The 134,580-nt window shown below is 51.0% G+C and overlaps 2 protein-coding genes and 1 non-coding gene across 3 annotated transcripts; 1 reads left to right on the top strand and 2 right to left on the bottom strand.

The window, feature by feature from the left end:
* Positions 1-2,839: 2,839 nt before the first annotated feature.
* On the bottom strand, positions 2,840-2,946 carry LOC122232119. The gene has a single exon (XR_006209479.1). It is a non-coding gene; the product is annotated as a U6 spliceosomal RNA (small nuclear RNA).
* A 42,172-nt stretch (positions 2,947-45,118) lies between these two features.
* Positions 45,119-85,147, top strand: UBE2QL1 (ubiquitin conjugating enzyme E2 Q family like 1). The gene is made up of 2 exons (XM_042960778.1): positions 45,119-45,947; positions 83,797-85,147. The coding sequence occupies exons 1-2, from the start codon at positions 45,138-45,140 to the stop codon at positions 83,926-83,928; spliced, it is 942 nt and encodes a 313-aa protein (XP_042816712.1). The 5' UTR covers positions 45,119-45,137; the 3' UTR covers positions 83,929-85,147.
* A 20,840-nt stretch (positions 85,148-105,987) lies between these two features.
* LOC122230739 lies at positions 105,988-114,829 on the bottom strand. The gene is made up of 6 exons (XM_042957138.1): positions 114,641-114,829; positions 113,752-113,856; positions 113,213-113,330; positions 109,526-109,629; positions 107,786-108,001; positions 105,988-106,883 (listed from the first exon to the last, which is right to left on the bottom strand). Exons 1-5 carry the CDS (start codon positions 114,827-114,829, stop codon positions 107,840-107,842), a joined length of 678 nt encoding a protein of 225 aa, XP_042813072.1. The 3' UTR covers positions 105,988-106,883; positions 107,786-107,839.
* Between the last annotated feature and the right edge of the window lie 19,751 nt (positions 114,830-134,580).

The raw sequence follows: 134,580 nt of genomic DNA, 5'->3' as shown, positions 1-134,580 counted from the left end.
ATGGAAAAGAAGCTACAATAAGGTGAAAGAATGAAGGACAAATGTGTTGGTGATCAGGATAAGTGTAAGCAGATTTAACTATTTAGTTTTAAAACAGACTCTCAAATTGGAAGTGCCGTACGTTGCTGATGTTATGCTTGCTGTTTTAATCTAGGTGCACGGTTTTTCAAGGGCACACCTAAAACAAACGCACAGAAAGGTTGAAGGAAAGAGACAGGATACAGTAAGATATGCCAGCAACCAAATGAAAGTTGTGAAAGCATATAAAATCAAAAATTCATAAAAGGTGGAAAGATCGTTTTCCTGACAAAGGGAAGAAACCACGAAGATGATGTAATATGAATCTATAAGCAACTAACAAAACAGCTTTATGACATCTAGCACAAAAATCGATAAATAATGCGGTATCATTGAAAATCCATAATCATAACAGGAGATTTGGAAAACCTCTATCAGAACATGATATATGAAGTAGATATATAGATAGAGAGAGAGAGGATTTGAATAAGAGGGCTAATTAATGGGATCTGTGAGAACAGGGAACCCTGAAAACAAATTGTTTCCAAGCACATGTGGTATATTTATAAAAATGGGACCATTCACTAGACCACAAAGGAAGTTTCAGCAAATTCCAAATTTTATTACATAGACCCGACTTTCTGACTTCAGTGTAATTATAACAGAAATCAGTGAAGTTATTTGCTCTTTACACACACACACACACACACATTTGAAAACCAAAACACACTCTGAAATAATCTATGGGTGTCCATACATCTGAATTTGCATGGGCAAGACCCGCTTGTTGACTGTCATCCTGGTGATTGCTAATGGCACCTCTTCCATTCACCACCAAAGATGTCTCCATCTGGTTGATACATGCCGTGGTAATTCTAGTTACAGGGGAAAGTGTAAAATATTTGGAACCGAATGACAAGCCTTTCTTATCAAACGTCTGCTTTGGTTCTAAAGCTATACTTTGAGGGGAAATTGCCCAGAAATAATAAGCTATGGGTTCAACTCAAAAAGTAAAAAAACAAAACAAAAAAAAAAAAAAAAGGAAGAGAGAAATCATGAGCCCAGAAATTATATGGAAAGGAGTGATAAAGACAGGTAATGATGAAAATGGAAACGATTTCATTTGTTTTCTTTCTACTTTCACTAGAAGCCAAAAGATAAGCAGTAAAAAAAAAAAAAAAAAAAGCTTATAGCTGAAAAGATGAATAAAAATCAAATAGACATACTTCCGGCCAGTCCCATCAGGGAGGCCAAGAGACAGAAAATCAACAATATTATACATGAATGAGGGGACATAACTGAGTTACAATGAAACTTATATGTCCCTGTTTTGAAACCTTGGAGGATGTCACAATTTTCTAGGATACTTATGAAAATTGACCTAATTTGACCTAATAGGAAATCAGAATAGATCCTAATCTTTCAATAAGCTGGCCAGTAGACAAAAAAAAATCTCTTTCAAAGAAATGAAAAGTATCAAGCCCAGACAGCTTTTTACACTAGTTCATCTCTTTTTAATCAAACATGAAGGAAAAATAATTTCCAAGTTACCTGAATGCTCTCCAAGACTAGAAAAACAAGGAATACATCCCAGCTCATTTTTAAAGGGTTATATAACTTTGATATTAAAAAGCAGACAACAAGGGCAGTGGAAAGAAATAAAGGAGAGAAGGAAGGGAGGAAGGAAGGAAAGGGAGGGAGGGAGGAAGGGAGGAAGGAAGGAAGGAAGGAAGGAAGGAAGGAAGGGAGAAAGGAAGAAATATCAGTCAATTCTCCTTCTGAAAATAAATGCAAAAATCCTAAATAAAATAGCAGAAAATCAGTTATTATGTATCACTTATCATTTATTTCTGCATAACAAACCTCCCTAAAACTCAGTGGCTTAAAATACAACCATCCTGTATCTTGCTCTCCAATCTGCGGTGTGGGCTGTGTATGGCATTCACAGCTTGCCTCTGTTCCTTGTCACATCGGCTGGGCTGGCTTACCTGGGACTGAGGGATCTCACGCACATGGCCACCACGTTGGTAGTGGCTGTGAGCTGAGAGCTTAGCTGACGGTAAGCCAGAGACCACAGCTCACCTCCGTGCTTCTCTGTGGGCTTTGGAGCTTCCTCACATCATGCCAGTGGGTTCCGGGAGCACACAGCTCAGGAGAAGCGGGCGGAACCTTTTATGACCTAGCCTCAGAAGTCCCACTATGCCACCTCCACCACAGCTGTGGCATAGCTAGATTCCCAGGGAAGGACCATGAAGGCGATCCATCAGTGGAAGAGGCAAGAAATCATACTGTTGGAAGAGCAGGTAAAGTAGGAGATATTACTGAAGCCCATTCTTGGAAAATACAACCTGTCCCACCTCACAGTGAAAAAAAAGAATGATCTATTGGGCCTTTCCTAGGACTGCAGGAAAGGTTCACCACCATAACATCTATTATATAACTAAGTCCATTGAAGACTGAAGGAGAAACACATGTCAGGTAGATTTTTAAAAAAATAGACATTTGAAAAAATCCAACCAGATTTATGATCTAAAAAAACAACAACAACAACAACAACAAAAACAAGCACAAAAACACTTCTGGGAAACCGGAGAATGAAAGAAACTTTCTAAACCTAAGAAAGAACAGTCTTGAAAAACTTCCCGAAGCCATCGGACATAGCCAGGAAATTTCAGGAACATTTCCATCAGAGTTATGGACACAGCCAGGGTGTCCAAGGTCGCCCCAACTATTAAGCATCGCCCTGGAGTTGGGCCACTGCACGGCAACCATGGACCTAGCCTTGCTGTCATTTGTGGCCTCCCTATCATCAGCCTCTGTTTTTAATGTGGAAGGCTTCTGGAATCTGCATGCCATCCGCGAGCAGGGGCCATGCTGATCTTCTCCGAATCGTTCCAGTTTTAGCGTATGTGCTGCCGAAGCGATCGCTGTCTGCCTCTTCTGACACTGAACTTGCGTGTGGCCCCTGAATTGTCCTTAAAACTCCTGGGTGTTTCATGCCTCAGCGTCCCAGCTGTATTTAAGCATTCTACACTTACACATCCCCCAGTGTCCCAAACATAGGCGAACTAACTCTGTAAATGATTTTTGATCATCCGAAGGCCGAGGGAAAAGGAGACCAAGAAATCGGCATAAGGAAACCAAACGCCTGTTTTCCTGTTATGGCTGTGACCCCTCAGGAAGCTGCCCTCTCCTGTTGGGTAGACCCGAACCTCAACTTGCTTTCCAAATAATTAAGAGAAATCTGTGCTTCTGTGGTTTTAACTTCTGGCCCCTCCGCCACGCCCCTGTCCTGTATTTGCGCTGTTCTTTTATCCAGCGCTTCCTAGTGCTTTCTGCTGTCTGCTGAATTTTGCATCGATAGCCCCCCATGGGGCCAGCTTCTAAGAGCAGCTTTGTCCTGAGGCGGGGTTCCTATTCTGCTCTGCTATTCTGGTCCTTCCTAATTAAGGTGCCCCGAGTTTGTGATCATGCTACCCTTTGTATTAGTTCCCTAGCACTGCTGTAACAAAATATCATAGACAGGGGGCTTAGACAAGAAAAACGTATTGCCTCACAGTTCTGGAGTCTATAGGTGCAAGATCAAGGTGATGCAAGGGTTGGGTCCTGAGGCTGTGAGAAGAATCGGTTCCACGCCTCTCTCCTGGCTTCTGGCGGTTGCTGGTAATCTTTGGATTCCGTGGCTTATCAAAGCATCACCCTAACCTCTGCTTTCATGTTTACACAACACTTGCCCTGTATGTCTGTGTTCAAATTTCCCCTTTTATAAGGACACCAGTCAGATCAGGTTAGGGCCCACCCAAATGACCTTATTTTAACTTGATTACATCTGGAAGAACCCTAATTCCAAATAAAGTCACATTCGGAGGTACTGGGTGTTAGGTATCTTTGGGCGAGGGGGAAAAAATTCAACCCCTAACACCTTCCTCTTTTGTTCAGGAACACTAGCCCTAGCTTTCTGTGTTGTGACCACAGGGTGGTTAACTCAGGGCCAGATCGCGATGAGTACGACCGTGCTATCAGTCCCGACACTTTTGTGATCCGTGATTAGTCTGCCAATTACCAATTTCATCCCCATAGACTTTTCTCCTTCCCCTCTCCTCCTGTTTGCATGGGCTAGAGTGAGAGCAAGAATGGAAGGTTGTGGGGTGCCCTGGTTAAGCCAGTTAAGCCTCTGACTCTTGATTTCAGCTCAGGTCATGATCTCACAGTTTGTGAGTTCGAGGCTCTCATTGGGGTCTGTGCAGTGTCTGCTTGAGATTCTCTCTCTCTCTTTCTCTCTGCCCCTCCCCTGTTCTCTCTCTCTCTCTCAAAATAAATAAATAAACTTAAAAAAAAAAGAAATGGAAGGTTGTAAAGTCAGACTTTTAAAACCATCCCAAATGGAACCATTGAGGTCCATTAAATACAAGAGAGTTAAAAAGTACTTCTAGGGGCACCTGGGTGGCTCAGTCGGTTGAGTGTCTCACTCTGGATTTTGGCTCAGATCATGATCTCAGGGTCATGGGATCGAGCCCCTTTGAGGGCTCTGCACTGAGCACAAAGTCTGCTTAAGGTTCTCATTCTCTCTCTCTCTCTCCCTTTGCCCCCTCCCCCATTCATGCATGCATGCTCTCTCTCTCTCTAAAATAAAATAAAATAAAACAAAATAAAATAAAATAAAATAAAATAAAAGTTCTTCTGGATCACTTAATCCAAAATTACTGTTCTGTTGATTACTGTTCTCTGCTGGAAGCCAAAGCATCTCCAACCCATGAAACCCGGCACCAAAATTTTCCCTTGTCTCCTTAAACAACTAAACAGTGGCTGCTTTTTTACTTAGTATCCTGAGTGCTGTTGATTTGTGGTAAGAAATGTTTTGAAATGGAAGCACCCCAGGCTCCAGATGTAAATGGAATTAAGTCAGAAAATCCCAGCAAGTCAGAAGATGTACCTGTTAGGACGCTGCCTGCAGAAACCCACAGAGTGCTGCTGCCCGTACACTTGGCCATTTGTTTTCCCTCTGAAGCTGACTTGGTCCACCCCTGGGAAATTTCCTAACTTCTAATACTTCGTGACCTTGGGATCTGGAGGCTGTGTTTTTCTTCCTTTTTTTTTTCATTCCCATTATTCCTCTATCAGCACTCATGACCCTTACTGATGCCATTTGGGACATTTTTTGCCATTCACTCTAATTTATTCTGAGAACCAGATTCAGCTTAAGTTAAATTAAAAAAAAAAAAAAAGCAGCTATTGTACCGAGAGGGCGAAATAAGTGGTTTCTGCTTTTCATTTTGTGGATTTCAGCAGATTAGCAGTTCTAGCAGAAGGGAAGATTTGCAACTCTGTTGTTTTGATGGTGATGATGGTGGTCATGATCATACAATGGTAATATCTAGCACTCTACTGAGCATTTTATATAGATCATTTTATTTATTCTTCATAACCCTAAGAGGAAGCTACTATAATTTGAACCATACATGGCCAAATGTGAGCCAGAAAGTTTTCGCTAAATACAAAATTGGGAGGCGGAATAATTCCAGTTGGTAGAGGATGCTGATACTGTTTTTCCCCCAAGTTCCACATTAGCGCATGAGTGTTGAAATCAATCAGATACTCCATTCATTCTATTAGGTTCACATGTCAAAGAGAGGGCATGCCTTGTGCAATAAAAAATAGAAATTGTCTCATGTTTTCACACTAAGAACTATTGAGAAACCCTAAGATAGTTCTTCTGTTTTCTTTTCTATGCAACGTTTGCGGATCTATCTAGAATTCTGTGTAATCAACCTGTGACCAAGATTTGAAAAGCAACAAGATAAGATTATACTCGTATGGCCTACAGATTGGCATATGAGCCAATCAGGAAATGCAAGCATGCAGTTAACTTTCATAATCAAGTTTCTATGAAAAACATGACACAAATTCAAGAGAGGGCAGGATAACATTGCAGAATTAGGGATGGATAGAGTGAGGCATCTAACTCTTTAGCAAGTCATACAAACAGAGGAACATAAACTGTTAAGACTTTGTACCTGTTTTTACCCTGCTAGTTCTTCTAGCACCCCTGGGAGGCCTGATGTCTCATAGCCCTGTGTAAAAATTAATGACATCCAGCTGAAGTCCAAGTTTGTCTTAAACGCCCCAGAGAGAAATGAGTTGTGCTCAAGGATGCTCTTCTAATTGTGATGATCCAGAAAACAAAGTCTTGCCTGGCAGGAAGTCACAGTGCACGTGGACCTGAAATACCTACTTCCAGTTCTGATCCAGAAAGACCGAGAACTGGGATGCTGTCCAGCAGCAAAGAGCATCTGAAATAAGCAAATAGGAAGCAGATTTTGTCAGGAAACTAAGTAAAAATATCTTACAATTCTCTGCTATGGAAGATAGAGCTAAGAGAGGACACGATGTGGGTCGATACAAGTTTGAACGGACGTGGTGAGTGAATGCCCGGGACAGCAGGACCCCTGTTAACCTCCTTAACCTTCTAAAAGTGGCAGTACTGCTCTTCAAACAGGTCTTCTGAGAAGAGGGTCCCAAGAGGGGATTGAACATGCAAGAACTTTTTTAGGGGAAATATCTGTGAGAGGAAATGAGGAGGGAACCAGAAAAGGCTGGAAGAACCATCCAGAAAGGTGCGGGTCTGACACCAGAAGAAAGAAGGAAGGAAGGAAGGAAGTGAGCTCTAGATCTGTGCTGACCCAGATGGTGAATGCTGGATACTTGAAATGTGACTAGTGCAGCCGAGGAACTGAAATTACTGTATTTTAATCCATTTAAAGTGAATGGTGGGGGTGCCTGGGTGGTTTGGTCGGTTAAGTGTCCGACTTAGGCTCAGGTCATGATCTCACGGTTTGTGAGTTCGAGCCCCACGTCGGGCTCTGTGCTGACAGCTCAGAGCCTGGAGCCTGCTTCAGATTCTGTTTCCCTCTCTCTCTGCCCCTCCCCCACTTGCACTGTCTCTATCTCTCATAAATAAATAAACTCTAAATTTTTTTTTTTTAATAAATAAAGTGAATTCATCTGGAAATCGCTTCATGCCGCCAGTGGCATTGGAGCCCTCGAGGATGGAGGAATGATGACTCAGAAGGAGCATGAGTCCTGGCATGCCCAGTGGAGCAGAGCTGCCCCACCACACTGGACTACTTACCTTGGACTTTTGGAATAAGAGAGAGAAAAAAGTCAATATCTTTAGGACAGGTAGGGTAATGTGGCATCCTATTAATCGCAGTGATCTGAAGGTGGATGTCTCAGCTCGAGCAGAGAACAAATTTGCCCTTGTTCAACCTTTTTTGGTCTATGCAGGTCCTCAACAGATTGGATGATACCCACCCACATTGATGAGGGTGGTCTTCCCTCAGGCTACCAACTCAAATGCCCGTCTCTTCTGGAGATACCCTCACAGGCACACCAAGAAATAATGTCTTACCAGCTACCTGGGCACCTCTTAGCCATCAGGTTGACACACACAATTAATCATCATGGGCAGGGAGATATGAGATTCTTTATACATTTTTGCCATATTCTCCTTTCTCACCACAGGGCAAGGCAGAACACTTTGGGGGAACACATCTGCCAAAGTTCTTGCCCCCTGCTAACTCTCATTCCAGTGGGGAAGATTGGTAAGTGGTGCCATCCATACTCGGAGAAGGAGGGCCAAGTGGTGTCTTGGATTTGTCAGTGCACATGGGCTGCTCCCTAGAAACCCCAGTAATACACTAGTCTCCAGCAGAGGAGCCCTGAGAAGGAGGCCTGAGATCCAGCATCGGTGCAGGCAAGCTAACCAGTGGTGGACTAGGATATGGGGGGTACACTGCCCACCTGTCTTCTTCAGATGAGGCTTGGAGGTAGGCCGCATACCCGTGTCCACATTTACAGGTCTAGCAAATCCTTGGCACACAATAACTGTCTGTTGCTTGAGCTTATGGGCTGGTCATCTCTCTTGCGTCTTGGGATGGAAAAGTCTAGAGAGTCAGAAGGAGCGGTTCCAACCCAATACTTGGCCAGCTTTCAAAGCCTTCACATTCGTTATTGCCATCCCTGTGAAAGAGTTAAAGACTCACTCTTTAAAGGTTAAGAAGTCTCGTCTTTGGGGCCCTGGGGAAGCAGGGGCATCTGGTCTCCCGGAGCAAAGCCTTCCCATGGGGGAGAAGTGACGTGTGTGCACTTTAAGGGGAGAGGCAGGCTGAGGGGCGGGGGAAGGAGCTATTTGTAAGGGAATTTGAAAGCTTTTCCTGCTACTCTACCTTCTCCACACCAAATAAAATGGTTCCTTGCAAGGACTGCTGTTTACCGGGGACAGTTTGGACACCTGTTGCTACAAACAGTGGCTCAGAACCATGCAGACTCGTTCTCTTCAATTCTGGAGGGCAGCCCTCGGACACAAACCTGAGGGGGCCAAAACCTAGGCGTTAAGGGGCTGCATTCCTCCCGGACACTCCAGGGCAGAACTTGAAGTCTTGCTTTTTCCAGCTCCCAGAGGCTGTCCACATTTTTGAGCTCACAGCTTGTCCCTCGGCCTCAGATCCAGCAGCTACGTCACACTGACCTCTGCTTCTGTCCTCACATCTCCTTCTACGCCTCTGAGCCCCCTGCCTCCTGCTCTCACGTTTTAGAACCCGGTGATTGCACTGAGCCCACCTGGAGAATCCGAGCTACTCCTCCAACTGTGAGATCCACTGATGAGCAACCCTGTTCCCATCTGCTATCTTAATTCCCCCTTGCCACACAACCTAACATACAAGTTTGAGATACCTTTGCGGGGGAGCAGTATTCTGCTACCAGGGAAACACTATGGGCACACAGTAGGTAGGGGACCAAGGATGCTAACAACTGTGAGACTGTCCCCCACAAGGAAGGGTTTTCCTCCCAGAATACCACCAGTACCCTCTTGAGAAACATAGCTAGAACCTTGTTCATCCAAGATGCATCGTGCTTGGCAGTGCAGAGAAGGAGGCGGTGGCTTAGCTGGGCATGTCAAGGTGCCCTCCATATTTGTAATTACAGAAAGAATGAATTACATTTGTAATTACAGAAAGAATGAGAGTAGAAGAGGAAGAGACACCGAGAGAAAGAGAAACGAGATGGACATCTATACGGGTAGTCTGTCATCGTCTCACGGAGAGGCTGCAAAACTGGACTTAACGATTCCCAGACTTGTCCGCAGAAGACAACGTCCCACCCATGAAAAGAGGTCACACAAGAGATCAACTTGAAATGGAGTTCAGCAGGGAGAAGGGTGGCGTGCCTGTGGCATCCACCCTGCAGGGCAGCCCTGAGCGGGGATAGAGCGTTAGAGCTGTGGACAGCTTCCCACGCCATCCGCATCGGCTGGAGCGGCCAAGCCTTCCAGAACAAGACAGAGCAGGGGCTTCTGGGCTCAGGAGCGGGTTCTGGGACTCCTGCCTAGAAGCTCCTTCTGCAGCCCAGCTGTAGATTCCGTGCACCACACTCCCTGCGTTCAGTCACTTTCCGTGCTCACCGGCTGGAGGAAATTCACGGTGGAGCCCCCACGGGGAGGTCTCCAGCAGAGGACCCTTGCACCTGTATCCACGGGCATCTGTAAGACACAAAGAATGCCCAATTCGGGGATGTGAGAGTACAGTACATGACAATAATCAGCCCCTCATTACTCCTAGGAGATCACTGACAGAGTTTACCCGGGAAAAAGAACAGCCGACAACCAGGAAAAAATAAGACTTGCAACCAAATTATTTGTACTTTTCAGCTTTTGCGTTGGCAATAAGCAGCCTCGACATGTCAATGGCTTGGCCAGAAACAGTTATTTCCTGCTGATGAGACACGAGGCAGGGACGGGGCAGCCATGACTTGGCTTCACTTGGCTCTTTTGGGCTCTGCTTGGCACAACTCCGGTCTTCTTCCAGAACCCGGGCTAAAAAGGTAGTGCATTCTGGGACGTGCTCTTCCTACGGGAGGAAGGCGGGAGCCCTAGAGCCTGGGCACACCACAGGATCACATGCGAAGCCTCTGCTCAGCCGTAGCAAATGTCTGGTCACTCACACCCCAGTGACCAGAGTATCTTACAGCCCAGCCAAGCCCGGTGAGGGGAGCGCACACGCCTCCCAGGAGGCTGCTCTGGGAGGAAAGGTGGTGGTGAGGGGGATGCGACATTCTTTATAGAGACGAGCTAAGGGTTAGGAACAATATTCCAACTAGTCCTCAGTCACTGTTGCAAGATTGGATACCATCCACCCCACGGCCCTACATGCCTGTTAATTCCCCCTAAGTTGGAAGGACCAGACCTTCCCATTGGTCCAGGAGAGCCCTGTTTACCCTGGTTGTACTTAAGTCTCACTCAATTGAGCACTGGTCCCAGATAGAAGTGCCTCAGGTTGGATAATACACAACAGAGTCTCTTCCTTGTGGCCACATCCTTTACCTCTTAGCTATAGATTCTTCTCATCAGCAGGTTGGGGGGGGGGTGGTCTTTTGTGAGGTAACATCCAGACTGTGGGAGGACATCCTTGCTGCAGTTCTGAGGCAGCAGACGGTTGGGGGGGGGGAGGGGGGGAGCCATGGGCCCTGGGGCCTCCTGCCATCTACTAGTTAGGACCCAAGGCAAGGAACCTAGCCTCTCTGACCCTCAGTTTTGTCCCCTGAAAACTGGAATTAGGCTACATGACAAAGATTTCTTGAGGATCACCTATGAGCTAGGAATGCAGCCCCACATTCCTCATACACAATTCCAAATCCTAACGTGCCTAAAAACCTAAGGGTGTGGTCATTTCATTTAGCAGCAGGATCTGAACTGTTGGAGGGTCAGTTATAATCTTTTTTAATATGAGTGAGCTTGTATGTTGTTTATAGATTTCTCTTAAAAAAGAGAATGGGGGCGCCTGGGTGGCTCAGTCAGTTGAGCATCCAACTTTGGCTCAGGTCATGATTTCATAGTTCATGGGATCGAGCCCCATATGGGGCTCTGTGCTGTCAGAGTCTGCTTGGGATTTTCACTCTGTCCTCTCTCTCTGACCGCCCCCAACTTGGTCTTTCTCTCTCTCAAAATAAATAAATAAACTTAAAAAAAATACAAATGAAGTTGACGCCCAAGTGCTATACCAGACCTAACATAATATCCTATGTTTACACCATTGTACCCATTGTATTAGGGCTCTCCAGAGAAATAGAATTGATAGGATGGATGGCTGGAGTGATAGATGATGATAGATAGACAGAGTTTATTTTAAGGAATTGGCTCATGTAATTGCAGAAGCTAGCAAGTCCAAAATCTGCAGGTAGACCAGTAGGCTGGAGACCAGAGAAGTGTTGGTGCTGTAGTTTAGGTCTAACAGCTGTTTGATGACAGAATTCCCTCTTCTTCTGAAAACAGTCTTTTTCTCTTAAGGATTTCAATGGATTGGATCAAGCCCATCCACATAATGGATGTATTCAAGGTCTGTTGTACTCAAGGTCTGTTGAACCTGTGGTACTCAAGGTCTACTGAATTAGATGTTCATTTCATCTAAAACTGTTCTCACAGAAGCACCTAGAATAGTGTTTGACAGAATATCGGGGCACCATTGGCGCAGCTGAGGTGACACATAAAATTAACCATCACAGCCATGTTCCTTTATAAAAGCAGAAAAATTGAATGTTGATGCAGGTCTGGGGCCACCTCAAGGTCAGTTGGTTCTGTCCAGCAGGAGCAGGTCCCGGCAGAGCACCGTGAGAGGGGAGAAGAACACATCCATATCCAAACCATTTAGGATGTCCCTGACTGTGCCCTGAGTTCATTCCCTGCTACCCCGAGACCCCAATATCACCACTCTTGTCAGCACCCCTGCAATTCGAGGAAGTGGGGTCTCCAGAAAGCGTTGAAAAATCCATGGGCAGGAATTCTGACCTGAGATATTTCACTTGGAGCATCGCTGTGGGAGCTTCGAGCATTTGGGCATCTGACATTGGACCAACATCAATCAGAGTTTAAGGAACCCACTCGAGGTGGGGCCTTGTGTCCACTTGCCTGTAAGTGAGGATGGCCAGGCCACGACTGCATGTGGGATTTGCCCAGACTCAAATGTTCACTAATTTTGTTTGCATTGTATGACTTTTTACTCCCATCACTTCAACGCATTCTTATTATCTGAAGTAAATGCCAGTCGCCAAGAGACAGCTCATCCTGCTGTCCTTCACTGCCTGGCTCTCACCAGCGGGAGTCAAGACGTACCCTGGGCACTGAGGCTGGCTCACAGCACCTCCTCCCCACATGGGACAGTGTCCCCTCCCCACATGGACAGGGCTGCCTCCCCACATTGGACAATATTCCTAATGCCTGGAAACATTCGGCAGTAGCTGCCCTGGTAGTTAAGAGTTGGCCATTCTCTCATTTCAATACTATACCTTCTCCAAATCTTGGATAAAGATCTAATAATTTGTTAGCCATGTAAAATTGCTTTTAAAAAATCATTAAAATAGTGTCATGGGTCTACTCGTGGTGTCTGCTCTGCTGAATTATGTATGTATATTCACGGCAAGAACATCATCACGCAGGAGCTGTGATTTCTTAGCCTTCACTCTTTACATGTTAATCTCTAGTCTGTTGATCTAAGTAGAATATATTTCACCAGCATTATCATTGCAGAAATTATCCAGCTTTGGTTCTGATTGAAAGTATAAATAACATTTCTTTGCATAATCATGACAGCAAATTGAACTAAGAAATGCCTGGCCACTAAATTCTCAAAGGACTTTTGTACTTAACTCATAAACCACTCTGATCGATAATCCATTCCAAGGTATATATTTTATTTTGGCTTCTGTAATCATTGCTGGCTTTTAAAAGTCCATATTTTGGGAATAGCATATGAATTCCCATTTCTTGAGAGGGCGAATTAACACTTCTCAAAGCTTAACACTATTTATAGATTCCAAATTGGGGACAGGGACTTTTTTTAAGTTAACAGTATTAAGGAACCCCTCTATGGCAGGCCTTTTTACATATGTTCCTGTCATTAAGTTTGGAAATCTGTTTTTCCTTTTATTATTACTTCTTGTGCAGCTTCTTGGCCTCATTCTTCTATTCTCTTTCCTCTGTAACGTCTTCTTTCTTGATGGGATCCCTCTGAATGTAAACAGCGTTGTCTCCACACACAGATTTGCCAGAAGCTCTTTGTAAGCCCAGGGACTGTAAGACTCACGGCTGATGAGTTCTGCATTCAGGTGCCCCGGGGAGCCCTGGTGTCAACTTCCTTGGACGTGAGTCGGACACAGTTCTGAAGAGTCCCCTCAGGGCCATGACCTGTGTGTGCGTGTGGAGACATGATGTGAGGGTGTGTGAATGTGTGTATATGTGAATGTGTGTGTATGCATGTGTGTATCTGTGAGTCTGTGTGAGACAGTACAAGAGAGCATGTATGTATGTAGATGGGAATGCGTGTGTGCGTGTGTGTGTGTGTGTGTGTGTGTGTGTGTGTGTGTTGGTGGGGATGTCCAGAGTGGAGAAAGCCACCGAACACTTGTGTGAGAAATAATCTTTTATTTCTTAATTTTCTTAATTAAAAATAACCCTTAATTTTAGGGTTAGCTTTTTCCTCACTCAGCTACAGGGTGACGAGCCCAGTCAGACACTAAAAATCGAAGCCTCTGAGGCCGGGGGCGAGGGTCAGAAAGGCTAGGAATCTCCCAGTGTGGGGGCTGGAAACAGGACATGAAATTCTGACCAAAACTCAGGTTGTAACAGAATCTCTAGTACAGAGCAGATAATCCCACATCTGCCCCCCTACCCAACCCAGGGCAACCTGGTAAAGGCCTTCTTGTTTTTTTAAGTTATTGAACACACTTTTTTTTTTTTTTTACGATTGCTACCCAATAATGCAATGCACAGAAAAAATACTCAAATAATACAAGCGGACTTATAAAGAGTGGCAGTCCCCCGCCCCGTGCTTCCCAACCCCCTCCCTGTGGTCCTTCCCTCTTCTAGACGTTACCCCCGTATCTCTATGAAATGTGCTCTGCTTGGCATTATTTCATTTGTCAGCTTCAGTGTTACGTGTCAGTGTTTTCCACTGCGATCGGTGGGTTTAGCTTAAGTTTGCCTTACCACGGCTCCCAACCACTATTTTTAGTTTTCCTATTGTTTCCTTTGTAACCCTGAGGAATTTGCTCGCACTTCATGCTCCGTCTGGTACAAACCACTCACCCGGACTCTGTGAGGCGGCGGCCGCTTGTCCCCTACCCCAGGAGCCCTTCGGGGCTTCATTGACTTCATCTGCAGAGTTGGTTCCCAATGTTATACAGCAGCAGTGATTATCTGCCCCAGACTGAGAAATCATGTTTACATGCAGCCAGGTGGTGTGCTTTGATATCCTTTTTTGCTCTACTGTTCACTGCACCCTCTCTGGAGTTTCTAACGCCTTTGAACCCTTTGCCTTCTTTGTGTCTTTTCCCTTCTTGTTTCCCTCAAACTCTCCAGCAGTCGAGCTCTGTGGTCACATCCTCCTCCCGCCCAGGCACACCCTCCAGGGGCTCTTCAGCCTCCTGCTCCTGACTGCCCTGGGGCTGCCCTGCTGGGGGGCAGGACCCTGTGTCCTCTGACCCTGCTGTCTTCCTTCCCTGCTTGATTCAGGCTCAAGGAGCTCTCAGTGAAAGAACACTGGTAGATAACATTTGGGAATCCTTCCACATCTGCAACTTTTTCCGCTCTGCCTTCTCACTTTCTACTTTGATAGTTTGGCTGGGTAGAGAAATTCCAGTCACCTTCCATCAGATTGGTAGTGTTTTAGCATCCACCATGGATAAGAAGAGATCTTATTTCAAACCCGTTTATGTTCCTAGGAAGAACTTTTCTGCACCCTTGGTTTCCTGAAAATGGGTCTGGGGATAGGTCTCCCCACTCGTGGCACTGAGAAACCAACCAATGGGCTGCTTCAGTCTGAACACTCCTGTCTTTATTCTGGACAATTCTCAATCTCTATTTTTCATATAACTTCACTCTATTTTCTTTTATTGATTCCTACTAGTCACATATTGAACCTCATATAATCTTCCTTCAGGTCTTTTGGGTTTTTTTTTCCTCTTATATATTTTATCTCTTTTTTCTTATTCTCCTGACAAGATGATCTCTATTTTGTCCCCCTACCCTTCCCTGATTTTTGAAATTTCTCAACAATTATTTTTCACTTTAAAAGCTTTTCCTTATCCTCTGATTGCTCCCTCTTCCTGTAAAACCTTTTTCTTGCTTAGCAGAAGCAATATATATGTGTGTGTGCTGTTTCTTCCTTTTCCTGTTCATCTGCCTTGGTCTTTCTAGCCACTGGCAGAGGCTGCCACATCACTTGGTCCCTACTCACCCATTCCCGATTAAGTACAAAGCTGCCTCGAAGCTCATTATACGTGGGGGGCACTTCCTCATGCTGGGGATGGGCCCCAAATGCAAGAAGGCAGAGTCTGCTGCTTGGGAAACCAGTTCCCACAACTAACTAGCTGGAGTTCTCTTCAGACATTTCAGTGAGTGTCTTCAGAAAATAATGCGACTTGGAAAAAGGGATGTCGATGAGGTAATGGAGACTTGTTTTATGTGTGCTGTCGTTATTGTTGCTAACTAGGAAATAAATTCTTTTTGTGATGGGGTAGTCTTCCTGGGAGACAGAGGAGGATCTGACCCTTACGAAAGTACAGCATGTCCAGCAACCACGTCAACATCCCTTACAGTAAGAGGGGAGGAAATTGAATCAGATATTTCTCTGCAGTCAACAAAACCAGTGGAATTCAAGCCCAGCCCGCAAGCCCGTCTGGATTTCCCAGCTCACGATGCAGCTGAAACCTCACGGGGATCCCTGATGGGGACGAAAACCACAGCACTCTTAGCATGAAAAGATTTGAAACCAAATGAAACAGAACTCTTTAATTATATCAAAATGGGGATGTAGACTGTCCTCAAACGCATTCTCTGCTACTTACGGCTTCCCTTTGCTTCCTTATATCAACATTCCTCAAATTATGTGTAAAACCAGACTGCTTTCCTTGCTGGTGTGCAATCTTAGAGATGGGAGTGACTTCATAGTCACTGATTTAAGTTCTAATCTCAGAGATGAAGAAAAGGAAGCCCAAGGAAGTTTCCAAAGTGCAATACCAAGGTCATACAACCAGCTGGTGGGAGAGGATGTTAATTAATGATTTTTGCCATTATTCTGGTAGTGATAAGTAACTTGGAGTGCTTCTTAAGATCTTAAAGATGGGCATGTCCTCAACCCCGCTGCTCTGAGAAATTATTATTTTCATACTCTTTTCTCAGAAATGTACTCCAGATTCTGACGCTTTATGTATCCTACCTTCTATTGCGAACATTCCTCTACTTGGTTTTCAGTGATATACACTGGGGAAAAAAGACAATGCTTCCAGGATATAATTTAATTTAATTTAATTTGGGGAGATTACCCTTCCTTTGGAGTATTTTCATGGAACTCTGTGGTGCACGTTTACATGGGGCATTTGTTCCGCAAATGAGTTGAAAATTTTGTTGATTTTAAAATACTGTTCATCAGGTGCAGAATCTCAATGACAAGTATTTGTTCCCCAAACCATCTGGTGCACACATATCAGGTTCCATTTCCAGACACCGGGCACCTTGCCATTGTCCCATTCGGATACAGGTGGTTTCAGAGCAGGACTGCGTTAGCGAAAGGTAATGAGCAAAGCTGCTTGCGATAACAGATCTTTTGGCAGATTTATTTCTGCCCAACATTCTTAGGACGCGGCTGGATATTGACAAACTGTGAGAGAGAAATTTCCAGGTAAAAGAAAAGGATCTTTGAGAGTTCCAGGGTTTGGGAGTGGAGGTGGGGGGTCCAAACCGTCCAGAGGCCGTTTCTGAGGCCAGCAGCTCCCTGTACAAATGGGGACCCCACCGCTGTGCTTTCCAACACCCTCGTTAGCTGTGGCCTCGGTGAGTCACCTGCCTTCCTTTGGGCTTTGGGTTGTGCATTTGTGAAACGAGGCACAGGGCAGGGGACGGGGGAGACGCCCAGGGATTGTTACAGCCTCAGGATTTCATGCTTCTATGTCACAAATAAAAAAAAATTTCTGGAATGTGGCTCAAAAACAAGCCATTTAAAGTCTCTCTGTCTCTGGCTGCAGAACATTTAACAGAGGCCTGCAGAGTTCTTTACCGACGAGCTGAGTGTATTTCAGGTCACACCAAGGTTGAAAACGCAGCATGTCTCGGTGACAAGTGCCTTAGAGATCTTTTGAAGGCATTCACGTCTGCTTCAGTGTTTCTCTAGCCCAGGGTCATATTTTATCTTGAATTGTGATGTTGACGTCGAATTATAAATACTGGAAGTGTTAATACACATGTTCGGTTACATAACACAAGTGGATAACATTGTTTAAGTGAGTAAGTTCAATTAAAAAAAAAAAGCCTCCTGTGTGACCCATGGACATTCTTATCAGCATTTGAGGCTGACATGTGACTTACGTGTGTGGCACCAGCACCGAAAGCAGCATAATCAACTTTGTAATAAACCCGATTCCTCAGCCCCCGTCACCGCCAACCGTGACAACGGGCATGCACAAACACAACTCGTGCCCGCTCCCTGGGGCTGGGGGCCCGCCCCTGGAGGTCACATCGCTGGGGTCACCTCAGTCCTTGGCAAGGACACTCCCAAAGAGGCAGTGTGGCACCTGCGTCCTGCTCCCTCACGGTGCCAGTGGTTACAGGAATGCCTGTTCAAAGCCAGGGCTTCCTTGAAAAACACAGGTCAAGCCAAAGCCAGCTGCTCTTTGGACAGTGACCTGCTGCAACGTGACAACCGACAACAGCAAAGGCAGGCAGGAGCCCGGGACACCAGAGTGACGGGCCCCATGCGTTCTCTGCATCTTGTAAACCCTCCCCGGCCTTCATTTCCACCTGTGTTCACGGGATTCTGTTCTCAAGAAGGGCGTGGGTCTGGAAAGAAAAGAGCATTTACTTTAACGTCAGCCCAGAAAACCCTTGGGAAGGAGCCAGTGGTCATGCGGAAGAAGGGCGAGTGTTTTCAGGTGGCGGAATCAATAAAATCCAGAGCACAGATTTCCCAGCCGGCTCGGCCCTGCACCCTCCCGCCCCCCCGGGCTGCTGCCTTTCTGCTCCGTCTCCCAGACAAAGCGGTCATGGTCACGGAGGTGGGAGGGAAGAAGGCTACACCCCGGCTCCCCCATAAAACGGGAAAAGAGAGTAATGAGGTCCCGAGGATGAAATAATTAAGCCCCTCCACCCCTGGACTCTAACTTCAGACATCGGGCAGATGTGTTTCTTCTCGCCATCAGGGTGGCCCCTTTGAGGGTTTCACGTGACCACATCTCAGAGGGACTTCTCTCAATATTCCAATTCCAGAGCAAGCTGACTTGAAAAAACAACATTAGCCCAGACTGGCAGTGTGGATCCAGCAGGAGGGAACAGACCCACCGCGTCGGTCTCTTTAGGGATATATGATGACAGAATGTCCAGATGTCGCCAGCCCCCAAGGAGCATCGAGGCACAAACCCTCCCTCCTGACCTCAGGACATCACCGCCTTGCGACAAACAGGGACAAGAGCAAATGGCAGCTCAGTGCTGGGCGGACTCTCCCAAGAAAGTACCCGCCTTGCTTCCTTTTCCCCTGCGAGACGCCCCGCAGGACCCCGTAAAGGTACAAAGTGCTTCGTCTCCTCCCCAGAGGCTCAACAGGAAGTAAAGATCACAAGAAAAGTCCGCTCCATCAAGAGATCTTAAGTCAGAGTAACAAAGTCCTAAGCTCCCAGGGCAGAGCTCAGTTTATAACTTCTGGACCCTGGCCCGGGTTTTGATAGCACCGTCGATATTCCCGGGCGAAAACTTAATAGGAAAAAAAAAGCACCAAGAAGGTTGGGTTTTCAATGCGATTGCTCCCAACGTGCATGACTGAAACAATTGATAAAGACGTCGAGTGAGTTTGGATGGTCACCCGCACGCACCCAGGACCTGGACAGCCCTTGAGAGACATAGGATCTGTTCATAAAGAGCACTCAAGAGTTAAGACATAATAAACGATCTGCTCAAGCAGTCATTTGAAAGTGACAACCGAGACCTAAGAGGAGCTTAACAATATGTGTGTGACAGATAAGTTTGAATATGCAGGATGGGAAAGATAATGTTTCTCATGTGCTTCTTTAATTATAGCTTTGGAAGAGAAGGTTGTCAGTTACACCTTCCTAGAGGAAGCTGTCTTGCGATGTCTCCGTTAATTACGGCTGTCTGTGTATTGTTGAGAAGGTTCCCAGTCCCCCGGCCTTGTGGTAGGTAGGTCCCTGGCTAGGGCACTTTATCCACAGGTTGGTCAGTGCAGTTCTCCAAAAAGGGGTGACGTCAACAGGCCATCCACTTGGACCCACGCGGAATCCCCTGCTAGCCTCCGCGAGAAGCCCCATCAGCATAAGTGCCACGTCACCTCCACGGCACTGGCCCCCTGGACACCGATACCAAAGTCCATCGTGGTCATTAATCTTATTGATGGAGGGCTGTGTGAGTCACCGATGGCTTTGTCATCTGTCGTTTGCAAAGGGGTAAGTTCAGGGAACAGTTGGACTCACATGTCAGAAAGGCCCTGATTAGGTAGAATTCCAAATGATATGCATAAATACTTCCCCCTCCAGCTGGTGAGCTTACCACCACCCTTATCCCCCTGGAGTGTGGGCTTGACCTCGTGACTCACTTCCAAAAGACAGAGGAAAGAAAGGAGTGAGTAACGGTACATGGGACCCTCCACCTGAACCAAAAGGTCAAGGTGATCGTGCGCAGTGACGTCACGTCCGCATCGTGTGCCCCTGATACGACGCCATCCAAGGGAACTTCACCTTCCTGGTATTCTTTCCAAAAAGTCCCTGAGCCCCTGTGTCAACATGAGAAAAGTCTCAGAGAAGCCAAATTGTGAGACATTCTACAACACTGACTAACACTCCTCAAAACCGTCAAAAATGACAAAGACTGAGAAACCGTCACAGACCAGAGGAACCTGGGCAGGCAGGATGCTACATGCAGTGTGCTTCCCGGGATAGGGTCCTGGACCACAGAAAGGTCACGCGTGGGGGAACTTGGGAAATCCAGACAAAGGCTGGTGTCCGGTCGGCAGCAATGCAGCGCCGTGAATCTCCGACACACCACGGCCATGCAGGATGGCATCAGGGCGGACCGGGTGAGGGGGACACAGGAACGGGGCGGGGACCAGGTGCAGGTGAGAGAGGCATCTGGATGCAAATTTATGGAGGCGCTCGCTCTCAGGACGTTGCACGTGCTAGCCCTGCGTGACCCTGGGTGAGGACTCTGTGCTACATTTGCAGCTTTTCTATGAATCTAAACTTATGCCAAAATCAAACATTTATGAAAGAGAAAGATTCTGGTTGGAATCTTGCAATATCCTCATTAGCATACGGAACTGCGGTGTTCCTGGCGAGGGAAAGGGAGAGTCTGGCACGAGCAGGAAGGGGCCGTGACCATGGGGGTCAGCCTATTATACCTGCTCTCCAGGTGCGTGTGGATCTGCCACATTAGGTGTAACACAGACGGACACTGTCGTTAGGCAACCCCAGCAAACCAGCTGGGGTATAATAGTCAAGCAGGAGCACCCCAGGTAAGGTCCCCATGTGTAACAAACCCAGAAGGAATCCTTAACTCAGGACCTTAGAAACCCAGTCAAAGTACCTGTGAAGGATGTTGGCCCACATATCGATGGGCTATACTCACTGCTTACACCAAATGGGGATGATACAGAATGGGTGCTGGTAAGACTCCCTAAAGCACCGGGACGCCCAGGTGGCTCAGTCAGTGAAGCGTCTGACTTTGGCTCAGGTCATGATCTCACCATTTGTGGGTTCGAGCCCCGTGTTGGGCTCTGTGCTGACAGCTCAGAGCCTGGAGCCTGCTTCGGATTCTGTGTCTCCCACTCTCCATGCCCCTCCCCCACCCACCCACACACTGTCTCTCTCTCTCTGTCTCTCTCTCTCTGCCCCTCCCCTGCTCACACACTCTCTCTCTCTCTCTTAAAAAAAAATAAACATAAAAAAAAAAAGAATCCTCAAAGCACTGACAAGAGCCCCCAAATCAAGGTGGATAGCGTCTCATTGGGTCTTGACGGGAGTGAGAACCATATTACGTGGTCTGGACTGGTTGGAAGGACATTACTGCCCAGTAGCCCCACGTCTATTGGCCACGGAGGCTCTCAGCCTTCACTTGAGAACCTCAGGAAGGAGCCACGTGATGTTACAAATCTCTCTCCTACCCCGGGCATTCTATGTCTGCGGTCGCCTTGAAAGATGAACATTCCCACTGGCTATGCCCTTGACAGATTGCAACAAGACACAGGGCACAGGATGGAGGGAGGGCGCGAGGAGATTTCGGGAGAAGAGTCACCTCCTACTTGAATCGAGAGCTAAAATAAGTTTCCCCATTTGTGCAGCAGTACGTAACTTCCGGTGTAACGCCATGAAACACCCCCGCTCAGAACACTCAGATGCCTGTTCCTCCTCCACTGGCCGGTGCCTGGGCACAGCCGAGGGGAGCCAACTACCCCTGGAAGCAGCCAGTGCCGAGGGAGATGGGGACATAACAACGAACACATAGGCTTTTTTTTTTTTTTTAATTGACAAGGTGAAAAAAAGTTTTAAGATTGGGGACTCGTGCCTGAGGAACAGCTGAATGTTGGTGATGAAAAAGAACACGGAATAAACCCAAAATATGTTCTAAGGAAACCCCAAAATGTCTTCTGCATAATATTATCTCCCTGGGCTGGAATGCCAATTTTGAGTTTCTCACTATTTTTATTTTCTTGAGAAATAATCATTTTTATAAATAGCTTTTTAAATGTCAAACTAACCAGCTGAGTAATTTATCTCTACTTATCCTGAGTAACTTAACCCTTGCTTAATTTTCTCGGCATGTCTAAAGGGGTGGGGTGGGAGATGGGGAGGAGACATCAGCCATAAACATCCAGAGTAAGTCACACTGGCTTTGAAAGGCTTGACTTTCTCTCATACTGGCCATGCCTGTCCCAATGGCTGGAAGGTGGTTGTCTGGCTGACATCCTGTTGGTTCTGGCCACTCATCAGTCACAGCCCACGACTGATGTCAGATAAGACAGATTGAAACCACTGAGGAGCCACTAACCAGGGTCCACAGGTGGCCATACATCCACCCAGTCTGAGGTACTGTGGACACCTGCCCACTTGGATGGTTGTGGGCTCCTTGGTTGGGGCCAATCAGAACCAGCTCAAAGCCGGGCTGAAGAGACCAGGAGGTCTAGCTTGACCCGGAACTTAGTTCTCCAAGGTCATGCAACGGCATCCGGGGCATCTGGGATTCACTAGAAATGCACATTCTTGCCCCTCCTCCAGACTCAGAGAACTGGAACTCAGGAGTGGGGACCGTGACAATGACCTGATCAAGTTCAGGAATCCCTAGTCTACAACCTTGGTTCTCAAATGGGCTGTCTGTTAAAAAACAAAAACAAAAACACATTTTATCACCAGAGGTTATAATTCCGTTAATATGGGATATGGCTCGGACACTGGGATTTTCAACACTCCTCCAGGTGACTGTGAAGGGTGACAACAATCCAGAAGCTCTGAGCCTCGGTCTTTCTTCGACTCCGTGCACTAGGGGAACACTCTGTCTTGCAGGTCCAAAACACTCGTTGGTCTCTGAGCATCAGTCTAGAGCAGGGTTCACTGCTCTGGCTGCACACTGAATCATTTAGTGAGGTCTCCAAGATTCTTGCTAAATTGCTTTTTAATTTTATTATTATTATTATTATTATTATTATTATTTCTCAGGTAATTCTAATGTTCAACCCAAGTGAAGAATTAAGGGGTAAGAAGCCACACTCCATTCTTATTTGGGCAGGGCTGCTCTCCAACAAAGCACTGAATGATCTCACAGATGGGATTGGGGTGGGGTGATATTGTAATTTTTATAACAGGAAATAAGTTTTTGGTCTTTTCTCTTTTCCTGGCATAGAGCTCCTAAAACCCTTGGAATTTCCTGAAAGGCTGAGAGCAATTAAGGTGTCTTTTGTTATGTTAATGATGTGCCTTCTGGAAAGCACCAGAGGGATGGGGCCCCCGTGGTCAATAGAGCCAACCCTATGATTCTAGGGTTGGAACTTTCAGTCCCATCCCCTGACCTCTGGGGAGGGGAAAGAGGCTGGAGACCAAGTTCAGTCACCAACGGCCAATGATCTAATGAATCCTGCCTGTGCACTGAAGCCTCCATAAAAACCCAAAAGGATGGGGTTCAGGGGGTTTCCGGATTGGTGAACACGTGGAGGTCTAGAGAGAGGGGCACACCTGGAGAGGGCAGGGAAGCTCTCCGTCCTTTCCCTTCACCTGTCCTCTGCATCTCTTAAGCATAGCTCGCTGTTCAGAGTTAGGTGTTTTTTATAATAAACCAGTCGTCTAGTAAGAAAAATGTTTCTCTGAGTCCTGCGAGCCTCTCTAGAAGGGGAACCCAAGGAGGCAGTCGTGGGAGTCTGCAATCCGCAGCGGGGCCATCAGAAGCCCAGGAGACAATTTCCCCTTGTGATTGGTGTCTCCAGGTCAACAGTGTCAGAACTGAGTTGCAGGACACCCAGCTGGTGTCCCAGATTGCTTGGTGGTGGGGAACCTTCACACATTGGAATTGGTGACCAGAATTGTCAGCTGGGAATTCAGTCCAGGGTTAAAGGTGAGTTCACTCTTCCCCAGTACTTTGGGATGGCTTGGTTCTTTGCCGTGCACAGACCACCCTTCCTGAATGACGCTTCTTACACCTCTCCTGGGACTTTGGGTCACAGCAAACCAAAGACCCCTGTGAGCAACGCCTTCCCGATGTCAGCCGCTGGCTCGACCTCTCTGCAAAGCTCATTCCGTGGTGGTATCATGCTTCTATAAAGAGGAGAAGTATCATCTTTTCCCTTTTAATGTTCCCTGTTTGTATTCAGGGGCATTCATAATTAGGGCAATTTTATTAAATCTTTAAAATAAATAATCCCAAATTACATTTTACTGTAGCCTGTTTCACTGTAATTAAAATGCCCTGGTAAATATGAATCACCCAGAGGAAATCAAGGCCTCCATTTACATTTCTAAAGCAAGTGTGCAAAATCTTACTTAAAAGGATCTCAGCTCAACTGTGTCCCTTCCTCCAGGAAGCCCTCTGTGACCTCCCCCAAGGGAAACGAAACCCCTGGTCAAGGGCCTTCTGGCTCCATAGAACTTTTCTCCTTGTCACTCAAGAGTCTGCAGCCATTGACTCCTGAGCGCTTTAGTTCCTCTCTGTCCGGTGAGGACTCAGCCAGCGAGGTGGCCCCCTCTTGTACCCCCAGGGCTTGGCCCAGCAGCTGACACAGACCTCGAATGAGCAGTGATTTCCTCCTACTGCAAAGAGCAGAGCGTGTATCCCTTCTCTCGCCTTCGCAGCCTTCTCCGGAAAGGTGGGCAATTCGACACCCACAGGCACTGGAAGGGATGCTGCCTTTCAGGAGCGCTGGCTGCACAGCACGCGTGGGGCTAGTCGAGGCTGGTTTGTTCCATTTTGGATTCTTTTTGCTCCAGAGGGTCAAACACAAAGCAGGGAACGTGCCACAGTTGAAGGGGTCAGAAATCCCCCAACGAGATCTTAATAAATGCTACCATGGTGGGGTGGGGGGTTAGAAGGAGCAGACCTTCTTTAAAGAGGGTGGGGCTCTTTCCCCTGATTGCCTGTGGTTGATTGCATCTCGGAAATTTTCTGGACAGAATTACAATCTTAGCATTTGGTATGGACTGAGTTGTGTCTCCCCAAATTCATATGTTGCTGCCCTAATCCCCAGCATGACTGCATTTGGAGATGGGGCTTTCACGGAGGTGATTAAGGTTACATGAGGTCGTAAGGGTGCGAGCCGAATCCAATAAGACTGTGTCCTTACAGGAGGAGGAAGAGACCCCAGAGCTCTCTCTCCCCGCACACGGAGGCAAGGCCACGTGAGGACACAGCAGGACAGTGGCCGTCCGCAAGCTGAGGAAAGACGGCTCTGCAGAAACCAGCTTGGACCTCAGACTTGCAGCCTCCAGAACAGCGAGAACATAAACCTTTGTGGCTGACCCTGCCCTTGTCTGTGAAACTGTTAGGGCGGCCTGAGCAGACCGACTCAGCATTCATATCTGCCTTATCAACAGCCACGTGTCTGATTTTATCCAGTAAACCTGGGACAATCAGCAAGAGGGCTGACTTGGGAGAGTGGGACTACCCAGGCACGTTGGTTTCCCTGGCCCTCCGGCTCTGGGTGTTAGGATTTCACTCACACTGGACCTCAACGCCTTGTTTTTGTACAATCCTTTATCCCCTCCCTATAACCAGGGGTTCTCAACCGGGGGCAACCTTGTCCCCTACGAAGCAAGGGTCACTTGGCAATTCCTGGTTGTCCCAACCAAGGGCACGTCGCTGCTGGCTTCTGGTGGATGGGGACAGGGATGCCACTAGATGCACAGGACAGCCCCCTCAGCCCAGGTCCACGCACAGTGACCCTGCCCCCAAGAATAGGACGAGAAACCGGCTCTCATTCCACAGGTTCAGGTTCTGCATAGTCACAATGTTTTCAAACCCCAGATTCACTCAACTAAACCCATCATTAGCTGAAGCCTGTGAATAATTATATTACAGACACCAGAAGAGAGTCATGGAAGAAAATGGGAAGGAAGGAAGGAATCATAAAGTTTCCAGTGAGCTTTATTAAAACCGAACAATTAATCTTATCACATCCTAATGCAAATAAAACATTAGCTACCAGATAAGATGATGTTCTTTTCGATGCCAGCTTGTCACCTCGGCATGTTTTCCGACGGGTCTCACATTACGGTGATGGCAGGAGAGAGCCCCCGCGACATTCTCTCTGTAAACACAGTGTCAGTCATCCGAGAGGCTTGTGGTTACGGCCGCAGGAGACCAAGCTTCCCAAACCCATGCTTTTCCTGCTCCGCCTTTTACAATTTAATAATATCTCGTATAATTATACACCGTTACGGGCTGTGATGTCAGAGATGCGTTCAGAACGCTTCTTTGGGGGGTGGGGCCCCTTGGCTATGCTGCACCCAGACGCTTTCCCAATCTTCAAGATGTTCTAGTCTTTTTATAGATTTAACTAATAGAGAAATAACAAGGCAGCTGCTAAAAAGCGTCCCTTTGCGTGGACCGCCCCTGCCTTCAGTGGGGCTCGAGGACCGTGGCGTTCAGGGAAGTGACGCTTGGCTTGCGCGGGGCGCCATGTGGCTCGAGCCGGGGAAACAGCCCGCGTCTTCGTAACGGGGGCCAAACCCGCGCCCCCTTCCCTGATTTCTCCGGCCCCTGTGCGTTCGTTTCCCGGGGCTGCCACCGCAAAGTGCCAGCAACTGGGAAGCTGAGACGGCAGAAACCCACTGCTCCCGCCTCTGCAGGTCATTAGTCTGAGGTCAAGGTGTCGGCAGGGCCATGCTCCCATTGGAGGCGCTAGGGAAGAGTCTGGTCCAGGCTTCTCCCCACGGCGTGTCCCTCTGTGCCTGGCCAGGTGTCCACGTTTCCCCCTTTTATGAGGACAAGTGTACTGGATCAGAGCCTGCCCCCTCCCGCAAACTCCTAGGTTACAGACGAACCCCCCACCGAGGATGTGAGGAGCTGAGGCCTCCGGAGATGCTTCAGTCATGAGGCTGTGGCACAGCTGTCTGTCCACACCCTCCGACGTAATCTCTCCGCAGCCAGATTAGAGGCTGAATTTCCTCCCACTTGGAGGAAGTAGCGGACAGGACATTTAAACAAGCGGCTCACGCAGCTCGGTGCTGGGGGTCTGACCCGTTCCCAAGGCCACACACTTTCCCAGGCCGGCCTGCGGCCTCCAGCCGCCTCTCCTTATCCTTGTAATTAAAGTAAATGGGCGTTCATTTAGCTCTTCTATCTAAGAGCCCTACCGCTACCCTAGAGAACACCAGAAAGCCCTGGTGTGTCACAAACGTGTCATTGGGAAACTGGCTTCCACGATTTTGTGTTGTCGACTTAGGGGACAAGCGCGGCCCGTCGGCTCCGTAGTGATTTTTCTGAGTCTCGTTATTATGCTCTTGGAGATCCTGTATCTGATTGCTTTCCATTTTTTTTTTTTTTTCTAAATAAGGGACTTCTTGCCTTTGAAGCGAGGAGCGACCCTGCACAACTCCTGCGGGCAAACTCACTCTGTCATCTCGGTGACGACAACTGCCAGGGCAAGAGCAACGTCACACGAACGTCAGGGGAACGGGCTTCCGCAGGACCGCACGCGGCCCAGACTCTGACTCGGGAGCATGTGGCTGAGTCAGAACTCCAGATGAAGTCATCTCTCTCTCTCTCTCTCTCTCTCTCTCTCTCATCATTTTGGCTTGCTCACCTTGACCCCTTCCCGCTTCCCAGTCTCGACAAAACTCCACTTGGGAGACGGACTGTGTGCTTTGCCCCACAAATCGGGACACGCGTATTCTGCCCATTTTAATTATGTCCATGACTTCACGGCATACTGACAAGTGGAAAACCACTCTCGTGGGAGTTGGACTGTATTTCATGGGACAGAAATGGCACACGGAGAGGCTGGCGATCGCCAGCGAGTTAACAGAACAGAGTCCCCTCGTGGTTGCCCGAGACCGCGCTCACTCTCAGTACCGTCCTCTCTTGCTGTTTCATTCAGGGTTTGACACCTTCCATACAAGCGTGCCATTTTTATTTTCTCACCTGTTATGGGTTGAATTGTGCCCCCAAAAGATACACTAAAACCTTGGTTTGCGAGCATAATTCATTCCGGAAGCATGCTTGTAATCCAAAGCACTTGTATATCAAAGTGAATTTCCCCATAAGAAATAATGGAAACTCAGATGATTCGTTCCACAACCCCAAACTAGTGACATAAAAATGATTACAATGCTGTCATACAATACAAAATAAACAAAATACAAAACATAAAGAAAAACATTTTGACCGGCACTTACCTTTGAGAACCGTCGTGACTGCTGTGCAGGAGACAAGAGAGAGGAGGGTTACTGTGTAGGACGACTTTCACTATCACTGGGGCACCTGGGTGGCTCAGTCGGTTGAGCGTCCAACTTCAGCTCAGGTCACTATCTGACAGTCTACGGGTTCGAGCCCTGTGTCGGGCTCTGTGCTGACAGCTCAGGGCCTGGACCCTGCTTCGGATTCTGTGTCTCCCTCTCTCTCTGCCCCTCCCCTGCTCACAGTCTGTCACTCTCACTCTTAAAAGTAAATAAACATTTAAAAAAATGTTAAATGTCCTTGAGAACAGGAATTATGTTTTCCTTCTTCCTAACATGTGTCGGTGCTGTGCCTAATGCCCTTCTACTGGGGAACATATGCCTAGAGCATCTTATGCTAATTATGTCACTTGCGACAACATATTCATGTATGGATGTATGTGATATATAAATTATATTGTATGATATACATCATATCTGCATATTATAACTGCACTAAAATGGAATTTTTTATTCTAATTATTATATAATCGATTGTATTTATAACCACATAAATATAAATCTTTAAAAGCATATTATAGGGGCACCTAGGTGGCTCAGTCGGTTAAGCGTCCGAATTTGGCTCAGGTCTTGTGGTTCGTGAGTTCAGGCCCCGCATTGGACTCTGTGCTGACAGCTCAAAGTCTGGAGCCTGATTCGGATTCTGTGTCTCCCTCTCTCTCTGCCCCTCCCCTGCTCTCTCTCTCTCTGTCTCTCTCTCATAAATAAATAAATAAACAATAAAAAAAATTTTTTTTTAAGTATGTTATATTGGAGACCCTAAAATCTCTCTGAACCTAAGACACAATTAGCCTTTTGCCTTTTTAGATAGCTTGCCCCTAAAGGTCCTTGACAGACAGACGAATGCATGGATGGAGGGAGGGATTTATTGATATACAGGCCTCTATCTTGAATCAAATGACATTTTAATATAGAAGCTTTAATATAGAAGCTTTTGCCCCCAGGGGACATCTGGCAACATCCAGAGACCTTTCTCATTCTCACAACCGAGTCATGAGGATGCCATGGGCAGCTGGTGGGCAGAGGCCAGGGATGCCGCTTGACTCCCCAGAACGCACAGGATGGCCCCCTGACGAAGAGTGATTTGACCCAGAAAGTTAATCGTATCACAGTTGAAAAACCCTGGGTTGAATCGATGACGCCTGAGACACCCGAAATGAAAATAAAGCTAACGGGGAGCATTACCAATATCCTTCGGACCACTCCGGGAGGGCCACAGATACTTACTGTGTGCCTGATACGTGCCAGCCGTTTGGGAAAATTTGTTACATCTAATACCCATGGCAGTCACTGGGGGGCAGGGAGCTGCCCTGATTCTATTGAAGAGGAAAGTTAAGTTTCACAGAAGTTAAATAATGTGCCCTAAATTATGATGGTGCCCATAGACCCAAACCAACAGACGACCCACCAAAACACTTCTGCTTATCAAATCAAAAGGCCTTCCCAAAGCATGAAAGATGCAAGTTTAAGGCCGAAAGAAGGAGGGATGGCCTCACACGGTCAGGAGTAAATATACAGAATTCAATACTCACAAAATTTAGTACAAGCTAAGAGTAAATATAGCTCCAGAAGATGCTGTACAAATGCATTCATAACATTATTAATGGCATTCTTTTTGTTAATATAATTTATTGTCAAATAAGCTTATATAACACCCAGTGCTCACCCCAACAAGTGCCCTCATGGGAAAGCAGGCTGTTGGTGGTTTCTGAAACTGACATTAGAAAGGACAGTCCTGGGGCACCTGGGTGGCTTAGTCAGTTGAACTTCTGACTTTGGCCCAGGTCATGATCTCACAGTTTGTGGGTTCGAGCCCCTCGTCGGGCTCTGGGCTGACAGCTCAGAGCCTGGAGCCTGCTTCAGATTCTGTGTCTCCCTCTTTCTCTGCCCCTCTCCTGCTTGTGCTCTCTTTCTCACTCAAAGGTAAATAAGCATTAAAAAAATTATTTTAAAAAGAAAGGAGAGTACTATCTTTCTAGAAACAACCTTAAGACTAGGCCTAATCCTGTGTCTCTTGCTCAATAATCGCTCAATAATCACTTGTCAAATTAATCTGAAATTCTTGTTGCTCTGGTCAAAGACAAAATTAAACCGAATCGGTCAAAATTACAATTTGTAAATTTAGATGTTCTTAGCTAAGAGAAAGAAAGAGAGGAAGGAGGGAGGAAGGGAGGCAAGAGAGGGTAGGGGCAAGGGGGGGAGATAGGAAGGGGTGGGGGAAGGAGGGGGGAAGGAAGGAAGGAGAGGGAGAAAGAGAGAGGGGGGAGGGAGAAGGAGAGAGGGGGGAGGGGGATGGATTCAACCCATAGTAGATGAAGCCAGCTCAGGAAGGGACAGGACTTTGGGTGGTTACATTAAGAACACATCAACATACCTATTAAAAAAAAATGGGGCGCCTGGGTGGCTCAGTCGGTTGAGTGTCCGACTTCGGCTCAGGTCAGGATCTCAGTTTGTGAGTTCCAGCCCCACGTTGGGCTCTGTGCTTACAGCCTGGAGCCTGGAGCCTGTTTCGGATTCTGTGTCTCCTTCTCTCTCTGCCCGCCCCCCCCCCCAACTTGTGCTCTGTCTCTCTCTACCAAAAATAAATAGAAAAAAAAAATTTAAGAACACATCAACACACCTCAACCACCAGTTCAGGGAAATCTCCTTGAAGACGGGATAATGTATTCAGGCATAGTTTCCAGATTTCTCCACTCCTGTATTTCTATTTTAACACAATTTTCAAATCTGGATATATTAATACTAGTTCCAAATCTGAATCTTTTTAAATTTTGCTCTTTTACAAAATTCGGCAGATCTTCGACCTTTAAATAAGTAGCTTTCACGCGTCTCCCTGACCTCAGACTTTGTGACGTCCGCGTATCGTCAGGAGACGGGTCACATTTTCCGCTTTGCACGCGGACTAGTTCTATGTCACAGGCACAGCTTTTGTGTATTACTTTTAAAAATAGCCCCCTCTGGTCGCGTGCCAGCGCTGGCTCCTCGTTTCCTTCTGCATTGGCTTGGAGAGGTTCCCAGGCTGGAGGGTCTGCGGAGATGTGTGGAAGCCGGGGGGGGGGGGGGGGGGGGAGGATGGCTGGGGCGGGGGATGGCTGGGGGGGCAGCTAACCGGAGGCCCACCGGATGGCTTTTGTTCCCACCTCCGAAGCCTTTCCAAGAGGCCTTGCCATTTAGGAGGCTGTCTCTGAAATCGGGGGTTGGACTAGATGTGTCTCCGGGGCTCATCCAGCAAGGAGCCCCATACATGCCAGCCTGTCCACCCTGACAGGTGCCCGCAGGCTCAGCTGGGCCACGTCCTCCCCACTTCCTTCCCTGACAGAGCCCTCGGGGCCTGGCCCTTGCACCTCTCAACAGCAGTGTGAAGGGACAAGGAAGAAACAAAAATTCTTTTATCTCACTGGATGCATTGCCTGTATTCGGGAGAGAAGGGAGGGAGGGCAAAGGAGGGGCGTGGAGGGAAGGGCAGGGAAGGGAGGGGAAGGAAGGTCTCTGCCCCTCACACTTTCCACTAAGGACACAGCCTCTCCCAGCACAATCCCGAGGTCCTTCGTGAGTCGCTATGGTTCCGGGTGCTCTGCTGGGTGTTGAAGGCTATAGAAGAGGTGGGGTCCCTGCTCCCGGGCAGTTCTTAACCCAGTTGGAGAAAAGAATAAGCAAATCCACCTATTAAAATGATGTGCTTTCAAACAGAGCGATGAAGGACTCGGCTCCCCTCTCCTGCCCCTTCTGTCCCAGGTCCCACCTGGGGTCTCACCCGGAACTCCAGCACCACGTCCTGGGTGGGACAAGCAGAGGGGAAGTTGCCCGTGGTACCAGCAAAACAAACAGCAAGCGAGCCCTCTGGGGGTCGAGGTTAAGTGCGTGCGTGCGTGCATGCGTGCGAGCGTGTGTCTGCCTGAGGGATCCTGAGATAAAGCGCAGAAAGAATGGCCAGGAAATCGCTCCACACGCACACGTCTCAAAGGCCGCTGGGCACCTACTCGCTGTGCATGATAGTGTTTTAAGGACAGCTCCAGTCTGTGCTCTAGCCGGCTGAAAAGCAAGCCTTGACGACACAGCGCTTCCCAAACTGGCCGGAGACGAAGGTGGGAAGTAGAAGGCAGAGCCATGCAGACTAGACAAGGGACCCGTACGCCACGATGCCTCCCCGTGCACCGCACAGACGCGGGCTCATCCGGGTGGGCTCCTTCAGCAGGCCGTGCTGGTTCACTAGGTCCTGCCGTAACAAAGTGCCATCTTCTCACAGTTCCCGAGGATAGAAGTCCAAGACGGAGATGTCAGCAGGGTTGATTTCTTCTGAGGCTTCTCTCTTGGGCTTGTGGACGGCCGTCTTCTTCTCTTTTGTCTTCCCGGGGTCTTCCCTCGGTGGGTGGGGTCTGAGTCCTAATCTCCTCTTCTGGTAAGGGCACCGTTGTACTGGAGGAGGACCCACCCGAATGACCTCATTTTACCTTAATTCCCTCTATAAAGGCCCCAGCTCCAAATACAGTCACCTTCTGAGGTCCTGGGGGTTCGTTAGCGCTTCGACCTGTGAATTTGGGAGGGGAGGACACGGTTTATTTATCCAAGTACAGGGGAAATCTGTGAACGTGTGTCTCGGGGTGAGGAGGGACATGGCCTTCGCTCTTCTCCGACCCACACTCACGTACACGTGGCTGAAGAATTCAAATAACTAGCACTCCTGCGGGGCCACAGGTAACTGAGGAAGGGGAGCTAAGGGCATCTCAGGGAGGAGTGAGCCCCTCGGGGTGAAGGGGAGGTCATTTTCCAGCATAGAGAACATGAGTGGGCGGTGGGGGGGGGTAGTTAGAGAGGAGCAGGGGGTGATGGGGAGATGGACGAAGGCGAGTACGTAGAGGAATTCTGCAGGAGGGCGGGGGCGCTGGGGGCCACAGGTGGACACCAGGGCTGGCCCCCGCCTGCCTCTCCGTTAGCCCAGGACTGGCCCCGTGGTCGTCGGACGAGGCAGGTAGTTTATTCACATCTGATGTGAATAACATGATACCCGTGGAACAGGGTCCCCACCTCAGCTTGAGCGCTTCCTCAGAAAATACAAGTATATTCACAGAAATGCCCTGCCCTTCAAGACAACATTCTACATTCTTCTGTCCCCAAACCACAATGTTGTTTACATAATGAGTTTGAAAACAAAAGGGAAATATTAGACGGCGTCCTTCATGAATTCTGATAAGGGTATTATTCTGTTCAGAGGCATCCTAATTATAAAGCAACACAATAAGCCTCCATTCCAACAGAGTTATTCTTCTCTATCAGGCAGATGGTAATTGCTTTTTAAAATAATACATATATATGTGTACAACTCGTGGCTTATCTGTTTAAGTTATCTGTTTGGGGGGAAGTAATATCTATCTTCTTAAATTGCCTAATTTTTTATTCTGCAGAGGCTAACTCTGACTAAAATCTCTTTTCGAGAAACATATTAGCACTTAATGAAAAAGCAGCACTAGGAGAAAAGGATATAGTCTCAGAAATGATGAGATTGCAGAGCGATGGCTTCAGAGGGAGGGGCATAGGTCTCTGCCCGCCGCCCCCTGTGAACGCAGAGGGCAGCAGTGATTGTCTTGGCTCTTCTGCCCACAGGCACGCCAGGCAGGTTGGGAAGGAGGTGGCCTCCAGGCTCGGCCTCGTCCCAGGAGGAGGCAGGGAGGCAGGGGAGACTTCCAGCCATCTTCGGGATAGCCAAGTATTGGTTATGCCCAAGGACTTCCAGGATCATTCCCTTTCTTTAAAAGATGGCTTCACATCGAGGGCCCCAGCCATAGCCCAGAATAATGCTTTCCTGCCAATGAAACGTTCCGTGGAGACAAATATTGTGGTGGAGAGTGGGGGTTACCTTTCGTTAGCGGAGGACGATGTAGGGCAGAATTTTAACACTGTAGGTCAAAGCTGATTAGATAGAAGTGAAGTCAATTTAGCATTTGCTGAAAAATGAAAAGGAGAGACTAGATTAGACCAGATGCACGTAGGGCTTGCACCGAGGGCAAGCGCTATTTGGTAAGCCTTTAACGCTTCCAGAGTTAAATGCCAATTCCATCTGGGTGTACCCTCACCGGTCACCCACCCTCTGGGCACGAAGGGTTAGCTGTTCCGGAGCCATCCAGGCCCAAACCAAAGGCGTTGGAAGGCATGGAAGGCCACTTAGACGCGGCGCCCACGCTCACGCGGAAAAGCCCGGCTACCTGGGCTTGCTCGCTCGCCTGTCCCCAGAACACCGAACGGGCTGGTCTTGCCTTGTCTGTTGACTCAGGAGCTGGTTTAGTCTGAGGCGAAGAGAACAGATCATCATGCGCTAAAATCCACCACCCTCCTTCAAAACACGAACATGGGACATTGTAGACATTTCTTAACAGGGTCCACCTGCTTCTAACGGATTCCTATAGATTTGTCTGTCAGTGTGCCCGGGTATGTTACAGCCCACCCACGTATCCCCTGTGTCCAAAACACATGCATTTCCTGCAGAAATGCTTATAATTAAAATTTCCATTTTTAACAAGATGAAGGACAAAAGGAAATCCAAACACGGGTTTAGCCGCGTAGAGGCAGCTCAGAGTCAGCAGCAGAAATCCAAAATTATCATTTGCTCCCAAAATAAATGTACGAAGTCTCAAACCACCAGCACCATCCCCCCGGATGTCTTGCTTTCATCCGGCTAAAAACACTCTTGCACTTTGGGATACTATGGGATCGTAGTGGGATCAGGATTCTAGAATCACGATGGGACAGCAATCGCCATATGCCTTAGTCACAGCCTCTTGTCTTCCACCAAAGCCGCCCTGACGCTGGACGCTGGCTTTTCCCGTCTCTTTGTCCCTCGTTCACACTTGGTCTGAATTAAGTTAGAACCTAGTGTGTTGCTCTCCACCCTCAGCCCTTTCCCCGAGGTGGAAAGACTTCCCTGCCAGGGCCGTCAGTCAGCTGATGTGTCTGTCACCGGCTCTTGTCACACACTACAGATACAACCATTCCCCTAAACCTGCCAGGGATTCCGGGAGCAGAGCTGAGCCCGGTGATCCCGTGGCCTTGCCTTGGTCTTGGCTGTTCAACAGCGATCGCGACAAGGCATTCCAGCAACATCGTGTTCCAGTGTGGTGGAATCAGGTGATAGTTTGTGAAGTCACACCCCCCCAAGCAAGGTGAGGGCTCTCAGAGGCTGGCCGCCCACGGAACCCCATTGAGAATCAATCCTCTTGCTTTCAAAAAGCAAATACAACAGACAGTGGGGGGGGGCATGTATCATTATGACAACAACCATTAAATGGCATCTCAAGGGGGACCCTCACCCCTCCCTGCCCCTAGGGCCTGGGTTTCTATACAAGAAAAGCTGCAAAAATACATTTCCGGTGAGGCAGCATCACCTGTGGGGATTGCTGTGATCCAGACACAGGCTTTTCTCTTTAAGTACTCATTCCTGGATTAATTCGTCCGCACACATACCAGTCATTGAGCAAGAGTGCATTCAGAAAGGCTACCCACTGAAAGAGAGCACACTAAATTTTATCTCACACTGCTTTTGAGGATACTCGTTGCATATATTAAAATCTCCGTGTTTGCTCTTTGAGCATTGTTTCAGATGTCCGTTCTTTGTTTAGGGTTGCTTTCTCTCAAACCTTTGGTGGTGTTCTATTCACTGTGAATATGCGTCTGCTCAGGAATTCCTGCCCAAGTCCTGGGGGAGGCTGATTCTGCATTTCTTGTCTGCCATGATTGAGGGTGAGGAGTAACCTCCAGAGAGAGTGAACTCGTCCTGGTCATCCAGGTGAGCAGTTTCCCACCAGTCATGGGGTCTCTAGCTATAGCCACACTTTGTCCTACGTTTGCACACATCTTCCAACGTTGCCTGCTGTTGACACAGCCAGGATCAGCTTGGTGACTGCTGGAATCTGCTTCCTGTTCTGTGTCTCCGCTCACTCAGAAACAGCTCCGGCCTTGGTGGAAGGGTTTCTGTGCTGTGGATTCTCTGGTCTATTTTCTCCCACAATCTGCTCCAATCCGCTATCGCCTTTCAAGGGCTCCCCCAAATTTCATGTCCACAGATGAGCCTCTTTCTTGTTTTCTGGCAGTGACACAGGTGGGAGTGTTAAGTGGTACAGTCATCTTGGGAAAACGTTCAGAGGATTCTTGTGAAGTTAAACACATGCCTAGCCTTTGACACGGCCATTCCATTCTTGTCATAGTCCCGGAAGAAGTGAAAATACGTGCCCCAAAAGACGTGTACGTGAGTGTGCTTGGAAGCTATACGCACCATACTCAAAACTGGAAACAACCAAAATGTCCTTCTGCAGGAAGACAGACAGACAGACTGTGGTATATTCACACAATGAGTATCAATAAAACAAACTATCACTACCCACCAATAAAAAGAGACTATCAACCCCAGAAATGGCACTACTAGGTATTTATCCAAGGGATACAGGTGTGCTGTTTCGAAGGGGCACATGCACCCCAATGTTTATAGCAGCACCGTCAACAATACCAAATTATGGGAAGAGCCCAGATGTTCATCGATGGATGAATGTATAAAGAAGATGTGGAATATATATACAATGGAGTATTACTCGGCAATCAAAAAGAATGAGATCTTGCCATTTGTAACCCCGTGGATGGAACTAGAGGGTATTATGTTAAGTGAAATTAGTCAGAGAAAGACAAATATCGTATGACTTCACTCACATGAGGTCTGTAAGACACAGAACAGATGAACACAAGGGAAGGGAAGCAAAAATAATATAAAAACAGGGAGGGGGACAGAACATAAGAGACTCTTAAATATGGAAAGCAAACAGAGGGTTCCTGGAGGGGTTGTGGGAGGGGAGATGGGCTAAAAGGGTAAGGGGCATTAAGGAATCTACTCCTGAAATCATTGTGGCACTATATGCTACCTAACTTGGATGTAAATTAAAAAAAAAAAAGAAAGAATCTGGGGGAAAAAAAAAACCCAACAGACTACCAACACACACACACCACATGGACGAATCTCACCATGAGATCATATATTGATTTTACATTGATTTACAGAAGCCAGATATAAAGGGTGCATACTGTATAATTCCATTTATGTGAAGTTCAAAAGCAAGTAAAACTGCTTTATGGTGATTAAAAAAAAAAAAAAAAAACCAAGCACAACAGAGGGTGCCTCTGGTGGAGGGGTAGGGTGGACTTGACCAGAAAGGAACTTTCTGGAGGGACAGAATGATTCCATGTCTTGACTGGCGTGTAAGTTACACAGGTGCATACATTTTTCAAAACCTGCTGAGTTGTGCGGTTAAGATCCGTGCCCTTCACTGTATGTAAATCAATATTCCATTTAAAATAATTTTCAGGGGCGCCTGGGTGGCTCAGTCGGTGAAGCGTCCACCTTCAGCTCAGGTCATGATCTCGTGGTTTGTGGGTTCGAGCCCCGCATCGGGCTCTGTGCTGACAGCTCGGAGCCTGGATCCTCCTTAGGATTCTGTGTCTCCCTCTCTCTCTGTTCCTCCCCCGCTCATGCTCTGTCTCTCTCTCTCTCCTTCAAAAATAAATAAAAACATTTAAACAAATTTAAAAGAATAAAGAAAAAATAAAGTAAAATAATTTTCAAAATAAGAGGCTATTTTCGAGCATGAAATATGCAAGGTTTATTTTTAATCGTATTTTTTAAAGCTGACAGGAGGCAAGAAGACATTTACTTGCTGTCTCACACCGCTGGTAAGATAAACAGTAAAGAGGTTCAAAAGATCCCATTACATCCTATTGCCTCGAAAACGCATAAGATAAATATAATACATGTTCTCAGTTTCAGCTAATTATAATATTCCACTCACCACCCCTCAGCTGTGCCAGGAAACAGCACTGCCTTTCCTTTCTGAGAATACTATATTCGGACCTATATTTAGACCTAATATTTAAGGTAACATTGAATAGAGACGCCACCTTGCCACGCAATACCAGCTGCCATCTCACGCGTGCACACAACCAGAAAGTAACTGCCTTTGCCTCGAGCGAAGATGAAAAGGACAGGAGAAATGAGATTATTATCTCTGGAAATCTCTTCACCACGAAGCCGCTTCCTCTTCAGAAAAGAGTGCATGGCTCGTGTCACCACTCAAGCATTCCTTCAACGGCCGGGGAGAGGAATCTACATTTGGTAATTACAAACCCTCCCTCGGACCCTCCCTCCCCTGCCCAGGGAGCGGAGCGCAGCCCAGGAGGAGCCCTGCAGAGATCGGCACGGTGATGGTGCTGACGGGTCTTCCAGGTGATGCGCCCACTGACCGCCTTTGGGCCAGACCACCTGATGTTGGGAGATCCCGAATTAACCCAGGGGTCGGGGTGTTGCGCTAGCCCCCCACCCCTCTGCAGTGACAGCAGAGGCCGAGCAGCTGTGGACCGAGAGCCCTGGTTGAGGGCGAGATGGGGGGCGCCTCTGCGCCAGCAGAGGCTTCACTTGGGGCCCCTGCGTTCCTGCTTCAGGAGGCGAGCGGCTGACACCTTAGGGTAATCCCCCTGTCTCTTTTGGCTCCTTCGGCACCCCCTTTCTTCTTTTGTTTCCCAAACACTTCAGCCCCCCTGTCACTGATTGTCTAGATTGACCCTCTTGCATGGAAACACACAGTGTGGCTCTGTGTTCCTGATCAAAGCCCGATTAGTACACGGCTGAGGACCAGAAGCAGGTTCGAAGACTGGGCAGACCATCAGCGGCTTTGGGCTTGAGGACAGGGACGGGCTTGATGCCGTGGAAATTGGCAAACTGGTCGCTATGCAGAGCGGCGGGATCACAGTTCTGTAATCGCACCCCGCGTGGCCTGGGACGAAGGACACATTGAGAAGGAAGCCAGCAAGCTGGTGTGCGCTTGGCCATCGGGGCAGGAACGCAGACGCGGTGGGGGCGCGGGACGGCTGCGCCTGACTGCCTGGGAAAGGTCCTACAAGGAAAACAGCAAGCTCGGGGATCGGAACTCTGAGGTCGAGAAGAGTCAGAGCGGGCAGGACACTCCACGATGGCCCTCGAGGGCTACCGGAAGTCTCACGGCCGCAAGACTGGTACCAAAAATCAATCCCCAAATTCGTTCGCGGAGTTGCAGAATTACCTAGTACTTTGAACCCACAGGCTTGCCAGTCCTCTGATGTGAGAGTTAGGGCATCGACTGGGGGGTAACGAGCACCCCGAGCACTGAAATGTGCCCATTGGGTTGACTCGGAAAGCTTCGAGAAGCTACAGGTCTTGAGGACGCCTTGCCAGACGTGGTATCTCCTCACCTGGTTGAGAACATCAGCTTCCCTTTGCCCAAAGACCCATAATAGTCTTGCCCCAGCAAGTTGCCTTATGAGAGAGTTTGTCCTCAACACTCACCCCCCACTTCCTGCTGCTACCAAACCGGGCCCGGCTCACACCAAGGGGACAGACACCATGTCAGTTGGATCCAAGAGGGTTGCAGGCACGCGTGATCCGAAATCTCCATTCTACAGTTTCACTCTCCAAAAACTGAGCTGTTAAAAATCCAACTAGGAAGGTGCCTGGGGTTAAAGACTTCGAAGTGGCTCCCAGAGTTCAGACCTCCCCGTCTCCTTCCAGTGCGTGGAAGTCAGGTGGAAGGGGGGATACGCGTGAAGGCGGTGTATCTAACCTCCAGGACCTTTAATGACAGTCACTTCCAGAGCCAGGAAAAGGCAGCAACTGAAGCCACCAAGGAAGCCGCGTCCCATTGCATGCAAGAGAAATAAGCTTCTTATTTGAGCCTCTGGATTACTTTTTGTCACAGCAACTTCAGCCAGTGTTCTAATGCAAGACATATTCTTTTAAAATATAAATACTCTTAGGGAACTATACCTGACTTAACATTTCACATGAATTCGTTTAACCAAGGTGTTTTCTTCCAGAGCCCTTGTAGTTGAGTCTGACAGCCTGGTACTTGGAATGGCACCCGCCCGGCACTTAACGGCAGACGACATTTATTGATGACCGTGCTGTCTGAGCCCAACTCGAGTCCTCACCACAGCACTGCTGGCAGCTTCTACCAACTGATCCAAGTTGGCGAGGACATAAAACCCACTTGCCGTCCTGACTTAGGTTTGGATGGGAAACAGCAGACTGGGTTGGTCATTGAAGAGAGGCCCCATGAGTCTAGGACAGCAAATCGTAAAGAATGCTCACGGAACATGTGCTCTGTGGGGACACACCCCCAAGCAAGGGCGGTCACCACCGGACACAAGCGCGCAAGTCAGAGTCCTTGCTTAGCAACAGGAGAGTTGATCAACCAGAAAGGAATGTGCAGATGTCACGAGAAGAGTCTCCAGGATGGTCAGGAATTTGTTTTGGAGGCTACAGAGCCTGAGTGACCCCCAACTTAAATCACTGAACCATCCCAAGGGGGACCCTTCTGCTCCAGCCAACGTACAACCATGAAAATGGAGCCATCGATTCTCAGCTCCGAAGCCCCCCAGGAGTGGCTGCTGCCCTCTCTGAAGGTTGGACGGCTCCCCACCCCTCCCCGGGATGAACCCTCCTTGGTCTCCACCTTCTAACCCCCAGTTCTGCTGTTACGTCAGATGGGCTGACATCTTCATTCGTCTATGCCTCGGCTTACTCATCTATAGTGAAGATAATTGTAGCACCTACTTAGGAGGTACCAACTTAATGAAAATTAAGTGAATGTATATAGTGCTTGGGTGGCACCTGAGATGTGGCAAGTGCCATCAAAGTGTTAGCTTTGACGCTCAATAAATGAACGGCATAACTTGTCGCGTGAGGTGGTGACATCAGAGGTCCCCGCTATGCCGACTTAGAGTGTATTCGTCTGGCAGGAAATGGTTTTGAATTTTGATAGTAATCTTAACAGCTTCACTCGAGAGAATGAATAACATGTATGAGTTGGGGGCAGGTACTTTGAGGTGGTCTGGTTGAAACCTTGGTGACTGCAAGATTGGAGCTCCTGAAGAAATTGGACCAACTAGAAAAACTGGGATGTGGTCATCTGAGGCAGAGGATAAATGAGCAAACCCCACTTCCGAATCTTTATAAAATCTGCGACTGGAGACCGCTGGCCTCTAGGACCGTTGATTCCAAAGCTCATGGGAGAGTCGATGGCAGGTCGAGTGCAGTTCCCAGAAGATCAAGGACTGTGATAACCAGCTTCCCTCCCTCCCTCCCCTTCCTTTCAGGGTAGATTGGCAAGGCTCTCTCTGAAGACATTCCCTAACCAGCTGCCTCCCCACCCCATCACTACTTGAGGACAGAGGAGCAAGTTTGTTTTTTTTTAATTCTTTTTTTTTTCCTTAGTTTTTTTTTTTTTTTAATTCTTAGAGAAAAAGAGAGAGAGCAGGGGAGAAGTACAGAGGGAGGGAGAGAGGGAATCTTATGCAGGCTCCATGCGCAGTGTGGAGCCTGATGTGGCACTCGATCCCATGACACTGGGATCGTGACCTGAGCCGAAATCAAGAGTCAGATGCTCAACAGACTGAGCCACCTGGGCACTCCTGTCCTTAGAGATTATTTTATTTCACCAAATGCTCTCAATGCAACTGTCCCAATGTAAACTTAATCTTCAATCAGCTAATTTTCAAATTTGCTGACCATTTATTTTCACTATAGCTGCAATAGAGTCCTTTTCAGAATATTTGAAAATCAAATTTAAAAAAAGAAAAACTATATCAATGAAAGGTAACCTCTCTATATTGCTGGGCTCGGTAGGTATCCATTTGTTTCTCTGGGGACGTAGAACTTTCTAGAATCTTCTGGGATGAAAGAATGAGGGAGGTTTACAGACCATACGGGTCTTTCTTCTCACTTCTGCCCCTACCTTCCCGTCACCGACGTGAATGTTTGGATCCATGGACTGGAGGACCCAGGATACAAGAAGTTGAGAATACCTACCTCTGCTAACATCATAATTGTTACCATTAAAATTATTTTTCTCCGTCGTGTCTTTTTTCCTACGCATAGTTTTACGTAGTTGTAGCTACAGCGTGGATATAATTTTGGATTCTGCTTTCTCGCTTACAACTATTACATAGATCACAAGTATTTTCATTTTGCTATATAATCCGCATAGCAAGTGTTATCGCTGCCCAATACACCCTCAAGTGGATTAGGTATAACTTACTTACCACGCCCCCTCTTATTGTAAATCTAAGTTGTTTCCATTTTTTCACCAACATTTGACTTCAGCGCTTTCAAGAGTGGATCAGAGACGTGGTAAGTCTGTGGGAGAGGTCATAAGTAAGATGACTTCCACCTTGCGTGTCTCTGGGTTCTTCATTGGCCCTCTTGTCCCAGCAACACACTCTCAAAAAGTATCTGCATCCAGACAATAAGTCATGTGACCACCCCAGTAATAATTCCACCTGAACATAGTTTTACAATAGGTACCTAGGATTTCAGCTACATCATTCCCAAATCACACTGGACGACCTCCTTGCTTCAGGGAGAACTGGTCACTATTGTTGCCACCGATATTTCTCTGAGGCCACACCCAAGGCCAGGTGGCTGTGGCACTGACGGTCACACCCCTCCTGGTGGGGGTTGGGGCTGATACCGAACCCAGAGTCCTGACAGTGCCCTGTGCTGTCAGGGGCAGCTGGTCAACCCACAGCTTGGGGCTGGGAGGCACAGGACCAGGGGGTAGGTCAGAGCACAGGACTGAGCCTCTTTGAAAGTCCGTTTCTTCACCGGCACCAGGGGTCACGTAAAACCTGAGAGGGCTCAGAAGCCACAAAACGATAAAACCTGTAATGCCTGCCCATCCCCACCAACGTTACCATCCAGCGTGTACCCCTCGCGTGTAGATGAAGTGAACACACGGTACTTTGCAAACAGACATCGTCATCCTGCTTTTCCGCCTATCCTTACAAAACACAGCTGGACAAAACGAGGTCAGCAGAAAAGCCCGTGAGACCCGGACCAACAGACCCTCCATCAGTTCTGGCTGACATTTGGTCACCATCACTGGTCTCGCCTGGGCCACACTGCACTGCCCTCAGTTCCACCCAGCTGAACACAGCCTCCCGGAAATGCACTTTCCTATCGTCATCTCTCCGGGGTGGGGGTCTGTGCCCCAGGGAGCAGGTGTCCACTGCTCACTGCCACAAACTGCTGAGGACTACGCCAACACCTCCCTTTCCCCGGAGACCACCCCGGAAAGCCCAACCCCACACCCATTCAGTCTCAACTAGTCTCCGCAGGTGGCCTGAGGCCTGAAGAGTTCTTTCATGCCATGAAAACCTTTAATGATTTGGAAATGAAAAAATGAAATGAAAACGATAAAGATGCTTTAAAAAACAAAACCATACTGTGGCACCAGAATGAACGCGCCCTGCTGATGAACTTAGAGACGCCCAAGTTGAAAGTCACGTCGGGAAAAGAGGTGCGGTTTAGAGTCCTTGGCCACTGATTGAGGTTTAGGGGGTAATTTCTCCCCCATTTCAAGGAGATGGGCGCGCCTCTCACCACTGCGCAGTCCGGCCGCACACGCTGGAACGCGAGCGGCAGCGCGCTGCCTGCAAAGCTCCAGGCTTCCCGGGCTCTCGGGCTCTTCCAGCTTCTGGAGCACCGAACAAGCTTTTTGCCTGAAATTCCCCCGATAAAAATGATAAGTTTCAGTGGGTGAAAGGCAGAAAGGGAAAAGAGGGATGGAGGTGTCCAGATTGAAGGAGGGTCCCTTCCCTGGTAGTCCGCGGCGGCTACCAGGGACTCCGGGGCGGCGGAGCGGAGAGGGGCGCGCCGTGCGTCTCCAGCACCCGCGGGCGCGGCGCTGGATGCCTCCCCCACCCCCGCCCAGTTTGGGGGACGACTCGAAAGGCAGTGCTCGGCAGTCCCCTCCTCCTCCTTTCTGAACTCAGAACCCTCTGGAGTGGCGGACAGGAGGGAGGCCAGGCCGGCCGGTGGGGGTGACTCTGCGTAACGTTCACCCTTTATTTAAAGTCGTGACTCGGGGCGCGGGGGAGGGGGGCTAGTCTTTAGGGGGGTTGCGGCGGGCACGCTTCCCGCATCGTCCCCGCCAGGCCCCGATCCTTCATTCGGTCAGTCTGCATGAAAGCGTCCCCGCCGCCTGTCCCCCAGTCTCCGCCTCCGCCGGCCGGGGACTGCTGTGTGGGACACTGGGCTCCATCTGGTCCGAGGCGACCAATAAAACAGGTTGCTTTCTACCCTTCCCCGACACCCCTTCCCCTCCGGGTTGCGCTAACGAGGTTAAGCGAGGTCGGAGGCTCGCGCCCGGGGGGCGGCGGCGGCGAGCCCGCATCCCGGGCCGAAGGCCCCTGAGCCCCCGCCCCCACCCCCCCCCCCCCCGCGACCCCCGCGGGCGCGCGCGCGCGCCCCCTCTCCCGCCGCTGTCCGCCGTCGCCCGCCTTCCGCGGGCCGCTCGGCCCCGCGCCGCTGCCCCGCCGCCCGGCGCCCGGCCAGCCCGCCGCGCGCCGCTGTCTCCCCCCAGCGGCCGTGGCGTGTCGCCGCGGGAGCCGGGCGGCGGGCGGGCGGGCGGCGGGGGCGGCTCGGCGCAGGCAAGCCCGCGGCTCCGCCCCGCGCGCGGCCCCCCCCCCCCCCCCCCGGCCGGCAGGGCCGCCCCCTCCGCGCCGCGCTCGGCTCAGACGGAGCAGCCGCCTCTGCAATGTCAGCAGCCGCAGCGGCGGCGGCGACGCGAGCGGCAGCGGCCGGGGCCCCGCGGTAGCCGCCAGCGCGGCACGGTCCGGCGGGCGCGCACGGCGCGAGCCCGCGGCCACCTAGCTGCCTCCGGGGCGCTGCGGACGGCTCTGCGCGTCCCGGCGCGGCGCTCGGACTCCAGGCCGGTCCGGCCGCGGCCGCGCACAAAGGACCGCGGACGCCGGGCTCCCGGGGGCTGCGCCCAGGGACCGGCCGGGGAAGGGGGCGGGGGGGACGACCAGCCGCTGCCGCGTCCCCTCCACGCCTCCCCTCGCCTGGCGGCCGGAGCCCGAGCCGGAGCGGGCCCCGTCATATGACAGCGGCGACACCGCGGCCGGCGAGCGCGCGTGCTGCCCACTCGGCTGCGCCACGGCCGCCGGCGCCGGGGGTGGCCAGCGCCGCGCCCCGCTGAGCGCTCGTCCGTCGCCGCCGCCCCGCGCCCCCCGCGCCCCGACTCTCGGGCCCCGGGGGCAGGAGCCGAGGGGAGCCCCCCGCCGGCGCCGAGCCTAAAATGGCCACGCTGCTCCGCAAAATCGGGCTCATCCGCCTGCACAACCGGGACACCGAGGACCCCAAGCACCACCACAACCACCGCGGCGGCGGCGGCGGCCAGCAGAGCGCGTCGCTGCGCGGCAAGGGCGGCGCCAAGAGCGGCGGCCACAAGCAGCAGCAGCAGCAGCAGCAGCAGCACCCCGGGGGCGCGGGCGACGCGAGCCCCGGGCCCGGCAAGGGCAAGGGCAAGCGCGCGGCGGAGCCGGCCCCGCGCGACAAGCCGCCGCAGCCGGCCGCGGGGGCGGCGGGGGCGGCGGGCGCCGGGGGCCCCCGGGAGCGGGCGGCGGGCGCCAGGGCGGGGCCGGGCCCGGCGGCGGCGGCGGCGGCGGCGGCGGCGGCGGCGGCGACGGCGGGCGGCAGCCTGGTGCCCGCGGCGCGCCAGCAGCACTGCACGCAGGTGCGCAGCCGGCGGCTCATGAAGGAGCTGCAGGACATCGCGCGCCTCAGCGACCGCTTCATCTCGGTGGAGCTGGTGGACGAGAGCCTCTTCGACTGGAACGTGAAGCTGCACCAGGTAGACAAGGACTCGGTGCTGTGGCAGGACATGAAGGAGACCAACACCGAGTTCATCCTGCTCAACCTCACCTTCCCCGACAACTTCCCCTTCTCGCCGCCCTTCATGCGGGTGCTCAGCCCGCGCCTGGAGAACGGCTACGTGCTGGACGGCGGCGCCATCTGCATGGAGCTGCTCACGCCGCGCGGCTGGTCCAGCGCCTACACCGTGGAGGCCGTCATGCGCCAGTTCGCCGCCAGCCTGGTCAAGGGCCAGGTAAGGCGGGCGGGCCGGCGGGGAGGGCGGGGGCGCGGGGCGCCGGGCGGCCGCTTCCAGACCCGCCTCCGACGGGGCGACGCTGCGGGGGGCCCAGCGCCGTCCCTCCGGGTCTCCGGTCTCCGCGGGCGCTCGCGCGCGCTCGTTCGCTCGCTCGCTCTGCGCGTCTCGCCACCACCGTTCGTCCTGCGTCCCGCGCCCCCGCCCCCGCCCCCGCGCCCGGGGCTCGGCTCCCTTTCTCCCTCCACCCCCCACCCCGTTCCTGCTGCGCCTCACCCCTCCCCGTCGCCCCTCGCGCCCCACCCCTCCGCCCCCTGCCCTTGGCGGCCTTCTCCACTCCGCATCCACCTCTCTCCTGCCCCCTTTGCCCCGGTGCATAGGCCGCATCTCCTACTCCTTCTCCCCCTTTCCTCCTTCCCAGCCCCCCTCCATCTCCCTGACCCCTCTCACTCCCTTCCCCCCCATCTGTTTCTCCCCTTCTCGGAAACCCCATAATCTCCTGAAGGTGGAACTTTAGGGGTACCTCACGACCTGAACGCCCTGCTCTGCCCCCAACACACACACACACACACACACACACACACACACACACACACACACACACACATCTTCTCAGCAGCATCTCAGGTGGGTGCTCAGCAGGGGTGTGGGGTGCCCTGCAGAGGGCTGGCCTGCTGGTGAACCTATAGCCCTGCTCTGCCGGCTCCTTCTGACAGGCATCTAGAGCAGAGGTGAAAATGCTGCTCTTGAGAAATTTCACTGGAGCAGCCGAGGTGTGGTTTGAGTGGTTCCTTAAGTGTCAAGGCCAGACTCTGTCAAGGAAATGCCTGGCGCCTACCTGCCCCTTCCCGGAACCATCACCTCTGGGGCAGGTGTTCAAGGTCCGGGTCTCTCCGAGACCTGTTTCTTCCCTGGGTTTCCTCGTGCCTCTGCAAGTTAAATCCTTTCTCAGGGCTAAAGATTTTTAACTAAGTAGTGAACTCCCCCAGGGGGTAGGGGCGGGCAGCTCCACGCCTGAGGACCCCAGAGCAAAGAATGAATGCGTCTTCTCTGAACTGTGTTCCCACCTGGCTCCAGACAGGGGCATGATGGTTTTATCTTGCCACCCTGCATGCTCTTGATGATGCTCGAGTTGATTGATATTTTCCCGAATCAATATGAAGCAGTTGATAAGACCGTATTTTTGTATGGGCAGTTGTAGATTATGGAGAATCGTCGTTTCGTTTAGAAGACCCCGAATGACCTCGATTTGCTCATTCTACAGCCAGCATATCAGAAACCATCAGTCCTCTGTCACCTGCCTCTGTCCCTTTCACGGCAGGATCTTTTCACACTAATCAAATAATGCTTGTTCACTGCCAAGTTCACCAGAGGTAGAGCCCCTGGGAGTCTACTCAAACAGCGTCCTGACTCCAGTGGAGGAGCACTTCCTGCTTGCCCCTGGTCTGTTGTTACCAAGTAACCATCCTGCCGGTCTGTCTTTTCTGGGATTCATTCGGTTCCACTTATTTCCTGAGTTAGGAAAAGGATGCATATGACAGCTCTGGAGAGACATCTTTGAGAGAGGTGTAATGCTTTCGTGTCAGAGGTTCATACTGACTCCTTTCCGTTCAGCGCTGGCTCTGATGTAAGGTGCCTGGGATTTAAATACAAGCCACAGGAGTGGGGCGGGTGGGGGGAGGGGTCACCTTAGTTTATTTTTCCAACAGAATTTATACAAATGATGTGGAAGAATATTCTGCAAAAAAAAAAAAAAAGGCCTTTGTTATCTGTTTCTTAAATCATTGTGAATCAGAACTTTCTGGAAGTCTTTACTTTCATTCTCCACGGTGAGATGACTTTGGGGATCAGGGGAAGAGGAATGTCATCTTATAGAGCCACAGAATCATGACATTTTAGGTTTGGAAGAGATCCTAGAGGTCCCTTGGACCACAGCCTGCATTTTGAAAGGTGCAAGAAAATAAAGATTTCAAATGGGAAGTGAGGACGTTTCTTAAAAAGAGATACATCTTTGTAAATTAAGTGGTTTCCACGTTTAAATTAATGTTGTGCATAATAATTGCATCGATGCCCGTGCACTTCTCTTAAAGTTCCTTGGGTATACGTTCCTTCCCTTCATGACCAAATTGAGCCTTACACACAGTTTGCAAGTTGCAAGATTATTGCTTTCATTGTTGAAAATAATTGTCAACATTTTTACTGATTAATTTCAAACCTCACTTAATTGAACTCAGGGCCCTCCACCAAACCTGTTGTATTCCTATCCATTCTAAATTCTAGTGTGTAAAATACTTGAACTAAAGGCAAGAACACGGCAATGTATCAAATCACCAGCTCAACACCTTTGCCTTGTCTGTGCTGGCTTCAACACCCGAAAAGACACCAAAGGGGGATTCACGTCAGCTATTCAGAATGCAACATACAAATAGGAGAAATGAAGCCATGATGTTTCAAGATCCTGTGCGGAAAAGGATTCTAACAGTGTTTCAGGGACCTGAACATTAGTGTGCCTTTCCGTTTCGAGGTCCCTGCTTACAGACTGCTCGGTGCAAATACTCTTTCCGTGGTGAAAGGTAACAGGCTTTGGCAAAGCCATCAAAACACCTGATGAGGTATTCGAAGACAGCCAGGACGGCCGAACCAATAATTAGTTTAGAGGAAAGGACCGTTCTACTCTAGTTAAATTCCCCTCTCTGTTGCCATTCCTTTTTTGGATTCGTGTGTCTTAAGAGACAAAGTTAAGAAAGGCTTTTTTCCCACTTGCATAACTGCTCAGCTTAACTTTCCAAATCGAGGGTGTACTAAGTTGGCTTTGTTTCTGCACCTTCGGAGAAACCGTAAGACACTTTTAAAGGTTCCATCGGGAGTGTGAAGAAAAGGTTTGCTGAACGGTTTTGTGCATAAAATAAAAAGCTCGGGGTTATCGCAGGATACGATAAATTCAGTCGTGTCACGAGACCTCTACCTAGTGAGCCCGCGTTATCCGATGTCTTGCGTGCTGCTTTATGGATTGTGGTGGTTTTAAGTGAAATCGATGTGCATTTCTTGTAGGATGTGTTCTATGCAGACACAGTGAGACACATGCCCTGCTTGCTTATTGTCTATAACTAAGCCTTGTTCTGACCGAATGGAGACATTTTCAGTAATTCTTTTGGTTTTCCGCAATGAAGTGGAAAATTTCCAAACTTTTAAAGTGAACGGATGAAAATGTTGGATCATAATTTATATCCTTTATCATTTACCGAACCAAAAGAGACGCTCCCTGGCTCCAGGGTAGGATTTGTGACCTTCAGAAGCTGTAAGACGGTCCGGAAGTTCATTGCCGCGTGAGACCTAGCAGGTGGCCTCACACACAAGACTCCCCTTGCCAAGCTTTCCGAGTACAGACTCTGGAGACCTAGGCTCACTAGCACCAGCGTTGGAGGGCCCTGGTCGGGAAGCGGCTCGGAGTTCCCTGGCTCACACACCAGGTTTGGAGCCTGGGATCACTGAATGATCGATAGAGACCCTCTCCTGGCAGTCGTTGGGGCAGAAGGGTCCCCAAAAGCCGTTTGAGGAGGCTCCAACTCAGCTTTCTGCTTGCACATCACTTTGCCTCCCGAGTGTCCCCTTTTCCAGTCACTTAGACATTGCCAGGGGCAGGGAACCAGATGGCACTTCAAAGACTGTTCCTTACTCCTCCTCTGTTTTCCCAGAGCCAACCACACAGCTCAGCCCAACGTGCAGGCGATGCTCAGGATAATAGCAGCAGCTAACCTCACGGGGTGCTCTGTGCTAAGCCCCGGGCCAGCTCACACTTAGGCTGCGTCACCTCAGTTGGCACTAGTGTTTCCATGGTCCCCGTACAGGTGAGGAGACCGTAGCTCGGCACAGTCGGGGGAAGTCGATACCTCCTGTTCCAATTCTCGCGATGATTGGCAAAGCTCTGGAAACCGAGGATCCTCGGTAGTGAAGGCTGTCACGACTGGCAGAGTCCGACTGGGGGCCGTCTAAGCACCTGGCCGTCTCCTCCAGGCAGCGGTCTGCTGGGTGTGACCCGCGTGATAATCGTTTGTGGCCGCAGAGAACAGAATACCCAGGCAGGCGTCCGCAGAAGAATGAGAACAGCGGGACTGACACGGCCTCAGATCTTCGTGTTTGAACCACAAGCTGGGAAGCGATTCCAGGACAGTGATGTTTGCCTAACAGAGTTAGTTTCTGGGCTCTTTGAACAAAGGAAGCTGGCAGGTGTCTCCACTTGTCGGAACGTGGTGAAAACAGTAAAGCGCCCTGCAATTCAGCGGTTCGATGATCCAGGGCATCTCTGAGCTCGACCTTAGGACTTAAAGCTCTCTGCATCGTGCCACTGCGAATTGTGTGTGTGCACGCACACACGCACACAAATACAGCCTTCTTCAGAACTTCTTCTGAAGTGCAAAGTCTTGGAATAGCGTTTGACGTATGGCCGCAAAATCTCCAGGTCTTCTCAGAAAGAGTGATGAAGATCAACCACCGTTTCTTTGGGTCCTAAAGTGCTGTGGTTTCTAAGCTGGTGTAATCAACACACGGGGTTTGAAGCCCTATACTGTTGGCCAGGCAGCTGTCAGGAAGCACCGTGGACTGCGGGGCGGTGGGGGGGGGGGGCAGGGTGGCGCTGAACAACAGACATTGGCCGTTCTGGAAGGCAGACGTCTGAAATCAGGTGTGAGCAGGGTGGGGTTCTCCTGGGGCCGCGTGGGAGACTTTCCAGGCCGCTCTCCGTGGCTCTCGGACTTCTCCCTATGTCTTCACGTGCTCCTCCCACCGTGTACATCTGTGTCCTCGTTTCGTAAGGACACCGGTCACATTGGCTGAGAGCCCACCCTAACGACATCAGATGGCTTTGATTGCCTCTGTAAAGACCCTGTCTCCAAACACAGTCACATTCCGAGGTGCCGGGGATTAGGAGTCAGTATGGGAATTGTGTAGGGCCATGATAGCAACCCAGAACAAGCCCACATGGGGATTTTATAACCAGTTCAACCTCGTGTCTCTAGAGGCTTTTACTGGTTTGCAGAGTAATGTAGGTGAGGCCGATTCCTGTGAACGCAAGGCCACACTGAGGAGGGCCCGGGAGGGCCACCTTGGGATAGAGCCAGTAGCCCTTATAGGGGGAAGTAGTGGGGGCTGGGGGGGGTATGTATGTAGAGTGTAAACAGTGATAACCAGGGGGCGGGTAAAGCCACGGGTTCACGAGCAGCATGGATTGGTGGGGAGTGCTAATGAGTCACTGTCGTTTTGTCCTGTGCCGAGTGTAGGTGACGGAGATAATTGCCCACCCAGGATGACTCTGCAGCTTGAGGTAGCCATGTGCTTGGCCGTTTGAAGAAAAAATAGCTTGTTCCGATATCAAGTAGGACGGGCAGGAGGACACAGACGGGACTCTGTATCCTAAAAATAGCCCTATGCCAAGTTGGCGGGCTCCCATAGCTGGATCCCTGGCGAGTGCGCAGCGCCGTGGCTGATGGTGCAGTTAAGAATAGTAGTGACTCACTTTACCCTGAGTTGTGGACTTTTGAGAATCTGAATTTGCAGGAAGAGAATGTAAATGCGTTTCTGTGCACGCTTCTGACTTGTGGGAAGGGATGTGACAGGTCTGTGTTTCTCGTTAAGGGACAGGATAATTTTGGGGGGGTTTCGTTCGTTGATGGAAAATGCCAACAAGTAACAACAATTCGAAGTTTGTTTTGAAGCCGGAGGCCCACAACCCAGAGCTCTGCCCTTTTTCATCCCTAGGGACAGGCGTGTGAGAATCCACGCTTAGAAGTAAGGCTGCCTCGGTAGCAGTACGTTGGGGACAGCTAACAAACCCTCCAAGAGGGCTTCCATGTTTTGTTTGGTTTTTAAAGCAGCCACTAAGAGTGGGTCCTTTGAGCCACATTTCCGATCTCGTGAACCTGAGATCTTTGCCAGGTTGATAAGGTAATGGGGAGGCGAGAAAGAGGGAGGGGGGCAGGTGGGGCTTCATTCTTCTCTGCCAGTGGTTCTCAGCTCCCTCGGTAAATTGGATGCCCTGGGAGGCTTTCAAGGATTCTGGTGCCGGAGCCCTCCCCTCAGAATCAGGCCCTGGGGACGGCTTGGAAAAACTCCAAGGTGATTCTAATATGTGGCCAGGATTGAAAAAGCCACCCTGGGCCACGAGTTGCTCACCTTGTCCACGTGCATTTCCCTACCAGTGGCCACAGCAGGAGTGTCCGTGGCCGTGGAGGTAACTGTCTTACCTTCTCCCCTCCTGCCTTGTTGGACTCACTGTCCTGTGTCCGCCCTGGCTGAGCCCCCTGGGAGCCCTCCTCTTGTAGAGGAGGCCATCATAAAACCACGTCCTTCCTCCCTAAACTGAGGGGAGCATGGCCCCTGGAAAAGGAAGTGTGCTCGAGAGAGTTCACTGACCCATTAGACACAGCCGTGAGGGCTCAGGCACTCGGACTACCCAGAAGTAACTAGTAGGAATCAACCAGTTCCCATGACACAGGTATTGAGTGTCTACTATGTACTAGACAGTTACCGGGCATACGGTGGTGCCTAAGACACGCGTCGAGTGCCTGCCACGGAGAAGTACCCAGTGGGGACGACAAACCCATTCACGTTGGCCTTTGGCGTGTCAGGCAGCCCCACAGTCATACCTTGGTTGCTGTTTGGATAAGCGCCCCTTTGTTGGGTATCTGTGGCCCTGACATCTGGCAGTGGCCCATGTGTGCCCTGGGGATGTGGGAGAGGTGGGGTCCTGGGGTCAGTGGGATCTTCGAATGTTCTGTGTGATGTTCTCAGAAGGAGCATTGTCCCCTACAGGTGGGTGGGACTCTAACACTCAGGCTCGCTGCTTTCCTGAATGCTGTTTCATTGCCCGTAAATGAGACAATCAGGCATTCCCAAAACACACAAAGGAGTCGTTGTAACGGCAGAAATGTTTCCAGTAACGTCTACGCTTCCCCACCCAGTAAGTCAGCAAGCTAAAAGGATTGTTTGCTCATTTTTCATCATCATACTTCATTCATTTGTTCACTCAGCACCCACCTACTGAGGGTCTACCTTGACTTGGCCATGGCAGCTACGTCACTCTTGGTGTCCCCAAGGCTTCCCTTCCCCATTCTTCATGTCATCCCTGGTCCTCCTCCTGGCCGGCCACTTCGGTGAGTCTAGGAGGGAGAAAGCAGTGTCGGGGGACCCAGGACCCCAGACTGAGAAAGTCGGGGGAAGAAGCAGATTTGGGACCTAACAGGTGGCAAAGGATGGGAAATGGAGAGCAGGGCGTGGCTGTGGGAGCCGAGAAGTCACCTGACGAGCCCCTTCCCCAGCCGCAGGCTTGGGCGTGGGCAGGGAGCAGAGAGCTGGGACTCTGCCTTTCGTGTTTTCGCGCCTGCCTTTTCTTCTCCTCCCTGCGCTCCTGCCTCATTAGATGCTTGTCATCTCCTGCTTGGACCCCTGCAATGCTCCGTCCAGCCTCTCTGTCCCCGTCCTTCCTCCCTGCTGCCGCCTCCCTGGCTCCCCCAAGACGTAGGCCTGTCTCCCGCGCCCTTCATGACACCCCTTATGGAATACCCCTCAAACCCTCCCCACCTGCTGTGGCCTCCTAGAGGTCTGTCCTCCACCAGCCTCTCCCAGCCCCAGCTGGTGGTCCTATACATCCTTGCTTGGCTCCTGGGCCGCGCCCCCCCTCCCCCCGACATTCACCAGGTGAGGTCCAGCCGACCCCGATGCTCCAATTCCTCTGCAAAAAACCCTCTTCCGAAGCACTCACACTTTCTGGAAGGCACTCATTTCTGTTCTTATCCTGCTAGACTGCGTTTACGTATTACTCCCATTGCACGATACCAGACACATCGTGCGCGCCAAATAAATCGTTCATCACGCAACATGCTTATCTCAGCAGACATCACAGTCCTTTCGCTTTGCCCCTGTTTGCAACACAACAGGAGGTGAACATGTGTTGGCTGCTTACCATGGACAGGCTGCCGTGCAGATGCCTTGTGTTGGCCATCGGATTAAATCCTTGCAACAGCCCATGAGTCAGGTGCTATTTGTTCTTCCCATTTTACAGAGGAGGAGACTGAGGCTCGCTGAGGTTGAACCTGTGCCTAAGGCAGATGGCGAGTGAAGGGGAAAGCTGAGTTGGCATCAGGTAGTCCAGTGCCAGGACCGCCAGCTTTCAGTGAGCTGTTGGGTTGGCAAGTGGGAGCCATCCCGGCCAAGTGACACGTGCAGTTTGGTCGTCCCCCATGGGTCCCTGTGCACCTTTTAGAGACGCTTTTGCAATGATACCAAGCTTGGTTTTGCTACAACGCTCAGAATTGATCCACGAGGGAGGGATAACGTATCCAATCTACTGAATTACCAGCAAAGTTGGTCCAAATACGCTCACGGTACGAATTGTCTGAAATAGGAGAATGTTTTACATCTTTCAAAACTGTAGGAGAAAGACCATCGTTGTTGCCTTCCTTCTACACAGAAAAAGGAAAGGCATTTTAAAATTTCTGAAAAACCCGAGAAAGAAATGCTTTTGGAACGTAATTGCTACTCCGGTTTAAAAAAATTACCACTTTATTTTTATTTTTTTTTTAATTTTTTTTTTAACGTTTATTTATTTTTGAGACAGAGAGAGACAGAGCATGAACAGGGGAGGGTCAGAGAGAGAGGGAGACACAGAATCTGAAACGGGCTCTGGGCTCTGAGCTGTCAGCACAGAGCCCGATGCAGGGCTTGAACTCACAGACCGTGAGATCATGACCTGAGCTGAAGTCGGCCGCTTAACCGACTGAGCCACCCAGGCGCCCCAAAAAATTACCACTTTAAAAATAAGTTCTGGAAAATGCCATTTCTCCATCACAATATTTGGCAAGCAGTCCCAAGATGTTTTTTTAATTAAAAGTTCTTTGATGAGAGAGGTAAGGAAATACTATCTTATAATGGATTCGACTGCACTTTGGATTGAAATGTGTTCAGCTTACTTGGAAATCGAAGCAAACATTTCCAGAAAAATATCAAGGTGGTGCTTTCTGTCTTTTGATCTTGAAGATCATACATTTCCAGAAATCAGAATATGGAGTAGCAGAATTGATTATTTGTGGGTTATAATAAAAAGCAGCCTTTACCATTTTACAAATTGGGACATTTCGCGCACGTAATTATTAAAACAATTATTTTTACCTTGTTGACACATATGAATTAGGGTGAATTTTGAGTGTCAGGCTGGGTGCCCATTTTGCTCCCCAGGAGACACCAGTCAGGAATTGGTTGTAAATGTACAAAATAAATATTAATTGCTGCAAGGAGTAATCTGGGTTGAGGTCTTTCACAATAATGACATCCACTAATTCACTCTATTTCCAGGCCAGGGAAAAGGAGAAATATTATGGAAGAAACTGGGAACTGAATCTTGTTACAAGCTTAAATTAATTGTAACTAGTGGAATATTACAAGCCTTTAAAATGTAAAACTTTTTAAAAAGTTATCAAACTACTAAATTAATCATTTCTTTAATCTCACTTTGTGCAAGGGGGCTGTTTCTCAGGGAAGCTTCTTTGCATGCAGAGAACACGTCCCTGGGCTGAGAGCCCCCTCCAGGCCCTCCGGGGCGGGGGTGGGTGGGAAGCATATCACACGGGTTAGGGTCCTGGGGAAGTGGCCTCCACCAGCCCAGAAGGAAGCCGCCCAGAGTGGCCGCAGAGATCCCCCGGCTCACAGATCTGCTCGTTTATTCTTTGATCACGTGTGCAGTGTATATTAGGAAACATCATAATCTGAGCTCTTCGAAAACAGTTTCTCCAACAGTAGGATCAACCAGTAAAATTATTTAAAGCTTAAAGGAAATTATTATAATTCATAAATCAAACTAATCTAAAAAAAAAGCAAAACGTGAGTTTGAAGTCTGCTGGATTGAATTAGGATGATTTTTTTTTAAGTTATTTTATTTAAAGGGGGATCCTGGCATCTGCCTTTCTGTGGTTAGGAGAGATTGGTTATTCTCCCAGATCCATCGGAGAAGAACTGGAGCCCCCAGGAGCCCTTTCTGCCACCTCTGACCCTGACAAGGCCACCTTGAGGACTGCACGGTCCCTTGGCATCTGGGGAGGCCTGTGGACCCCTCCTCGGGGCAATTTTTTTAATGCACAAAAGAAAATTCATAGGGTTTCAAAGGAAATCAATTACATTTAAGTACAATTACCACATTTTTAAAAGTGATGGACTAAAATAGAAATTAAGAAGCACCTCTTTATGAACATGTTTAATATGGAAATCTAAAGACAGATCTGATGACTCCTTTAATTGGAGGTAGTAACTAACGGCATTTCAAGATATCTATTCCAAAGGTAACGTGATTTTGGTTTTTTTATCTCAATTTCTGTTGGTGACAGAGTCAAGGCTGTGGTTTGTTACCTCCCATCCTAATTAAACGATGTCCTGAGTGGCAGTTAGGAGGTAGTGAAAATAAAGGCGTGTTTTCCATCCAAGCTTCTGTACCCTTGTACCCTCAGGGATACGTGGCCCCAGTTAAGAACTCCAGGTAGTTCGTGGCTGTCAGTGTTGACGGCTGTCTTGGGAAAGCTCTACAGGTGTATCATGTAGCTCGTGGCCAGAACCACTGGGAATGAGGCTTAGAAGTCCCAACATATAGTCAGCTCTCCCATCGTCCTGTTGGGATAAAGCCGTGGACATCAAGGTGAGGGAAGGGCTCTGATACCATCCGTCTTCCGGAACCTCCTTCCCTGCTGGGCAGGTGGCCACCTCCTTGAGCCTCAGGGACCTCTCCTGAAGATGGAAAGTGTAATCCCATTCCACAGGTGAATCGTGACGCCCAAAGGAAGTGATGTTCCAAGTGCCACGCACAGAGGGGGCCATCAATAGATGTTCCTTCTTTCGAAAAAGTAGAGTAGGCAGTGAAATAAACACACAAGGAAAGTGTCACCAAAGACCCAGAACTGACTCACGTTTAAATCCATTACACGAAGGGATAAGCTTTCATAGCTGTTAGCATTTCAGGGCTATGTTGACATCCAGTTGGCTCGAATTTTTTCATATCTGACCACGATTTTACAAATACAAAAGTCTCAGGGTAGCCTGTCTTTTTTCCCCTCGGAGCCGTTGCCTCTTACTGTGTCACTGCCTCTGTTGGCTTTGCATTGTCAAGTCCTTGTACTTTGCCAGGATCTGGTTTCTGACAGTAACCGTGACTCTGTATAGTCCAGCCACAGATCAGAGGCTATTTTTCACCTTTACAACTTTGCTCTCTCAGGAATCCTATTTGTTAGCGTATCTTTACATTAGCTTAATTTTCTTTGCTGCTGCTAAGTCAGAAAATTACGTGTGAGAATATTGTTACTGAATATGTTTACTTTTACCCTATCTCCGCGCACACCAAATGGCTTTGTTTAGCCATTAACTATGGCTGAGATGCTTTGATTCATTATGGAATATGATAACTGGGACACTTTGGGGTTACCATTTTCTTTTAAGATGAAGACCTGGCTTAGAAACCAAATAATCACCCGGATTGTCTCAGTCCAGTGTCAAGAGAATTTCACTGTGGTTGGGTATTGCCTTTCTTTTTTTTTTTTTTTTTTTTTAATGTTTATTTATTTTTGAGACAGACAGACACAGAGCATGAACGGGGGAGGGTCAGAGAGAGAGAGGGAGACACAGAATCTGAAACAGGCTCCAGGCTCCGAGCTGTCAGCACAGAGCCCGACGAGGGGCTCGAACTCACAGACCGTGAGATCGTGACCTGAGCCGAAGTCAGACGCTTAACCGACTGAGCCACCCAGGCGCCCCGGGTATTGCCTTTCTAGTACCTCCAGGAAAGTCCTTTCCTTGAGTGGAATTCAAGGGAGATCTAGTTGAAAGCTCCAACCTGTAGGACTTCCTTCATTTTCTCAGGAACACCTGGGAGCTGATACGTGACGTTGTGACAATTGGAGGCTAATCAAAGTGAACACCAGCGCCTGCCTCACATTCCATTAGGACCCTGAGCTCAGGCCCCACACCTAGGGTGGATCTTCCCGCGTTTGCTTGGAGAGTGCCTGGATGCCTCCAGGGTCCGTGCAAATCCTAAGACTCGGGTGGGTAGGAGCAACATTCCCACGAGGAGAGGGGGTGGCCTAGAGTTCACTGATCCTCTGGCGTGTATAGGCTGAGTGGTGATTTTCCCACAGTTGAGCCATACTGAAATCTGAAACTCAACCTCTGAGGTCATGAGAGGCTCAAGCATCCTCTGCCCTCGTGTTTCTCAGCCCGTTGGGCCCAGCAGCCTAGGGAGGGGTGTTCTCTTGTACGTGAAGTTGGAGTTTGTAACATCTAAATCGGTTGACCGGCGTCAGTGGCTGGGGCCATAGCTGCCTCTTCCGGTGGGCGATGTTTTCAGCATCATAGCCAGCAAATGGAAACAGTTCTGGGGCGTCTGGGTGGCTCAGTCGGTTAAGCGTCCGACTTCGGCTCAGGTCATGATCTCACCGTCTGTGGGTTCGAACTCTGCATGGGGCTCTGTGCTGACAGCTCAGAGCCTGGAGCCTGCTTCGGATTCTGTGTCTCCCTCTCTCTCTGCCCCTCCCTCACTCTCTCTCTGTCTCTCAAAAATATACAAAAATATTAAAAAAGAAAAGAAACAGTTCTACTCACCGTTGCTCAGACTGAGTTTTCGCATTTGAGTCTCTTTTTCTCTCCTGCAGACTATCTAGCTGTCATCAGATCTTTTGGTTGACATCATTTCAGTCACCCTAGCCTAAGAAAAATATTAAAGGACTTCAGTCTGCACCTTGACCCTGACCGCACAGCCCTGAGTCTCTGGGGCTTGCTGGTCCCCTGTTCAGATAAGCCTTGGGCTCTGCAGGCTTTGCTGGGAAGGTCGAGCCCAGCGGGCTGTGCGCCTGCTGTCAGGCAGCCCTCGACGTCATCGCCCTTGACGAGGCCCTAAACGGCACAAGGGCAGGCCACACTGTTGAACTTTTAAGGCCTGTGGACGAAGGGATCCGTGGTGCCACCTCAGAAGTGGGTGTGCGTCAGCACCCAATCGGGAGAGACCCTCAAACCTGGACACGGGAGGAGGTACACGAAGGGTGCAGCCGTCTCTAAGAGGCATGAGTGCAGGAGGAGGGCGGGAGGGCACCAGTAGTTGCCGGCCGATGCAGGGTGGGCCGGTGGGGCCCAGGCGCCCCCAGCCCAGAGCGTGGTTTGCACGTGGCTTTGCCACGTCAGAGCACATTCACGTGCGTGCTTTTCGGAGGTCCAAGACAGGCAGGGCTTCGGGCGCGAGGAGCACAATGGGCTCGGCTGGCAGCCAGCAGGGGCGAGGCGGGTGTCTGTTTTCTGGGGCGCCCGTCCGTGACGGGATTGAACCAGACCTCTGCTTCTCCAGCGGGAACTAGGGACTTCGAATTCTGAGGTGCACCTTCTTCCCTCCGTGTGGTCTCATTTTGTAGCATCATCACGTAGGTCTTGTCAAAGATCCGGGTGTGAGAGGCCACTATTAGAAGACGGTCCGGCACAAAGCAGTGGCTCTAGGACTTGAGGGACAAAGGACTGTGCCCTCACACAGCATGCACTCAGGACACGATGGGCCTCCTCCCGGTGGGCCCGGCCCCGTAGATTCAGTGGAAACTTCCATACTGGACTATTAAATTAAGTTGCCTAAAGGGTTGAGGAAAATTCAGGCTCCTACATCTACCCGGAAAGGCTATTATTTTCTAATGCGTTTGGTCTTAAGAAAAATAATTCAGTAATGCTACCTGGTCTGATAAGGCAGGTATAGTTTGAGTGATAAGATGGGAGAATTTTTCTTTTTAAAAAATTTTTTAAAGTTACGTATTTATTTATTTTGAGAGAGAGCATGAGCAGGGGTGGGGCAGAGAGAGAGAGAACGAGAGAGAGGGGAAATCCCAAGCAGGCTCCACGCTGTCATTGCAGAGCTCGCTGACGTGGGGCTCAAACTCACAAACCATGAGATCACGACCAGAGCTGAAATCAACAGACACTTAACTGACTAAGCCACCCAGGTGCCCCGAAGGGAGAATTTTTCATAGGCGATCTTTGCTTTCAGACATAGGATTCTCTGAATCATCCGGTCAGTCGTCGTCAGCCAGTGAGTATCTTCCTTTCCTGTTCCCCTTTATGTTGTTCCCATGAATATAGCTACTTTGTATCCCATCTTCTTCTCTCCCATCTCCTGCGGGGATCACCTGCATCTCGCTAGTTTCTGCGGTTCTTCGAAGCCAGTAAGTCACAACACTTACGGGTAGGTAGCATCCTAGAAAATATTTCAGAATATTCTAGAAAGCATCGCTGAGGTTGGAGGACTAAAACCTTTTAAAACCCATTTCTTGCAAACCTTACGCACGTACCATATGTTAAATTTATCACACGGTAATGTGAAGAAAGTCTGGGGAAAGAATGCGGGTTTGGGAATGACTGCAGAGAAAAGAAAGAGCCTCTCGGATGAAGAGGAGTGTGGGGTTTGCTCGGCGCAGGCAAACCCTATCTCCTTGCTGGTGTACGTTGTAAAGCTTGTGGGCTTGTTGTGTGGCCAGTACCCCCTCCCACAGTCTGTGGGCTTCAGGCCTTAGGCCACAAGGGGCCAGGAGCTGGGCCTTGATCCACAGGTTTCCCAAAGCCCAGGCTTACGCGCAACATTTGTGCTGTGATTTTACACTGACTCTTTCCAGAATAGTCTAAGGTATTTTTTTTTTTTTAATTCGTTGAATCACATAATTAAGCAGGGTTGGGAAAAGTAGACGTAGTGAATGAGCCCACCAAGATGTCAGTGACGTTTCTTGAGCTTTGATAACATTGGCATTTCTTTGCCATTTAAAGCAAATTCTCTTCACGTGTATTATGGTTTTAAATTCCTCGGTGGGAACAACAAAGCTACAGGAGATTGAAAATCCTGCACCAGACAAAATTCCAAAAGTCCTAGGTCAGAGGCGTGAGTTGTTTTCCCGTCAATGGAAAAAGATGAGAAGTAGTTTCCAGCCCATTCCCATAGAACTTTCCAGCACACGTACTCGCTGTCTGTCTGTTCGTAGAGTCCTCGTTGGAAGCACCTGATTTCACTGTTGCATCCGCGAACGTGTGGTTCTCGCCACTGCTGGCCGCCCTTCTCGGGTAGAGCTGGGCCAGGGCCACTGTGTGCAGGTCCCCGGGAAAGAGGCAGGCTCAGCCTGCCCGCGCTCGCCCGCCGAGCTCAGAGCGGGCACCCTCCTGGCAGCCGCGGGTCCGGAAAGGCCGCCTCCGGCCCGGGCTCTCTGGCGGGCTGCACAGCACTGCACCAGGTGCACACAGAGGCGTCAGGTGTCCCCCCCCTTTGGATGTCAAATGTCTCAATGACATTTGGGACGTTGATTATTTGGACTGGAGGGCGGCTGTTGCCTGTGCTGGATATTTATACGTGGTGCAGCCAGAAGCATTCGGAGCTCTGAGGGCCACCTGTGCTGGTGTCCTGAGGAGAAGCCACCCCTCCGAGGGATCAATGACATCATCCTCACGCAGGACCCATGAGGGGCAATGCCAGAATCCGGCACTCAGTAAACGTGACCGCCTTCTTAGTTTTCTTCGACTCGTAACAAAGACACTGAAATTTCAGAGCAAAGCAGAGTAGCAGACAGTACTTAGGTTCTGTCTAAATAAGAGTGGATATTTTAACGTCATAGCAGAAAACCGGGAAATTAGCAAGATATAACTCACCAAATTGCTGTCCCGTGACCGAGTGTCAGCCTTGGCCGCCACTGTCCAGGAGGAGAAGGTGCTAGGAAAGCCCATGGGAGACCCTGCAGCCCCTACAGTCCCGCTCTGTGGGGCGCTCTGTGATGCTTCTCCGTGCCCACCCCCCGCCCTGCTCAAGGACCCAGGACACAGCGGCTCAGAGTCAGGTCAGAGTCAGAGGCGAGGGGGGGGGGCACAGCCGGAGGACAGGAGCCAGCTCACTTCCTGCTTGGGGGTCAGCGTGGGGGGCCAAGACCCCGTCTCCCAACACCAGCTCCCAGCACACCATGGGCCACCTACACATGCTTCCAGAGTTAGCCCGTACCAGGCGTCAGAGGAAACGGAGTCTCCACTCATCATTTCCCCGTTTTCAAACTCTCTTGTTTCTCCTGTGCGGAACATTTATCTAACACGCCTTTTGTGTTATCACTTCCCGACTCACTACCGCTGGCCTCCCTCTGCAGTTCAGGCCCTAGCGTAGCCCTCCCTCCACTCCCCTGTCCTCCCCACTACCCCCCGCCCTCCCCTCCGCTCCCCCATCTTCCCTCTGCTCCCCACCTGCTCAGGCCCCAGGACAGCAGGGAGGCCGGAGGGCGGTGAGCACCTGACTCTAGGGAGACTGGGCTCAGTGTCTCGGCAGTGGGTCTGCGGGTCCCTTCAGCCCCCCACCCCCTCCTCACACGCTGGAACAGGAGTCCGTTCGGCATCCCTGGGAGGACTCAGCGAGCTGCCCCAGGAGGAGCTGCCTTGCCCCTTAACACCCCAAGGCCAAGTGCCCCATGGGAATCCCAGCATCCATGCAGGCCCCTCTCCGCCTCACCTCCTCCTTGCAGCCTCTGCTCTCCCCCTGCCCCGCACTCTGGCTGAGCAGCTCCCTTCCCTGTGCAAGCCCAGAGCTTCCTGCTCCCAGCTCGTGGGGCACATGCTTCCTCACGGGTCCCTGCTGTCTCCCAGCCTGGAGAACCATGTGATCCCCACAGGGGGAGCATCTCCCCATAAAGGGAGCGCCTCCCCACAGGGGGACCATCTCCCCATAAAGGGGGCGCCTCCCCTCAGGGGGACCATCTCCCCATAAAGGGAACGCCTCCCCATAGGGGGACCATCTCCCCATAAAGGGAGCGCCTCCCCACAGGGGGAGCATCTCCCCATAAAGGGAGTGCCTCCCCTCAGGGGGACCATCTCCCCATAAAGGGAGCGCCTCCCCACAGGGGGAGCATCTCCCCATAAAGGGAGCACCTCCCCTCAGGGGGACCATCTCCCCATAAAGGGGGCACCTCCCCACAGGGGGACCATCTCCCCATAAAGGGAGCACCTCCCCACAGGGGGAGCACCTCCCCACAGGGGGAGCATTTTGGTGGGGCTCCGTGGGGGCGCGTGGGGCCCATGAAGGTAGCCCTGCCCTCGCAGCTGGCTGTCAGCCCGCAACTGTGGCAGAATAACTGAGGCGGTGACCTTCAGGTACTGCAGGATCCTAAATCATCAAAGAGACTACAGGTGTCGAGTGCTCTGTAAATGTCGGGACAGTGGACGTTTTTAGCAACAAAACGACACTCGATCGAAAAGGCGATTGCCGGTTGACAGCACCCAAATAATTTCACCCCCAGCACCGTGTGGATCCCACATGACTTGTGTTTTCTTTTTTTCTCTAAACGGGAAATCTACCGGTCACGGTGTCTTAGCAAATGAGAACTAGATTTATTGTTTTTGTTTTTAATCATGTGCCCTTGAAATGTCACCCTCCTACTTGCCAGAAAGCACGAGGCAGACGCCTGACGGAGGCCGAATCTGGGCTCCAAGAGACGGTGAGGGAGGGACCCCGTTCCACTTCCCAGCCGACTGATGGTGTCCCGGTTTGGGGTTCGGTTTTTACACAGTTTTAGCGTGAAGGGTGTGATTTGAATACTTGTCCGCAAACACCTTTTCCTTCATTTCTTCGTGGCCATGTCCCTGTTGAAGTTTCCGAGCCGCTGTAAATTCACTCCCTCTCTTTCCCTCTCTCTCCTCTCTCCCCGTCTCTCCTCTCCCTCTCTCTCCTTCCCTCTCTCTCCCTCTCTCTCTCCCCCAGCACTCTTCTCCCTCTCTCCCTCCCTCCCTCTGTCCTTCCCTCTCTCCCTCCTCTCTCTCCCCTTCCTCCTTTCTCTTCCTCTCTCCCTCCCTCCCTCTCTCTCTTCTTTCCCTCTCTCCTTCCCTTCCCCTCTCTCCTCTCCCTCTCTCTCCTTCCCTCTCTCTCCTTCCCTCTCTCTCGCTCTCTCTCCTTCCCTTCCCCTCTCTCCTCTCCCTCTCTCTCCTTCCCTCTCTCTCCTCTTCCCCGTCTCTCCTCTCCCTCTCTCCCTCCCTCCCTCTCTGTCCTTCCTTCTCTCCCTCCTCTCTCCCCCTTCCTCCTTTCTCCCTCCCTCCCTCTCTCTCTGCTTTCTCTCCCTCTCTCCTTCCCTTCTCCTCTCTTCTCTCTCTCCCCCCCTCTCTCTCTCCTCTCCCCACTCCCTTCCATTCAGCTGTGACTTTTCTGGTCGGAGCTGTATTCGGCTATATTATTATTCAGAGGATGCTGGGATCACAAGGCACCACAGACAGGTGGCTTAAACAGCAGACATTTATTTCCTCACAGTTCGGGAGGCTGGACCTCTGAGCTCTACGTGTGGGCGAGTTTGGTTTCCCCTGAGGCCTCTCCTAGACTGTCAAAGCCCTCTTCTCCCCGTGTCCTCACATGGGCGTCCCTCTGTGCGGTCTGTGTCCTGATCTCTTCTTACAAGGACACCTGTCACCTTGGACGAGGGCCCACCCGGATGGCTTCATTTTACCTTAATCGCTTCGGGAAAGATTCCGTCTCCAAATACAGTCAGATTCGGAGCTCCTGGGGGTGAGAACATCAGCATAAATATTGGGGACACAGTTGAGCCCCAGACAGAGCCTTTCTTTCAAAGCAGGTGTCAGTGTAGACTGTGCTGTGGACTTCCAGCTCCAGAACGTGCATTTGCCTGGGGCCGCAGAGAGAGAGGACACAGGGTATGCAGGGGCTGGCATCGGTGGTGTGGCTAATCCAGGAGGACCAGACCGTTGATGGTTTTTTTCCAACACCCGCTGGAGGGTCGGTGGTCCTAGAATTCAGCAGTAGTGGGCAGCCTAAGGTCGAAAGGATAGTGAATATGTTTTAATCCAATTGGTTTTTATGGCAAAACACCCAAGTCGATGCATTTTTTAACATCAAAAGTTACTTTTGGGGCACCTGGGTGGCTCAGACAGTTAAGTGTCAGACTCGTGGTTTTGGCTCAGGTCATGATCTCATGGTTCATGAGTTCAAGCCCCACATTGTGCTCTGTGCTGACTGCTTGGGATTCTCTCTCTCCTTCTGTCCCTCTCTCTCTCCCTCTCTGTCTCTTCCCCTCCCCTGCTCATACTCTCCTCTCCCTCTCTCAAAATAAACTTTAAAAAAAGAAGTTATGGGGCACCGGAGTGGCTCAGTCGGTTGAACATCTGACTTCGGCTCAGGTCATGATCCCACGGTTTGTGGGTTCGAGCCCCGTGTTGGGCTCTGTGCCGACAGCTCAGAGCCTGGAGCCTGCTTCGGATTCTGTGTCTCCCTCTCTCTCTGCCCCTCCCCAACTCGCACTCTGTCTCTCTCTCTCTCTTTCAAAAATAAACAAATAAATAAATAAGTAAACATTAAAAAAAATTTAAGCTGCTTTTGTCATTTTAGATATCCTTATCAAATTTCGATGTAGGATGCTTTCCGAAAACCCTCAGTTTCACTTGTACGGTAATTTGACTCATTGAATTTACAGTTCCGTCAGAAAACAAGTCTTAGTTGTAAATTTTATCGATCACTGGTGGAAACCAGCGTGCCACAGGTTTTGGTGGTCCACCACATCCGTCACGGAGTTTTGGGGGAGGGCCGTTTGCACTTTGCAGAGCAGAGGAATCCATTAAAATATGCCCAAATACCTCCAGTTGTCTGCATCCAGGACGCTGGAACAGGCAGGGGTCCCCCCCACAGGAAGGCTCCTGGCAGAGATAACAGACTTGACGTGTGGAGACGTGGCCTCTCCTCTTGTGCAGCTACGGTCCGCCCTTAACCCCTCCTGCCTTGTCTTCCCAGAAGTGTAGACTCTGGAGCAAACAGCCTGGCTGGGTCACCAGCGCTGACAGAGGGTGGCAGTGTGGTCCGAGCCTTCCCTGCGGCTCCCCGGTCATGAGCGCCTTATGTCCGTGCGTCCAGACTCAAAGCTGGCACTGGCTTTCGGCATCTTGCCCACGCCCGACCACAGATGCCCACCCACCCCGGAGGTCCCGTGATGAGAGGGCTTTTCCGTAAACTTCACAAACATCAGGGCCCCCCAAAATACCAAAAGACTAGGTGCTTTATTATATGTATTCCAAGGGTTTTTATAAAATAAAAAGGCATATTCAAAGCGTTTATATAATTTTCTTATTCACACACTGTACCCTTAGATGTTCACGTTTTAATTTCGGGAGGCTATCTCTGACTCTCACGGTATTGTAATTAAAATGGTCTGTAGGGTTTTTTCTTCCACTACGTGCATTTGATGGGGGAAAAAAGCAATTAAATGAAAAAGAAACTGATTTTCTCTGTGTTTGTCGACTTTGATCTGCCTTCTCGATTATAATGATTTTTTAGGGAAGTAGATTGCTCTAATGCGGTTCAATTAAGCAGCATTTATTGAGTAGGAGTCAAATGCCCTTCGGCAGTGAAAGTGAACACGAGAGACGTTGCACATGGACGCTCCGGTGAGCCCTGCATTGGTCAGTGGCCATCGTAGGACAATAGCACCAGTGAGGAGCGAGCTGTCCTAGTTGGGGACTGAGTTATAGGTCTGCTTCTGTGCACCAGCACTGCTTGGGTGGCCAAAGCAGACACCACAGCCCGGGCGGCTTCAACAATGTATTTTCTGGGGCACCTGGGTGGCTCAGTCGGTCAAGCGTCTGACTTCAGCTCAGGTCATGATGTTGCAGCTCATGAGTTCGAGCCTCGCGTCAGGCTCTGCGCTGACAGCTCGGAGCCTGGAGACTGCTTCACATTCTGTGTCTCCCTCTCTGCCCCTCCCCTGCTCACATTCTGTCTCTCTCAAAAATAAATAAACATTAAAAAAATTATTTAAAAAAAAAACAATGTATTTTCTCACAGCTCTGGAGTCTGTTCCTCTTCCTAGAAGGACGTGAGTCATCCCGGCTTGGGGACCCACCCTAGCGACCTCGTTAAAGCTTCCTCGCCTCCTTGCAGACCCCGTCTCCAAATACAATCACAGCAGAGACAAAGGCTTCAATGTACGGATTGGAGGGGAATGAAATTCAGTTCGTGACACATCTTTCACGTGATCTTTTTCTTTGCCGTTTGAATTTTTTATTTTGTCCTTTGCCCATTTGTACTTGGATTGCAATCTGCCTTATTTTCCTTAGGAACTTGGCCGTCAAACTGAGTCCTAGCAATCTTTGTCAGGGGTCTATTGCTACCAAACAAATCAACCCGAGATTTAGTGGCCTGAGACAACAAGCGCGTGCTTGTCTCACCGTTTCTGTGGTCGGGCGCGTCTGGCTCTGGTCTCCCCTCGAGCGGCTGCCAAAAGGTGGCGGAGCTCAGCTTCCAAGGTCTTTCGTGTGGTGCTGCCAGGGTTGGGTTCCTTGATGGCAGTTGACCGGAGGCCTCTTCCTGGGGCAGCTCACAATATGGCAGCTCATGAGAGAAGGAGAGGGGCCTAGACAGAATCCCAGCACTTCACCCTACGCTGTTCCTTAGACATAAGTCACAGGTCCCGTCCACCCTCGAGGGAAAGGACGTGAACGCCAGGGATGGGGACTGTGGTGGCATTGGTAGAGGCAGCCCGCCCCAGGGTCATGGAGTATTTGCTGATAGTGTCAACGGGCCTTGCTTTCCTCACGTTTTCTAACCTGTTACTATCGATAGATGGGAAAACGATGAAACTCTTGTACGTACGTATATGTTCACATAGGTACGTGAACTCCTACCTCATCTTTATTGACTTTCCTTTTGTCTCAGATGCAGAGAGGTGGGTTCCCCACAGCCCCCCAATCTGTGGAAACCCCTCAGCTTTTAGTAGATGTTCTTTAAGATGCTTGGATCCTTGTAAAGTGTGTAACGTTCTGGGCATATATGTGTTTTCGGTGGTTTAGTGAGCCGCCGATGTAACCCTTTATATTTTTCCTCATTGCTCTCACGCCTGTATTTGCTGCTGCGCACATTGTGTGCACAGTGTGATCGACCGCTTTTACTCATCCCCTCTCGGGGGAAGACCCCAGCCTTCTCTGGCTCTTATCCTCACATAAATGCTGCAGTTCACCTCCTCAGACTGGCCGTCTTAGGAATGAGTTTTCAGATTCTCCTGGGAGCTGTGCCCAGGCGTGTCTTGTTGGCATAAAACCTAAGCATTCTGACTTTTTCTGGGTATTGCCAGAATCTTCCAGAATGGCTTCCCTGACCAGTCCATGCACCTCCTCAAACACCCTCAGCAATATCCTCCATCCTGAGTTTTGGGTGGTTTCTTATCTCTGTTTTAAAGTACAGTTCTTGGGGCACCTGGGCAGCTCAGTCCGTTAAACATCCAACTTCAGCTCAGGTCATGATCTCGCGGTTCCGCGTCAGGCTCTGTGCTGACAGCTCGGAGCCTGGAGCCTGCTTTGGATTCTGTGTCTCCTTCTCTCTCTGCCCCTCCCCTGTTCACACTCTGTCTCTCTCTCTCTCTCAAAAATAAACATTAAAAAAAAATAATGATAAAGTACAGTTCTCGCTAATACATTTGGACATTGCCTCCTGAACTCGTCAGCCGTTCAGATTTTTTCTTCAAATAACCTCTTCATATTTTTTCCCTACCCTTGTCTGGGCTTTCTGGTTACCTGGCTTTTTCTTGTCAACTTACAGGAATTCTCCCTGTTTTCCGTAGAAGTCCACCTTCATTCCCCTCCGCGTCATGAACATGTTTCCTTGGCCCCATCTACTGACCCACCTGGCCCTCTTCTGCTGCCTTTTATTATTCCTTTTATCCTGCAACAGGTCCCCATGTAAATATGACTCACTTATCTTCCTGCTCCTGTGTAGGTACTATAGTATCTTTACGAACCGCCTCCTACTCTAATATCAGAGAGGACAACACCTCTTCGTTACTCGTCTTTGCTCTTGGTGAATCATTAACGTCCCATGTAAGTTTTTTCAATGATTTGTCAAGAGTTTTTGTCATCGTGGTGATTTACTTTCTGCAACAGAGCATCCCCTGAAATCTCACCATGACACAGTGAACGCGCATTTCCTGCACACGGTCTCGGGTGGCTTGGCCCCCCCTTTCTTGTAGTGTGTCCGTCTAAAGCATGTGGCCCCAGAGGTCACAGGGACAGGGGGCGAGTATGGGCCAGCACATCAGCTCCTAACTGCCCCCACCTGGAAGGACACGCTTTACCTCTCCTCCCGGTCCACTGGCTGGCACTGGCCACAGGGCCGAGGGCTGGTGGTGGGAGCTGGGAAGCACACTTGTGCTTGTAAAGCACTGACCTGTCTACCACATCAGGTTCATCAAAAACAGCCACATCCGAAACCCACCAAGTTGTGCACGTTAAATATGTATGGCTTTTTGTATGTCAATCATACGTCAATAAAGTGGTTTAAAAAACAACTAAGCCTTTAGGATTTTCTATGTAGGCTGTTGTATCATCTACAAATAAGGAGGTCAGCAGAACACTGCATCCTGGTGGCACAGAAAAGCTTAACAATATCGTGAGAGCAGACAGACAAAACCAGAGCCAAACTATTATTTTTACCACCTCAAATATGAAGGTACGATAAGCTTGATATTTGTGTATTTAGATCTTAACACCAGCCAATGTAAATCCCAAATAACAAATCCGGGAAAATTCAGTTGAAAAAATTGTCCTTCTGCCATTTGAAACATCACTGCGAACATGCCTGGGGTCAACGTTGTGTCGCGGGGAAAGGGCGCATCGATGGTTTGCTCCGAACTCCCCTGACATCTAGTTAGCGTGCTCCGTGACAGGCCCCCACGAAAGTTTTGACCGCAAACAGGACAACGTGTTGCAAGGGGTGTTTTCAGTGAACATGAGAGACTTTACCTTGAGATTCCGGTTTTCTGAACACATTCACCTTATTAAAGACACTTATTGGACAGCTGTGATGGAAGTTGAGTGCTCACTGACGTTTCTAGCCACCACCCACCGCCACAGTCTGTGACTTCATGAAGGTCACCTGTCCAGCACAGAGCACTGGTTCTTGGGCTGTTCTTAACGACTAGTGTGGGCGAGGGGTGTTGTGGTGGGAACGGGGTATCCACGTCAGGTAAGGTTGGCATGTCCTGGCTTACGCGGAGTTATTACAATCCTTGGAGCCGACCGGATGCTGGTATGTCTTGGGAATATCCAGTCATAGTTTACAGAGCGCACCATTTCCCAACATTTCGCATCATGGGGTTCTAACTCTAATTCCAGAAATAGGCTGGCCTTGTTGGGGGACCCTGTCATTTACTGCAGCTACTGCCACGGAGAAGTCCTTTGCCCCTTCATTCTCCACCCGATCGCTTGCAAAGTTGGAACAAGGGCACCTCCTGGGTGAGGCGGAGATGAGCTAACGTGTATAAAATACTGAGTGGGACACGTTTTGGGGAAATGGCGACACGTGGGTACTACCTTTGCTTTGGAATTCTAGCTGGGACACAAAGCAGGCTTGAGGTCGATGTCGGTAATTCCGCATGCTTGGTCGTTCGCTCCTCTGGAAGCGTGCGTGAGCACCCACGGGGTGCTGGGTGCATAGCGGCGCGACCCTTGCGGATGAGGACGCAGGCACCCGACATGACGGGGGAGCTGCCACAGCCTCAGGTCTTCGTCATGACCCGTAGCGGCAGGTGGTTTGCGCAGCTCAACTTGATGCCCTAAATTCAGACGTGTGTAAATTAGAAGTTCACGTTGGTCCCGTTCCTAAAAGTCCGGCGGGGTTCGGTCGGATCTGGGAAGCTGCTGCTTCACGTGTTGGATAATGCGGAAGGGGTGTGTAGGAACCGTCGTGTCCCGGCACTTGCTAGTGGGGTGACCATGCTCCCCGCCCCCGCCCCAGCCAGCCTGTTTCCGCTCCCGTGTCAGGGAAGGCAATGCTTACTCCGCCTGCCTCACCACGGGGCCAGATGCAGAGGAGAAGAAAGGTCATTTGAAAAGGACGTAGAGACTGTCGCAGGCTTTGCAGGGACGGCCCTCGGGCTGTAAGCAGAATTGCCTCGCCTGGCGCTGTAGGGTAGAAGCAACCGCGGGTGCTGCCCCGGTGAGCCTGGCGATTCCGCCTCCGTTGCAACCCCTGCCGCCGGTGCTTTAAGGTGCTCGTTCCGCAGCAAGGATGCGTTGCGTCCTCTGTGGCTGCTGGTCTCAGCATTCCTGTGGGTTTCGATTAAAGACAAGACCTACCAACCCCCACGCGGTGAGTTCACATCATCACGGAAGGGTCTGTCTCTTTCTTCCCCAACGCTCAGTGCCCTGGTAGAGGAAGAAAATTTGTTTGGGGAAAAGAGGAAATGAGGCAAACGTAATCCCAATTGGGTGGGGCGTGGGGTGGATCTAAGAAAGGACTTGATAGTCCGGTGTAGATAAATAACGTGACCTTTGTTTTTCCAAAAGGGAAAACGGATATATTGCCTAAAAATCTATTTAGTATTTAAATACGATTATGAAATGCTCAGCTGCACCCATATCGTGCAAACCTACGCACGATCTGGGCACGTTTGGGGTGTGGGCTGCTTCAGGGGGCACCCCGTATTTATATTTCCGTCACCTGTTGTCGCTGTCTTTGGCAGAGCGGCTAGGAGCATGGACACTGGGGACCAACCTTGTGAGTTCAAGTTCCTGTTTGACCACCTACCTGCTGTGTGCCCTTGGCAGTTGAACTCTGCCTCGGTTTCCGCACCATAAGGGAAGCCCTCGAAGTTCCTCTCTAGTGAGGACCGAGTGATTTTATACACGTAAAGCCCTCAGAACAGTGGCTGGCACAAACTTTACTTATATTGTAGTACAAAGTACGTAGGGGCACCCGGGCGGCTCGGTCGGGTAAGCTTCTGACTCTTGGTTTCCACCGTGGTCGTGATCTAGCGGTTCATGGGTTCAAGTCCCGCATTGGGCTCTCTGCTCTCAGCACAGAGCCCGCTTCAGATCCTCTATCTCCCTCTCTCTGCCCCTCCTCCGCCATGTGCGCCCTCTCTCTCTTTCTCTTCCTCTCTCTCCCAAAATAAACATTAAAAAAAAATAATAAAGTATGTACTGTTTGAAGATCCCCAGTGATGTACGGTATGTAAAAATCACTGATTGAATTCTTTACTCATTGTAACTTTTACTTTATCAGAAAGAGAAGATCCTGTGGCAACACCACTATACCAATAAAAGTGGAAATCAGAACATCCCCAAAGTAATGACCTAAAAGTAATAATAGCCATCCCAGTTGCTTATAGAGCATCACTTTTTAATTTTTATTAGGTCAACCAAAATCAGTCCCTCGGTTTTCTACGCGGTTGAGTCAGAGCCTAGAAATTGGAATTTAGGACCAACTTCCGTTCTTGATTGCAGGCTTGAGACTATTTTATGATAACGGAACACTGCATTTTCCAGAAAGATCCCTGCTCCTTGCTTTCTCAACGCTAAGGTATTTTATGCCCTATCTTTGCCCTGTGTGTTCTTGCAAACAGAAAACGTGTGTGTTGGGTCTCATCTACACTGGGGCCATCACCTGCATAACACCGGCAAGTCAGGGAAGGTGGGACAATGGTGTGCAGGCCTGGAATGGTTGGAATCCTTCTATCCAGTTCTGCGTCGCACCCTGCCAGCGGACTCTGAATGCTGAGCGCGCTGAACCGAACGAGAGACCAGTGTTCGGTGGAAGGTGGGGGGAGGAAGGCAGGGTCAGGTAATGAGGGGTGGGAGCCGGCGGGGAGCCTCAGGAGGCCAGGGGTGGGGGAGAGACTGGAATACAGGGAACAGTAGAGTCCAGCCGTGGGGACAGAATGCTGACGTGTGCCGGGTTTGTGTCCACGGCGCGGGAAACGCACAGGCTTTCCGGAGCCTGCCTCTGGTCTGGGTGCTGGATTTCACCAAGCCCCTCCAAAAAGTGTGGTTGATGAAAATACTCTTCGTTTTTGAAGTAAGTGCATGAGGACTGCTTGAGTTAGGGGATGAGTTCATCACCCGCCATCGATTGGCAGTGGTCGGAACACCCCAGGGGCCTGGAGTCAGGCTGCTCAGGTGGTGGCTGAGCGTCTGGAGATCTCAGGGGGGCCGGTCTCCCTCACCCTCCTCTGCTTTCCAGCAGCAGGTCGTCTAATAATGGCGGTGGGAGGGGAGCACCTCATTAGCGCCTCATTAACAACCGGCGCACGAAACAATCAAAATTGTGTTCTCAGGGCAAATGTAGCAAGTCTGATTCAAGCCTACTCTAAGGTGTGTGGATGTTAAAAGTCCTCCAGTACTTTGGGGCGTCTGGGTGGCTCCGTGGGTTGCACATCTGACTTCGCCTCAGGTCATGATCTCGAGGTTCATGAGTTCGAGCCCCGCGTCGGACGCACTGCTGTCAGCCTGTCGGCGCAGAGCCCGCTTCGGGTCCTCTGTCCCCTTCTCCCTGCCCCTGCCCTGCCTGCGCTCTCCCAAAGATAAATGAGTATTTTTTATAAATTTTTTTTTTAACGTTTATTTATTTTTGAGACAGAGAGAGACAGAGCATGAACGGGGGAGGGTCAGAGAGAGGGAGACACAGAATCCGAAACAGGCTCCAGGCTCTGAGCTGTCAGCACAGAGCCCGACGCGGGGCTTGAACTCACGGACCGCGAGATCATGACCTGAGCCGAAGTCGGCCGCTTAACCGACTGAGCCACCCAGGCGCCCCTTAAATGAGTATTTTTAAAAGAAGGTCTTCAGCCCTTGGAGGGCCGACATTCCCACAGGGGAAATCAGCCCATTTTAAGACGACATCAGGGATCCTTCTGGGTCTCCGAGATGCCCAGCGGGCATTGCTGTCGTAGGGCCCCCTGCATGCGGGGCCTCGATGCGCTGGGTCGTCATGGTGGTCCCATGAGACAGGGACTCTGGGGGGTGGGCAGCCTGAGTCACGGAGGCCAAACCCGCTCCCACATCAGCAATACCTATGTGCCAGCTATTTCCCCGGCAGGAAAACGTACTTTGGATTGTAAAGGCAAACCACAGCTGTCTTCACTGCCTGCTGGTCGCCCCCGGTGAGGACGTGCCGTTCGCAGGGCAGGAGTGGCCCCCTCTAGGGACAGGTAGCAAGTCCCTTCCCCCGGAGTCCAGTGACCCCAGCTCCGGGGACTCGGAAATGCCCGCCGCCCCCGCCCGTCCTCACGGACAGTTTAGAGAATTGGAGCCCAAGTCATGGCCTTTGCACACTTTAATTTTTCCAGAAACTGTATCTCAAGATTCCCAATGATTTCAAAGTCTCGTTGGCTTTATTTAGTCCACGTGGCAGAATTTCCTTCCGAGCTGGGAAGGTCCCGCGGCGCCTGTGTTATGGGGCAGGAGCGGTCTCTGCCGTTACAAGTTACGCTGCCTGGGGGGGTGGTGAGGCTGTGACGTGCCACCATAAACCGCAGACACACACGTGCCTCCTGAAGCCGGAGACCGTCTCCCGAGTCAAAGCGTAAGTTACCTTGGTTGCCTGTGACAGCCTTGGGTTACTTCTTGACGTCATTTGTCCAGTAGAGCCCAGTTTGGGATGGTTTTGTGAGACTCACGGAGCCCCTGCCAGCAGGTGCAGAGAGCGGAGCACGGCCGCCCCCTGTTTTGACAGGTTAATCCCCAGTGACAGTTCCTGTCACGTTTTTCCAGTGACGTTCTTGGGCTCCTCCGTGTCTTTGGAGTCCCCGTCGGTGGCATCGCCGTTGTTATCGTCCGTGCTAAGACAGAACTCTTCACACGACCCTGATCGATGGGGGCGGGTGGGGGGTGGAGCTGGTTACGGAGGGTCATGACATCAGGCAGACCCCTGGCCAGAGGCGGGTGAGTGACCCCTGCCAGCAGACCTGCCTTCTGTGGGGCAGAGGGCACAAGGCGGGCAGATGGGGCACCTCGCCACGCTGGCAGCCGTCGGCTGGTTCCCGAATGCCCACGGGCCCCGCCTCCCTGGAGAAGAGGATGACCCGGCCTCTCCCACCAACCGCCCCCCACCCCCACGTCGTACAGCAGCAGAGAAGCTCCGTGTCCCCAGCACGCGGTCCTTAAATCAGGGCCGTGGGGCAGACAGAAGCAGCCTCGGGCATCAGGGCGCGTGCACTGGGTGGGTGGCCCCAAGTCGGAGTGAGTGGAGTCCCAGCCCCGGAACGGAGGGCTGCAGCGAGGATCGAGCCACCGAGAACGAGCAGATAGACGAAAGCACCGGTGGGCACTGTGGGCGAGAACGTCGACCCTCATCCTCTTTAAATGTGTCTCCAAGAAGAAGGGCAAATACGGTGCCCTAAGGAAGGCCCAGTGTGTAGGGATGATGGGCGCCTGGATTCCGGCGTGAGAGGTCAAGTTGCGCAGGAAAATGCCACCTTTCCTGCCAGCCGGTCACTCAGCACAGAACGGATGCGGCGCAAGAAGGTGGCCGAGGCTAATGGAGTTAACACGCACCTGTTCGTCCCAGTGGAGCCGGGTCCCAGGGAGGAAGGTTTCCGTGAACCGAGACAGGCCAGTGTGTGGAGATCCAGGGAGTCTGACCCTGATACCAGAGACAGAGATGTGCTGTGGGGCTGGCCCAGAACCCCACACGTAGGCAGCCGGGCTTAGCTCGTAAGTAGAAGACGCTGACGGAGCGGCTGCAAACGGAACACGGGGTCCTCGGCTTGGCCTGTCCACGGGCTCCGTTTGCATTCTGTGTCCAGGAGCAGCGGACGCTACGGTGGCCAGTCGTCTTGAGGAGCAGGAACTGTGAGTGAGCAGGTGTCTCACGAAGGAAGACCTGCCTGCTCGGGTCACACACAGACCGGAGTCGAGGAGGGCGCCAGGGTCCACAGCGCTGTGGCCGGAAGACCAGACGGGTCTAGGTCACTGGCCAGCTCAGGGCTTAAAAGTCTGGTACGTGTGAGATGGCAGAGGTGGAGCCCCATGCGACAGAGAGGGTGCAGGGCGGTGGCGGCGTTCAGTGACCTCGGCGCGTCCTGAGTCCCACGGGAGAAGGCCAGGCTGGGCGGCGTTTCGTGGAGTAGATGGTCAGTGTCGTGTTTCCTTTCTCCTGTATCTGCAACCCTCCTCCATGTGCCTGCGGGCCGGCCTGGCCCTGGGCTTCAGAGCATGGCCTCCAGCACGGCCCTGGAATCTTCTGTGACTCTGACCGCATTACGTGACCTCGCCGTGTCTGCTTATTCATCTGTAAATCAGAGTTGATTATAGCGAAGCCTACCTGGTGGGCTTTCGGGGAGGGTTTGATGCGTGCGTTCAGACCCCATCCCGAGAAGGATGCCGGGCACACAGCCGCCGTGACCGCCTTCAATAAGTATGTCGAGCTGTCACTTCCTGTGTTCCAGTGCCGCTAATGAAACCCACGGGGACCCGGCTGCTTAAGCAGAAGTATCAGCATTCGCGGAATTGCCAAAAAAAAATTTTTTTTTGAAATGATTATCTGAAATAATTTAAATTTTTAGGAAAAAAAATTATTTTTCTCTGCTTGCTTCTTCCAGGAAAATACCATCTGTCTCAAAAAAGAAAAAAGATTCAATAATTGCTAGAACTTTCTTTAAAGTGTAGAGGATGTGGAGATGCTTGTGTTTTGCAAGCTGTGCCTTCGGTGCTGCCAGTGGCTTGAGGATATTTTATGATAACGTTAAATAAGGTAGCTTCAGTTTCATGGCTACTGAATGTTACCCAAGTTTATATAAAAGCCGCCTGGCTCTGATATCCTGAGGTGTTCACAAATTTAAGAGAAGATATCTGAGGACATTCGTTACCTAGCCATTGGGAAAATAGTTTAGAAACTGTAATAGAGCATAGGTTACCTGAGCTTTCTCAGTGGAAAATTCTAGAATGTTCCACGAAGTAAACAGTCCTTCTTGAGTGAAGTGGCTTTGTATCCTGGGCGGTGGTCTCAAACTTGGCCCCGGTGAGAGTCAATTCCGCAGGAAAGCTAGTCAGTGGTCCTGGCTGTGCCCGCCAGGCTCCTGGGTTAAGCCCTGCGCCTCTCGCTCACCTGGCCCCGTCTGGGATCTCCAGCAACCTGCACGAGATCTGTTGGGGGGGGCAGGCACTTAATAAATCTTTGGGAAATACAGGTTGCTTTCTTGGAACTTTTTTTATAGCTGAGCTGTCCTTAACAACCAGGCTCGTTGGGTTTTCGTGTGCAGAGATTGCTAAAGCATGAGGCCAAAAGGAGTTTTTCAAGCTCCGATCTGATGACAAATCAAGGAAGCATCTCACACACTGCGGGTGCTCTCCCGGCGCTCACCTGCCACCTGAGCGCCAGCCGTGGCTTCCCGATGCCCCCTTGCCTGACGCCCGCCCCCTCCCCACTCCCTTCCCAAGACGGTGCCATCGGCTCTGCCATCACCGTGCCCCAGTCGCCGTCAGACATCTTGCCACTGCAGTTCCCCTTTATCCTTCCCCAAAGGCTCGCTTACCCCCGTGGCAGGTGTCCCTGTGCGTAGGACTCGGGTGTGGAGGCTGAGGCACAGGGAGGGCAGTTCACTCAAGAGCCAGTGACTGTGTCCCCTCCCTCCTCTCTCCCCGCCGTGGACTCTCCCCATGTCTGTGATTTGGAGCCCGCGATGTGAGAGCCCCACGCAGTACATCCGACGGCCCCCTTCAGCCCTGCGTGGCTGCGTTTCTGGTGCGTGTTCCGAACCCGCCGACTCAGAGGACTCAGTGGCTGGTCCTGGAAACCCGTTTCCTCCCGGGTCGGAAGCCTGAAACGCCCTGGGCCTCCTCCGCCACCATAACCATCCTTCCCCAAGCCCTGCTGTCCTGTCCTTTGCTGGACTTAACCGCTCTCCCCCACCCACACTGCCTCCGCCCCAGACCAGACTCCCCTCCCTGCCTTGGCTGGCGCTGGGCAGACTCCCCGACAGGCGGGGGTCTCCCACCATAAACTGACCACCCTCCGGACTGGCTCAGGCGGCCTGGGGCTTCCCCAGCTCAGCCAGGAGGCTTCCCTCAGGGCTGCTGTCGGTCCCCTTGGTGGTCATTTCACTTCAGGGACCCACACATCTCTCCGTGCAGCTTGACCATCACACACAGTCGCACACACAAATGCACACGCGCTCAGGAGACGCCACATACGGGAGAACCTGCGTGCGTGCTCGTGCACACATACACACGTGCGCCCGGGCACACATGTGCACTCGGGCACGCGCACACGCACACACACTCTCAGACCCGTGGAAAGTGCTGCAGAACCACATCAGCGTGTCCCCGCTCCCAGCTGCTGTTTGCCGCCTCGCTGGACCGGATCCAGCTCAAGTCCCCCCCCTCGCTGGTCAGCGGCTTGGCGTAACTGTTTCGATTTGAAAACGTGTCTTTGAAGCTGCCTCGTCTGTTGTAGGGTCCTATCTGCGCTCTGGAACTCTGTGAGTTGATCCGCTTTGCACGTTAGACCCCAAAGAGCGGCGGACTCGTGGCTGCCTTCCAGGGTGGACCTCCTTCCAAAGATCTGGGGAGCGTGTCTTCCCCCCACCCATGGGTTGGAAACCCGCGCCGGAGGGGTTAGGGGTTGTGAGCGCTCTCAGACTAACAATTACACGTTCAAAGACTTTGAAAACAAGTGGCCACTCTGTAATTCAGCCCAGGAAATGAGTGAAAGAACCTCAAAACTTCACATGAGGAGTCTGGAAACTCTATTTTTAAAAGAGCGGAAGCCTGTAATTCACGGGCAAATGAAACACAGGAATACCACGAAAGTAGGTTTGTGAAGAAAAATAAAGCGGTAAGAAGAAACACCTAATCAAGGGAGAAATGCAGAATGAGTGTATTTATCTCATGCACTGTCATGAGACAATGGTGTTAAAACAGACAATATTGAAAGAAGCTGGGAAATCAGCCACATAAATGCGAAATACTAGATTTTCCCACAGACATTCCGTGACAGAAGAAACCAAATCGTGATGTCCATATGGAAGACAGAAATTTGTGTGTTCTTTTGTTTTTTAATTTTTTTTTTAAGTTTACTTACTTAGAGAGAGAGAGCATGCACATGAGCAGGGGAGGGGCAGAGAGAGAGAGACAGAGAGAGAGAGAATGAGAATGCCAAGCAGGCTCTACACTGTCAGCACAGAGCCCGATTGCGGGGCTCGAACTCACAAACTGTGAGATCATGACCTGAGTCAAAATCAAGGGGCCGGCGCTTAACCGAATGAGTCACCCAGGTGCCCCTGTGTGTGTCTTGTTTTTCCAAGAGGCCAGAAGGAAAGTAATTGTCAAGGGGTAAGATCCTCTGTGATAGTTCCAAAAATCAAAAGCCCCGTTTGTTGTGGCCACCTGTGCCTGGCACTGTGCCCAGCATTTCACGTGTTTCAACGTAGGAAACCCCGATAAAAATCCAGTGTCCTGTAACACTATTCGTATGCTTACTTTACAGATGAGGAAACTGAGATTCAGAGAGGTTAAGTAAGTCGCCCAGGGTTACACAGCCAGGAAGTGTTGGAGCAGGGATTTGAAGCCAGGTCTGTTGAATTGTGTACCCTCACCCCAGCACACACACACACACACACACACACACACACACACACACACACAGACTCACTCACTCCATGCCCCAGACTCACCAAGTGTCTTTCCACGGTTCTCTGAATACATCAGGCTGTTTCAGCTTCTGCTGTGGGACCCCTTATCCTTGCCACCATGGCCTGGAAAACACCTGCCACCCATATGTCATCTCGACTGTTGTCAAACACAGAAGTCTTTCTCGAGGCACAGACAAGCGGCACTACCCCCCTCTCCCCTCCGCCCCGCCCCCCACCCCACCTGGTCCCCTACGAGGACCAGAATCGTTTCTACCTTAGAAAGCTGTGCGATCCCAGTGACTAGCAGTTGCTAACTTGGGGAGGACTTGTAGCAATCCTTGGCTAAACAGATAGAAAATGAACAGACTCCTTGGTCCGGGCCGTCTTTATTCTGTACTCCAGCTGTGCTCAAAGGGTGTGATTCTACCTCTGAGGGGACATTTGGCAGTGACTGGAGACGATTTGCCTGTCATCTGCTTGGGGGTCACTGCTGCATCCAGCTGCAACGCAGCTAAACTAAACATCCTACAGTGCACGGGGCCACCCTCAGCAGAATGATCGGGCCCCTGATGCCGATGGTACTGAGGCTGGGAGCCCTGACGTGTGCCTTCTGTCTCAGCAGCTACAGCACACCCCCGTTATCTCCCCATAATGGGCTCTAAGCCCCTACAGGCAGGGGCCATATCACTTTGTCTTTTTAGGCCCTGCACCCAACATAATGAAGGAATAAACGCAGAAGTGACAGGGATGCCTGGGTGGCTCAGTTGGTTTGGGCATCCACTTCAGCTCAGGTCATGATCTCACAGTTCGGGTTCTGTGCCGACAGCTCAGAGCCTGGAGCCTGCTTTGGATTCTGTCTCTCCCTCTCTTTCTGCCCCTTTCCCTCTTTCTCTCTCTCTCTCTCTCTCAAAAACAAGCAAAAAAAATTTAAAAACTAAATCAAATTAATAAAATTAGAAAAAAGAAGCGAAAAAGCCACACTGAAATTCAATATGCTCATTGGGGTAATGGAAACCATGTAGGATCAGGGGATTGAACTGGGGACCCGAGTTTGGAGTTGCTTATTAGCTAGATAGAAATGTGTAGCCATATAGAATTTTTCACGTTGAATTATTGTGATTGTGATAGCCCAAAAGCTCCGTGGCCAAAAAAAAAAAAGTCAAACCAAAGTATCAACTCATAGATTTGTTTGACACACACAGTCCCAGAGAACTGTATTCTCATTAGCACTGCTCGACATCCGTGTTATGGTGAGATTTTTAAGGCAGTTGGGGGGAAATCCTACGGTTGCTCATAACTGCATTTACCGTCTGTGGCTCAGGAGAGAGGGAGGTTACGTACCTAAGCTCTTAATGATGGCGCAAAGCTATCACACTGGGTTGCGTAAACTCCCCTCCAGGTCTTTTTGAGCTAAACACACGTCGAGGTATTTTAGGAGAAACAACAATTATTCAGGGAAACTCTCCAGAAGGGACTCTTTGGTCATCAGGCAAATGGAAACAGACAAGGGAGAAATGTGAATGTTGTAACAAGAAGAAAAACAGCTCTTAAGTAATGGTAAGACACAATTTACATTTTTCTGAAGTGCTTCCAAATGCAGGATCTTCTCTGACATTCATAATGATGCTGTGTGGCGAATATTGTTCCCACTTTATCGAGGAAAATACAGAGGGTCAGAGCGGTTGAGCTGAAGGTTTTCCCACAGTCCACCCTCTGGGAGATGGTACCTGGGGTGGGGGGAGTGGAAAATGGAAGGGGGCTCCACATCAGACTGTCGGGGGCCCAGGCATGTGGAATGTCCCCCCTTCTTGATCCAGGGGGCATCGCAGGGGCATCTCAGCAAAACAGCTCAGCCACCCTGGCAGGGCCAGGCAACGTAAGTGGTGTTTCTCAAGCTCGGTATCTCGCTGGGTGATATGTAAACAGCCAATCAGAAGGGGACAGGCCATCTATGAGAAGAGATCTGTTAACTGTAAACTAAGATGTGAGAAACAGCGGACCAGGGGAGAGGTCTCCGTTGAGGGCGGCGAAGGTCCGGAAACCTCCGGCTGGCCGACAACAGACTCTGTTTCCTGGTTGCTGAATTGACTGAGTGCTGGGGCTCTATGTTCATAATATTTCCTGGGAAGAAAAGGAAACAAAGAGCGGTCTGTTCATTTGGGGTTTTGTCTGTTGTTTTTTGTAACAGTTGGGACTTTTCACAGGGAATAGACAAAGTCTATGTTCGTGCCAAGAGTGACAGAATATTCCAAGATATTCGAGAGCTTGTATTTGGCTGCTTTGGGTTCAGAATTCTCAAACCTTGCCATGGACTTCTGGTGTTATAGACAAGAATGATAAGAGATGGCTAGAATCTGCATGTTGTGCAAAAGAATACAGCCTGACGTTTGCTCCCACTCCATGTAGAAATTGATGCTGACATTTCTGCAAAGGTGCATTTGCTTGTGTTTAATGAAACAACCTTGGACTTTGATCTCAACCCATCATGATGATGATTATAAATGTATTAGCTTTTCACAGTCCCTTTTTATCAGCTATAACTATGCCACATAAGAAAAGTGGGAAGTTCCAAAATTAAAACCAGGAGCCACATCCCGGAGAGACATGGGGAACTTTCAGGAAGTCAGTCAGTGGCAATTTCCTGCCTTCTTCTCCTCCTGTCCTCCTCTGCCCTTTCAGCAGCTTGTGTGATGGGAACCAAGCAGCAGATTGGATGAGGTGGCCTTGCCCTTGGTGGGCATACGGACAAGTTCTGCCAGAGAGGTGTCCAGAGGGGGCAGAGCCCAGCTGTACCCGGATTTCTGGCTCCTTCTCTGGGCTTTGGTTTCCATCTCCACCGTTGGCAAGACAGATGTTGAACCGTATGCTCTGAATCTAAGTGCACAGAACAGTCTTCCATTCCCAGAGGCTGGTGATTGGGTACCATTTTCCCTGTGAATTACGAGGCCGGTGCAGCCGTCTTCCCACCAGAATGATTAGTGGGTTAAGACAGCTAAGATTGGGTGGACCTGACCTGCCTGTGGCCACATGGGCCAGGGTGGCTGCCGCCCCGGATGCCTCGTCCGAGGGTCCACTCAGAGGGGCTTGTTAGTAAAGGTTTATAAACATCAGGAGATTGTTGGAAATAGTGTGCATGCTCTTGTTGGTGGGTGAAACTCAACCAGGTCTTTCCGAGGTATCTCTTCCACCCCACCTGCAAAATGTGCACACGCAACGCTTAGGAAGACACGTAGATCTTCCAGGAGAGGCTCAGGGGGGTTCCTGCTGGCCGTGAGGCGTAAAGGAGGACAGCGCAGCTGGACAAGAGCCCCAACAGGCTTTGCTGACCGATGGTCCGTTGCCCAGGCTCCTCTTTCCCTTCAGTATTCCCCATGATGCCAGGCACACCTCACTCCCAGGGCTCTCTGGAAAGGAGGGGACCACCTGAGAGGTGGTCACATCAGCAGTGCCTTTGGGTTCCTTCTCCCTCGTGATCCAGAGCCTGCTGTGCCCATTCTAAGGTAGATTAGACCTTCTTGTCCACTGCAGATGCCAACGCCCCACCTTTCCGGCCAGAACACACCTGGTCCCCGTGAGGGGCCGGGCCTCTCCCTGGGATTGTGTAAGGGGGCACCTACCTCTCATCATTCTCCTCTTGGGGCTCAAGGACAGCCTTCCTCTTCCTGGAAAATGGCTCCACCGTCCTGTCCTGAAATGGCTCCCAAGAGACATGAATTACAAGAAATTCACTCATTGTTCCTGGGCTTCACTTTTAAGAGTCAGGTTTTTTTGGTTTGTTTTTTTTCATTTATTTTATTTTATTTTTTAAATTTTTTCTAATGTTTATTTATTTTTGAGAGAGAGAGACAGAGTGAAAGTGGGGGAGGGGCAGGAGAGAGAGAGAGAGAGAGAGAGAGAGAGGAAGACACAGAATCCGAAGCAGGTTCCAGGCTCTGAGCTGTCAGCACAGAGCCCGACACGGGGCTTGAACTCACAATCCGCAATATCATGACCTGAGCCAAAGTCAGATGCTTAATTGACTGAGCCACCCAGGTGCCCCTTAAAGTCAGAGTTTTAAAATGTGTGTGTGAGTACATAAGTGTACACATCCAAATATGAGTCTGTTACAGGAGAGGCTGGAAGTCACAGGGAGCATGTCCTCGGTGGGAGGCAGAGGCCATGGGAGCTGCCTTTCGCCCGAGGGACAAGCCAGGGCTTCTGCAGATGCTCGTCTGGTGCAGGCCGGGGCCTCCCGGGCCACGGGGAGCCGGGTGGAGAGGAGCCAGCAGGTGCTTTCCGGGCCTGGAAATGAGGCATCAGGGGGAGCTGGGCGGCACCCCTCCTTCCCTGCAAGCCCAGCACCCCGCTTGCTTGGCACCGTCTGGGGGTCCCACAGGTGAAGGCAGCAGAAGTTAGCCCCTGTGGGATCAGAGCAGGGGTTCTAACCTGGTTTCCCTTTCCCTCTCTTGCAGGGACGGATCTGTAGAAAGGCCGGCAAATCAAAAAAGTCCTTCAGCCGCAAGGAAGCCGAAGCTACCTTTAAAAGTTTGGTGAAGACGCATGAAAAGTACGGCTGGGTCACCCCGCCCGTGTCCGACGGCTGATGTCCCCGGCGACGTGCGGCAGACTCTTCAGCCACCTGTCCACACACACACACGAATTCCCGACATCTCCTCCTCAACGCCGAGCATCCCCCACCCTTTTCTACTCTGCAGCCGGAACTGAATCCTGAATGCCAAGGAGACGTTTAAGTTATTTATGAACAGATGTGTTTACAGGGAGAACGAGGGAGTGAACGCTGTTCGGGATTAGGTTTCGATTGTAAATGAGCGGCCATCTCGAAGTCACTTTAGAACACATGTTGAGATGGTGCCATCCCCCAGCCCGCCTGCCCCTGTGCCTGCCCCTCGCACTGCCCTTAGCTTCTTCCCAGACAGTGGCCCCGAAGAGCAGGCAGGAGAGCCAGTGCCTGCTGCTCGCCCACTTCCATGTACGTGGTACCGTTCTTGTTTCCTAGGAACGCCCCGCATCGCTGTGCTCTGTGTCTGTTTCTCTCCCCGACAGGTCAGCATAACTTGGAGACGTGTCTTTCTGTGGCCCCGTGTGACGACATGTAGACCTCATTTGTGCTATGACCTTCGGCTCCTGAAAACACGAACTTAATATCACCAAGTTCTAGAGATGGAAAAAGACAGATGTCCCCCAGGGAGAATGTGCTTTCTCTGCCTCCGCGGTGGTGTGCACCTGTCCGCAGCGCCCCGAGACGAGAGGCAGGGGTGCTGTGGCCACCGTGGGCGCACAACGGTTCAGATGCCGGGTGCACGCTCCCCGGGGCTCCGACGTTGGGACAGCCTCTTCAGTATTCCGGAACGTTCCTCCAACGCTGCATCGTGCTCCTATCTTCTCTCAGCTCGTCAACCCACCACCAAAAGCAAAAGACAATTTCCCATTCACTGAAGTCATCTGACTCATTTTATTATCTGTGCTAGTGACAGGGAATCCGAGAACCGCCAAGGGTACCAAGTGACCATACGAGGACTTGCATGACTGGGTCTGTTTCCTCACCCTTCAAGTCACTTGTGTGTCCCGGGGAGGGGAGGGGGGGCCGGGCTGCGTGATGCGCGAGCACCCTCGCTGTGATATCAACTTCCTGTTATTTAATCTCCCACAGTTCATTTTTCTCTTCTGTTAAGTTCCTTAGAACTTTCTAAGAAGTTCCATGAAATGAGGAAATACTGTTTATAACAATACGTGGGGAGAGGTTAAAATGTTCATTCCGGGTGGAAAAATCTTATTGGACACATTTTAAATAAAATCATGCATACCTGATGCCCTGCCTCAAGAATCCAATCATTGGGGGCTGTCCTTCCACTTAAAATATTTGATCTGTTTTTAAAATTTAATATTTGAAATGCCACGATGGCATTCTACGGTGAGGTTAAAAAAAAAAAAAAATGAGTCTTAGGGACCCACGGTCTTTGCAAAAGGAGAAGCAGTTAGAAGCTAACAGGAAGCATTAAGGGTTGATTTGACCAAACTCGAGTGTTGCCAGTTATATTTTACCAGTGTGAAGGACAAGAAATCTTTGCCGATTAGGTTAAAATTCTGTGGGCGGTTTTGGCTAACCCGGGGACCTGTTCACTTGTCCAGGGTTGTCAGGGGTCTGAAAGACCTGGCCTCAGAGGACGGGGGTCAGCTTCCAGCACGACTGGCCCGTTCACCAAATCCGCCCCCTTTTTGCTGCTCTTAGTTTTTTTTTTAAGCCACTTCCTCCTATGCCCGTAATTCACACGCGGCACCCTCTGTCCGGCCAAGATGGTACTGTGTTGAGCATGCGTGGCCGCCTGCTCATGTTCCCTCTGAGTAGTCATAGTCACGAAACGCGATGGCAAAGATCCGAAGCTGTTCTTCCGTCTGATCCTCTCCAGGGAATTCTCCGTCCTGGAAACCTGACATTTAGCGCACAGCCTTGAGCCTTTGGGCTCCTGTGTAATGGGATTACCCTGTGGATACCACAGATGCGGGACAGAAGCGGCTTGCCAGGGAAAGTGCCCGTGCTTTCTTTCCAGATGTTTTCCTCTTCTGATGTGACATGGACGGTAACTTTCTTTTAAGACCTTGTGTATATGTATTTGGATATACATAGAGTATAATGTGTATATACACACAGTGTATGTAATGTGTGTCTATGCAGTATGTAACCTATATCTAGAGCCTGTCACTTCCGTGCTGTTTGCTAACTGACTGAAGAACGGGTCCACAGCGTTTCAGGGTATATACCGCAGCCGAGTGCGGTCAGGAGGCTGGTTCCCACCCGAGGGTGGCCTCAGTCACTGCCAATAGCGACCGGGGCCAGGGGGCGGTGGGGGGTGGAGACACTTGGCCCAACGTCTAGCCCTCCGCACACCCTGAATTTTATTTCCTTTGCATGTTATTTCCATTGGGTGTGTTGGAAACTGGAAGCTATGGAAGAAATACTCTTTAGTGAAAGAAATGCCATTTTTCACTTAAATTGGTGAGACTTTGTGGTTTGAAAGCAGTGGAGAGTCACTGAAAACATGACTATTGCTTTCACTCTTAGTTGGAAGAACTCCCTTTTCAGTGACTGGGGCATCGTAGGCAGACCAGGCAGCGTTGGCCAGACGGGGGAGCCTGGCCGTGCCCCGCTGACCCCGCATGAGGGTCCTGCCTGCCACCACCAGGCTGCCTCCCCCCTCTGAACTTGATGCCTGTCTCCAGGTCCCAGGTGGGAGGAAGGCTCTCTCGAGACTCAGCGAGCGGCTGGCTGGGGTCACCCTTCCGCACAGGCCAAGAAATCCCTCTTCAGACAGACAGCAGGGAGATGATTGGACAGGTGTACAGATATTCATGTCCCCCGGAGGCCACAGAGACAAAGAAAAAGTATGAGCTCACACGTACGTCTCCTCCTGCCCAGCCAGCGGTTTTCCTGGGCTGACTGCCGTTCGCCTTGGGGGTCCCCTGCACCACAGGCCACGGGCTGTGGATTAGACCTGCACACGGTTTACTGGCTGTTTGCAAGATCAAGAATTACTTATGCCTCAGGAAGTTCCATGTGAGGAGCAAGGTCATTGCCCTGGTTCCACACACACACACACACACACACACAGACACACGTGCACACATACCCCAGAAGACTCAGTCTCTAAAATCCATTGCTCAGGGAAAAAACAGGGTTTAGACCCCAATTTTTAGCTCCCCAAGTTCACTCCGTCTACCAAAATTCAACCTTATTTTTTGAGAGGGAAATCTAAGGACTATGAGAAACACCCGGAACAGAAGGGCAGAGGCCCCCGTGTCGGTGTGACTGACGCTGGCAGATAATTCCACCCGCTGGAGCCTCAGTTTCCTGGGCTGTAAACTCCGATGGGGTCACTGTGAGGACTGACCTAAGCCATGAGGGAAGGTGTTTGGAAAAACCAGAAACTGTCACCTGAACTTTGTGTATCACTTCGATAGTGTGGGGAAATTGGTGTTAAGCAACTGGGTTTAATTAGAACATACTTGGATAAAAGCTCAGATTGAACAATTACAATGATTCAAATAGAATTCACTTGTAACCATATCTGGTTTTCTGTCCCCAATCTCCTACTGGAAGTCAATCAATCAACCGAAATTACCGGCCATCTCTCCACTCACTCAGACATAGTAGGCAAGGGACAGGTGTTAGACGTGTCTCCTTCCCTAGAGGAACTCATAAGACAAGAAAAACATGCAGAAGTCACCAACAAATGAGTAGAGACCAGACACAGCTACATGCTACACTGCCTTGCAGAAGTTGTAGACGGGCCCAGAAGTTTCCAGGGAAGACTCCACAGAGAAGTCAGGGGTGAGTGATGGCTGAGCAAGAGGGAAGAAGGACAGGTGTAAGAGTTGGGGAGGGCTGAACATGCCCTTGTAGAGGACATGATGTTCTTCCACACTGGCCCTGGAGGGGTCCTCTCTATAGATCTGATTTCAAGAAGCAAGATGTAGACTAAATTTATAGCCTAACATGGCATGGGGGGCTGGCCCCTTCCCTAAGAATTGTATTTCGGTGAGTTTTAAATTTAGTTTTAGTTTTTTAATTTATTTGAAGAGAGAGAGAAATGCAGGAGGGGAAGAAAGAAAGGGAGAGAGAATCCCAAGCAAGCATTGCACAGTCAGTGCAGAGCCCAACGCAGGGCTTGAACTCGTGAACCGTGAGGTCATGACCTGAGCTGAAGCCAAGACTCAGACACTTAACCAACTGAGCCACCCAGGCGCCCCAGACATTAATTCAATGTTTTATCTGAACATTTCTAACCCCATGCAAAATATTAATGGAATTCGTTTCTAGAGGGACACTCCTTGCTTCCCAGCTGCAGTGAGGATTGAGCCATTGAATCCGGGATGCCACCTAGTCTATCTTAGGACTCTCTGCAGTGGAGGAAACAGGCCCAGAGAGGTTGTGTGGCTCTTCCAAAGTCAGCTGGAGGACTGAAGCCAAGGCCGCCATATTTCTGGTGCTTTCTGATTCTCCATGATGCCTCCCATGGACCACGAGGCAATTCGCATGGCCCACATTCAAGCCACACTTTTTAGCTTGCTGTTGGCTCAACAGAGCCACAGGCCTTCCAGGTTGGCTGGGAAACACCCAGAATGATCCATTACATGATGAAAGCAAGTTGGTGAGAAGGCAGTTTGCCCTCATGAGTGCTCTGGGGAGCTCTGGCTTGGCACTCAGCCGGTGTGATCATAATCAATACTTTTTCTCTCCAGAGACATTATTGTAATATACAGCTCCACTCCTTAGCTTTATGTCAAGTTCCACCTTATCTTTCTGATTTTTACAGCCTCCAGTTTACATACTATTGAGGATTACTCAACCCCAGGGCCCATCTGACCTACAGGATGTGGCCAACAAGCTGGAAAAGCCAAACAAACATTGTTGACATCCAGGAAGGCAATAAGCAATGTTACCTTGGTTCCAGAAAAAACACAGGAGCAAAGTGTGCTGCCCATAGAGACAAAATCAAGGCAGAGTATTTGAATAGAGTGTAGATATGAAGGGAAGGAAGGTTTGATTTCAAGGCAGAATTCACTGGGAAGAGTCAGGTTCCAAGGTCATCCTCTTGGGTCAGTAAGGCAGTTATGTGTTAAGAGAATAAATACTTGCCCTGCTTCCCACAGCATACTAAGCCTGTTTCTCCTACAGAGTTAAAAAAAAATACTACTACTACTACTAATAATAACAACAGTTAAGGAGAGTGTGTCCTCATTTCTCCTACTGGAGGTAAGTTAAGTGGCTGTCTGGTTTGTAGACATATAATCACTTTGTATCTCTAGATCTTGGGCAATCGCTGGTAATGTCAGTAAATGAGCAAAAATAGAACCACTGTAGCTGGGTGTGCTTGGTTTACTCCTGCTTGCCTGTTCCACCAAACTGACTTTGTTTCCTGCACATTGTCTCCGTTTTGACCATGGTAGGATTCTGATCTACACATCTTGGGCTCCTGCAAACTTTCAGACTGTCCTCACGCTTCACACTGAGCCATTGGTGAATACTCTTTCTAAAAAAGTTGTCCAATTCTGTGGTCCTCAAAAGGAGGGGGAGGAAACAGGAAGTAGGAAAGAAATGTTGGCTTTTGGAAAAGGGTGAAGGTATGAGCCAAATAATCTAGAGGCACTGTTCGAATGGGGAAAACAATGACTCAGGAAAGCAAGACCCTAAAACCAATAAATGTCTTTGCATGGAATGTTCGTTGAGTCCTTGGGTGGTCTACCTATGTTCAGTATTTCTTGCGGTTTCTCTGGGATTCCGTATGCATCGTCCAATGTGGCCCATTGCAGACGGCTTCCTGTCATGTGGTGGCCTCTGATCTTTTGTGCTTTGCTAAATCAAAACTCTGAAACATGTCACGAGCATTCTCTATAAAAATCAATGAAATGTAACTGAACCAAATCTAATTAAGCCTCACTGTGGTTTAAATTTCTCCTTCAGCTTCCATTTGCATTATGAAGATTGTTGAACATGTTTGCCAAAGAGTCCCATTAAAGTTGAAATTGTGTACTTAGCACAACACTGTGGCCTAAACTAATACTGAATTGCAGAGCTACGTCTCTGGAAAACTGTTATAGAGTAGCAATTCTAGAAAGTGACGATTTTCACACACCCTAAGTTCAATCTATTTAAAAGGGACTATAGCTAATGTTTCACACTAGTATGTAAACTGGCTTTCGGTTTTTATTTTAAGCTATTTATCAGAGGAATTTCCCAGGACTTGTGTCAGTATTTGAAATCATTTTTCAACCGAGAGCACGTATTTCTATTAAAACCTGAAAATGTTATCGTTTTAGTGTTGGGTAGGTAGTAGGCGAAGGCTGTGGAATCAGACAGCCCTGAATCCTCCCCATGTTCTTGCGTACGGATGAGCATCGTACCCTCCTGGACACTTAGTCTCCGCTTTCTTTCTTTTTTTTATTTATATTTATTTATTTTTGAGAGACAGAGTGAGACAAAGTGAGAGTGGGGGAGGGGCAGAGAGAGAGGGAGACACAGGATTGGAAACAGGTTCCAGGCTCTGAGCTGTCAGCACAGAGCCCGACACGGGGCTCGAACCCACAGACTGTGAGATCATGACCTGAGCCGAAGTCGGACGCTCAACCGACCGAGCCACCCGGGCGCCCCTCAGTCTCCATTTTCTTAACTAAGCCTGGGACGTTACTGTGTCCCGTTGAGGGTGGCTATGACAAGGCAGGTGATGACATAGGAAGCATGAAGTCCATGGCTGGCCTGGAAGTTTCATCCTTTTGGGCGAAGGCGTGGAAGATCCATCCTCCACAGGGCGATGGCTCTGAATATCTCCGGGGCAAGGGAGGTGAGTGTCGGACAGATTGCACACTGTCCCTGCACCGTACTCGGGCCCAGCTGGGTAGGAGAGTTGACTGCAGCAGATTGGATGGTCTGTGTTCCGGGACATAGGTTTCTTAAGGCACAAGTTGAAGACCCGACAGGATTGCACCTGGACCTTGACGCTAAGAATTTAAGGTGTGGGCTCTGAGTCAGTAGGTAGGGGCGTGGCCAAAAGGCACAAGATGCGTGCACTGGACCTCGGCTTTGTTCGTCTGTTTGTCTTAAAGAGCTCTCTGTTCCTGCCAGAATGAACGCGACATGTTAATGGAAACAAGTTATTTTGCCTTAGACACGGGGACATGAAGGAGACCATGAGGTGGATGCACATACAGTCTGTTTGTCAAACGGCTGGAGCTTGGTCTGTTCAGCCTACAGGTGTAGGGACAGCCATGCAGGCACTGGCCAGCGGAGAGGCAACGGGGTCAGGATACAGTGCATTTTGAAGCCACAGTTTTTTTTTTTTTTTGGTTTAAATGTATCCCAGAGCATTTTTTAAAATGTTTATTCATTTTTGAGAGAGAGAGAGAGAGAGAGAGAGAAAGTGCAAGTAGGGGAGGGGCAGAGAGAGAGGGAGACACAGAATCCAAAGCAGGCTCCAGGCTCTGAGCCATCAGCACAGAGCCCGATGAGGGGCTTGAACCCATGAACTGTGAGATCATGACCTGAGCTGAAGTCGGACGCTTAACTGACTGAGCCACCCAGGCACCCCTATCCCAGAGCAATTTTTAAAGATTTTGGGGAGGGTCATGAAAGATTTTCTAATAAATAATTTTGAAGCTTAAATCCAATTAAATAATTCTAAATAATAATAAACTTCTCTGTAGGAAACTATTCCTTTTTTTTTTCTATGTCTACATTTGCAAAGCTTTTAATTTCTCAAAGACCTTTTAGAACTATGTTCTCACGTCCTCTCCATAGGGAACGCTGTGAGATAGATTTAACAGCCTTTCTGCACCAGGCTTGGAGACAGGAAACAGGCGTGAAAAGTGTAATTGATTTTTCTAATCTGATTTCACTTAAACATGGTCAATTAGTTTCCTGTGTCACTAAAACATTACATGAAGTCAATCCTAAACCAACTTTTAGATCTCTACCTCCAGGGAATATTTCTAGCTACAACTTTCCAAAGTTTACCCCTTTTAACACTCTTAACTAGACAGTCCTTCTTAACTACTACCAAATTCATGTGTATGCATACACACACACACACGCCTGATTCATGCAGCCTTATTCTCATTGTTTCAAGGGTTTTCTTTCCACTTTACTGTAGTTTCTACATTTTATGCTATTACTTTCCCATAAAACATATTAACTTCCGAAACAAGATACAGTTCCAGGCAAAGCTGCCTCCCTCCCTCTTCCGTGAATAGAGTCTCCCTGGGGGTCCCTACTGTCACCTACTGAGCTTGTGTCCTCGGTCCCTGGTCCCCAGACCCCTGGACTCCACGGCATCCAGGGTCAGACCTTCCCACCACGTTCAAACGGTGGGAATAAAGGCTGTTTCTAGTAAATGACAGCTTGGAGTTGGCTAAGTTGACTGGAGAAAGTGTTGGCAATAAAACCAAAGGCCCCACTCCCAATTTTCATGCCAAAGGTTTATTTAATAAATGAACTGGAAAGGGCTTCCCTGGAAAGAACTCTGTCATTTACTTTGGTTGCGTCTGTCCCAGGCTGGGTCCTCAGCTCAGAGCCTGTTCAAACATTTCCCAGCACACAGACGGTTTCAAACAAGGTGACTCAGAAAACTTCAAGTGGTGAAAGGATTCTTTATAACCCAGAGATCTCCTTTTTCAGGAGGTGTTTTAAAGCTCAGGAAGTTACATCCAGACTCCAGGGTCCTCATCCAGTACCTTGTAAATCTGGGACCAGAGATGGGGGCCTTGTTACTTCTAGTCATGTTGCCTTACGAGTGTAAAATATATCTACATATGCACATGGCACATAATTCATCCAATAACTAGGACCATCTTAGAATGTGAAGGAAAAAATTATATATATATATATATATATATATAGTAGTGGGTTGAATAGTGGTCCCCCCCAAAATCTGTCCAAGTCCTAAGCCCAGAAACTGTGAACTCGACCTTATTTGAAAAACAAAAAGTCTTTGCAGATGTAATTTAGGCCAGGATCCTAAGATGAGATCGTCCTGGATTCAGGCTGGGCCCCAAATCCAATGACACATATCCTTACAGGAGAAAGGCACAGGGAGATTGAAACACAGAGATACAGGGAAGGTGATGTGAATAGGGAGGCAGAGATTGGAGGGATGAGTCTACACCACGGAGCACCAAGGATAGACAGAAACAGAGCCTGGGAGGGAGGCATATGATGGATTGTCCCTCAGAGCCTCCAGACGGAAGTCTGCCTGATCTGGGACTTGTGGGTTGGCAGGTGATTTGATGCTCTCCCACCAGAGGCTCTCCCTTTGAACTTCTCTCTTTGAATCTCCAAAAATATTTAAGTACCAAGATTTTAGTGACATTTGGTGGTTCCTATGTTTTGAAGTTTATTTATTTATTTTGAGAGAGACAGACAGTGCAAGTCGGGGAGGGGCAGAGAGTGAGGAGAGAGAGAGAATCCCAAGCAATCTCCTCACTGCCCAGTGCAGGGCTTGAACCCACGAAGCTGTGAGATCCTGACCTCGTAGAGTCAGACACTTAACCGACACTTACTAAGAGCACCCAGGCACCCCTATTTTTTTAAGTAGACTTCACACCCAGTGCGGAGCCCAACACGGGGCCTGAACTCGCAACCCTGAGATCAAGGCCTGAGTGGAGATCAAGAGCCAGATGCTTAACCAACTGAGCCACCCAGGCGCCCCGACATTGGTACTTTCTTAAGGAGCAAAGGTCACAACGGTGTGATCGTGGACTCCAGGAGCAGAAGGAAGAGAACTTGAAAAAGTTGAAGGCTTACAGAGAGCAGCCCCAGGAATCAAGATGCCCCAGGGGAGTCAGCCACACCTGAAAGTGACCCTCGAATGAGTCACACTCTCGTACGATCCCCTTTCCATCATGGGGGCAGGCCGATGGAATATGGAAGGATAATGGGATATGGCCTCTGATTATGTCATGTTGAAGGGCAAGAGGGAGATGAGTCTAGACCTGCCCTGAAAAGAGAGATTCTCCTGTTGGCCTTAAAGAACTAAGCTGCCAAGTCACGGGGGCCACGCAGGTTGGCACAAGGGTCTCTGGGAGCCCAGAGAGGCCCCCAGCCAACGCCAATAAGAAACGGGCCAGTCCTACGGGTGCAAGGGACTAAATTCTGCCAATAACTTCCTGAGCCCGGAGGACGACCCCAGCCTCCAGAAAGGCAGGCAGCCCATGTTGACAACAAACTGGTGAGACACTGAGCAGGGGACCCCGCTGCCCCGAGCCTGGACTCCTGACCCACGGGAGTTGAGAGACAACACGTGTGTTGCTATTTTAACTGCTGAAAGTCACACAGCAATAAAAAACGAATATGCCAGTCAGATGCTTTGCCCCCACCCGGAGACGTGGAACTCTGTGGTGAAGAGAAGGTTCCGGTAGAGGAGGGTGGGCCTTGCCCTGATGTGGAGTTGTGGGTCCTTTTGGGCACTTGGCCATTGCATTTGTTTCCTGGGGCTGCCCCAAAGGATCACCACAACCTGGGTGGACTAAAACCGCAGAAATTTAACCCTTCGTGTTCTCGAGGCCGCTAGTCCAAGGTCATGATGCTGCCAGGGCCACGCTCCCTCTGAGGGCCCTAGGGGAGATCTCTCTTGCCTCTTCCAGCTTCCGGGAGCTCCTGGCGTGCCTTGGCTTGTAGCTGCGACCTCGAATCCCTGCCTCCTTCTGTGTCAAGTCTTCCCCTGCCTTTCCTTAGTAAGACCACTGGGCATTGCACGTAGGGCTCACCTTGATAATCCAAGATGATGGCCTCATCCCAAGATTCTTAATTACGTCTGCAAACTACGCTTCCACATAAGGTCACGTTCCCAGGTATGAGGGGGTAGGCCATGCACATGTCTTTTTGGGGGGCCACCGCTCAACCCACTCCAGACGTCACTGTCAACGTGGAAATTTGCACTCACGCCAATATCCTGGCTCTGCTGGCCTTTGGCTCTGGGGCCAAGCCCGCCCCACTCTGTGACCTGCAGATCACCTTCCCCAGAGACTGCCGTCCATGCCTTGTCCCCATATGCATCACGCCTCCGCAGTGGAAGGTCAGGCTCGTGTCCATCTCAGGGCATCCGGGTGCTGCTGGAGCTGAGGAGCAGACCTGGCCATGACCTGCCCCATTTAGCACGTCAGTTCACCCACGGCCCTGCCATAGGAAGGACACGTGGGCCCGCAGCTCCTGCAATGGAGACTCTGGGGAGAAAGGAGGAGGAAAGCCCAATGTGGTTCCGCTTGGTCTAAGCATCCGCCGAAGGCGATTCGAGGTCAGCTCATCTCACTAGAAAGCCCCACATTGACTCCTTCGGGGGAGTGAATCACCAGCTGCCTCAGTGCGCCTTTCCTTTAACTGGCTTTTCCTCCACCAAATCAAAGTGCTCTGAGTCATGCGGACCCGTAGGGAGGTGTTCACTGAGTCACCAGCCTATGGCACCCGTTCCGCCGTGCGGTCCTGCGGATGCCTCCCCACAGTCCCAGCCGGTCGCCTCCGCTGCTTACCACCCACCTGGCTGTGAACAGACGACAACGTGGGGACATTACAGCATCGGGAGAAGGAGAAACGGGAGATTCATTTTGCTATAAAAAGGTAAATCTCCTCCAGGAAGAAAAACGGCCGACTCTATAAATTCATCACCAACACCTGCTGGGAAACGCTGCTGCGCTCTGAGAAGCAAATTTGCCCGAAAGCCCCTTGAGCTCCCTGCAAGCCCACCCACCGCTCGGGCCTCAACGCATTGGGACCCCCAAAGGCGGCACTGCTCGAAGCCCAGAGAGAAGGTCCCCTCCTTTCCCTCGCATTCTCCTGGTCACCTTCTCTCCGCCAGCAGAAAACTCTCACTTGTCCCAGGATGAACCCACATGGATGTGCCCCAACACTGAATAGCCTCATGTTCATTATCCTGATGGCCGTCATCCGGCGTCCCCTGCCTGCCTTGTGCACGGTCGGGGCTGTGAGGCCTGGCGAAGGGTTAATGAGAGAGACAGAACATTTTATAATTAGAGGGAGGTCAGGAATAGAGACCAGGGGAAGAGAGAGAAACCCCCTCCCCTGTGGCTGGCAGTTTCTGAATGGCATGTGTGAACGTGTGGGTGGTTCTAGGCGATGTTAATTACTTGTCTTCCCAAAGCTGATCCAGCCGGGCTTAAATGAAACACTGAGACTGTGGTCGGATCACGTTCTCTCACTGAGATAAGGAGGGAACAACAGCGCCTCCCAAGTTAGAGCTCGTTCTGACAGGTTCCCCTGGAGCCAGTGGTCTCAGGGGCCATGCCCTGGTCTCAGAGTCTCAGGGGCCATGGTCTCAGGGGCCATGCCCCTCGGGGGGGGGGGCCGGGGCAGGGGTGCACTTGGCACAAAGGCCTTGTGACCCAGTGGTGTCTGCTGGGGCCACCGGCCCACGGGAGGCCACCGCCTCTCGACTGCAAGCCTGACACAGAAGGCTGGCATTTCCCGACCACAGACTGGACACGAAGCAGCCACGGAAGCAGGACCTGTGCGGAAATAGCCGTCCAGAGTCCACCCTGTAATTCCTTGCTCTCTCATGTGGAGAACTGTATTTTCTTTCTCTCGAAAGCTTCCTTTCCTTCCCCGTGACTCTAAGTGCTGGACAGAAGCAGGAGGTGCACCGGGCAAAGCTTCCCACCCTTGCTGGGGTGCCTGGCACTGGCCCAGAGGGGCCGTCAGAACACGGGCCCCGGTGGAGAGTGAGGCTGCGTGGGCCTGGAAGCCGTAGGTTCCTGCGGGACGGGCCCCCACTGCCCACCTGAGTTTCCTAATGTTCTATTCGTGTGGGTTCTTTTTATTTTTTTTCCCCCATTTCAGTAGGGGGAAAAGCCATAGATTTCCTGTAAATTTTCAGTAAAGGCAAAAAAAAAAAAAAATGGTGAGAGGGGAGACATAGGAAACTATGTGGTCAGGACGCCACGAGGGCATCTGGGTGAGCAAGGAGGGTAAGGAAGACCTTCCGTGTATTTAAGGCGCTGTGGCTGAACCATGCAAATAAAAGGGAGGAAGGATGGGAGACCCCCGGCCCCCCGAGACTCATCCAGGAGAGCCCCTGCCTCACACAGGTGTGGGGTTAACCACCTGAAGGCCCAGGCCAGCCATGCGTCCGCTGGCCCAAGAGACGCATCCTAAGCGATGAGGAAACGTGTAAGGACACGGCTTACAGCCTGTGGTCAGCGCTGGGACGGGGCGGGGGGTGGGGGCACACCCATACTACGGGGCCATCCTAACCCCTCAAATCTGTTACCCTGAGAATTTTCATGGCGAAAGCAACTTTTCAGGTGTGATCCAGTGAAGGACTTCAGATAGAGAGATTATCCCGGATTATCCGGGTGGATCCAGTGTGATCAAAGTGTGGTTTTATGAGAGGGGGCGGGAGTGTCACAGAGGAGATGTGATGACAGGGGCATAAGCAGGAGTGACACAAGAAAGGGCCACGGGCGGAGCAGGGCAGGTGACCTCCAGATCCCGGGAAAGGCAAGAAGTGGGCTCCCCCTAGAGCCTCTAGAAGTAACAGTCCTGCCACGGCCAGACTTCAGGACTGCTGATTCCCAGAACAAGGGGGTGTTGTTTGTATCCGCTGGTTGTGGTATTGTTTCAGCAGAAAACCACACGCTGCACCCCCCCCCCCGGGTCCACCAGAGCGAGGAGGTAAGCAGCAGGTGCCCGCAGGTGTCCCAGGCAGTGTTGACAGCTCAAGGAAGGGCCCAGACGTTTGCAAGCCCGGCCCAGGCATGGAGTGGTCCCCAGGCCAGGCATGTTGGGATAATCTTGTCCTCCAGCTGGGCTCCCAGGAAACAGGGACGTGCAGGTGAGACTGATCCCAGGAGAGATTCAGGGCAAGGGGTAGGAGAGCCCAAGGACAGTTCCGGGACCTGGGTCGAGGGACACCTGAGCTGTTAGTGCGCAGGCCCAAGCGTGGGAGAGCAGGTTGGATACAGGGGTCACCATGGACTCATGACCTCCTTGTGAGGTGCCCACGTCCCCAGGACATGCCCTGCAAAGCCTTGGATCAAACCTCATCTGCCCAGCGAGGCCCTTCTCAGCCCTTGTCTGTAGCCACAACCCACCTCCACCCCAGCCTCACCCTGGCCCCCTCTCAGCTGCTGTGCTCCTCACCACATGCACTGGGGTTCTAGAATGGGGGTGTGCCCACAGTGCACCCCAAGCGCCCAGAGCAGGGCCCAGCGTGGAGGAAGACCTCCCTAAGCTTCACCTCTTCTCTGCCTCTTTACCTGCGTGGGCTTCCTTCTGTCCCCAACATGGACTTCCTTCTGTCCCTAATGTGGAATTCCTTCTGTCCCCAATGTGGGTTTCCTTCTGTCCCTAATGTGGAATTCCTTCTGTCCCCAATGTGGGTTTCCTTCTGTCCCCAATGTAGGTTTCCTTCTGTCCCTAATGTGGGCTTCCTTCTGTCCCCAACATGGACTTCCTTCTGTCCCCAGTGTGGGTTTCCTTCTGTCCCTAATGTGGACTTCCTTCTGTCCCCAATGTGGGTTTCCTTCTGTCCCCAATGTAGGTTTCCTTCTGTCCCTAACGTGGGCTTCCTTCTGTCCCCAGCATGGACTTCCTTCTGTCCCCAGTGTGGGTTTCCTTCTGTCCCTAATGTGGACTTCCTTCTGTCCCTAGCACAGTCTTCCTTCTGTCCCTAGTGAGGGCTTCCTTCTGTCCCTAACACAGGCTGTTCCTTCCGTCCCTAACACCTTCCAGGTGTTCGGCTGGTCCTGCCCTTCTTTCCCTTGTCGTCCCCACACGCAGGCTCTCCTGCCCCAGCCTATCCGGCACCTGCCCCCCGCCCCCCATCATCGGACCTGACCTGGGGGCTACTATGTCCACCCTGGCAGGGACTGTGGGGGTTCCCACCTGCCAACACACAGCAGGTGTTCAATCAGTGTCTGTTCTGAGAATGAACGGAGGCTGAGGAAGGGAATCCCCACAGGTTCTGATGGGGCCGCAGAGAGGGCTGGCCCTACAGAAGGTCGGAAGAGAAAAGGATCCCTGGATTATTGAACCACATCCCTTCCTACAGGGACACGTTTCCCAGCCCCGGAGTGTTGCAGATCCAGCAAATAAAAACACTGGAAGCCCAGTTAAAGTTTAATTTCAGATAGCAATGGATAATTTTTTAGTGTAAGTATGTCCCAGTATTGCATAGGAAATACTGATACCGAGAACTGATTAAAATTGTGTTTAAATAGGCTTCATGCCCAATGTGGGGCTTGAACTCACAACCCGGACATCAAGAGTCCCATGCTCTAATGACCAGCCAGGTGCCCCCAAAACTTTTTTTAATGTGAAGTTTGAATTTACCTGAGTGGCCCGTGTTTTATCTGGCAGTTTGCTTCACCTGCCCCCCCCCCCCCCAGGGCATCCTGGATGATATGCAGAAACCAGATGCTCTCAGGAGGCGCTGTGACCATGTTGGTCTCCTGACAGTGGCTCAGCACGGGCCCCGGTGGGACAGGAGGCCTGGCTCTGCCCCCATCCCCTGCTCAGGTCTCTGCCGGGCTGACAGCGGAGCCCTGGCTCCCTAGCACCGCAGGAAGGAGGGGGCTCCCCTCCCTGGGAAAGGCCCCAGTGCTCAGTCTGAGGGAGCCCCCAGGCCGGCGGCCCCTTGTCTCCACCTCCAGGCCTGGAGCCCGGCCGCAATCCCGCCCCCTGTGCAGGGACGGGGGCTGGGAGGCAACACAAGAGCCCCCAGCAGGTGGTTGGGGTGACTCAGGGCGGCAGGTGACCCCTGAGGAAGCTAGGAGCACAGCGCCCAGCAGAGCGAGCCAGAGTCAGCACAAGCCCTGCTTTCTGGTCACCTCGGTGCTCCCCACGCAGAGGATCCTGAGACCCAGCCCTGGAAGTTGGCGGGAGACGGGACCCCAACTCCTCTGGCACGTCCAAGAGCAGAGCAGCGGAGTCAGGAGCCTGAGGCTGGGTCCCTTCCTGCTCAGGGACAGCACGGTGGCCCTACAGTCCCTGAGCTCAGGCACCCCACCACGGGCCTCCCCTGCCCAGTGCAGCCCCCCACACCTGGGCGTCTACACCCATGTCCACACCTGTGGACGTCTACACCTGTGTCCCTCTGTCCTGCAGACCTCTCAACGGGACCCATTTCACAAGGACGGTGATGGAGTAAAGCTCTCCTAAAGAACCTATGTGTCTGCTCAGAGTCATGCTGGGAAATTTCCAGAATCAGGAGCCGTGGGAGAGGATATCTGGGAACATCAGAAGTAAGTAAACACTGACTCACTTTCCATGGGGAACTGGCGCCCTGGAATCCCAGAGCACAGTTCTGGACCCCAGGCTGGCCTGTGACCGTTTCTAATGATTTACCAAAGGCCCACGCGGTCATTCAGCCACCCGTCAGCACAACGTGCCCTCCGTGCCTCTCTCTGGCGATGTGTCTAGAGGTAGTCTGAGCCGGCATGGCATGTCTCGTCCCGCGGCATACTTCCTGAGTCTCTCACGATGTCCCGCGGGGAGGGTTAGGGACAGCAGAGTGCATACTACTGTCACCCGTGGAGCCTAAGTGCCGGACTACCCCCCGCGAGGGTCGATTACTGGTTGGATGTCAGCCCGAAGCGTCCTCCGGGGTCCCCGAGTGCTCCCTAGCCATTCACCGTGTTTCTTCCTCCGGAAGTGGGGGGGGGGGTGGGGACTCGTGCCCTGAGTGTGGCCGCCCCAAACGCGTCAGCTCGTGGCTGCCGTAAACTACGTGTGGAATGAGAGGGGTTTGCAGGTGTTTGGACGGAGAGCTGGCTCCACAAAGGGCAGAAGGAAGGCAGGGCACAGATTCTCAGGGCACAGCAAGCTCGGACGGCAGGGCCCAGCAGACGCCAGTGGGGCTCCTGCGTTAGGAGGACAAGGACCCGGGTGACAGGCCTCCTCTGTGACTCCCTGAGAAAAAAGACCGCATCCAACGGGAAGATAGCCTAGCTGCCGTGGGCCGATGCAGACAGCTGTCGTGCGGATGGGTCCACGTGTGTCCAGGAGGGGCTGTCACCACGTCTGCGTGGCCATGACCACACGAAGCGAGTTGATTGTAATTCCAGACCCCGTGCTTCTCTGATTGCACCGTCTGGGAGAGGTCAGACCCTGAAAACTGTCCCGCTCCAACACACCTAAAAAGCCATGTTTGTAATACGTGTTTGCATGTTTTTCAATGCATGTTTGCGCTCATAAGACAATGAGGAAAATCTCAGAAGAAACGAATAAGGCTGGACCCCAAGTCCAGAGAAGTCAGGACGCCCGGAGCCAGAACACCCGGTGGTTCCCGTCTGCAGAGCTGTCCGTTTGTCTGGACACAAGCCCTTGATGAGCCTCGTCGCACACAGCCAGGACGCCCGGGGACTCACCGCACTAGAGGTGAAGCAAGGAAATCTGTCTACTGGACATGGTGAGAGGCACGTGGGGGCACACGGGGTAGACAAGGAGGACAGACGGCAGGCTCCTGCAGGACGGGGCTGGGGACAAGGCCACAGGAGGACGCTGGGGAATGGCGGCGGGGCCACCAGCAGAGGAGGCCGGGAACCCCAGGGCCACCGCAGGGAGGGATCCCAGGATTGCAGGATGTGAGGGCTCTGTCACCAACGGGCAGGGAAGCAGGCTGTTGGTGGGGCCGGGGCTCACCAGCACAGCAGGGCGTAGGGACGTGGGAGGACAGAGGTGATGGCCGAGTACGATGACACCTCCTTCCGAGAGACGGTGGGGCTCGCCATGGGCCTGGTGCTCAGGCAGGAGGCCCAGGTGGCACGTGAGCAGACCCCGGTGGGCGTTTGGAGCAGGAGCTAAGTCCCAGGACACAGCTGACGCAGGAGATGGGGCATGGGGGGGGGGCGGTGCACAGACACCTGCATGGTCCCAGTGGGACCCAGAAACACAGCCGAGAGCGTCATGTGACTGTCTTGAACCCAGAGGGAGCCTGAGGTCTTAGACACGGCGCGTGCTTCACCCCAGACCGGCCCAGGGCTGGGAGCGAGCTTCCAGCCAGAAGACGCTGTCTTGGGACGGCTGTCTTCGGGGGCTTCTTCGCTGGCCGCCGCAACAGACGACCACAGACCAGGCGGCTTAAAGAGCAGACACTTTCATTTTCTCACTGTCTGGAGGCCGGACGACCGGGATCAAGGTCCAGCCTCTTTCTTTGGCCCGCAAGTGACCGTCTTCTCCCTGTGTCCTCACCTGGCCTTTCCCCTGCACACGTCCCTGCCGACTCTTCCTCTTCTTACGAGGACACGGGATTAGGGGCCCGGGATTAGGGCCCCGGCCTCAGAGCCCACTTTAGCCTTATTACCTCCTACCAGGCCCCACATCCAATTACAGGCCCACTGGCGTCAGGACTTCAATGTAGGAATTTGGGGGCAAAGCACTCAGTCGGCACACAGGCTGAGGCCGAGGCAACGAGGTCAGGGTGAGCCCTGGGAACGTTTGGTGCCAAGGGAAATAAAGCACAGCAAAGAATGGCCCTCCGGCATTGCGTCGGGTCACAGCACCCTGTGGACACTATGAGTGCACTGACAAGGCCCGCTCCCTGAGTGCCCCACGCTCCACGGCCTGTCCTGAGCCAGATGCTCTGACTCTCACGCTGGCCAGCGGGGTGGCGCCCCCACGTCCTTACCCCGGTGCCCTGGTCCCAGCCCTGCCCAGGGGAAGTCCATTCCGTGTGTCCTCAACGCCTTCCCCCACCTCCCGAGGGACCCAGACAAAGCATTCCTACCCTGCTTTGGAAGTGCCATTCGGGTGGCTTCGTCTGCTTTGCCTTTTCACTTCCGATTTTTCTCCCTTTTATTTCAACTTCGATTTGATTGTAGCAAAATAAGTATAAGTTGACCTTTCAGCCACGCTTCCGTGCCCAGCGCGGTAAGGGCCACCAGACCAGGAGGGCTGAGGAGGGACGACAGGGGGCCTCTCCCAGGGAGGGATCGCCTCGGGCTCTGAGGACCTGGGCAACCTCCTGCATCCACCTCATCCACCACTGGCCCACTTAACACCTGCAACCTTGGTCTAAGCTGCACCGGCCAATATGGTGGCTGCACGGCCACATGCGGCCTTTCCAAACTGAGATGTGGTTAGAGTCCATAAGACCCACCACATGTCAAGACTGAGCACGGACAGCCAAGAGGAACGTGATACATTTCTTTAATAATTTGATATTGATTATGTGTTGAAATTATATTTTAGATACATCTGACTAAATAAAACACATTATTTTTATTATTTTTTAAGGTTCATTTATTTTGAGAGAGTGAGCAGGGGAGGGGCAGGGAGAGAGAGAAGCTCAAGCAGGCTCTGTGCCCAAGCCTGCAGACCCGACCCGCGGTCCTCGTGCTGCCCAGGGCCTCTGTCCGGCTTCGTCTCTCAGTCTGGGGGTGCAAATGAGAACCAAGCGCCCCAGGTGTCACGGAGCCTCTGGTGGCACCATCGAGAGGCAGTCCTACGGCACGGGCATTCTGCTCTGCTCACTGATCTTCAACCTTCTTATTTAGGGCTGGCTTAATGATGATGCAATCACCACTGGGGTCACCAGGGGGCAAAGTTTTCACCTGTTCTTTAAAAAAAAAAAAAAAACAATGCTAACAGGTCAAATCTCTTGGAAGAACAGATACTTGTTAGAAGCCTGTGAATGTGGGGGCGCCTGGGTGGCTCAGTCGGTTAAGCATCTGGCTCTCGATTTCGGCTCAGGTCATGAGGTCGCCGTTCGTGGGATCGAGCCTCTCGTCGGGCTTTGTGCTGACATCACAGAGCCTGCTTGGAATTCTCTCTCTCCCTCTCTCTCTCTGCCCCTCCCCTGCTCTCACATGCATTCTCTCTCTCTCTCTCTCTCAAAATAAATAAACATTTTATAAATAAAAGAAATCTGCAAATGTGAGCTGTTTTCTCCCCTATGTAATGTGCATCATTTATCTTCCTCTGGAGAGAAATACAGAGGTCCTCACAGAAATTCGCTTATGAACAACACAAAATAGCCCGTGGGCACTTGAGGGAGATGTGAAACTTTTCTCCCTTCCGTATGTAAAAGAAAACCAGGTTCCTCCCCACCCCAGACTCTCGCAGCAGCATCCGCCAGAAAGGGAAGCAGGATGTGTTCAGCTTTTCGTGCACCCACTTACCTTCTTCTCTCGAGCTCTGCTCCCAATACTTTCCCATCTTCGACAATGTCTCTTAGGCCTATGACTTGCTCTTGTGGGACAGATATGCAGCTCCTCAGAGCAGATGATAGCTAATTTTACCTGTCAACTTGGCTGGGCGATGGGGTGCTCAAACATCTGGTCAGACATTACTCTGGCTGTGTCTATGAGGGCTTGTGTATGGGACTGACATTTGAGACAGTACACTGAGTAAAGCAGATCACCATGCCTATTGTGGGTGGGCCTCATTCAATCAGTTGAAGGCCTGACTAGAACACAAGGGTCGACCGTCCCCTGAGTAAGAGAGAATTTTTCCTGCTTGAGGGCCTTAGGACTGGGACATCAGCTTTCTCTGGCTTTCACTCAAACTGAAACATTAGTTCTTCCTGAGTCTCCAGCTTGATGACTCACCCTGCAGATGTTGGGGCTTGCCTGCCTCTGTAATCATGTGAGTCAATTACTTATGATAAATCCATCTACCTATCTATCTATCCACACCCTATTGGATCTATTTCTCTGGAGAACTCTGACTAATACGGAGCATCAGCGATTTCTTTGTTTCATGGCTTCAGAAGAAATTTGGTTGAGTTAAGACCTGCAGAGTGAGTTCACACTGACTTCTGAGGGCACCAGGCATGGAGTCAAGACATGTACATTCTCTCCAGCTTTATCATCTCCTACTTCTTGAAGGTCACACACTTTTTCTGGGCTTCATTCTACACACCACTTGAACAGGAAGGACTAAGAATAATAATCCTTCACCTCTGTTCATTTCTACCATTTTCTCTAAGTGTCATGAAGGTTGTGACTTGGTCTGTCATGTCCACTGTTTATTACCAAGTACCTGGCATAATGTCTGGCACATAGCAGGTGTCCAGTACAAAGTTGTTGGATGGGATGGGATGGATGGGTGGATGGGTGGATGAAGAGATGGGTAGGTGGGTGGATGGATGGATGGATGGATAAAGAGATGGGTGGGTGGGTGGATGGATGAAGAGATGGGTGGATGGGTGGATGAAGAGACAGGTGGATGGATGGATGGATGGATGGATGAAGAGACGGGTGGATGGATGGATGAGAGATGGGTGGATGGATGGATGAAGAGATGAGTGGATGGATGGATGGATGGATGAAGAGATGGGTGGGTGGGTGGATGGATGGATGGATGGATGAAGAGACGGGTGGATGGATGGATGAAGAGATGAGTGGATGGATGGATGGAGAAATGGGTGGATGGATGGATAATTGGATGGTTGGTGTGATAGTTAATTTTGTGGTCAACTTGACTACATTATGGGATACCCAGATACCTGCTTGAGCCTTATTTCTAGATGTGCCTATTGCTGCCTTTCCAGAAGAAAAAGGTACTTGAATCTGTAGAATTTGCCCTTCCCAAAGTGGATGGGCATCATCCCATTCTTTGAGGGCCTGAATAAAACAAAAATGTGGAAGAAGGGAGGGTTCAATGGCTCTCTGCCAGACTGCTTAAGCTCCATCACACTGTCCTTCTTGCAGGATGATAAGGGAAATTGGAGTGTTCAGGTCTAGGAAAATGAAAGCTCCACACCCTGCAGATTTGGGTAACTCTTCTGGAATCATATTTTTCTTTATACTAAACTGTAAATGTTTGTCAGGGAAAGAGGAGATAGATGCTCAGGTAGCCCGAGGCTGCTGACGCGGTGGTTACACCCATATGCCCACGCAGAACTGGCCTATAACTCTGTGTGATTCCCACTCTCCGGCAGGGACATGTACCCTCGGGGAGGTGGTGATGGGGAGGGACCAGTGCTCCTCTGCCAGCACTGTGGAGGAGAGATGAACCGATACCCTGATGTGCTTAGCAGAACCCTCAGCACTCAGAAAGCCCTGGATAAACATGAGCTGTCACCTCCGGCTTCCCACCACCAGCACCCAGCCCAGGGCTCTGCACACAGGACACGGCTGACAAATATTTGTTGAATAAATAAGCTTGTTGATGTTTCTCCCTCGCCAGACAAGATCAGCTCTTTGGGGAACCTGTTTATTTTTCCAGATAAAACAGTGTCTAGCTGTGGATTTAGAAAAGCCCTCGGACTTGTCTGGCCTGTGGTTCTTGACTCTGGCTGCACAGGGGAGCCTTTATTTCCAGACATTGTCCAGGCCCATCAGGCAAGGCTCTCCGGGGCGAGGTATGTTTGAAAGGCTCCCAAAGGGGCTCTAACATGTGCCTCCAACACAGGCCATTGTGCAAATGGAGAAAGCAGGGCTCGGGCAGGGCAAGGACTTGCCAGCGGGCAGCTGGACTGGGGTCTCTGGCCCTGACTCCTGGCCCTGTGCTCCTCCACACAATTTGTACATCCTGCTGTCACAGGGACGAGGGGACTTTATAAAAGCCACCCCATTGGGCAGTGGCCCACCAGCTTCCTTCCTCATTAGCCCCCATGGCCTCTGCTCTCAGCGTGTGACCATGCCCTAAGAGGCACCAAGGCAACTGAAATCTTGTCCCCACGGGCCATGGAGCCTCTACAAGAAGTCCCCCTCCACAGCGGAGCGATGAGTGCCCCAAAACCTCGTGGATCTCAGCAGCACGGAGCATCAGGTAGACGGCGAAGAAAGCCAACCGCAACGCTGTACCCGCCACCACATGGGTTTGGCTTCTTGGCAGGAAGAGGAAGGGAAGCAGAGAGTGCAGGGAAGGGACCAGGGGCTCCCCACGGTCCGAGCTCACATTCAACAGGTGCACACCAGGTGCCAATACTGCTGAAGCCCTTCCCCTGGATTAACTTCTTGAGCTTGCGCAGTAGCCCACAAACGTGTACTTGGCCCTGCCGCTGCTGGAGGGGCCGTGGGTACGAAGGTGAGCAGGACACACGGGTGGAGAGGGTCCTGGCTCCCAGGCCGGGGGTCAGCACGGCTTCCAGAGTGCCTGCCGGGGAGAAGGCAGTGAGTGAGCTGCGATTCCCAGCTGTGCAACCTGGGCTAAGCCCGACGCCAAGCCGGGGCTCAGCCTACCCGGAACACAAGAGGGTTAAACTCAGATCTGAGCCCCTTCCCACACAAATATGCAGTCATTCCCATCCTAGAATTTCTTCCAAATCAGTTACCAGCCATTTTATTAGCTTCCGGTGCCCTCTCCCTGGGGCTCTTACGTAGGACATTTAGTTCATCTCAGTGAAGTTCAACTCAATAAATATTCATTGCAGACTAACTACATTCGCTTTTTGCCACCGTGACAGGAGAAGGTTTCTGTAAGATGCAGTCTCTACCTGCAAGGGGGTCCCTCCCCATCGTATGCAGGAGACCAAAAACTATTTTAGCACCGTAAGATTTTGTGCGTATTAGAGGCACGTAATTAAGGGTGCAATGGTGGGGTAGAAATTTCGAGGGAGAGCAGGATCATGGTGGGCAGTTTCGTGAAGTCTCGTGGACGAGGGCGGTGTGAGCTGGAACAGAGAGGGAACTGGCCTTTGATAGAGAAGCGGGTGACATGTCCATCAGTCAGGTTAGTGGCCAAGGACAGAGGACAGCAGAAGACACAGTGTAAAGACAGCATACTTCACACCGTTAGAGGCAAAGAGAATGATTACTTTGGGGCGGGGCAGGTGTTGAGATCGGGAGAAGAAACAAAGGAGCTTCCTAGACGCTGGGAATTTCTAGTCCCAGGGGTGGGATCCCCCAACAGGTATGACACTGTGGGTGTGAAGGGGAGGGGGCTCGAAGTGAAGGTTCATGCAGGGGAAGAGGCAGGCTGGGAAGGGAAGGTTTGGAGGGACCTTGGCCAAGCTGGTCTAGATTACGGAGGCTACGATTGGTAGGTCACCGTCTTACCCCGTGGGGTCCAATGATGGAATGTGGGGCGGCAGGACGGCGGGCCAGCGGGTGTCATGGCCCTGGGGGGGAACCATGCGGAGTCCAGGACAGCAAGGTGGCTCCAGCAAGCATCTGCATATGAGGCTGGAAGACCTTGACGCAGACATGGGCACTGGGAATGAGTCCCGGATGCGGATAAAAGTCACTTCCTCCCGAAACTGGAACCCTCGCGCGCTGCTGGTGGGGGCGGAAAATGGAACAGCCACTTTGGGAAACCGACTGGTCGCTCTTGCGACCGTCAAACCCGGTGTTGCTTTATGACCCTGCAACTCCACAGCTGGGTGTGTGCCCGGAGGACTGAGAAACTATGTCCCCACCAAAACCCGCGCACACAGAATGGGGTCTCTCCACACGATGAGACAGCATCTGTCCATAAGAAGGAATGAAGTCCGATACCTGCTACTGCGTGGGGGAACCTTGAAAAGTTTACGCTAAGCGCTTAGACAAACACTATGTGATTCCCTTTATGTGAAATGTCCAGAACAGGGGAATCCACGGGGACAAAAGGGATTAGCAGTTGCTCCGGCCAGAGGAAGGTGAGAGCTAAAGGCTTTAGGGTTTCTCTGGGAGGTGATGAAATCGTCTAGAATTGATTGTGGGGGCACATACCTGAATACACTAAAACCAGTGAGCTTTACACGTTAAATGGTGGACGTCTGGTATGTGAATTATATCTGAAAGAGGCTGTTGTAAAAAAAAAAAAAAGTCACGGGGCGCCTGGGTGGCTCGGTCGGTTAAGTGTCCGACTTCGGCTCAGGTCATGATCTCGCGGTCCGTGAGTTCGAGCCCCGCGTCGGGCTCTGTGCTGACAGCTCAGAGCCTGGAGCCTGCTTCGGATTCTGTGTCTCCCTCTCTCTCTGCCCCTGCCCCGTTCATGCTCTGTCTTTCTCTGTCTCAAAAATAAATAAAAAACGTTAAAAAAAAATTTTTAAAGATAGAGGTTTCAGGGCGCCTGGGGGGCTCAGTCGGTGGAGCGTCTGACTTCCGCTCAGGTCACGATCTCGCGGTCCGTGAGTTCGAGCCCCGCGTCGGGCTCTGTGCTGACAGCTCGGAGCCTGGAGCCTGTTTCCAATTCTGTGTCTCCCTCTCTCTCTCTGACTCTCCCCCGTTCATGCTCTGTCTCTCTCTGTCTCAAAAATAAATAAACGTTGAAAAAAAGTTAAAGAAAAAAAGTCATTTCAGTGGAAGCATTGGCAGAATCCTGTGAAAAACTGTACAGGGGAGGTGACGAGGGTGTAAGGGGATCCCACGGGCTGTAGGCACAGCCTTGGGGTCACAGGACTCTGCCCTGCTCTTGTCTCCAGTCTCCTCCAGCTCCCTTTGGGCCTGTAGCCTGCTGGGCTCCAAAGTAAATAAGGCGCAGGGGGGTAATGTGACAACAGGGAGTTGCTCAAATCAGAGGTAGGAAGCTACCCACGGAGGGAGGAGGGGGGAGGGAGGAGGGGGGAGGGAGGAGGGGGGAGGGAGGAGGGGGGAGGGAGGAGGGGGGAGGGAGGAGGGGGGAGGGAGGAGGGGGGAGGGAGGGCCCCAAAGCAGGGAAGGAATGCATTCTGTTTTGCAGGAACACTAGTTCCAGCCCGGGAGACACCCCTCCTCCCCAGCTAGGTGTTTCCCCCGGTGGCCCCTTTCGTGAGCCAGTCTGAGCAGGTTTGGAGCTGGGCACCTGTGCAGAAGCCCCCCGAGTTGTCCTGAACTTACCTTTAGCTCATGATAATACCAAGATCTCCTCCTGTGGACACAGTTTCCTGCCAGTGTTTGAACACAGGACGCAGGCACCACATGCGGACATTTAACGCAGGTGCCTAAGCAATAGGACACAAATAGAAGATGTGAGGATACGGAGAAAGGGGAATGGTTTTTCCTGTTGGTGGGAATGCAAACTGGGGCAGCCGCTCTGGAAAACAGGATGGAGGTTCCTCAGGAAGTTAAAAATAGAACTACCCTACGACCCAGCAATGGCACTACTAGGCACTTATCCAAGGGATACAGGCGTGCTCTTTCGAAGGGACACACGCACCCCCATGTTTATAGCAGCACTATCCACAATAGCCAAAGGATGGAAAGAGCCCAAATGTCCATCGATGGAGGAATGGATAAAGAAGATGTGGTTTATATACACAATGGAACACTACTCGGTGATCCAAAGGAACGAAATCTTGCCATTTGCAACGACGTGGATGGAATAGAGGGTATTAGGCTAAGCGAAATAAATCAGGCAGAGAAAGACAAATATAATTTCATTCATGCGTAGAGTTTAAGAAACACAGCAGGTGAATGTAGGGGAAGGGAAGGAAAAATAAGATAAAAACAGAGAGGGAGGCAGACCATAAGAGGCTCTTAAATACAGAATACGATCTGAGGGTTCCTGGAGGGGAGGCGGGTGAGGGGGCTGGGCTAGATGGGGGCTGGGCGTTGAGGAGGGCACTTGCTGGAATGAGCACTGGGTGCCGTATGTAGGAGATGACTCACTGGGATCTCCCCCTGAAACTAACTTGAAGGTAAAGAAACAAAGTTTTAAAAAGATGTGTAATTCCCCAATGCACATGCATGCTTCCAGGGGTACTGAACAGGCTTCCGGCACCAACCCCAAGGGGAGGCAGTGCTTTGGGAGCCACCTCCTCGCTGGCTCCTCAGTTGTCGCACGTAATAAAAACCATTCGCTCAAAGCAAGAAGACGCGGGCTGATCTTCTGGCCGGGGCACCCCAAGCTGCGAGCCCTCTGCGTTCAGTGACAGACAGAGGAGAAAGCAGAAGAGCCAGGGCGGGAAATGGGGAGCTCGTCAGCCCATGGCCCGGATACACACAATCACGCGTCTGCGGGAAGGCAGAGGTGAGGCTGAGCCTTCAGCCACAGAATTTCGGCATTTCGAGAGCCAGGTGAGAGAAGCCATCCATCCTTAACCAGTGCACGAATCTCACCGGCTCCCCGTTAGCCTGAGATGTTCTCAAGGCTTGGGCAGGAAAGCGTTTTGAAAGCGACAGGTAGATTTAGACGCCTGAGGGTAGCGAAGCCCTCGTCACTGTCACCGCGGTCACCGCTGGCTCCCCAACCTGGAACAAGCCATCCCGTCTTCCAGCCCGTCCCCCTCACCACCAGCGGAGGTCACAGAACAGATCTTTCAGGGACTCGTTTGTGCTGTGAATGCAATAAAAAAAAAGTTACCGCGAAGCATTTCTACCTGCCAAGTGTCTGAAATGTGCTGAGGGCTGATAAAATGCCTCTGTCAAGGCTATGGCCGGCCACCTCTGATGATCCATTTTGCAGAAGAGCAGCAGAGGAAAGCCCAGAAAAGTTGTATTCAAAACCAGACACTTGGAGCAGGCAGGGGATTTTTCCCCAACATTTCCCCAGTCACACTTTTTCCTTTCTTATCACAGTAGGTCCACACGTGGCTTTCTCCAGCTGTTACCTTGTTATTTCTGTACCGCCCCCTTTGACCCTATGGGAGTGGAAGAACCAGGCAGTAAGCACGACCTCCGGGACGCCTTGCTGTGGACAGCAACACTGCAGGAACCAGAGAAGCAGGCACCCTTGTCCTCACCTTGTTTTCTCTTCACGCATCGCATCTCAGGCGGGGCATGCAGACGGCGTCTACTCGAGGCCTCGCCTGCAGGCCAGCTGCCTGTCTATTCCCAGCGTGACGAATGGAAACAAAGAAAGAAGCAGACACAGGAAAGGATGGAAGCAAGGATGTGGAGGAAAGGGACCTGAACTGTTGGTGGGCTTGCAAACTGGTGCGGCCACCCCGGGGAACAGCGCGGGGTGTGGGGGGTCCCGAAAACATCACAAACAGAAAGAGCACTTGATCTGGCCCTCCCTCCCACTTCCGGGTACTTATGCACAGGAAACACTAATTTGAAAAGATATCTGAGACCCCATGGCCACAGCGCTATTCACAATAGCCAAGACATAAAACAACCTAAGTCCCACGGATGGATGGACAGGTGGATGTATGGACAGATGGGTGGCTAGATGGATGGATGGATGGACGAATGGATAAAGCCATTCAGCCATAAGAAAGAAAGAAATCTGGGGCCTGGATAGTTCAGATCAAGCATCTGACTTCAACTCAGGTCATAATCTCACAGTTCATGAGTTCGAGCCCCACATCAGGCTCTGTGCTGACAGCTCAGAGCCTGGAGCCTGCTTCGCATTCTGTGTCTCCCTCTCTCTCTGCTCTGCTCCTCCCTCGCTCACACTGTCTCTCTCTCAAAAATAAATAAATGTAAGAAAGAAAGAAAGAAAGAAAGGAAAGAAGAGAAAAGGAAGGAAGGAAGGAAGGAAGGAAGGAAGGAAGGAAATCTTGCCACTGGTGACAACATGGATGGACCCTGAGGGCATTATGCAAAGTGACATAAGTAGACAGAGAAAGACAAATACTGTGATCTCACTTATATGTGGAATCTAACAAAACAAAACAAACAACAAAAAAAAATGAGCTCATAGATCCAGGGAACAGGTTGGTGGTTGCCAGAGTTGGGGGTGGGGGAAGGAGGGAGGAGGGGTGGGTCAAAGCACAAACTTCCAGTTATAAGATAAATAAGTCCTGGGGATATAATGTTCAGCCTGGTGACTAGTTAGCTATTTGTAAATCGGTGAAAAAAAATTGCATAACTGTGCGTGCTGACAGATGTGAACTCAACTTTTGGGGGAGATCATGTGACCATACACACAAACAGCAAATCATTATATTGTACAGCTTGGTCTCATACAACGTTAGATGCCAATTATATTTCAATAAAACTGGAAACAAAACCGACAAAAATAATTCTTTCGTGTGGAGATTAGAGAAGAGAAATGAAAACCAGATTGCCAACCAACAAAAACACGGTGGATCTTTCCAGAGCCCGTCCAGCGGCTGTTCATCCTGGGGGGGAGCAGGAGAGAGGACAGGGAGCCGGGAGGACGCTGCCTGGGGCCTGCGGGACCCCCACGTGCCCCCCTGAGCCGCAGCAGGCAGCCCTGACCGCAGGGACAGCTGTCCCGGCTGTGACTTACTCCCCTGACTCACCGATCGGCCACCCAGGGTAACAGTGCCCCTCACCAGCTTAGCAGGTTGAGAAGCCAGCCTGCAACCGGGCTCATCGCGTAGCTCTCTGTGCCTTGCCTTCTTGGGACATTGTGGGTCAGCCCCAGAAGGGGGATGGGGGCTTCTGGCCAGAGCCCTCTCTCCCCTCCCCTGCCCTGCCGGCCCCAGGGAAGCTGCATCCGGCTTCCCACTGGGGCTGTCCTGAGATGGAAGAGGCCTGTCCCCGTGAGGCCACAGTGCCAATGCCGCCAAGTGCAGAAAGGGGCAGCCAGGGGCACCGGGGAGGGCACAAGGCCCCACGCTTGCCTCGCCAGCTGTCTGAATCCCCCGAAGCCACAGGATGATGGTTTCTCACCTTCAGCCTTGGGGAGCCTGCCTCCCGCCCCAGGGGCTCTGGCCAACACGACACCTGTCCGGGGTCTAGAGTCTGACCTCTCCGGTCTGCGCTCACGTGGACAGAGGGTGCCGGGTCCCTGGGAGAGAAGACACGGGCACTGCCCTTGACTCTGCAGAGACCTGACGCAGGAGCTCACCTGCAAGGGTTTCCCTCCAGCAAAGCCTCCGGAAGCCCGGGTTCCCAGGGGATTGTGCCTTGGCTCGGCTGGTCCACCCGACATGCCACCAAGCAGCTACGGGGACCCCATCACCCCCCACCCCCAAGATGGGTGCCCCGCTTCATGGACGGGGCTGTCCGCAGGCAGGGAGGGGCCCCTGCCAGCTGAGTGTTCTGCCCCCATGACCCCACGGCGCTCGGAGCTGGTGGCGGTGGTGGTGGCACCCAGCAGGCTCTGCCTCTTCTCCGCAGGGCTGGGCAGGGGTGCGAGCGTCCCTCCCGACTCAGCGGCAAGCGGCTCTGGGATCCTTCGTGTTTTTCCAGAGACAGCGTTGCCTCACCTGGATCTGGGTTTCCGTTGGGAAGAAAGTGGGGAATGAACGCTGACCCAAACGTGGAGAAGGTCTCTTGGAAGGAAACGGGGGCCCCCGGGGAGCCTGCAGCAGCTGGGGAGAAGGCGTGCCTGAGAAGGACAGGCGGCGAGTGCAGGCCACGTTCTCAGGTTGCAAAGTGGGGAAAGAAGGCTGTTTGCCTATTTCGGACAGCAGGAGCAAGGCGGCATACTCTGGTAGGGGGGAGGCTTGTAGGGGGGACGGGATGAATAACATCCCAGGGACAGAGGGGCTGTGGACCCCATCCCAGAGGAGGGCGGGACCCAGGGGTCTTGTTCACTCCCTCCTCCTTCCTCCCAGCTGCCACCCCGGAGCTGAGGCCCCTCCCCTCCCACCTGCTACGGCCCCTCGGTCCCTCGGCCCCTCGTGGGGCGAGCTTAGTCTCCGAGGATCCAGCCCCAGGCTAAATCCTACCCGTGAGCTCTCAGGCCAGGCCTCGGAGGGGCGGAGGCTTTGCCTGATGGGCCTCCTGCGGAGAGCTGCCCCCTAACCTGCCCAGATGGGCAGCAGGTGCATTGGTTTCCCAGAGGGAACTGCAGTCTGGATGAAGCCCCCGGGCAGATGTGCTCACAGGTGTCTGAATCCCCAGCTCAGGCGCCTGCACTCACCTCCTCGCTGGCGCCCTGCTCTCCACTCCGCCCAGCACCCCGCCCCTGTACTTCTCCGCCCTGCTTCCCTCTCCCCCAGTCTCTCCCCCTCCCCCTGCCTGGAGCCCCCAAGAGCCATGGCAGCCAGTGAGCCCCTGAGCCCCTGAGCTCCTGAGCCTGGGGAGGAAGGGAGCCCTGGCAGCCCGCCCTCCTTCTGTCCTTGCACTGCCACCAACACCAATGTCTGTTACCTTCCCTTTGGCTCCCGGATCTAATCGACCATTTTCAATGTTGATCTGGGGGCCTCCAGACTCCCCGTGTGGGGTGCAGATGCTGGGAGGAAGGCACCTGTGAGCCAGCCTCGAGAGGGAGAGTTGGGGCTGCAGCTGACCCCCGCCCAGGCTGAGACATGGCAGCCCCACCCCCACCCCCCCTGCCATGGGACCTCTCTGCAAAGGTCAGCCCCTGCTGCCAGCTGCCAGCCACGTGGACCAGCTCTGTTGCATCACGGCTGGCCCGGCCGGGAGGCACCGTCCCCAGATGCGGGGAGGGAGAGGATGGGGGACAGAAGCCAGCTCCATTTCCTGCTTCGCTCGTGCTCCCCGACCCCAGCGCCAGCATTCAGGGCACTCAGCCGATGGAAGGCGTCCCCCCGTCCCCCCCGTCTGCCACCTCCCTCTGAAACCCTTCCCCAACTCAAGCCCCTGTGCAAATGGGTCCTCCTCTGTGTGTTCACACCCTGGAGCCGAGCACGACCCCTGGTGCCACTTCTGTCCAGCCGAGGGCCCGAGAAGAGAAGCTTCTCAATTCTGTGTCTTGGGACTTAGTCCTACCCAGCCGCCATGCTGGGGGAGGCCCGGGCCACCTGGAGGGGCTGCAGGGAAGTGTTCTGGCCGGCAGCCCGCCCCCCACCCCCTGAGATCCAAGCTGGCATTGACCACCAGCTGGTACACACCCGCCCCAATCGCCCCCCGAGTGCAGTCACGCAACATCCCCCAAAAACCACCCTGCAGAGCCCAGCCAAGCCCCTGAAGGAAGGGGAAGAGAGGGGCAACAGCATGAATAAATAAAACCGCTGTTTTCACTTTAGGAGGATGAGACATTCAGCGATAGTAAGTGCGACAAATAGCCAGCCAGGAAGGGATTCTGGAACTGTAGTAACAGCTCATCCCCTGGCCGTCTTAGAGCAAGCGCGCTGAGCTACCCCACTTAAACACAAACAAGTCGTACTTCTTAGCAAAACCTCAGTCCTCTCTTTTATCCCTTTGAATCTCTTTTGAGAGATGCCAGGAGGCATCACCCAACTTGTGTGCCTGGGCAGAAGGCAGCTGGATCATTTAAGGGGTCTTTAAATTTTAAAAAGTCCATTTGCCATGCATGCCCTCAAGGCTACACATACTAAATACCTCCGTGAATCTGTTCAGCTTGCTCATTAATACAGTATTTTCTGCCAGGCTCTCTCTTTGAGCAACATAAAACTGTTTGCTCACAGACCCGGTGTTTGAGCATGGACAGGTTGCTTTAATAATTGATCACTGAATAACTTCAGTCAAGGACAGAAGTTAGACTGAGGCATAGGAGAAAAGCAGCAACACGAATGAAGATGGGCAGAATCACTGTGGACAAGACCCCCCGACGCCAAGCAGGTCAGTGCTTCTCCACAAAAAGTCGGTCACCCCGCACTACTTAAAGAGGGTCAGAGTGTATTGGCCAAGAGCAGAGAACTTGGCAAGGGGCAGTTCGGTGGCTGGAAGGAAGCTCATTGCATGTCAGCGGGGACTTCTCCCAACAGTGACTGTTTACAGAGCACGGGCTCTGGACCACACGCACACGAGCCCCCAGGAACACGATGCCACTTCCCGGTGCCAGAAAGACAAAATCCAAACATTTCCGGAGGAAGCTGCTGACAGCTTCCTGGTGGCTCCATGCGGACTCTGTACCTGGATCCTCGAGCAGCCCAGAACACAGTGAGCGTTTACGGGGTGGGGATGACCAACATTGTCTGGGAGATGTTTATCGCATCCTGTCTCCAGACCTGTCCATCGTTCCCGACACACCCTTTGATCAGCCACATCTGTCCATCTTAGAAGGTAGATTGAAGGTAGATTTGGAAACAGACCAACCCACCAGATTTATAAACAGTGCGTTTGTTCCTGCGCTTCCTGACAAGTGTAGTAGCTCAATTCAAGTAAGATTCATTTTCTCCTTTAAAAAAAAAAAAACTGGACCTCATGGGCACCTGGGTGGCTCAGCTGGCTGAGCGTCCAACTCTTGATTTTGGCTCAGGTCATGATCTCACAGTTTGTGACTTTGAGCTCTGAGTCAGGCTGTATGCCAGGTGTGGAGTCTGCTTGGGATTCTCTCTCTCTTTCTCTCTGTCTCTCTCAAAATAAATACATAAACCTAAAAAAAAAAAAAATTGGACCTCAGAGGCACAGAATTGGGCTCTGTGCATGAACCTAGATCTGGGTTCCAATATCAGCACTGGTCCACACATGGCCTGGATTGTTGTGTCCCACCATCCCTCCTCTGTACTCAGCATCCAACCCAAGGCTGAGGACACCGCAGATAACAAACACCTCCACGTGCATGCTTCTCATTACCACTCTGCCTCTCCCCAGAGGCAGCCCCCACCTTGAACTTGGGGTTCACCATTTCTTTAAGAAAAATCTGTTATAACATACATATGGAGGCCTAAACATATTTTATTCAGCTGTACATTTTTAAGACCATATAATATAAAAAGAATCTCAAAAAATACTGTATAAAAAAGATCTCATACTATAGAAAGCCTTTCAGGATTTGCTTTCTCATCCATGTTCTTTTATTTTTTTAATTTTTTAAATTTATTTTGAGAGAAAGAGGTGAGGAAAGGGCAGAGAGAGGGGGGGAGAGAGAGAATCCCAAGCAGGCTCCACACTGTCAGCACAGAGCCTGAAGTGGGGTTCAATCCCACGAATGGTGAGATCATGTATCAAGAGTTGGATGCTCAACCAACTGAGCCACCCAGGCGCCCCTCTTATCCGTGTTCTTAATGAGGCAATGACTGCAGTTCATTTCTTTTCACTGCTATAGAGGACTGTCTTGTGGGGATAGACCCCAATTTTTATAGGCATTGGGATGTTCCCAGTTTTGTTTTACAAATAGCCCTGCTATGCATGTTCTCGTTCATAACTTCTTACATGCATCTGTGTTTGTCTTAGCTGGATACCTAGAAATGGAATTGCCAGATTCCATTAGGTGTGCTAATGTTCCAATTTACAAGAGTGATTTCCAAAGTGGTTGTAACAACTTGCACTCCCACAAAAATATAATGTTTAAAACCTTTTTTATTTGAGTATAGTTGACACACAAGGTTACATTTGTTTCAGGTGTAAAACAGAGTCACCACGGGAACAAAATATCGTCTTAGTTCACTTCCTCTCCAACGCTTGGACTTCAAGAATCAGACTTAATTATCTTGCTAACCAAACAAGGGTGTATAATCGCAGATCATTGCATGACTCATATGCCTCTGATTTCTAATGAAGTTTATCATCTCTTCGCCTATTGGTTCCACATATTTCCTCATCTTTGAAATGCCTGTTCCTGTCTTTCGCTCATTCTTAAAAATTCAGTTGTCTTTTCTTATTAACTTGTGGAAGCTCAAAGAACCGTTCAATTTTTGGTATGATGTGAGGTGGGGAATCCCATTTTACCGTCTTCTGTATAAACAAAGGAAAACCAAATTCTTCTGCTCCATTTACTGAGCAGTCTCCCCTCAGCCAATGATGTTCCATCTCATTTCTGTCATGTACCAACTGGTCGTGCACCTGTGGTTCTTCATTACATCCCATTGGTTGATTTGTTATGCTTAGTCCAAAGCACACTGCCTTATTACTACTTACTGCTATGTATGATAAGACGAGGTGTCTGCTAGGCAAATCCTCCTCCCCTTCTTCTTTAGAATAGTCATGGCTTGGGGGTGCCTGGGAGGCTCAGCCCGATAAGCATCAGACTCTTGATTTTGGCTCAGGTCATGATCTCATGGTTCATGAGTCTGAGCCCCACATCACGCTCTGCACTGACAGCAAGAAGCCTGTTGTGGGTTCTCTCTCTCTCTCTCTCTCTCTCTCTCTCTCTCTCTCTCCCTCTCTCTCTCTCTCTCTCTCTCTCTGCCCCTCCCCTGCACTCTCTGACAGTGCAGAGCCTGATGTGGGGCTCAGACTCATGAACCATGAGGTCAAAACCTGAGCTAAAGTCAAGAGTAGGACACTTACACCCTTGAGCCACCCAGGGACCCCTCTCAGATAAATTTTGTTTCCACTGATTGACCTCCTCAAGTTAACCTGGCCATCTCAGTAAGTAAGATGGGAAGGAGTTTAAAAAGAAGAGGAGCTGGGGCGCCTGGGTGGCTCGGTCAGTTGAACGTCAGACTTCAGCTCAGGTCATGATCTCACGGTTCATGAGTTTGAGGCCCGTGTCGGGCTCTGTGCTGACAGCTCAGAGCCTGGAGCCTGCTTCGGATTCTGTCTCCCTCTCTCTCTGTCCCTCCCCTGTTCACACTCTGTCTCTCTCTCTCAAAAATAAATAGACATTAAAAAAAAAAGATAAAAAGAAGAGAAGCATTTCACAAGTTATTAAGATATGAACATGCAACTGTTTTATAAAAACTGCCTATGTTATCAGTCAGTGCTCATGGAGTTGCTGATGAAAAAAATATTTTTAAAATTTTTAATTAAAGCAAAACAAACAAACAAAAAACAGCTGCCTATTCCAGTGTCTCTACCCTGGCTGCAAATTAGAAAGAGCTTTACAAAACAAACAACAAAAGGAAGGAAAGGAAAGGAAAGGAAAGGAAAGGAAAGGTGGAAGGAAGGAAGAAAGAAAAAGAAAGAAAGAAAGAAAGAAAGAAAGAAAGAAAGAAAGAAAGAAAAGAAAGAAAGGAGGGAGGGGGTGGGAGGGAGGAAGGAAGGAAGGGAAGGAAGGAAGGGAGGGAGGGAGGAAGGAAGAAAGGAGGGAGGAAGGAAGGGAGGGAGGGAGGGAGGAAGGAAGGAAGAAAGGGAGGGAGGGAGGAAGGGAGGGAGAAAAGAAAGAAAGAAAGAAAGAAAGAAAGAAAGAAAGAAAGAGAAAGGAGGAAGAAAGAAAGAAAGAAAAAAAGAAAGAAAGAAAGAAAAAGAAAGGAGAAAGAAAGAAAGAAAGAAAGAAGAAAGAAAGAAAAAGAAAGGAGAAAGAAAGAGAGAAAGAAAGAAAGAAAGAAAGAAAGAAAGAAAGAAAGAAAGAAAGAAAGAAAAGAAAGAAAGAAAGAGAGAGAGAGAAAGACCTATGATGGGCACACTCAGGCCAATTAAATTCCAATCTCCTGGGTTGGGACAAGTATTTATTAAAAGCCCCACTAGTGAGTCTAATCTGCAGCCAGAATTTGAAATAAGAATCTGAATTTTCTTTCCATGAAGCAGTCCCACAGATGTCCATCTTATTAATGGATCAATCAATCTACGACCCAGTATCTGCCAACTGCTGGCATATTTTGCATGCTAACGAGGGTGCTGATCACAACAGACACTCAACAACACATAGTCAGATAAACTGTGGCTCGTTTATCTGATGAAATCTCTGCAACCCCCCAAAGAAAGTTCTAAAAGTTGCTAGCGATCTACAGTTCACGCACATGACAAAACAGTAGGTGTTATAACATTTTCAGAAAATATTTAGGTACAGAAAAAAGTTGCATAGAAAAAGCAACAAATACACACGTCCGCTGATTTATGTTGAAAGCAGGAATTGTTTTTAGTTTGCTTCTATGGGTTTTTTCCCCCCAGCTTGTTTGAAATGCATAAAAATTTCTTATGCAAAAAGAAAAGAATAAATACAAAATACAGTAAGAGATCAGTACGTAATCACCGATCTTATTTAAGGCCTTTCTGTTGCAAGGAAAAGTTTGCTCCTGTTAGCTCTAGCGTCTGGGGCGCGGGGGTTTTGTGTGGGACTTTCACGAAGTCAAGCCGGTGTGGACGTAGGACCTGGAAATTCAGGTGCTGTCCCTTGTCTGGGATCCTGCCTCGCTGTCCCCAGGAACGTGCTCCTGCCTCCGCCTCCCCAGAAGTCCCGTTTGCCCGGGTGCCTGGTCTCCATGGAGGGACTCGGACACCGGTCAGGACCACGTGATCTTTTGAATCCAGTGTCATCCCTTTAGGCAAACTGCTAACTTCCACAAACCTTAGTCTGTCATGTGTAAACAGGGACATAATTGAACCACCACAAATATTTGAGAGTGAAATTTTTAGCAAGGTACCTGTTGTATTACAAACTTTCAGCAAATGTTCCCTATAAACCAGTAAGTGTTATGACTTGCTGAAGATGTGTAGTTTTTCAACTTTATTCATTTATTTTGAGAGAGAGAGAGAGAGAGAGAGAGAGAGAGTGAGAATTCCAAGCAGGCTCCATGCTGTCAGCAAAGAAGAGCCCACCATGGGGGTCAATCCCACAAACCATGAGATCCTGACCTGAGCCAAAACCAAGAGCTGGACACTCAACCGACTGAGCCACCCAGGCGTCCCTGAAGATGTGCAATTAGACCTCAGCATTGCTCTGGGGGCAGAGGGGAACAGGGACATTCTGGGTGGGCGCGACTGCGTGGACTGACCTTGGCTGTCCAGGGGGCCAGCAGGGAGGCAGGCTGGTGGCAGCAGGGACGATGGGCTCCTCGGAAGTCAGATAGAGGAGCTGGATGTGGGAGGACCAGGACCCAGGGCTCTTCCGAGCATGAGGCTCGGTGGGCAGTGGCGGGCCCTCCACCGTCAGTGTCACCGAGCCATCACCACGAGCCTGGATGTGACCGTCCTGGCCAGCACATGGAGACAGTCTGGGCGCACGGACAGAAACAGGAGTGAATGCTCACTGCAGAGACGAAACGAAGCCCCCTTCTCCAGCTCTCTGCAGAATGTACCCCTGGCCGGCAGGTTTATGGAGCGCTCGCTCTGAGTCGGGCTGTGTCAGGCGGGGCCTTTGCACCTGCTGACCTACTGAGTTCTCTGACCCGCGAGGCCACCATCGTCCCCCCCTTGTACAGGAGGGGTGTGAGGCACAGAGGTTCGGGGCACATATCAACCTCCATGTTCGAATCAGCCACGGTGACCATTTAAACCGCCCGCCTGGCCATGCCAGCCCCCCGGTTCCCCATTACCCGCAGCCACGCGTCCTAAGGCAAGAACTTAGAACTTTATTCCCGGGAGATGCTCTCTGCAAATTTCTTTCGAGCAAAAGTACTGCGGCTCAAATACATCTGGCGAGGGCAGCACACCGCCTGCTCCTCCCGGGACCCGCGGAGCAGGCGAGCGCGTTCAAGGCTCTGAAGCGGCCCGCTGCTCCCCCCTCACCTCCTTCCCCTTCTGTGTCCACACAACCCCTCCAAGCAACCCCTCACACCCCCTAACTCCACGAGATCTTCCTCCGATCCTGCCGACTGAGCCCAGCGCTTGGCCTGGGGGGAATGCTCGACAGCTTATCACATACTCCCATCCAACCAGACGGGAGAGACTTAGACGCAAAACCAACGTTCATGCCTTCATCCCGTTTCTCCTTTTTAGCCAGGCAGCAGCTGAAAACAAAACTGTCACCCTAAAAGTGTCTCCCTTCTCATGGGCATGACCTCTGTAGACTGACCTTCAGTCTAAGTTAAAATGCATGGACACCCTCCAAACTCATTCTAGAAGCATCACCAACTGTCACGACCATCAGCCTGCAAGTGTGATATATTCTGTAGAATACTTTCAAGAAACAAGATCTCCATTTGATTTAAAAATACGTGGGGCGCCTGGGTGGCTCAGTCGGTTGAGCGTCCGACTTCGGCTCAGGTCATGAGCTCGCGGTCCGTGTGTCCGAGCCCCGCGTCGGGCTCTGGGCTGACAGCTGGGAGCCCAGAGCCTGCTTTGGATTCTGTGTCTCCCTCTCTCTCTCTCTGCCCCTCCCCTGCTTATGCTCTGTCTCTCTCTGTCTCTCAAACACAAATAAACATTAAAGAAAATTCAAAAATGCATGCTGTTTATCCCTTGGCTGTTTCCAAGGGTTTCAAAGGAACTATTTTCAAAAACATATCATCATAATCACCCTGAAGTGAAGGGCTGGGATTTTAGGGCCACCCCAGAGACAGAGCTGCCCGCCAGTCGCCTCACAGCCTTCTTGCGCTCCAGCCCGGGGGACACACGTGCTGCCCTTTCTTTTCCTGCAGGTCCTGGCTCAGGCGGGAGCCCACTCGGCCGTGAGCCCTGACTGACCAAGGACGACCGTGTCCCCAGCACAAGGCTCTGAGTCACAGGGACATGCCGGTCTGGACGAGGCGGGGGGAGGCTCGAGGAAGGGGAGCTGGCTGCAGAAGGACTGTTTGCACGAGACTTACACCGTGCGATCCAGCATGCCAGAGGTGGACGGGGCCACTTCTGCTCATGCTCCCCACCCGCGGCTGCTGGCAAGGTCAGCAGGACAACTATAGACAAGCCCTGGGACATTTACAAAGCTTCTGGTCTACAAATACAACACACGACATGAAGAGTTCCTTCTAGAATCGACTTTCCCTCCTGTGTCGGTTTTCTGTGGCTGCGTAACAGATGACAACACATTCCGCAACCTGGGAACTAGAGCACATTCTTGTCACCCTCGTTCACAGCGGTGTTATTCACGATGGCCAGAAGGTGGGTAAACACCAGGGGGTCCGTCTGTAAAATGCAATATCGTCCAACCATAAAAAGGAAGAAAAATCTGACACGTGCTCCAACATGGGGAGAACCTTGAAGACATTATGCTGAATTAAGCCAAAAGAGGCAAATACTCCATAGATTCCAGTTAGAGGAGGGACCTAGAATAGTCAATTTCCTAGAGGCCGAAAGTAGAAAGGAGGTTGCTGGGAAAACAGGGCGTTAGGGTTTACTGGGAACAGTGTTTCAGTTTGGGAAGGTAAAACACTTCTGGAAATAGTGGTGATAGCTGCACCGAACTGTGAATGAATTGAATGCCACTGAATCGTATGCTTAAAATTGATTTAAGTGATACATTATATACATACATATATATATACACATATACACATATATACATATACACATATATACATATACATATATATGTGTGTGTGTGTATATATATATATATATATATATACATATATATATATATATATATATATATATATATATATAACACAAATAAACCTAAACCAACAAACAAAAACCCACAAATGTATTATCTCACTGGTTTCCATGGAGTCTGACATGCATTAGCTGGGTCCCCTGCTCAGGGTCTCAGCCAACGACATCCTTATCCGGAAGCTCAGCTGGGAAAGGACCCACTGCCAGCGTCTGTCCCTCGGGTTGTTGGTAGGACGGATTTCCTTGTGGTCATAGTACTGAGGTCCCCGTCGTCTTGCGAGCTGTCTCTAGGTCACCCTCAGGTTCTTGCCACGTGGTCCTCCCTCCATAAGCCTTTCAAACTTCCAAGCTCTCCCTCCAGGAAGGGCCCAGTCCCTGGTGAGGCTCACCTGATTAGGCCAGGCCCGCCCACCAGGACTGGCTCCCTTTTGATTAATTCAAAGTCAACGGACTAGTAACCTACTCACAGGCATGATATATCCCATCATAGTTGTCAGTTCTGCCTGCAATCCAGGGAGGGGGGACGCTTAAAGGGCATACCCCCCAGGGGACAGGGATCATGGGGTCATCCCAGAATTGTGTCGTGGAAATCCCACTAAATCTGATTTAACCTACAATTACCAGGTGATGACAGGTGCCCGCTGAGGTTCTCTGCTTGGCCTGTAGCACCTCTACTGAGGGACGCAGAAGGCATAAAAATGAGCCTTTACCTTTCTGAAGGGCCCAGCCTGCTTTAAAGTCGTCAGGAGCATCAAATACAAGACTCAGACGGTGGGGCGGGCCCGTCGGAGCTGCTCATCTCCCCGGGAAAGAGCCCCTCGTGGTTTTCAATTAGCTGTGCCGGCTGGCTTCACAGCCTGGCTCCAGCTGTTGCCTGGGCTTGAAAATAAAATCCGAGCCAAACAGATGATTGCAGGCATCCCGAGCAATATTTCTGCTGGTCGGCGGGTCTGCGGCCCGGACGCGGGGACAGCGGTCTCCACCCAGGCCGCCCGGTGGATCCACTGAGGATCCTTGTGAAACCCCCGGCCTCTGCTCCTCGTGCCCAGACCCACAGTATCCAATTCTCTAGGGCGGTCTCGCGGCCGCTCAGGTGATTCTAATGGGCGGCCAGGGTGGAGAACCAGTAGGTTGGATAATCATTTGGGGAACGAGTCCTAATAAGATAAAAATTGGAATGCCAGCTGATTCCACTGAAGGGTGTTCAGCTTATTAGAGCAGGGAGCGGTAATGCGGTCTGGGGAGAAATCGGGGAGGAAACGGCTTATTTCGGGACGTCCACAGTCATCCGATGAGGGTTTCCGGAGCTCTCCCAAGTGCAGGTGACGGAGACACAGACGACTGTGCACGAGATCGACACGGCCCCTCACGGAGCTGACGGTCTCCTGGGAATGTGCAGTGACAACACGGTGAGCCCGGAAGGCCGCCGCGATCCTGGCTGGCTTTTTTTAACTGGGGCACGACAGGATTCGACTCTACCCACCTTGCACTTTTTAGGTGAGCAAACGGTATCAGGGTGTGGCAAGAAAAAAAATGCGTCTGTTTCTCCTGGAAATTTGTGAATGAAACGATAGACCGTCTTGGGTTTGCTTTAAAATCACCTGGGGCAGGTGTGTGTGTACATGTGTTCGTCTCAGGAAGGAGGGTCTGTGTGCGGACATAACACGATGAGACGAAATGTCACTTGTTGGGTTGTTGCGTGGGGGGGTGGGGGGGTCACGGTACCGTCCTCCCCGCGTATGTATGCTCGAAATTTTCCATCACAAAAAGTCAACAAAAATTGGTGAATCGAGAGACAAAAGACTAACGTATCAATTAAAATTTCCAGGTAAATGAAAAAGCAAAAGCTGAGTTCAGAGGGGGGCAGAGGATGAGTGTTGGGGACAAGGCCCTCGGCAACATGGGATTTTTAAACCACGCGCATCATTACTTGATGCAAATGTGCGGTCGCCACGCGGGGCTGGGAGCCCTGCCCCTCCCGGCTCTCTAGGTCAGACCTGCGGGGAGCCAGCCTGTGTCCCTAGTGACAACCCAGGAAGCTAATGGACAGCACTTGGGTAATAACTGACAGCTTCCAGAAGGTTTTGGTTTTTCTTTTTTTCTTTTCTCTTCTTTTCTCTTTTTTGCTGTTTCCTACTTAGGACCAGCCAGAGAAAGCCGAATGTGCTCCCTGCTGTCAGCACGGAGCCTGCTTCGGATCCTCTCTCCCCCCCCCCCCCCTCTCTCTCTGCCTCTCCCCTGCTCGTGCTCTCTCTCTCTCTCTCCCTCTCAAAAAATAAACGTTAAAAAAAACAACAGAAAAAGCGTGCTGGGGCAGGGGCACGGGCCAGTGGTGGCCGATGGAGCCTGCAAGCTGGCCCCTAACCAGAAGCTTGTCCACCCTGGTTTCCAGACTGAGTGCCCCCCCTCCCCGCCCCCCGCAGGCTGGTCAGGAACCTGTGCTTCCTGACCTGTGCTCCTGGTGTGGTGCTGCCTCCTGGTCTGGAAAGCAGAGGGGCCAGGGCTCTCCCGGGATCAGTATTATGTCCCCCTGGGGACCAGCCATCCCCCACTCCCTCCCCGAACAACGAGGCAGGTGGACCGGGGGCCCTAAGCCTCAGCTACGGGGAGAGGCTATTTCAAACCTCCCCAAAGCAGAGTTATGTTGTTCCTCACAAGCATCAGTCAAAATGAAGAGCCCAGTGCTAACCCCAAAAGGCACTGTTTTTTCATAGATCTCAGCCATCGGACGTTAGAAAAGAAAGCGTCTTCTCAAACTAATCTCTTTCGCCCCCTTGGCCTTCAAGGGTCTCCTGTCGGTTTCTTTCTCTCCATTCAGTCGCTCCTCAATCTGCTTCAGATTCACAGAACCGTGAAAAGGAAAAACATTCCCCTTCCCCCTACTTCTCACCTCTGAAGGGATTCCAAAAGCAATCTGGAGGGGAAAACCTATCAGAAATAAACAGGATGGATGCTGCATTACAAATGAAAATTGAATGGTCAGGGTTTGGGAGGGCAGCCTGTCACCCAGGCTTCCTGCAGACAGACAGGGGAAGAAAACCAGCAGAACATCGACAGAGGGGCAGAGGGAGGGGAGGGGGCGGGAGAGAAATTTAAAGGAACGGCTCCTGCGGTCGGTCGTGGGGCTGACACGTGTGGAAGCCGTGGGGCAGGCCGGCAGGAAGGGCGGGCTGGAGACCCTCGGCAGGGGCAGATGCAGCAGTCTTGAGACAGACTCTCTTCTTTCTCAGGGAAACCTCAGTTCTGCTCGTAAGGCCTTCAACTGATTGGATGAGACCCACCCACACCATGGAGGGCAATCTCCTTGACTACAAAACAGCGCCATGGCAATACCTAGATTTGGTGTGGTCCCTTGGCCAGGGTGTCACGTGAAACTGCCCATCGCAAACACAAATTGACGTTCCCAGCAGAGCAGACATCATTCCCGCCTTCGCGAGCTGCCTAGCATCAGGAGAGCTGGTGTGCAAGCTGCCCCCTGCACCGCAGACACACACAGCGGGCCCTCAGTCACCCTCTGAACGTGTGGGGGCAAGAGCCCCGTCTTCCAGCCTCCCGCCCTAAGTGCGAGACCACTGGGCGAGAAGTCGCCGGAAGCTTTCAGCTCTCAGCCCCCGTAGCGCCGTGCGAGCCCTGCTGTTACAGACGAGAAACTGAGGCCGAGAGCCAGCCCGTATGACTGTCCGGGGCGCGCGGATACAGGACTGGACGCGATCCTAGCGAAGGAGTAACGGGGACCTCACACGCCGTCAGTTCCTCCTCATTCTGGGTGATGTGGAGGAGACGGGGCTGCCCAGGCAATTCCCCGCTTCCCCCACCGCAAATCCCGTCCACACCCAAGTGTAAGAAATACGATCAGCGAAGGGTTCCTCGTTTCGCGGAGCCGGGATATAGGTCTCAGGCAGGTGGGGATGTGTGATCCTAGGGGCGACGTTTCCACGTGTGGGGTGCACCGGCTGGTCGCCTGGGGGCCCCCTGACCTTGGGCACAGCACCCCCTCACTCGGAAGGCAGTGCTGCGTGGAAAGTGCCGTTTCTGGGGGAGGACGCCCGCATGTCCCCGGGCCCCTGCCCTGCTGTGTCCGGCTCTGTGACTTTGGATGAGAGCCCTTGTCTATCGGGAACACCATTTCCTTACCTACAGGCGGGGGCGGAGGGTGAAGCGGAGCTCCGAAATTCTGGGTCTTTGTGGACACGGATGTTCATTCCCTTCATTACCGACGTTTACTGTCGCCTCGCTTCTGTGTTCATGACACGTGTTTTGGTTTCAGCTATGATTGATTTGGTGCCGGGTCTTTGGTACAACAGGCACCCCCCAACCATTTCCTGCCGTATGTTATTCCTTTGGGAAAATGCTGCCTGCCTTCCAAAGCAGTTTCTAGAAAGGCACTGCAGCAAAATGCGTGTGGTGGCTGTGCCTCGTCTCTCCTGGCCACCTGGGTGCTAGAGCGGCCACCGCGGCCAGCGGGGTCAGCCTGGGAGCTCTCTGCCATCGGTGACTCCAGGGGACTAGAAAAACACATTCCTGAAAGCTGGTCCTGGCCGTGGCTCTCCCCGGAAGAGTGAGACACGTAATGGTACAGGACGGAGAGCTCGGGAAGGAGGGGGCACACCTTGCACCCCCACCCGCAGCCCTCGGGGGGAGAGGGGGTGCGCAGAATGGAGGCACTGCAGCTCTTTTTGGCTCGTGAGGATTAATTGGTGCTTGTTTGCAGCTGAGTGGAATCCAGACCACCGGCCACCTAATTTGGTCTATGAGAAACCCCTGGGGGAGGCAGGTGGCTGGTGCCTGGTGTGCGACATGCCTTTGTCTATAAGACGGAATCATTCGTTGTGCACCCCATGGCGACCATTCTCTTCCCAGTGCCCCTACATCACAGCAATGCTGTCGCAGCCTCTGCTGCCTGCCCTCAAATAGATCCGTGTGACCTTCTGCTTCACCCTGTAACTCACTGGGGCCAGGACTAGAGGGTGGGTCCAGGGCCCCCCTCTGGTTAAGGCAGCAAACCACCCCCCACACGCGGAGCTGGTTGCTATGAGCCAGATCAGGGGACGTCAGGCGACGGAGGGAAGCCTGCTCAGCGCATCCCTGGTGCCGTTCCCACCAGGCAGAGTTGAAAATGGGATGGAAGGCTGGAGGTGAGGGGGTGGGGGGCACGCGGGGAAGGAGGACGGTCAGGGGCATCGTCACCCCCCGTTGGTCTGATCTTCGTATTCACATTTATCAGGGGCCACATGGCCTGCGGTGCAGGCCCCGCACAAGAACATGTGGAAAGGCCACGTACCCGTGTGGCCTCCTAGGGCCGAGCTGGCCCCTACCAGCCCCCCATCCCCAGCGCCCAGGCCTTCCCCGGGGTGTCCCTGTGAGCGGAGCCCACGCTCCCAGGCTCTGGAGGCTCATCCCGCCCGGTCATCAGGAAGAAGCCACAGAATGCACCACGATCCCGCGGCACAGGGACCCGGCCGGCTCCCACCACCCCCTCTGTCCTGGGCCAGCCGAGGGTCACCTGGCAGGTGAGTCCTTCCTCTGCCTCAGCCCACCCAGCCACCCTGCCGTCCCTCAGCTGACAGCCTAAGGGCCGCACACATGGGGACCAGAGCCAGCCTGAAGTCCCGGCACGGGGTCCAGGGGCGCAGATGGTCTGCAGTCTACACTTCCTTCCGCAGCCGCTGGTATCGGTGCGTTTCTTCCTGATATTGGGGGTCTCTGGTCCCGCTGCACACGCGCCCCGACTGAGGGCAGGCCAGTGAAGGTGGCAGCCCCAGCCACACCCCAGACCGCTCCACGGGACTCAGACGCCGGTGGCCGCAGTGCCCCCTCCAGATGACAAAGCGTGAGACAGGCATGGGTGCAGGAGCCCCCCCACCCCAGGCCCAGCCCGGCCCCACCGTCTGGCTCCAGGAACCCCTTCTGTCCCTTTCAGAGGAGGCCTGGCCTGTGTCCCCCGCCCCAGCCCTGGAGGTTTGGCCCCTGAGGTTTGGAGGGGAGCCGCCCGGGGGTGGAAGGGGAATCATCTCCATCTCCTCCCCCTCTCCCTCCTCCTTTGTGACATTACCGGGAAAGAGGTGCTCCCTGTCTGCTAGATTTGCAGCGGTTTTCTTTTAATAATTTATTTTTTAATTTACATCCAAGTTAGTATATAGTGCAACAATGATTCAGGAGTAGATTCCTTAATGCCCCTTATGCTTTTAGCCCATCCCCCCTCCCACAACCCCTCCAGTAACCCTCAGTTTGTTCTCCATGTTTATGAGTCTCTTCTGTTTTGTCCCCCTCCCTGTTTTTATATTATTTTTGTTTCCCTTGCCTTATGTTCATCTGTTTTGTCTCTTAAAGTCCTCATATGAGTGAAGTCACATGATTGGTGTCTTTCTCTGACTGACTAATTTCAGTTAGCATAATACCCTCCGGTTCCATCCACGTAGTTGCAAATGGCAAGATTTCATTCTTTTTGATTGCCGAGTAATACTCCATTGTGTATATATACCACATCTTCTTTCTCCATTCATCCATCGATGGACATTTGGGCTCTTTCCGTACTTTGGCTACTGTTGATAGTGCTGCTGTAAACGTGGGGTTGCATGTGCCCCTTCAAAACAGCACACCTGTATCCCATGGATAAATGCCTAGTAGTGGAATTGTTGGGTCGTAGGGTAGTTCTATTTTTAGTTCTTTGAGGAACCTCCATACTGTTTTCCAGGGTGGCTGCACCAGCTTGCATTCCCACCAACAATGGAAAAGAGATTCTCTCTCTCCGCATCCTCGCCAACATCTGTTGTTGCCTGAGTTGTTAGTGTTAGCCGTTCTGACAGGTGTAAGGTGGTATCTCATTGTGGTTTTGATTTGTATTTGCCTGATGATGAGTGGTGTTGAGCAGTTTTTCATGTGTCGGTTGGCCATCTGGATGTCTTCTTTGGAAAAGTGTCTGTTCATGTCTTTTGTCCATTTCTCCACTGGATTGTTTGTTTTTGGGGTGTTGAGTTTGATAAGTTCTTTATAGGTTTTGGATACTAAGCCTTTATCTGATATGTCATTTGCAAATATCTTTCCTATTCTGTCGGTTGCCTTTTAGTTTTGCTGATTGTTTCCTTCACCGTGCAGAAGATTTTATTTTGATGAGGTCCCAGTAGTTCATTTTTGCTTTTGTTTCCCTTACCTCCAGAGACATGTTAAGAAGTTGTTGCAGCCAAGATCAAAGAGGTTTTTGGCTGCTTTCTCCTCGAGGTTTTCGATGGCTTCCCGTCTTACATTGAAGTCTTTCATCCATTTTGAGTTTATTTTTGGGTGTGGTGTAAGAAAGTGGTCCAGGTTCATTCTTCTGCATGTCACTGTCCAGTTTTCCCAGCACCACTTGCTGAAGAGACTGTCTTTATTCCATTGGATATTCTTTCCTGTCAAAGATGAGTTGGCCATATGTTTGTGGGTCCATTTCTGAGTTCTCTATTCTGTTCCATTGATAGGAGTGTCTGTTCTTGTGCCAGTACCATACTGTCTTGATGATTACAGCTCTGTAGTATAGCTTAAAGCCCGGGATTGTGATGCCTCCAGCTTTGGTTTTCTTTTCCAAGATTGCTTTGGCTATTCGGGGTCTTTTCTGGTTCCACACACATTTTTGGATGCTTCTAGCTCTGTGAAGAATGCTGGTGTTGCTTTGATAGGGATTGCATTAGAATATGTAGATTGCTTTGGGTAGTATCGACATTCTAACAATATTTGTTCTTCCTATCCAGGAGCATGGAATCTTTTTCCATTTTTTTTGTGTCTTCTTCAGTTTCTTTCATCAGCTTTCTCTAGTTTTCAGTGTATAGATTTTTCACCTCTTTGGTGAGATTTATTCCTAGGTATTTTACGGTTTTCGGTGCAAGGGGAAGTCTTGTACACAAGCCAAGAGGATTGTAATGAGCTTCATTTCCTGCAACTAATGTTTGTTTTTTTTAACATTTGGGTGTCATCTTCCAAATGTACAATTCATATTCGTAAGCTGAATAAATAGGTTTTTTTCAACTACATGCCCAAAGGTCTCCAAAAGGAGTGTCTGTTCCCACTGCTGCCCTCGGGAGGCAGGAGACCACGCCCCCGGGGAGCTTCCTCATCCTGAACCGTGCCAGGTAACGGGGCCCACCTCCGAGCACGTTTCTCTGTTGAAATGAGGCGAAGGGTACTCGGCACTTGCTGGCTAAGGAGACGAGCGGGGGATCCAGGTGGAGAATCACTGGCCAGGGACAAGCTTCACAAAGCACTGCCTGATTCAGGGCCAGCTCCTGCAGTGGAGGAGGACCTGGTGGCCCGGGGCAGGTGGCCTGGTGGCCTGAGACAAGCTCCGCCCCCTCCCTGAGTCTCGTGACAGGAGGCAGGCGAAGCAGAGACTGCCCCCACTTCCTCCCTTCCACACTGTACCCCTGAGGCTGAGACACCTCACCTGTCACCAGGACAGAGAACTCAGTGTCCCCCACGAGAGGCCGCCGTCGCACAGGGCACCTGCCGCTGGGTATTCATTCACCAACGTTCGCTCAACAGAGGCTCGCAGACTGCCCCCTGGGCACCAGGCACTGTCTTCGTGGGGCTGGCTGTCTGGAGGGAGGGGGGCTGACGGGAAGCAAAACGAACTAGCCGATGGACAGCATGTCGCCGAACAGGTGCAATGCTGCTCGCGCAGGTCTGCAGTGAGCGGGCGCGGCCTCAGGAGTTCAGCTGGTCAAAGAGCGTGGGGACCTCTCCGCTCTCCGACTTTCGGGCGACACTGGAGAACAGCCATACGGCTTCTGCTTTGACCCTTTGCGTGTCTCACGCTAGTGAAGGACTCCACTGGGATTGTCACCTTCAAAGGTGTCACAGCCAGCAGGACGGAAACTAAATGAGCTCGGCCACAGATGAGCGAGCCCACAGATGAGCTCGGCCGCTGTTGGGCACTGTGAGAGGGACGAGGCTGCGGGGAGGAGGCTCCCCATCCATCCGACTCCTGGCTTTTGGCAGCTCCTGGGACCCAAGCCCCAGAGACAGCAACGGTGACCCACGTGCTCAGACGTTCACTTAACCCGACGGCACGACGGTGGCATCAGAAACGGCACCTCCCCTGAAGTGAAGCCAGGAGCACGGGGAAAGCCCACCTTCCAAACAGATGGTGATGAATGAAGCCGCTCACCCTCTCACACCATCATCATCACCGGATATTATTACTCCTTAAACTTTTGTCACTCTGATGAGTGAAAAGTGGAATCTATGCGCGGGGCTGTCTACTGTAGGTCTTCTGCAAATTACCTCTTCATATCCTTTGTCTGCTTGCAAACTGCTCATCTTATTGATTTGTGGAGGCTATTTACATATGGACACAATGTGTCATCTACTACGTGTATATATGTAGGTGGTGAATATTGTCTCCCCATGTGTCAATTTGTTAAAAACCTTGGTCTTTCATCTTCATTCAATTGCTAAACTAGTATGAGCTTGTATACCTTTCCTGTTTATTCTCTGGGGTCTCACCCCATGGATAATGATCTGACCTGCACAGAACGGCAGCATTAGTCGCAGCTCTCTCCCTGCTACACCTGATCTCTTCTTGTAGTCCTCTTGCACTGACGGGCATTTCAGTGTGGACTAGCTGAGGTGAAGTGAGCAGTATGCGTTACCCGGTTCCTGTCTGTCGCTAATATTTTACTATTCGGTAGGTTGTATGACACAGGATTTCTGACAAATATCCTTCGTCGAGTTGTTTTAAACAGGTTTCCCTTCCATTCTTAGCTTACTGTTGTTTTTCAAAATAAGGGATGAGTCTTGAATTTTATCAAACCGAGGTTTTAATTGTTCTCCTTTATCCTCTTAATATTTATAATTCCTATATAATTGTGTTAAACCATGTAAGTTCATAGCTGATGCATTTTACAACATGGATATATAATAAATACTATCTACGATATATGGAATAAGATAGGGCATCGTATAAAGTTTAGAAGTCCTCTTATTCCATGAATACATAATGATGAATCCATTTTGCAACTGCCTGCTCCTTCTGTTTCGCTAAATATTCACTTAGATAGTCTTACATGAGTGGTTTCGCAACAACGTTTCCTTTTCTGTATGGACCCTTGTCCGTGGGGGGCCTCCCAGGTATGCCAGCATGGAATAATGGGGGAAACGTTCTGACTTTTTCTATAAAATGAATTTAACATAGGAAAGAGGTGTTTTCCTGGAAATGTGGCAAAGCCGACCTCAAAAATCTCCCTGGGCCCGGTGTCCACATTGGGGGTGGTGTGAATGTGGGCACATCTCCAGCTGACTGTTTCTTCTTTCTATGGTTATTATTCCTGCCGACATTTTTCTCCTCTTCTTGAAATAATGCCGGTAACTTATGCTTTCCTGGGTGTTTTTATTTCAGCTGTTTTCAAACTGTTGGCACGAAAGGCAACATGGTCTTCTTGTAAGCTTGAGAGTCTCTCCAGTGGTGTAATGGTCTTTTTCTTTCTTGAGTAGGTACCTGAGATTTGTCTATTTTATCGGTCTTTTCAAAAGCTTCCGAATTATTGATCACCCTAAATATATTTTCTATTTCATTGCTTTGTGTTCACTCACATTTGTTAACTGATACCCACATCCCTTTATCCTACTCTGTCAATTTCCGATTGATGCTGTTATTAAAATTTCTTGTTTTTAAAGAAAATTTTTAATGTTTATTTTTGAGAAAGAGACAGAGAGACAGAGAGACAGAGAGACAGAGAGTGAGCAGGGGAGGGGCAGAGAGAGGGAGACAGAATCAGAAGCAGGCTCCAGGCTCTGAGCTGTCAGCACAGAGCCTGACACGGGGCTCGAACCCACCAACCGTGAGATCATGACCAGAGCCAAAGTTGGATGCTTAACCGAATGAACCACCCAGGCGCCCCCCAAATTTTTTTTTTCCCCAAAATTTCTTAATATAAATGTAGACTTGCCAATTTCTTCTGTTGGTAACATTTCTTTGTTTTCAGTATTTTGCTTTAAGGTTAAAGTATGTCGTATGTTCTTACAAAATATGTTCTACAATTCATTGGTATAAAACCTATAAAGTATTCGTGTTTTTCCCATTTAACATGTCTTGCTACAAA

Source organism: Panthera tigris, chromosome A1, assembly GCF_018350195.1.
Source record: "Panthera tigris isolate Pti1 chromosome A1, P.tigris_Pti1_mat1.1, whole genome shotgun sequence".
NCBI classification, from domain to species: domain Eukaryota; kingdom Metazoa; phylum Chordata; class Mammalia; order Carnivora; family Felidae; genus Panthera; species Panthera tigris.
The sequence above is the reverse complement of the archived record's forward strand: the minus strand, read 5'-3'. Positions and strand labels throughout refer to the sequence as shown.

Coding starts and splice junctions, on each gene's coding strand:
- UBE2QL1 (XM_042960778.1), top strand. CDS start 45,138: ATGGCCACGCTGCTCCGCAAAATCGGGCTCATCCGCCTGCACAACCGG. Junction 45,948..83,796: donor CCAGCCTGGTCAAGGGCCAG/GTAAGGCGGGCG, acceptor CCTCTCTTGCAG/GGACGGATCTGTAGAAAGGC.
- LOC122230739 (XM_042957138.1), bottom strand. CDS start 114,829: ATGGCAGGGGGGGTGGGGGTGGGGCTGCCATGTCTCAGCCTGGGCGGG. Junction 113,331..113,751: donor CAACGGAAACCCAGATCCAG/GTGAGGCAACGC, acceptor CTTCTCTCCCAG/GGACCCGGCACCCTCTGTCC. Junction 108,002..109,525: donor GGTATTATCATGAGCTAAAG/GTAAGTTCAGGA, acceptor CCCCACCAGCAG/CGCGCGAGGGTTCCAGTTTC.